Consider the following 144,179-nt stretch of genomic DNA (forward strand, 5'->3'; position numbering starts at 1 on the left):
CAAACTTACCCTATAAATATACATTTTCCAGAAAACTAGTTGTTACAAAGAGGGAAAAAAGGTAATTTTGAAATTCAAAACAAAAATCTTTAACCTTTTCAGGCCCCATCTAGCATCTGTACGTATTTTTGCTTACAAACATATTAGCAAAAAAAATGTTTTGTACAGAAATTCAATCAAAGAAAGTTGAGAAGGCAACCTAATATCAGAATTGGCCATAAGTTTTTTGAGATAAAAAAGTTCATAAGCGTTAGAGGCAAGAAAATCTAAATCGGCAAAAGTGAAGTCAAACTACCTTTTTTTCAAAAAGAGATTTTACTTTTTGTATAAGGGAAAAATATACTTATCAAGATATGATTTTAAAGAACAAGAAGAGAAAAACATCTATATAAATTTAACTTTGAATAAGCAACAAAAAAGATGAGAAAACAAAGAGGAACAGAGATTACTCTTGAACTTCGATCGACCAAAGGCACCACTTCGATCTACTGAAGTTGCCCAGCAACCATTTACACACTTTGATTGATGGCATGGTCGACCTAAGATCAAGGGACAAGATTCTGGCCAGCTTCAGTCAACTTAAGTTATACTTAGGTCGACCGAACTTACTCATGATTAAAATTTAACATACTGTCTAACTTCAGTCGAGTTAAACTAAACAATCGATCGACCTAAGATACAAAGCCAAGAAAAACACATTTTTTCTTCACAAAGAGTTGATTTAAAAAAAAATTATCTTAAAAAACATTTTTGTTATCATTAAAATCTTATTATTCTACTCTTGAACTTAACACATATTAACAAATATAGCATGTAAACAATAGTTTGAATGTTGTATTGTCAAGCTTACTTTTAATAACACGTCAATTCCGTTATTTAATTAATTGGATCAAATCATACTTAGGCCGACCAAACTTACTCACGATCAGAATTTAACATACTGCCTTACTTCATTCGACTTAAGTTAAACTATCAATAGACTTAAGATACAAAGTCTTGAAAAACATATTTTTTCTTCACAAAAAGTTAATCAAATAAAATTTTTATCCTAAAAAATATTTTTTTATTATCAAAATCTTATTACACTACTCTTAAGGTTAACACATATTAACAAATATGGCATGTAACAATAGTTCGAATGTTATATTGTCAAGCTTACTTTTAATAATTCATCAATTGAGTTCTTTAATTAATTGGATCAAATCATGTATAGTAGGGGCTAATTAACCTACCCATTTACAAAAGAAGTAATAAAATTCTCTTACTTTCAAATTAAAAGTTACATGTATAAATATTTTTTTATCAATTCTTGTTGTATCATGTGGGTCGATCAAATAGAATTTTATTCTCTTAATTTATTAATTAAAAATACCCAATCAAATCATAGTAGTATTTTGTATCTTTTTGTAATTCTTTATTTATTTATTTTTTTTTTTATAATTTGCAGCCAGATAGGGAAACTGAGAGGGATTTAATTTCCTTTCTAATTACAATATATATATACATACTTCTACATGTACTTTTCCCTTATTTGCTTCACAAAACCCTAGCCTGTTACCGACTTACTAGTGATCAACCTTGCTCGACGATTGACTTGCTTGCTGCGCCGCTATCCTCCACTGCCATCGATTGTGTTGTCATCTGCCATTGCCACTGCTATCGACGACCACTACCATCGTCATCGCGTGAGTCGTCATTCGCCATTGCCACCGTTGTCACATGTGTCATCGTCTACCACTGCCATCGCATACGTCGCCATCCACCACTGCCACATCTACCGTCGTTGTGTACATCACCTCCTGCCATTGCCACCGTCGTCATGCGTGTTTTCGTCCACCACTACCACCACCAGCATTGCGTGCATTGTTGTTTGACACTGCCGCTATTGTTGTGTGCATCACCGTCCACCACCGCCACTTGGTAGCAACTCTCCTAATCCCACATCAGTGATTGAGTGCGTTGGGAGGGTGCAAATTTAGTACATATAAAAGGAGCCCTCCCCCCCTTTTTGGAGAATCATCCCATAATTTGTATTTTTCTCTTTCTCTCTTTGTATTTCTCTCTTTGGATATTAGTAAAGTATTTTGGTGGTGTCTGAGGACGTAGGCCAAATTGGTCGAACCTTATTAATTTTTGGTGTTTTATTTGTTACTATATTCAATAATTTTTGTCGGGTATTTTTGCATAATTTTTGGAAAAAATAACTTGATTTTCCCAATAATTAGTATCAGAGCTAAGGTTTCTTAGTATGTTCTTTGGTTACAGTTGTGTCTGATCTTTCACATCATAAAAGATCATTTTTGCCAAGCTTTTCTTAGTATGCTCTATGGTTGCAGTTGTGTCTAATGGTTGCAGTTGTGTCTGATCTTTCATATCAGAAAAGATTTCTTGGATTGTTGATATTCCGCTTTGATAACTATTGAATATAGAAGATGGCAGGAAAATGTAGACGAAAGGAGTTCAAAACCATCCACATCAAGAGCTTTTTCCTCGTACTCTTTGGCGAGAAATTTGGTGAATACAAGAAAATGCAAGAAAATAAAGAAAAGAAAGATTTTTGAATAAATAATTGTGTTAACAACCATTGGGTTTATGTTTGTCCTTGTCCAATGCACATTATCATTGGGTTCATGTTTGTCCTCGTCCAATGCACATTATCACCTATATCCATTAAGCTGGAAACTTGAAATTCGGGTGGGATTTATGTATTTTGAGGACTGTAATACCCGAGAATGATTTGAGGTCATAAATAATATTTGATGAAGGGCATAAATGGACTTTGTGAAAAATAAGACTATAGGGTACACTAACGCAACTTTGGACGATCGAATTAGTCAGAGGGAGTACCTTGGACCCTAGATAGCCAAGGAAAATGGTATAGTATCGATAAGTAATACGAGTTATGATTTTAGGCATCAAAAGAAGTTTGATCGGGAACGGTTCCCGGTATAGCTAAAAAAAATGGCAATTGTGATTTAGGTTGAAATACCGAATTATCGTACGGGGCATCCGGGAAGTCAATGGAACCCCGAGAAAGTTCATATTTGGCATATAGAGTAACCCTTCAGTAGTTTTTGGAAGAAACAAAAGGGTTTGTAGCTAAAACGAAGATTCGGGCCTAAGTGCAGTTTTTTCAAAATTGACGGAGGGAGATCGAAACGATATTTTTTTGGAATTTTAAAGAGAATGTTTTAGGATATTTCAAAGGGTTATAAAGGTGTTTAAAGAGAAGTTCAGTTTTTGAGCCAGGGGCAAAATCGTAATTTTTAAGGTTGGGGTAAAAGTGTAATTTACCTAAAAATTAGGGGCATTAGTGCAATTAGTCCATTTTTCAGGGACTAAAATGCAATTAAAAATTATCCCGGGGACCATGTTGAAAAGGGTCTAAGTGCAATTATCCAAAAGTTCGGGCCAAAGTGTAATTCTTGAAATCTTTTTACTAGGGGCATTTGGGAGATTCAGGAAAAAGCTTCATAAATGACTTTAGAGATAAGGATGAAGTCTCGTGATGACGTTAGAGATAAGATGAAGGCTCATGATGACTTTAAGGATAAGATTTGTATAAGATTTGATTGGATAAGAAAAGATTTGATTTGGATAACAATGATTGCAGAAGATCTTACAAGATTTTGGAATGATTATATAAAAGATATTAGAAGATTTGGAATTATTATAGAAAATTTACAATGATTGCAGAGAATCTTAGAAGATTTTGGAATGATTACAAAAGATATTAGAAGATTTGGAATGATTATAGAAAATTTACAATAATTGCAGAGAATCTTAGAAGATTTTAGAATGATTACAAAAGATATTAGAAGATTTGGAATGATTATAGAAGATTTACAATGATTGCAGAGAATCTTAGAAGATTTTGGAATGATTGCAAAAGATATCAAAAGATTTGGAATGATTATAGAAAATATTAGAAGATTTGGAATGATTGGAAAAGATTTTAAAAGATTTGAAATGATTACAAAATATATATTTCTTGGTGGCTAAGTTTCCTAAATATATAAATAGGAGCTCAAGGCTAAAGATTCTCTCATTCGAAGTTGTGATACATTTGTGCTAGACGAGAGTGCTTCGGGTTTAGTGGATAGAGGGTTTTTAAAGCATACGCGAGGCATCACACGCGTAGAGCACTTGGGCAGCGCGTGAGGACCTGTAAGGAGGTGGTTTGGTTGAAAGACTTGAGGAGTTGCACGAAAATTGAGATTGGGCACAAGATTTGAGGTGTTCTGAGTTTCGTTCAAGGTGAGTGTTCTACCGAAAAACTTGGTTTTAAGTTGTGAGTGTTCTACCGAAAAACTTGGTTTTAAGTTGTGAGTGTTTGCCCCCAAAACTTGATTTATTATACTTGTTCTATCAGAACATATGGTGATTTCATGCAAAATGGTTTTGTGCATTAAAATGGTAACCGGTGACGGTTGGATTTATGAGGGAGGTTTGTCCCTAAACGTTTTGAACTATGCATTGCATTTTATAAATGTTGTTTATACGATGCATTGAATTGTGAATTGTGGCATTGTCTTGAGTTTTATGTGTACGTATGGAATGTCAGCCTCGGATGTTGTCTGGATAGTGTAGCCATAATTCTCCAAGGGCGTGACAGAATAATAGGGGTATCTGATGCTGGTGTGCATGTCAGGATAGCCGCCTTGGTTTCCGTGCCAGACCGTTTGGTCAGGGAAGTTGCACTAAGACGACTAGGTGGTCCATACTGTGTTGTTCATGTGGGATGTCAGCCTAGGATGTTGTCTGGATAGTGTAGCCGTAATTCTCCAAAGGCGTGACGGAATAATAGGGGTATCTGATGCTATGTGTGCATGTCAAGATAGCCGCCTTGATTTTCGTGCCAAGTCGTTTGGCCAGGGAAGTTGCACTAGGATGACTAGGTGGTCCATATGAAATTTTGGAGTTGGGATTGTGTGGTGGTTCCTGGATGCTTAAGGTGGGAACGTATTCTGGTGAGATGCGTTAGCAGCCCCATTTAAGCTAAAATCGCATCGCGTCGTCGTGTCGGTGTGGTGGCATAGCTTTTAAAGAGATTGCTCTTTTCCCGTGGTAGGGTTAAGCGCGTGGGAATTCTCTTGAGCTAGGGCTTACCGGGTATATTGGTTTATTTCATGTCTTGCATTATTCATGAAAAATGTGTTTTGAACTCTCACTTAGATGATTCATCATCTAATTTGGACTTTGTCCCTGGAATATTCAAACGTTCCAGGTGAAGACAGCGGTGCAAAAGAGAAAGGAATCGTCGAGGAGTGACGGCAATTAGCGGATAGTTTACATTATGTCTTTTCAGTTATGTTATTTACTTTTGAAAACGTCATGTAAACGTTGGTGCAACTTTATATATAAATAAAGTGATTTCGGTTATGACCTGTTGAGGTTTCGATCTAGCTTCCGCATTTGTGTTGGTGAACTTGTCTTGGTTTATTAATGGTTCATAGTTGATATACTGAGAAGGTGTAACGGGATCTTCGGGGAATGGTTTTTGTGATGGGTTTTTATTTGAAAAAAAAATTTATCCCCGGAATCTTACGTTACGTTAACGCTCCCAGGAATTGGGGTGTTACAAGGACTAATTTCAAATGCTTGATTTGCATCATCAACATCATCATTCTTTTGAAATGGGAAATCATATTAATCACGAGTCTGTGTTTTTTGTAGCTACATGCCATCCTTTGATGCAGTTGTCAACCATATAAAATACCTGGGATGCTTGTTTGGCTAGTATAAAGTGATCATTAGATTTCAAAAATTGGCATGGGTTAATGGATATGAATCCATATTTATCGACCTTGATGCCTTTATGTGTATCATGAACATCAAACCATTTGCATCAAAATAGTGTTACTTTATTGTTATCAAAATATTGTAACTGAATTAGTTCGGTCAAAATGACATAGTAGTCTATTTCATCCATCCCATTTCCTACATCACCACATATGACTCCATTATTTTGTGTTGTTAATTTTTTATCATAGACTTCGACGTGAAATCTATACCCATTAACAATGTAACCATTATAAAATGTCACATTTTTTAATGGCTCATGAGACAATGACAACTTGCTCTCATCTATGCTACTTCGATCTTGACTATGTAATCTTGCAACCAACAAATCAATTATTTTTAGCGAATTCACATGTACTAAAGAAAGCATAAAAAGAATTACGAAACACTTACCCTAAACTTAAATCATTTAGTAAAATTTATATTCTACTCTTGCTTGGATAGTTGTAAGGTTGTTGCAGATTGAATTTTAGAATACTCCCTATAGATGTGAAATAGTTGTTCAAATCCAATATAACAAAATTAAAAGCAAGTGTCATTAAAATTAAAGTTAGATCTTACTAAATAAATGGATGAACTTCGCTACAATTCCTTAGAATATATATATATATATATGCTTCAATCCACTTATTGTTTTCTAGATCACGAGTAATTCTAGCTCCTAAAGGTCTCTTACATTGGTTGAACACAAGTGAACCTCAACCTCCATTGTGTACATCAGTCTTGTAATTTCTATCAAATTGGTTAAACTTTGTCTCCATGCTATGCAAGTACCTTGAACAAAGCATCATGCACTCACTAGCAATGTATTCTTCAGTAATTAAGCCTTCTGGGTGCGTTTTGTCGTGGATGAACGATTTCAAATTATACAAATATCTTTTCATGGGGTATATCCATCGATACTATATGAGTCCACCGACCTTAACCTCATTTTCCAAATGTATTGGAAAGTGCTCAATGACATTAAAAAAAGATAGATGAAAGATCATTTCCAACTTCCAGAGAGTAACAAAAATTTGAGATTCAATTTGCTTTATTTTTTTCACACTTAATGCCTTACCACTCAATATCTTGAAAAATAAAAACAATTCAAAAAGTGCCCCACATACATGATTAGGAATGATGCCAAGTAATGCAATAGCAAGTATGTGATGAATAAGAACATAACAATCATGGCTCTTTAAATTAATAATTTTGTGGTCTTTGAGGTTAACACATTGAGATATGTTGGATGAAAATCCATCGAGTACTTGCACAACCGCCATTAAAGGTTTCCTTAAACACTCTTGCAAGATCCATAAGGAATCCTTTTGATCGGGTTATATTCTAGTGAACTTGTTCTCTAACAAATACTCGTGTACTAGCTTAGACATCCCAATGTCCACAATATGTAAGATCAACTGCCACCTTCCTAAGGTAACAACATAATATGCACTGATTAAAGGGAATCACTAGTACAATGGTACGGGCAAAAATAATTTTTTTTTATCGTGTATCAAATACACACAGATATAATATACACGTCATATACTTTTGGGTATTTAAGCATGCAGCACACATATTTAACAAATGAATACATAAATAACTGCATACTTGTTGTCCAATGTAAGAATAGAGTACAGAAATAATTTATGTACTGAGACTGAATCCACCTCAAGATGTTGTGGTCCTAGTCGGTCCACACAAGACTCATGTACTATCTTAGGCATCCAATGCCCATAATATGTAAGATCAACTACCACCTTCCTAAGGTGACAACATAGTACACACTAAGTGAAAAGAATCACTAGTATGGTGGTACGGGCAAAAGTAAAATTTTTACCGTGTATCAGATACACACAACGGAATATAATATACTCGCTATACACTTTTGGGTATTTAAATAATACAAATATTCAACAAATGAATACATTAATAAATACATACTTGTTGTCCGATGTAAGAATAGAGTATAGAAACGATTTATGTACTGAGACTGAATCCATCTCAAGATGTTGCGGTCCTAATCGATCCATACCTAATATGTCGAATGGTACTGTTCCGGTCACCTCTTCCCATGCTAGACATAGAGGTTCTGTGTATCATCAATGCTCATGTCTCAAAATTATATGAGTGACTTTCACACTTATAATTTATGATAGTAGTAAAAATTACAGAGGAAGAAGAAGAAAAAAATGAAGAAAACATGTGTAGAAAGCAGAGAAATTTGCTTCCCCCTTTTTATTTATTCCCCCCTTCCAATTCCAATAATGTTCCACATCCATCGCCTCTTCATTATGCAATCAATAATTGTTAATTTTACTATGTAATTAATAAATTATTAATTATATAATTCTACTATGCAATTAATAAATTATTAATTCTACAATACAATCAATAATTATTGATTCTACTGTGCAAATGGGGCCAAGGTCAACTTTTGATCAACCATTTTCAGAGACATTTCGGGCATACGATGTCGATACCAAACGCAATACTATATGGTATGTAACTTTCTAGGTTCACTACCCATTACCAAACGGATAATACTGAAACCACTTTCGATACTGGTCAACTCTTTGACCCAACACCGAAATTTTTTCAAATCCCAATGACGTTCCGAGAGTTTTTGAATAGCGCCTAGCAACTGTTCAGGACAGTATAGGTGGCAGTGAAGTCTCACTTCAAGTGAACCTATTACAGTTGATGATTACTGTGTACTATAATTTTCCATCGCCTGATGTCCTGACTGAGTGAGAGATGTGCAGTAATAAACTCACAAATTCAATAACTATATATGTGTCATACTTCATTAATGTGACTAGATGACACCTCAGGAAACATATTTCCTGACTTTTAATCTGCCCTGACCAGAGACTATCCCGTCACACTAATAGTAGATTATATAGGACATTCACCCCATCAAATACCAACAAGGGTAACGAATTCTATTCCCAACACCTGTCTCCATATACCAGTAATACAAAACCACATAGATAAACCTCTCCACCTCCCAATTGGATGGTTCAACTCATTAGCAAATCTCGCACACCAATACACAAAACATCTGTGTTGGTTTAAGTCTAAGGATCAACACACCATCACAACCTGATAACTCGATCATTATCCACCATGCCATGTGGTCTGCCATCGGCATCACATTCAATTAATTGTTCTCCAATGACTACCCACATGTCTACTAGCAATATCTTATGTAATATGACGCATGACACACCACTTTCCCATCGGTATCCCCATACCGAACAAAATAGTAACCCCTATACTAGTCCATACTCGATTAAAATCAAAGTCCCTATCCAAAAAATCTAAGAACTAAGAATAGTTTAAGAAGTGTTTTTACTAGATAATCTTGTCACACAGTCTCAACACCTTGAAAATAAGATTCTCAGACAGAAGATCTAAGGATTCAGTCATATAATTGATTGGAGAAAATATGAATGAAGAAACCTTGCCTTTTATAAATTTATACAAAGATACAATGAATGCATAAAATAAGTCCGCTAGATGTCATACAGATTTAGAATTAGGGCACACAATACTAACACTGATCTCTTTGCATTATTGATGTCCCATCTTAATGAGACTTTTGACCAGGGACGTTTTAAAGTATGCACTTATGTGTATCAAATATCTTACTATTAAAGTTAACTTTAATTCTTTTCTACATAGAGTATCCCTGTGGACTTTGTCTTCAAGCATCAAATATAATTAAATATGAAAGACAAACATGTGTCAATTGAATATCATGAACATAAAACAAATAGATATATTACTCATAATACATCAAATCTTAATGTATAGTGTACAACTTAACACTTAAACTGTAAGTCATACACTAACAAAATCAAATCTTAGTATATTAAGTACAACTTAACACTTAAACTATAGGGCATACACTAACACCCAAGTCATCCTTCACTAGCGTCCATCTCTCCAGTGGTGCTAGGTCAACCAACAACTCCATCCAACCCAAGCAATTCACTCATCATGACCCTACTAACGACATGTATGATGATGAAATGGATTATGATTGTTGAGATAATTAAAAAATTTTGTGTAATTTTATTTGTGATATTATTTTATTTAATTGATATTTTGTACTTTTGCAGTAATTTATATAATTATTGGTATGATTGGAGTTTGGTTTTGTGGATGCTTTATTTGACTTGTTAACAAGTTTTGAATCAGATGTTTTTAGATTATTTTTTATTTATTTTGATAAATCTAAGAATCAGAGACGGAAATAGAATTTATCTTTGTAGTTTCAAACTTAGAGACAGAATTAGTTTGCATGCTGCTTGTTAGCAACGAAATATAATTTTGTCACTAGCTACATTTAGCGACGAATTATGTTCTGTCACTATTAGCAACGGGTGTTATTATGTGGTTAATAATACTTCAACGATGTAAACACATCCGTTGCTAATGGATTGAATTTCGTCTCTAATATTGTTTTCTCCATCTCTAAAATAAAATAAAAAAGTGATTGATTTTGTGATTGTTTTAGCAACTGAATTTTTGGCTTCAGCGATAAAAAAAATTCGTTGCTAATTAGTGTCTAACTTAAAAATCAATTGCTAAAAATTTAGCAACGCCTGATTAAGCGATGGATTTTCATGGTTTTAGCGACAAATTTTTTTCGTCGTTAAAACCTTATTTTTTTAATGTATATTATTTTTTAGATTGTTAGTATGATGTATATCTACGTACCAACATGAAGTTGGAAGAAGATTTCAAAGAAAATTGATCTCATGACCTCTATTTTTTCACTAGGTTAAAGTTTTATTAACTCAATATCTGTTTTTGATATTGGAATTCTAGGAGGTATAGTCTTCCCAAAAGGAAAAGTTGAATATCCTATAGTTTATAAATAATGCATGTACATATATATGTATTGCATTAACCATCATAGCAGTTTGATTAATTTGAGTTTTATGAGTATTAGTATCAAGAAAAAATCTTAATTAGGTGAAATGCTCAATTCAACAAATAGAAGAGACTAACTAAATAGACAACACCAAGACCAATAGGCACTGAAAAAAAAAAAAAAAAACCTTCTCACAAAATCATGGCACCTAAAGATACAATCACACACCCCTCTCCCCACCCCCCCCCCCCCCCCCCCCCCATAAAAAAAAAAAAAAAAAGCTACAAGCAAATAAGACGATTTATTTGAATTTAGGAAGAGGGCTTGACGTAGCAAAAACCTTCTAATAACCCGTTGATTCACTCACAAATACCGAATTATAGGACTCAATCAATAACTCGTTGATTCTAAAGATATCGAATAAATTGAAGAGAATTAAAAGAAAATTTCAACAAAAAATTTATTGAAAATTTATCAATCCATAAAAAAACATCCTAGAAACATAGAATTTATAGGCTATAACTTAGAAAACATTCCAAAACCTTAAATCTTGAATCTTACAAAAAAAGGCAAGATTGAGATTTCGTTACAGAATTAAAATCAACATGAAATAAGGAAAATTCCTCAAAACGATATATTAAAATTCACTTCTTAGTGGAAGTTATTAGCAAATCAATTATTTCCTAAAATATAAAAAATACTAATTTCGAGACCTAAACAAAAAAATTTGCCCGAAAAAGCATGGACCACACTAGCGAAGCTGGTGATTTTGAATCATCACCCCGATTCCCTTGAAATTAGTCTTTAAAATCTCCCAAATCGCACATTTCATAAAATGTTAAAGTCATCTCATCCATATCAAGCGTATAACCCATGACATATTACCCGTGACATATTTTAAGCCATTCTCACCCAAAAACATGTGCATTGAGACCTAATTCAGGCCAAAGTTTCATGGAGATCAACACATGAATACTGAGATCAACAACTCCCAACTCCAACCCAACCCAACATAACAAACAACCACAAACAAACATACCAAAGTTGCTAACTACTAATACAACCAAAACAATTGAAATACTACAAACAAAGTGAATTAATGACAAAGCATCTCGACCACAGTCAACTACTTTAGCGGAGAAGCCATCCTTGTCAAGCACCACCATCCAAAGTCCTAGCTCGCAAGCTGAACCATCCCAAAGCAACTTCAAAATGAAACTGAACACATCATCTTAGTGATGTTTGAGACGCATGGTCCATCTATACACTCGACCTACTTAAGTATTTAATTTCTTAAAAAATCATGAAAAACAACTGATGGCTTCGGATACAAGAATCACATCATTTTAATGAGATATAAGGTGATGACTAATATTTGAACTTTGGGAATTAATCCGCATATATATACATATATATATATATATATATGGTCAATGTGGTGAGACGAGAGGTTGTGCATCAAAGAGAACTGTTGAGGCGGATTAGAAGAAACTTTCCAAGATACTTAATTAGCAAAGGTCAAAAGCGATGGAGATATGATCATATCATGCTAATGGAAATTAATTAATTAGTTAAGAATTGACAAATTGGAAATTCCTCTTTCAGTAATAAAGCATGCTCGATGAAGCTTATTGCTAACTCCCTTGTCTGCCTCCCAATTCCATCATCATGATGACTGGTCCAAAAGCTTCCTCCTGGTGGAACCGCATCCACACTATAAATATTCCATTAATCCATAAACAAGAAAGAAAGCGAAAATTAATTAATTAAATGAATATATATATATATAATGGATATCAGAGCACAAATTAAAAGAGATTGGAAAAGTGTTTTGGCTCATCTGATCATCCGCATTGTTTGTAATGTAACAGCAAAAGCCTTAGAGCCAAAAATGTCCACCGCATCTGCTTATATCAGCATACACACAAGAAACAAACAAACAAACAAAGAAAAAGAAAGAAAGATGGAACCTTTATATATACACATATATATATAATTAGAACTAGCTAGCTAGTATGATGTATCTATATATACAGATAAGCTTAGTTCATTTTATGACAAGAAAAGAAAGATCTTGGTCGGATAATGCTCCACAAGTAGACTAGTTATGTAAAAATCTTATGCCAATGTTGTTCTGTTATATATGTTCATTTTTTAAAAAAAATAATGAATTCACCACGCCCGATCAACACATTATTTTAAGAACGCTGATTTCTAATCTAAAATTTTAAGTCGAAATGACAAGATGAGAGATTGAAATGCCCACTCTATCTAAATTTGTTGAGTGAAATAAGAGTCCCCATTCCATGCGCCCGCCCTTTAGGAGAAAAATTCGCGTCCATTTTAATTAATTAAGATTTGTTTTGTTTTGCTTTTTTATTTGGTTTTTGTATATATATATACGAGGTGCACAACTACTGGGGCCTGATTAAAGTCTTAAATTATGAAGTGGATTAGGACTAGAGCCGAAAGAAATGTGCATGAATTGGCATTATTAGTGATCCTATGTGGAAGGAGTGGATTGGTGGGTGGGATGATTCCGGAATGGGCTTTTTGCTGAGAAGGAGCTAAGTTTGGGGCACCAATGGAGGAATCTAACGCTTCCAATAATAGAAAATGTGAGTTGTAACCCTTAAGACCAATTGGATTGGTGGATGACACATCGAAAGGGGCTAGCTGTGGGGCACCCGCAGCCACAAGGCTCTACTCCTTAATGGCACTAATTGGGCTCTTCAAACCTTCTTACTACTTTATACAAACCCCCAAGATTGGCAACAAATTCAATGGGGCATTGTGGAACCAAAAGGCATTTTTGTATTGGGATCAACCCAAAGTTACAAACTTTTTTAATTTCAACATACCACTCGCGGTAGATTCTGAAAAAAGTATGGGAGGGCTTTTAAATTCAATTAGGGCTAAATAATATTTTAGTGTTTTTAGTAAATTTGAATATTTAATAGTAATTTTAACATTTAACATTTATTTATTCCAATCACAAGTTACCACATCACCAGCCACCTCATTGGATTTGTGAAGCCAGTGAGTTTCCCAAGCAAGATTTGTAGCATTTTTAGGTAATTTATTAGTAGTGAGTTGTCCGATCAATCGACTAGCGGTAGAAAATTGGGAGTGGTCGTGTTCGAAACATTTGGGTTCCGACGTGATCCCCTTTTATGCTTTCTCAATGAGTTTAAGAAATAAAAAGAGTTAATGATATTTTTCATGTTTAAACTCATGAACAAACTTAGGTGTTGTCTGAATAATTACTAATCTTATCATACCTAATCTCATGAATGAGGCAACAAGTTAGACAATATGGAATAGTGCAAATGTAGTATCCCTAGACTATAGAACATTATCCTATTTCCAAACAAAAGGAAAAAAACATTTCGAGATGAGTAGAGAGAACAATAAAAGTGGTCTTTACTGTATATCCACTGTTGCATTGACCTTTCTTCAGCCTCAAGACACCAAACCCATCTCGCGAATTCTCAGTATAAATAGCCCTCATTCCAGCTCTTGGCTATGTGCTTAATTGTGTAATTGATAGAAGTTAGCAGCCACTACTCTCCATTTGAGTTGCTAGCTAGATATACTGTTAATTAAGATGGCTGCTTTGTTCTCTGTCCACAATTTGGCTTTTGCATTTGGCCTTCTAGGTATATATTAACCAATTGCATCACTTTGTTCTTCTTCTTCCTCTTCTTCCACTTCCACTTCCTCAGCCTTCGGGATAAATTCAAATTTCGTAACAAAAGTTTGAGCCATCATGGCATATAGTTAGTACTATATATGTTATTTCTTAGCATATCTAAATAGCTTTAAGCTGTACATATATATGGTGCCCATGCCCTAATTAATATTCCTTATTAATTTCTTACATGATTATGATCTACCATATATATATACACACATAATATAATGTTGTTTTGCGTTCTTCATTTAATTTGTTTGCTGATGATGCTGCAGGCAACATTATCTCATTCTTCGTGTTTCTCTCGCCGCTGTAAGCTCTCCATTCTACTTGAATTTGCTTCAGGATCCATATACACATCGACCATTTAATTTGTTTTGTTTAAATCATCAAATCCATCAGCTGCCTGTGACAAATTTAACTTAAACTTGTGATCTTGTCATTAATCCAGGCCAACATTCTACCAAATATACAAGAAAAAATCAACTGAAGGGTTCCAGTCATTGCCATATATAGTTGCCTTGTTCAGTGCCATGTTGCTGATGTATTATGCATTTCTCAAGTCCAATGCCACCCTCATCATCACTATCAACTCATTTGGCTGCCTCATTGAGACCATTTACATTGCTCTTTACCTCTTCTATGCACCCAAAAAGATCAAGGTACGTATATATATAATTCTCTTTAATTAACTTCTCATCGTGAAATTAATGGTCTTCTAATTAACCACTTAATTATGCTTGGCTGCTTAAATATATATGTATGTGTGTGTGTGTGTGCAGGTCCAGACTGCGAAACTTATCACTATTATCATTGGAGGCTTTGGCCTAATCCTCGCCCTATCCCATTTTGTGGTGAAAAATTCATCAACCCGGCTTCGCGTTGTGGGTTGGATTTGCCTAATTTTCTCTGTGAGCGTGTTCGCTGCCCCTCTCTGCATTCTGGTAAATATATGCCTCATGATCCTTTAAGTTTGTCTCTATAAATGCATTCAAGAAACGATGATAAAATAAAATTGTTTCGAGTCTCGTGCTTCTTCTAACATTCGCAATATCAAGATATAAAGTTACGTGTGCTCATGGTTGAGGATTACTTATCAGTAGTTCTATCATAAGGATATAATCAATGATCTCTCTCTTATCGTGAGCAGAAACAAGTGATTCGCACAAAGAGCGTCGAGTTCATGCCATTTTCCTTGTCACTCTCACTCACACTCAATGCGGTTATGTGGTTCTTCTATGGCTTTCTCATCAAAGACTTCAACATAGCTGTAAGTGTGTGTGTGTGTGTGTGTGTGTCTATGAGCATATAATTAACTGAACTGTACTGAGAAATTAATCCTCTCTTATTCTGTTTTTGGATGAATATATACATACAGATTCCAAACGTGTTGGGCTTCATATTCGGCATTCTCCAGATGGTGCTCTACATAATATACAAGAACACAAAGGCAGCTAATTTTGAAAAGGTTCAGGCTGAACAAGTTGAGACTAAGCTGCCTGAAACAGCCCAACAGGCAATAGATGCTGCGAAGCTAAACTCCATGGCCGCCGTTCCAGTGATCAATACTCGCCTGAATGCACAAGAAATGGCTCTGGAGCTTGATCATGCTAAACGACCCATCGAGATCCCTGTGTCTGTCTAATTATGATTTCTATATGTATCCAGTCAAATGTCTGTAATTTGATTTTACGTTCTTATTAATGCATCTGTCAACTGTCAAGTAAGCTTGAACAAGCAATTATGTAATCTTATTATAATTAGTACAAATTAACTCTCTATCTATGTTATCTCATTCTCTCTTTTGTCATAGCTTCTACTGATCTGGATGATCAAGTTTCCCCTTTATGAGTTCTATGTGATAATTAATGAGCTAGCCTCAGACTTCAAGCATTATCCACAGTTTGCTTCGTTTCTGTGGGTTGATGAATACCAACATTTTCTAACCTAATCCTTTGTTTTTTCTTTTTCTTTCTCTCTTTCGTTTTTGGGTTGCAATACTGTACATATAAGTGTGTGTGTGCGCCCATGTTTGCATGTGGGCACAGAAGCACACATGCAAAAACAAACTAATTATTGAGAAATAAATAACCAAATAATAAAGCAATCATCTTCCCATGGAAGTGAAAAACGCGATTAGCTGTGGGACTTCAAAAGTAATTAATGATCCAAATTAATATATATGAAGGAAACCTCTACAAGTTATTCTGTTGATGAAATTAGTAGAGAAGAAAATTCAGGAAAAGAAAATGATAAACTAGCTAGTAAACATGAATAAATATAACTGTGCATTTAGGTAGTATATATATATATATATCCATGTATAGTGGGGGAATATTGACCATATAGATATCTATATCTATATATATCCATGGTTGTTTGAAAAACTTAATAAAGCATAGGAAGCAAGAAGAAAGTTGCCAATGAATTCTTCTGTAATTTAATCAGATGCATTGTGTTTAGGGCTCTGTATTAATATATCAAGGCCACTGCCCAACAAAAAGAATCATAAATTTTGCAGTAACTAGGTCACCACGTAGAAATATAGATTCATGAATAAAATCATGAGTTAACCCTGATTAGTATAATGACTACTAGGATTAACTCTTCTTGACTCTTCATCTCTTTCTAAAAAATGTCACATATCCTCATTTTATTCATAAATCGTCACATGTCTAATTTTATTCATGAGTCCATAGTTTTATGTGGTGGAGTAAGTTCAAACAAAAATTTCTCCTTCGCAGGCCTGGAAATAGGAGAAAATTGACAGAGGATCCTCAGACAAACTTGATATATTCAATCTGAGATTTAAATAATTAAATCGTGTGTAACCTTAGACCATGTGATCTTTGACAAATCTTGCCAAAATGTTCATCATAATTTGACTGGCAATTGAACCTCACCTTTTATTTTTTTTTTTTTGGTACCTTGTTTTGATCAAATATTGATGTGATTATTCTGAATATGGAATTAGAATGGTATGGTACCATATAAGTACATATACATATTAGATAATACTAAAAATTGTTTAAAACATATTGCTATATGTAAATTTAAAATATATATTAAAAACTATGAATAAATACAAATAAAATTTCAATACAAAATATATAGAGTAATTTTTTATACTAATTGCCCCTTAGATAATGCCTAATTACATAGATTACCTTTCTATTTTAGAAATTATTACAAGTGCCCTTAAATTTAACAAATAAGGAAAAATATTTTACCCCTCTTTTAAAACACACACACTCTCTCTCTCATCGTACACACCCTTGTCAAAAATAATAAAAATGCAAGAACATTGGTGGTTGGCTATCACTAGTGATCAAAAACTGAACCTCATGCAACATCGTTGGGGTTTAACAATTGAAGGGGAAAATGAGAGAGGGGGAACTGTGTTTGATTGCACATATTTATCATAGAAAATGTGTAATTATTACACATATTTTTTATGAAACTAATCAAACACTCTTTACTTTTATATGAAAAATATATATATGGTACAAGCATTTAAAGTTTCTTTCCATGAAATTCATTTTTCAACATTAATTTTGCCTCGGCAATCTTGACATCTAGGCAATTCCACCGATGCTAGGTAAGGCATCAATTCCAAATGTTGTGTAAGAATTTTTCAACCCCAACAATGCATTTGTGTCTTTGAGAGTATGTGTGTGTGTGTGTGTTCAAATTAAAAAGAGCTTGGTATGTGTTTTATTCGACATAAGATTATTTGAGGATGAACGTGAAATAAGAAGGGAAAAGGCTTTGTTTGCAAGGTCAACCTAACCATCGCCAGGTTATAGGAAATGACAATTAGCCATTGTGTTTTTTTTTTTTTTTGTAAATGAAAATTGTATTAACAAGAAAAAACACCATTTGTTGGAGGCCTATCGTGGGCCAGACTTCACTTTCCATAGTTGTTGTCATCCTTGTTTGGTTCGTTAGATATCCTCCCAAGTTATCTCATATGCAATCGGCATCCCATATGTGCATTTGTTTTTGTGTGTTTTTTATGGGATTTATCCCAATGATCTTTTGTAATCATTTTGACAACTAGCCATTGTTAGGTTCTTGCAACCCAGTAATGGTTGGTTGACAATAAATTAACCTACCATCACTAGATGAGAGAGGGGAAGGAAGGGTATTTTGGGTATTTCACATAAATTAACAGATGCTTACTAATTATAATAGTTGTGTATTACTACTTTTTAAATCTTTGAGATACCTAGCGTAATATTTGAAAATTAAAAGGAGGTGCCTTAAATTAGGCCTAACCGTAAGGGTGTCATACTCAAATATATATTTGATGTTTGTAGACAACCTTATGCTTATTGGTAAACTAGATCAGTCCAACGTTGCAACTGTTACAATTGCTTGAATCAATATGAGAATCTTGCAGGTTATCATCATTGGCAAGTTTACAATAAGGAAACACTAAGACCAACATGTTCTACTCCATCTCTTTATCATCATCATCTTCTTCGCAAGTGGATATAAAGAGAGAGAGAGAGAGAGAGAGAGAGAGAGAGATCCATTGACTAATTTCTGGATCTTGTGGGCCAGTTGGAGTGCCAAACATGTAGGTACTTTGGCTCGGGATCTCTGGCCGAAACCAACAAGTTGGAAGGATTGAGATCGGGTCTCTAGCTGCTTGCAGCTAGTAAGTTGCAGCAAGTAGCCTAGTAGTGTTGAATGACTGGAAAGTAAATGGAAGTGCATGTGAAAATGGGCCCTCACCATATGTATAGTGGTGGTTTGCCTGTTGACAATTGGCCATATAACTAGGGTTGAAGGATATATATATATATATACATGGGATGGGATCCATCCATCGTGCATGAATGTAGGTTAGTTCCTGGAACTGCAAAAGAAAAGTGAAAAGGGTTTGCTGTCATCTTATGACCTGCCCTTAATTTGAGAGATTCTGTAACTGTTGCAGGCCGTTCTCAACTCACCCTCAATGTCTCACTGGATGAGGATTTGGGATCCATCATCATCATTGTAACCTTGCAAGGATGGGATCTTTTGTCAACGTGTGTGACAAAGAACATGTTGTCGCTTTTCAGTTTTTATATATGTTTTTCTTCTTTGTTTACATACATATAATTAAAAATAAAAATAAAAAATCTAGAGGCAAACTAAAAAAATTAAATGAATACTAATTACATTCACCAATTGATATTTGGCATTTGTGGTTTAATTTTTATTTTAGACAAATTTTAAATGCAAATACAAGTTTAGTGTAATGCGAAAAGTTAAGTTTCACGGAAATAAAAATGAAAAATGCATATAATACGAAATAAAAATATGAAAATGACATTTTTTACAAAAGTAGAAAACGAAATATTACAAAAAATGGGTAAATAAAAAAATATAGAGGATTTTTTATAAATATAATTTTTAATATAGAAAAATTATGGGTTCAAGTTAGAAAAAATAATCTTATATTTAATGTTTTTAATAAAAATAAGTAAATAATATTTTTAAAAATTAACAAGACTTGGAGCACCAAATCCAAATATGTGTATACTTAATAATAGAGCACTTGCATTTGGCAATAATTTATTTTATTACATTTGGAAACAAACTTTTTGAAAATAGTTTTTGAATATTAGTTAAGAAAGCTCTTTCATGTTTATTCAATTTTGAAATCAAAAGTAGTTCTCAAAACAAAATAGACCATTTTTTTCTACATAAAGTTACCAAAAACATTTTGTGTGCAAATTAATCCTCATCTTATTACCCATGAGATTAGGTTTTAATGGGCCTTTAGTACATATGAAAAGCATTATTTGATTCACTTACCAAACAAAGTTTATTATACTGATAAATCTCTCATTAAGATCTAATAATCTCGTCATTAACCTCTTCACTCCTTAAATAGACCCAATATTTACTTTCTTGTATTGATCGACCATTTTGATTTAAAATTAAATTGAGAGGCTAGTAATATGCATCTAAGAATTTTTTAAGTGGACTTAGGAGTCCATCAAGAATTTTTTTTTGGCTTGGGTTAAATTTTTTTCATTTTTTTTTCTTTTTTAGCATATTAGTACTTAGAAATATGTGTGTATATTATATATTTGCTATAAATAAGATTATGTAACCCTTGAAGAGGCATATAATCATATAGGTTTATACTTAATACATTATAATTTTTTGTCTTCAATGGTAGCTTATGTGGCGATTCATCTCTAAGTTATAAGTTCAAATCTTCAACGGTCGATCTATTTTGATCATTATTTGTTATTACCAAACAACCACACAACTTTTCATTTCTTGTAAGATTTTTCTAGAGCTTCTAAAAAGCAACTTTTTCCTTTTTTTTCAACAAAACCTGCCAAGGAATAACCTAAATGTCTTTATCCTAATTAATGTCAATTTTGATGATTATACCATTTGAGATATTTTAAGTACCATAACTAAAAGTTAACTTTAGTCCAATGTCTGATCCCTAACCGATCCTCATTCATTGAATGTTTACACTAAAAGGTTAAGTTTGGTGACCACTTTGGTCTTCTCTCTTCAATACTAATATTTTTTAGCATAAATTAATGGCTATCCTCTAAAGGGGTGCTACCCTATAGTTTCTTCACCTAAAGCTTTTTCTTCAATCATCTTACAAACTCAAAGTTTCGTAAACTTTTAGTTGATTTATCTACTAGTATGATTTGTGAACATAATGACTACAAATTTCTCGTCATTATAAAAGAAAAAAAAAAACACATACACACATTTTATGCCTCAAAAACATTTTCTATTGAATTTGTACTTAGCCCTTAAAATTTCAATTGTAAAAGTTAAATCTTAAATTTTTCATTTTAAGTCAAATTGGTGAAGCTATCGTATACATCATTAGGGTCTAAAGCCCTACACCCCGATTTTGTGTGCTCCGTTCGAAGTCTAGAAGTTTACTTTGAAAATGTTTGAACAAATATGAAGAAATGAAGAAGTAAAAGTTTTAGATTTTAAATCTGAAAACAAAAAAGAAGAACAAAAAGGAGAAGGAAAAAGAAAGAAAATGAAGAACTTTTCTATGTGAAATCCATTACCAACTTTTGAAATAAATGAAATATAAAAAAAAAACAAGTTGCAACTTATATATAGTGCAATCCAGCTTGACTAAACACAAGTTGAATACAAAGATTGTCCTTCGAGCATAGAAATTGAAACTGAGCCAAAAGAAGACCTTTAATGAGAAGATTTGCATCTTAATTTAAAACTAAACCTTCACCTATTTAGCAACAATCTTAAAAAGAGGTGAATTGGATGTTTAAAAACTTTCTTTTGTTTAATGAAAATTTTACAAAAAAAACTGTTTTGAACTTTTTTTATGCCTTTGAAAAATATTGTTATGAATTTTGTAAAGAAAAAATACTTGAAATGTAAAAATCAAATGAAAGTGATGAGTTACAAAATTGATAATGTCTTGTTTGTTTTCTTCATAAGATCACTCCATGTTACTCTAAGAAACTTGAATAACATTGACAAATATTGACCATCTTAAATACTCAATTTGGACATATTAGAGTTTTGAACAAAGTTTGAATTTGAAATGTGCTCAATTAGTCCATTTATTGTTTCCTTCTTTTTCTTGATTCTTGGCTTTGTCATTGGACCTCAATGGATGCTCAACATGCCTTGTGAGGTTTTACCAACCTGACTCGCATCATTTTCCTTACTCAATCAACCTTAAACCCCTCAAAAAAATTTACTCAATTAATAACATTGAATGCTTGAAAGTTAGTTATAAATGACTTTCCCAAACATATTTACTCGATTAATAATAAGTTTTACTCGAGTAAAGGATATACGTTAATCAATTAATGTATAAGATTACTTGATTAACATCCTACTTTCAATTTTAAGCATATGTTTAATCAAACTCAACAAATCTTTTCATGAATAAAACAAGTATTAATCTCAATATGCTTAATGCAGGCATGATAAACAGAATTTTCAACAAATTGCCTAACAGACAGATTATCACACCATAGCATAAGAATGTTTAATTTTTTAAACATATCTTGAAACAATAATATTTATGTGAGACTAGATACTAACGCCCTATACTCTACTTCTGCATTGAATCTCAAAACAACTAGTTGCTTCTTGGAACTCTAATTAATTAGATTACCACCAAAAACACACAAATATCACTAATTGATCTTCTGTCGATCAAACCTACATAGTTTACATAAGTAAAGACTTCCAGCTGTTAAGTGTATAGTTAGCTTAAAGACAAGACCTCTAGTAATAGTGCCTTTGAGGTATCTAAGAAGTCCCTTGCAAGCAGTCCAATGTGTCTCAGTAGGAGCTTTAAGAAACTACCTGAGTGTGTTCACAATGAAAGAAATAACAAGTCTAGTATACCACAAGTACTATAGAGAATCAATAGCTTGTTTGTATATCGAAGGATTTGATAAGGGAACACCACTTTTTAAAGTGAGAAGCTAAGAGCTTTTACTAACACGAGGTGAACAAGGTTTGTAGTCTTTCATACCAATTTTAGTGCGCAAATCAAAAATATACTTCAAACCCAAGAAAGTAGATGACAGAACCAAGAATTTTGAAAGCAAAATGTGAATTAAGATCAGAAATAATATCTTGTATAATTAAGATCTGGTTCTAAATCAGTAATAAGGATATCATCCACATAAACAAAGGGGTAGAGAACATATTGAAAAGTCCTTTTTAATAACAAATTAAGAGGCATTTGATATGCAAGAATGAGAACCCGAGAGAATTAAAGTAAACTTAAATTTATGAAACCAAGCTCTAGGAGCCGACTTTAGACCAATATAGAGCCTTGTTAAGCTAACACGCATGACAAGAATATTGAGAATTAACAAAGCCTATTGCTACATTTAGACCACTTCTTGCAAGTCACCATTGAAAAAAATATTCTTAATATCTACCTGTTGGATATACCAGCCATAAGTCACAGCCAAGGTAAAAATAATTTAGATAGTTGGTGCTTTAACAACAGGACTAAAGACGTCTTGATAATCAACCTTGCAGTTTGATGAAAACCCTTTATAACTAAGTGTGCCTTGTACTTAAGAATGAAACCTTCGGAGTTAAATTTGAGTCTAAAAACTCATTTACAACCCACAACATTAATAGCAGGAGAAGAGGACAACAAAGTCAAAAGTATTCCTTTGAAGAGTTTAAAATTCTTCACGCATAGCTTTGTACAATTTATTGTAGATGAGGCCATGACTATGGAACTAGGTTCTTGGGTGGAAAGAAATACAGATGGCACAAGAATAGCAGAGAAAAAACATGCTTTCCGATGAGCAAAAAATGATACAATCAATAAAGAACATTGTAGAAAAGGTCTTTTTAAGTTACAAATGCAAGTAGCAGTGCAACATGCTTTCTAGGTAATAGATGATACAATGAAGATGGAAAATGGTACAAAAGGTTTGACAGAGCAAACAGCTTCTCAAACAAAGGAAAGCTAGAAAAAGAATGCCCGTTATTGGCTATGAAGATTCAAAACTCATGGCAACATATAAGAAGCCAGAGACAAGGGGTTTAAAGTCGCCGGAAAACCTTTTGAGCCGCTTCTATGGTTCGCTGGATATCCTCTTTGGTGTGTGCCAAGCTAGTAAACCCAGCCTCAAACTGTGAAGGTGCAAAGTAGACCCCTTCCTCAAGCATGCCTCTGTAGAACCTTGCAAACTTGGCTGTGTCACTCTTCTTTGCATCTGCAAATTCATAGACAGGCCCTTCTGTGAAGAAAAACCCAAACATGCCGCTTATATACCCGCCACAAATTGCATGCCCGGCCTTCTTTCCAGCGTCAATGATACCCTGAATAAGCATGCTTGTTATCTCGTTTAGATACTCATAACTGCCGGGCTCTTTCAACCGTTCAAGAGTGTGGATTCCTGCTGTCATTGCCAAAGGGTTTCCACTGAGAGTGCCGGCTTGATACATCGGTCCTGCTGGTGCAACCATCTCCATGATATCCCTTCTTCCTCCATATGCACCGACGGGCAGGCCGCCACCAATTATCTTTCCGAGAGTGGTTAAATCGGGAGTTATTCCGAAATATTCCTGAGCTCCACCATAAGACAAACGAAACCCGGTCATAACTTCATCAAATACCAGAAGAGCATCGTTTTCTTTGGTTATCTTCCGGAGGTCCTCAAGGAAACCTGGTTTAGGAGCAATGAAGCCTGAGTTCCCAACAACGGGTTCGAGTATGACTGCAGCAATCTCTCCTTTGTTTGCGTCAAACAGTCTTTTAACAGTTGAGATATTGTTGAATGGGGATATCAATGTTTCGAAGGTGGCTGCTCTGGGAACACCAGGGGAATCAGGGAGACCTAGGGTAGCAACCCCACTGCCTGCCTTGACCAAAAATGGATCTGCATGACCATGGTAGCAACCCTCAAACTTGATTAGTTTCTCCCGGTCAGTGAAAGCACGAGCTAGGCGGAGAACACCCATGCAAGCTTCTGTGCCTGAATTGACAAAGCGGACCATTTCTATGCTTGGAACAGCTGAGATGACCATCTCTGCCAGAACATTTTCTAGAAGACATGGAGCACCAAAGCTTGTTCCCTTCTTCATTGTTTCAGCCAAGGCTGCAAGTACCTGCAAGGTGTTAGCCAGAGAAGATTTGCAGTCAAGTTCACTCAAAAGTAAAAACCTCAGTCATATTTTGTGAAAACTACATGAAGGTTGCACATTGATAAAAGCTGAATCAACTAATAGATTCATTTGACTGGCAAGGAAAAATCTGAAAGTTAGAATCCAATATTTCATTTTCCCTTCCCTGTCCCAATCAATTGGCTAGGAACAACCTGGCAATTAGAATTCAACCAGTTAATTTTCCCCTCTCACTCCAATCTACTGGGAAGGCAAAATCTGACGGTTAGGATCCTCTTCCCTCCCCGGCCTTCAATTGACTTTCTATGCAAAATTACAATCCACCAGTTCATTTTCTCTCCTCCTCTTCTTCTCACAAATCAGAAAGGACCATAAATTTAACACTCCTATGTCTGACGGCCATTGGCCAATATTATTAGATCATGAAATGCTAAATCAGTAAGGGAATAGGATTTGGAATAAAACCTTATCATCTGCATGTCCAATGATGGCTGGCCCCCATGAACCAACATAATCTATGTACTCATTGCCATCTATGTCCCACATGTGAGAGCCCTTGACAGAATCCATTACAATAGGCTGTCCACCAACTGATTTGAAAGCACGTACAGGAGAATTTACACCTCCCGGCATCAATTCCTGCAACAGTATAAAATTAAAATTACAAAAATTTTGAAATAAACAACACCCTTTAACCTAAGTGAAGATAAAGAGTGGATGTAAGATGCACACATAATAAGAGGTTGAACCTAGATTAAGTTCTACAAGCAAACCAAAATCAGGATGCTTGTTACAATCAGTATTGACTAGTCAGAGATAAGGTGCATGATTATGTATCTATTTCCACCTACAAGATAAAATGCTCTCAAATATGATTGTTTGGTCTATTTTCAACTCAATAAGTTGTTTCAGTCTGTTTGATGTCCTTCCAATTCACCTTAAGCCATTCCTTGTTAACCTCAGATGTGACTGAAACCCCTTTCTTTTTTCACATTGATAGCTCCTTTTGTTAAAAACTCTGTTTGCTCCAAAGCCAAGGTCGAACACAATAGAGGAAAAGGCTAAACAATAAGGCTTTGCTACAAGTATATATGCACTTCAGAAATATTATCATAATCACGTTAATCTGGTACTTCGATCTAAAGAAACACATTCCCAAATGAGGCATCTTTTCTTTTCTGGCCAAGTCAAATGGGATATGTAGTTCAACAATATTTTCAAGTGTTACTTTTAGGCCCTTCAACGAAGTCCTGCCATTAGATCAACTCCTTCAGTTCTCAAGTCAAATTTGATACCCTGGTTTTTACTTCATAAATCATAGTGGAAAGAAAATTCCTTCACTCTTCAGTAACTGATATAAGATGATAATTTCTTCAACGCACAAAGAAACCCATTAGCCATTCTCACCTCATATCACTCCCCTATTAGTACCTGCCTGTTATATGCAATTCAAACGCACAAGATAGCTCCTAAACATGGCTAACTGAGTTCCAGTAGAGTGATCAACTAATGCTCTTAATGCCAACTTCTTGTTCCTAACAGTGACAGGCAGATCGCCTCCACAGATTAATTCCAAAAATCAGCCCAACAAACTAACACAAATCTTTTTAGGTTCTTAAGAGGGGCTTATGCAACAGGTGAGATAGATCTTCTTTTTACTTCTTTTCCTGGTCCAACCGAACAGATGTGAAAAACTAATGCATATTTTTTTTTTTTTAAGTAAAAACTAATGCATATTGGTTTTTTGGAAGCTTTGCATGACATATCATCCTATGCAATTACATAGACCCTAAGAGATACACTATCATCTTCAAAATATGTTAATGGTGCATTTATACACATTTTACCAAATCAGCTCTCTCTACGAAGTAAAATCAAGTCACAGTGAAGTACTTGGCATTTGCAATCCAATCGAAAAGACCAATAGAAACATGCACCCATTAGGTTTCTCAATAAATATCAAAGAGGCTAGAGCAAAGCACAGTTTCCCCACACAGAGCACAGAGTGTTTAGCCGCTTGGGGCTCACCATTTGTCAAATTCAATTGGCCGAATGAGTCCTTTATGCCATGACAATGAAACGCGGACGGAATTCCGTTATCCAAGCAAATTCACGTCAAAAGTAGAAGAATTATCAAACTGCCATCCTCTAAATTTACACTAAATACAAAATTCCAGACAAACAAACGCGTCAAATCAACTCTCAAACAGAGTAAAAAGGGCTTCAGAAGTCGTACTAATTGCAGAAAGCTTCAAAATTACACAAACGAACAAAACGCCTAAACGAATTAACCAACAAAAGGGGGGAAGGGGGGGAACGAACAAACGATTAAACAAATTGAGCGCATCTTAAGAAGAGGCAGAAAGAAAAAGACCTTGGCGACGTTGAAAGCTTCCTCGGACTTCTTGAGAGACAAATTCTTCGTTTTCTCGTCAACAGAGAGGGTCATTCTGACGGCGCAACGGGCAGAAGACCGTGACGGCGAAGACGGAGGGACTGAATTGGGCCTCCGATGGAGCTTCGACGGCCACGATAGCCCCACCCCCGTACCCGTAGCCATTTCGAGCCTCTCCCTCTCTCTCTCTCTCTCTCTCTCTCTCTCTCCCCCTCTAAAACCTCGGCAGAGTTGAAGATAAAAGAAGGAATCCTCTACCCAAACCAAATCCTTAAAGCCTCTCTGGTCGGATCGGAAGGTCAGAAACTCGCAACGTTTGAATCTGACGGTGATCGGCCTTATCCAATCATCATCACCGTCGTCGCCATCGTCATCACCTTCTCCTCCAACTGGGACGAATAGAAATGAATTCTATAAAGTTGAAGATAAGAAGCGGACTGGACCAGATCAGATCTAAAATGCCCAAAGAATGCGGCCCAACTTTCCACCTAATTGGGCTTTTGTTGGCCCAATTTGGAGTCCAAGTAATTATAACAAGTATTAGGGTATTAATATTTATAGATTTAATCTTAACATCTCATTGGATTCGAAATAATTTTTTTTTTTTTTTTTTATATGGTGTCCCCAACTTGAGGTGTTCAAATTTCAATATGTACTCATCAAAATTCAATCCAATCCTCAGTTCACGATTTTATTTTAATTGATTTTTAGTTCGGTTCAGTTTAAGATTGAAAATTAGTTTAAAATAAATAATAATAATAAAGTGTAAACTAGTTGATTCTTGATTAGACTTTTTAATCAATGTTTTTTTTTAAATAGTTTTGATTCAGATCCTATCGACGTTCAATTTTAACCAACCGTGATTCATTTGAGCTGCAATAAGTGAGTCCAAGATACAAGGAGGAAGAACAAGATGGGAAGAACACAAAGAGTTTTCACTTAGTTTGGCCAGAACGATATTTACTCCACGACTGTACCCTAATTATTCTCTCAAAGTGGCAGTATCTAATTACTTTTCTTGTTGTCCCCCTTTCACGATATTCCTGATCCCTATTTATAATGAGGGGTGTTTACAGTTTGCATAAAATATAAAAATATAAAGATTATATAATGGGGGACAAACAATCCTTATCGTCTTCATAAAATCGGGAGTGAAATTCTTATTACGAGGGATATGTCGCGTCTCAGATAAAGTAAGTGAGTCCCTTCCTCTGGTTGTTCAGCAGTTTTGTTGTCTATGCTAGCTGGAGAATTTAGACCAGTGAGTTGAATGGTTGAGCAAACCAACTAAGAGCTTTATTGGGAGCTCGTTGAATCAATCGCTAGGAGCTCGCTAAGAGGTTGCTTGGTTCCACGATATAAACTCGGATTTAAGCGATTTGTGGGTTTGTCTTAGCGAGCTCGCTAGGGTCTCCTGAGTCTTAAGTGATTGAGTCGGCTTGTTAAATTGGATCTAACCCATAAGTAGTGGTACAAGAAATATATATAATAGATCCTAACTAATTCAAATTTTAATTATGGATTCTTAAGAAATTTGTCGTAATCTAAAATGAGCATCGCTATCCCTAAAGCACAAGATAATTTCTCCTTTGAGGGTAAAAAATTAATTCAATGTTTTTTTATTTTTTAAGTAATCAAAACTAATAAAGTTTCATATAACGATATTAATATTTATAAATTTAAACATTATTATTAACACGCAATATATTAAGTTTGAGATAATTAAGTTTTGATTAATTAAAGTTAATCAAAAATTAATTAACCTTAATTTGATTTGTTTGCTAACTCCATAAATGGATTTCAGTATTTGATTTCTGATTTAATGCTAATGTTTTGATTTTTGATGGGATTAACTAAAATAGATTATTATTATTATTATTATTATTATTATTATTATTATTATTATAACAAAATTACCACTAAATATTAAATTATTTACAAAACTACCACTACAATAAACTTAAGTGGGCAGGTATCAAAATAATTGTACTTATTAAGTGCCTTTTTTGTTGTTACTTCTTTTTGGTATTTTAATGCTAATTTCTTTGCTTTTATTTATGTGTGTTTGTGTGTGCAAATTTGAATGAATGTAAGTGAGAAATATCTTCAAAAATCTTAAGCTTTTATATCTCACATTTTTGGATTTTAGAGCTTTTAAATGGTCTCCAATTAAACATCTACAAATTTTATAACTATGGATCACTTACTTCTCTATTGTTAATAAACATCCCATAGATATTTTTAAATTTCAAAAATACCCTTTTCATTAAATAAAAAAAATCAACAAAATTACATAGAATCCAAATATAACATCAAGTTTAGATAGAGAAAGTTTAGGGATCGGACGAATTTGATTAAACCTAGATTAAATGAAGAAATAAGAGAAAGAAGAAGATAAAAAAGTCGATGGAGAAAGTTTAGGGATCAAACAGATTTGAGTTTTGAATTTTGTCTTTTGAATATTTGTTTTGAGATTGCTGAAAATGTATTTTTTGTATTTTGAAAATTTTGAACGTGTTTGTGATAAAAATAGTTAAAACGACTTTTTATTGTTTTAAATTTTCTTTATAATTTTTTATTTTTAAAAAAATAAAAAATATATTATTTAAAAAACTAAAAATAATAAAAAAATGATCTTATTATTACAATTGCAAGAGGGTTCTTCTACAGAGCCAGACAGATTGATAAAGAGAGTTATTGAATAAGGGCAAAAAATCAAAAATGCCCTTGTCCACTTTACAAATTTTTAAAGTGAGTCACTATACTGCTCTCTTCTTTCCCTTTTCATGGATGCAATGTGATCATCGAGCACTATTGCCTTCTTCTCGTCGTCTTGTTGTCGTTGCTTCACCGATCATCGCTGTATCGTCCGACAGTCGATGAGGTGAGACAGTGAGGCAAAGGTAGCAACGCTCAACGGTTGACTATGAGAAAGGAGATAGGAGAGAGATGAAAACAATGACATCCTTTACAAATTTATATTTTGGACTATAATATTTTAATTTTTTTTTATCTCATTCTATTAGTGACTAAGTAAGTCTTCTAAAAAAAAAGAAGTAATATTAGTCATTGTAAGATAAGATTGGGAATATATGGAGGAGGAGAGAGTGAGAGGGTTACATAGGATGTTGAAAGAAGTGGTTGAGATCCACTTTGACTCACAAATAACCCAATTGTTAGTTAAATAAGAATCATAGTAAAGAGTGTGCAGAGAGATTGAAGACTCTTAATTGATGTGATTTGGTGAAGACTACAACCCAATAAACTACAATATTTGACATGATATGACATATGACTAAGGGTCACAGTCCAAATCCGTGCCCACGTGATCAGCCTTTTGGCAATATGATTGACAGACAGTAGTAGCAAATGATTATATCACCAAATGGTATATATATATTTATTTATTCAAATTAATTATATATTGTCACTTCACTAAACTTCACCAATTATCCCTAACAAATAAATGTGTTATTTTTCAAATCTAAAATAAAATCGAGGATCACCATCTCATCAATGTAGCCATGTCAAGGGAAGCATCGTATCACCACCCTCCAATCTCCCAATCCCTTTCATGCTTTTATGCATCTCTTTATTTTCAAAATGTCATTAAATTTCATTATTATTTTTATTTTTAAATATTATTTGTGGCATAATTAATTAGCATGGACGGTATATTCTTATGAAATTTAAGTTGCAAAGGGATCTGGTGTGATAGATACAATTATTACTGATCTGCTTCAATAATGCTAGACTTTTTTATACGTGATATTACCATCTTTACACGATCTCTTATCGTTAATGTTCTTAATTTCAATAGATGAGGTAAATTATAAATGGAGATTTTGTCTCACTACATAAGACAAGAAATTGAACTCACAATCTAATGGTGAGAATCTCAGCTTATCGTGACTCAATCACTTGATAATGATGATTTTTGGGACTAACCACCATGTGCCACCTCTGTGAATCGATCTCGGGAATCAGACCTCGGACTTGGTAATGTCGGACCTCGGTGATAGGACCTGCAAGACAACGAAGTGGCGGGGCTAGGGTCCCCCGGGGTGGACTCCAACGCTCAAATCAGTAGAATAAATGCCAGTCGTAATAGCTGTAAGAGCTGTAGAGCTTTTTATACCTGATGACGATCGGGCCGGATCTTTCGGATTCTGCACAAGATTGTTGACTTGTCACGTGTCAGCCTCTCGGGTAATCCACGTGGCAAGCAAGACTATTAGCGCGTAAGGGTATTCTGGTAATTTTAGGTAATGCCACATCACTTGCCCCCACTCCTTGAGCTGAGCTGAGAATCACGCTGGGTCGAGGAATAACTTAATTTCTGAGGCTATTTAACTGTAAATTTTTCTCGAGATGTGCAGGAGTATTTTTAAGTATGAGACAACTAAACTCCAAACTCTTGAGGTTAGTTTTTTCCTCTCTTTTTATTTTTATTTTTATGTCTTTTTTTATTTTTATAATTTTTATTTTATTTTATTATTTTTACTTTTATCTTTCTTTCTCTATTTTTTTTTTTTTTAAAATTGCATCTTCTTCCTCGGCCAGGCAAAGGTCTGCCTGGCCGAGCTCGGCCAAGGTCGAGGCCAGATCTTGGCATGGCCGAGCTCGGCCATGGTTGAGGCGCGGCCAGGACTGACCTGGCCGCCCTTAGCCAGGGCTGGCCTGGTCGAGATCGGCCATGGCCAGCCTCCCTTGGGGTGCTTGCCACCTTGCTCGCTTTACTTTTTTTAAAAAAAAAAACATAAATATATATATATGGGCTCACATTGGGTCGACCATGGTCGACCCTTGGGGCTTTTGCCTTTTTTTTTTAATATATATAAATATATATATGTATTTTTTTTTGTTAATAATAACAAAATAAGCCTTGACTTGACTAAACCGTTTCTTTGGCTTTTCTTTGTCGCAGGTGTGGCTCGAGATTTTCCAAGGTAGGTCGCGCCTATTGAGCTCCATTTGGTTTGTGTCCAACTGTGGTTTTTTTCCTCTAACCTTCTGCATTCCTTTAATTCGAGAACGAGTCAGGGCTCTTGAACCTTGGATTTTAGCTACTTCCGTGAGAGTGTTGATTTCCTTCCGGCCACTAGTTCGTCTTCGTCTTGGGGACAACCTAAGGTTCTTGACCCTTGGATTGTCGCCACTCCCATGCGAAGGAGGGTGTTAAGTTTCTTCCGGCCAGTAGTTCGCCTTCGTCTTGGGGACAGTCTAGGGCTCTTGAACCTTGGATTGTCGCCACTCCCACGCGAATGAGGGTGTTGAGTTTCTTCCAGCCATTAGTCCATCTTTGGCTTGTGGACGGCCTAGGGTACTTGACCCTTGGATTGTCGCCACTTCCATACGAAGGAGGGTGTTGAGTTTCTTCCGGCCATTAGTCCATCTTTGGCTTGTGGACGACCTAGGGCACTTGACCCTTGAATTTTCGTCACTCCCTCACCGATGAGGGTGTTGAGTTTCTTCCAGCCATTAGTCCCTCTTTATCTTGGGGACAGCCTAGGGCTATTGACCATTGGATTGTCGCCACTCCCATGCGAAAGAGGGTGTTCGGCTCTGAATTTTTTTCTTAGCTATTAGTCCACATTTGGGGATGGCCTAGGGTTCGTAACCCTTAGATTTTAGCCACTCCCTCGCGGAGGAGGGTGTTGGGTTAGAGTTTTTCCTTGGCTATTAGTCCATCTTCGGCTTGTGGGCGGCCTAGGGCTCGTGACCCTTAAATTTTAGCCACTCCCTCACGGAGGAGGGTGTTGGGCTAGAGTTTTTCCTTGGCCATTAGTCCATCTTCGGCTCGTGGACGGCCTAGGGGTCGTGACCCTTGGATTTTAGCCACTCCCTCACGGAGGAGGGTGTTGGGCTAGAATTTTTCCTTGGCCATTAGTCCATCTTCGGCTTGTGGATTGCCTAGGGCTAGTGACCCTTGGATTTTAGCCACTCCCTTACGGAGGAGAGTGCTAGGCTAGAGTTTTTCCTTGGCCATTAGTCCACATTTGGGGACAACCTAGGGCTCGTGACCCTTGGATGAGTTTTTCTGTGGCCATTAGTCCACCTTTGGGGACGGCCTAGGGCTCGTAACCCTTGGATTTTTCTTTGGCGAAGTTTTGGCCTTCGTGAGATTGCTATTAGATGGAGAGAATCCGAAGTCTTGCCATTAATCGTAAAAAAAAAGAGTACAAGAGGTTCGAGGAATTCCCCTCCTCATTGAAAAAACTTCCTTAAGTTTTGGACATTCCAGGTATGCTTCAAGGACTTACTTTCCATGTCTTCTAGTCGATATGCCCCCCGGACTTAAGGATTCTATCACCCGGTACGGTCCTTCCCAATTCGGAGTTAGTTTATTCGCGTCTCGAGGATGGCTCACGTCGAACCGTCGCAATACAAGGTCTCATGGCATGAAACTCCTAGCGTGGACTCATCGGTTATAGTACATAGTAATGTGGCTCTTCGGATTTACGACAGGTCTCGGAGCTCATCCATCCCCAGTGGGCTGTTTTCCTTCTCTCCGGGATGGTGTCCAACTTCGCTCTCGGAAGCGATCCTGAGTAGGAGACCTTCTCCTATTATCTGACTTGGACTCAACTCTACCCGAACTCACGCCTTCTTGGCCAACGAAATCTCGGAGGTAACCCCGGTTGATAAGCTCCTGAATCTCTTCTTTTAACTGGATGCAGTCCTCTGTAACATGACCATGGTCGCGGTGGAAACGACAATACTTTCTTTTGCTTCGAGTGTTGGGTGGAGACCTCAGCGGTGGAGGACGCCGCAGATAATCCTTATCCTCTAATGTTAGTAAAATTTCTACTCGACTAGCGTTGAGGGGAGTATAACTCACCGGGTTGCCATGGGCACCCCCAAAGCCCAGGCGATCAGGAGCTCAGGAGAGGCGATAGTCCGTATTCTGTTTCACCATCGGCTTTTTCATCTCATTTTCTCTTTCTTTCTTGTCCGGTTGTTCAGCTCGCTTCACCTTCATCATTTCTTCCGCATTGATGTACTTATTAGGCCGTGTAAGGGCTTCTGTGAAAGTACGAGGTGGAGTCTTGGCCAAGGACTGAGTGAATGGTCCCGCCCTCAAGCCATTCTGGAGAGCCACCATTGCGATCCGCTGATCGAACTCGTCAATGCTCAATGCCTCTTCATTAAATCTAGCCACGAAATCCCTTAGGGATTCACCCTAGTTTTGCTTGATGTTCACCAGAGCCATGGAAGACTTCCGGTGGCGCTTCAAGGGAGCGTAATGGGCTAGGAAGCAGGTCTTTAGCTCTTCCCAGCTGTTAATGGAACGATAAGGAAGACATGAGTACCAAGTCTAGGCATGACCTCCCAAAGTAGCTGAAAATGCGCGGCACCACATAGCGTCGGACCCTGATTGCACCAGCATGTGAGAGGAGAAAAGTTCTACGTGATCATAGGGGTCCGTGCTTCCTTCATAGAGCTTGATGGATGAGATACGAAACCTTTCTGGTGGGACCTCCGACATGATACCCTTGCTCAAGAAGTAGATCCTGCCGCCTCAGAGAGGTGGATTTCCTAGCCCAACTAGCGGGATTGACGAGGCTCCCGAGTAGGAGGAGGCGACTGGTGCTCCGCCCTCTAAGAGGGAACGTGCGAACGATGTTGTTCATTCTGGTGTAAATAACCAGTCAACAACTCTGTTAACTATTGGACCTGATTCTCCAGCCTGGTGAGTCGATCCTTCGGCATTGGATTGGCCGGAGATGGTGGATTCTCCCCTTGCGGTGGGGCCTCTAGATTAGCCCTAGCCTGGCTTCGAGTCACATCCCTTCACGGAGCCATGTAGATAGTTATGGCCAGGAGCGAAAGTCGTGTGATACTTGTGGAAAGACCGAGGTCCGAGGTGAGGAGTTGAAGTCTGAAGCGCGAGGTAGGGAAAGAAGAGGCTGGCGAGTCTGGATGTCGGCCCCACGGTGGGTGCCAAATGATGATGGTTTTTGAGACCAACCACCACGTGCCACCTCTGCGAATAGACCTCGGGAATCGGACCTCGGACTTGGCAATGTCGGACCTCAGTGATAGGACCTGCAAGACAATGGAGTGGCGGGGATAGGGTCCCCCGGGGTGGACTCCCACGCTCAAATCAGTAGAATAAATGCCAATCGTAATAGCTGTAAGAGCTGTAGAGCTTTTTATACCTGATGACGACCGGCCCGAATCTTTCGGATTCCGCACAAGATTGTTGACTTGTCACGTGTCAGCCTCTCGGGTAATTCACATGACGAGCAAGACTATTAGCACGTAGGGATATTCTGATAATTTTAGGTAATGCCACATCACTTGATGTGTGCATGAGAGTAATTTTTTCATACTTTCTTGAATATGATGTTGGGATGGCTTTGTGTTAGTTTTGTTTCTTTTGTGTTTTTTTTTTAGTTTTATTTTTGGTTTTGTGTGTTTATATGGGGAATGTTGTATCATAAGTTGTAAGTTCGTTGGGCTCGGCCTAATTTTGATTTTTAAAATTAGAAAAAAATTACAATAATATAGCAATTTTGATTTTGAGTTTTTGATATTTAATTTTGATATTAACAATTTTATTATTTTAAAAATATAGTTTTAAAAGTAAAACTACTTGTATTTTAAAAAATATTTTTATGAATCAATTAATAATTAGATAAATATGTTTTTTTAAATTCATTTTAAAATATACTGAATTGTCAAGCTCCTGTTCGGCTCAACTGGTTAAAGCTTCTCAACCTGAGCCCAACTTAATTTATTTTAAGTAAGTTTATAAGTCGAGCCATATTTTAAGTTTTAATGACGATTCTAAGTCTTTATTAACAAGTCTAAGACAACTTAAAGATAAATTTAGATCAAATTATTTGACATTATTACTTTAAAATATACCAATAGAAGTCACGAGAATTATATGCTATCTACGTTGAGCATTCTTATGTTGCTCGATACGAGCCTCTCTCCACCACGACCCAATTTCACCCCCCCCCCCCCCAAATAACTTCCACATGCATGCATGCATATAATTTTATATTTTTTAAATATTATTATAAATTGTTATTAAATAAATAATTAATTTTGATTTGTTTAATTAAAGTTATAGTCATTTTAATAATTACAATTATAATCATATTTAAAATTTCTTTTTTTTTTAATTGTAATAGAATTCATACATATTTTATGTCTTTTTTAATTGTGTTTGTCAAAAAAAGGTATAACTGAATCAATTAAATTATTCAAAAGAGCTGACGTGATTTAGTTTGGGGGAGAGGAAGGGGGAGAAATAAGGGGTTTAATTTAAAGGGGGGGTTTTAAGTCTATTATTGATTGGGTTACGTCAGTGTCGGGTAACATAAACAGTTTGATATTTTCAATTTTTTTGATATTTTAATTTGTTCGATTTGAGCATCTATTCGATCGAGTCGGTTCAATTTTATAAAAAAATTGATATGTTCAATTTGAATAATTCGATAGATTCGGTTACATGATCTGTATCTAATTGGGGATTATTTTCAATTAAATATTGATGTAATCAAATTGATCAAATTACTCAAATTGAATAGGCAAATACATATAATTTTATATTTTTTAAAATATTGTTATAAATTGTTATTAAATAAATGATTGAGTTAAAATTGTAGTTACTTTAATAATTATCATTATAATCATAATTAAAAATTTATTTATTTTTTTAATCATAATAGAATTTATACTTATTTTATGTCTATCAAATAGGGGTATAACCAAATCAATTAAATTACTCAAAGGGGCTGACGTGATTTAGTTTTGGGGAAAGGGGGCAAAATGGGGGCTTTTAATTTTATGAAGTTTTAAGTCTGTTATTAATTGGGTTACGTCAATGTCGAGCAACATAAATAGGTCGATATTTTCAATTTTTTTTTTATATTTCAATTTGTTTAATTTAAGCATCTATTCGATCGAGCTGATTCGATTTTATAAAAAAGTTTGGTATGCTCAATTTAATTAATACGATCGATTCGGTTACATGCATATCTAAATGGAGATTATTTTCAATTAAATATAGATGTAATCAAATCGATCGAATTATTCAAATTGAACATACCAATTTTTTTCTAAAACCGAACCAACTCGATAGAATAGATGATCAAATAAAATAAATTAAAAAATTAAAAATATCAAACCATTTATGTTGCCCGATACTAACGTAACCCAACCAGTAATAGACTTAAAACCCTTCTCAAATTAAAAGCCCCCATTTTTCCCCTCCCCCAAAATTAAATCACATCAGATTTCTTTGAGTAATTTGATCGATTTGGTTACACTCCTATTTAACATACACAGTTAAAAAGACAAAATATATATATAAATTTTGTTATGATTAAAAAGTAAATAAATTATTAATTATAATTATAATTATCAAATTAATTATAATTTTAACTAAACATATCAAAATTAACAATTTATTTAGATAATAATTTATAGTAATATTTAAAAAATATATAAAATTATATGTACTTAGGAGGGGCTATAGAGGGTGGAAGGTGAAATTGGGTGATGGTGAGAAAGAGGTCATGCCAGGCAATATAAGAATGCTCGATACGAATAATATATCAATCATTTAATAGCCATATCTCTAGAAAGAGACACTTAGGGTGCGTTTGATTGCAAGGGTGAAATTTGAGTGGAAAGAAAATGAATTCTTGAAAATTGAAAGTTTAAACTGTTTGATTGGTATAATATTTTACTCAGAAAATGATGCTATTTTCCATCTTTTGGTGTTTGATTGGTAATATTTTTTATAGAATTTAATCATTTTTCTATCATTTCGTGTTTGATAGGCATTATTTTTCATGAAAAATGACACATTTTTCATGGAATTCAATGGTGAAAATGTATTAAAAATATTAAATCTTGTACAAAAAAATTAAAATAATAACGTATTTTAAATTAATTAAACTATTTTCTCAAAGAAATAAAACTACAAAATTATTTTTTTTTGTTTTTCAAAAAAAAAAAATTATATGTAATTTTTGACATATTTCTTTTTTATATATTTATATTCATTAATTATTAAAATATAAAATAATTTACAAACCCTCTCCACCACTGCCCTTCTCCCTCATCCCCACTGCCGCCCATCCACTGCCTTTCTCAATTGCCAATTGTCAAGAAAATTCCATCTCCTCCCCCTTAAGAATTTGATTTCTATGGTTTTAAGGAAAATAGCCTCAAGTGACCCTTAACGGGAAAATGAATTCCCTGAAAAAAAAATGCTATCAAACAAAGTAAAAGTTGAAAAATGAGTGAAAAAATTACCTTTTTCTTGAAAAATTTAGACTATCAAACGCGCCCTTAGAGATAATATTTTAGAAGCAATAAGTAAGAAGTATTATGTTGGAATCGGATGGTGAAAGTATTAATGGGAGCAATTTGAAAGGAAGAGAAGTTTGTTAGTGTATGTAAATTATTCCTCTAAAAATAGAAGGAATTTGAATATATTTCTTTCTTTTGATGTAGTCCTCCACCTAACTCAACCAATGGCTTCACTTCACATTATTTACTTGTCCTGTGCCCACTTTTAAACTTTTCCTTCACGTACCCAAAGTACGAACCAAAACTAGATAGCAATGTAATAAATACCTAAGGGACATAATTATTTAGAAGAAAAAAAAAAAAAAACACTAGGCTATACTTATGGGGCAAAGGACATAAAAGGCTGCCTCATGACATAGATTAACTGATAAAGAATTAATTGTTGGGAAATTATTTTTTGAGCTCTTAAATTTCGTGTTCGAGTTTTGGCCAGAAAATAGTTCAGCAAACAAGGGACAACCATAAAAATAAAAAATACTTGTCACCCTCACTTTGCGGTTGTACTAGGGATCGAAACCTGCCTACTGAGTTTCTTAATTTATCTCTCTAACTAAAATTGTGAGACAGAACAACGGAGACGTTCGTAAAGATAAGTTTTTTTTAAAAAAAAAAAAGACATAAAAGCTAAGGGAACAAAAATGTCAAAAACTTCCTTCACGTTGTTAAAATTAACTGGCTTAACATGTGCAAGCCACCCCAAAATAAATAAATAAAGGATAAATCAACAACTATAGACATTACTAAAATAGGCTCATGCTATGGTTAGTAACATTTTAATATTTAAAACTCTCTTTAAAGAAATTTATTATCAACCAAAATATTTACCAACCAGTCTAAAACTGTATGATTTAACTGTTTTCTCACCCCTCACTCTCACTCAGTCTCATGCATAACTGAAAATTGCTATATGAATTTTAAAAATAAAAAATAAAGAAGAAATCAAGTTTAGTTTTTTCTTGCTTTCCTTCTTCTTCTTTTTTTTCAGCTCACTCTTTTATCATAAAAATTATTCAAAATTTTTTACATATAATAATGTGGCTCATTAGTGACCAAATAATAAAAATAAGTTATAATTATAAAAATTAACTGTGTGACATGATGATTCTGGAAGAAATGTCCCATTAACGTTATATATATATAATATAATACAGACCATTTTACGTCATTAAACTTACCAGCATCCTGGCAGCAAAATGGTCTCCCAACAGGGTTTACGCAAGGGTTGCTATTAGGGGGTCTGCAGAAGTTCGGATGAATCGGAGTAACATAATTAAATCGACAAGTTCAGTCGATTCAATTTAATTTTTTATAAAAAATAATTTGATTTGATTATATTTTTTTTAAAAAAAATTAGTTATTTGGTTCGGTTCAATTATTTATACCAAAATAATTAAAAGTTACCCGTGATACCCCCCCTAAGGCAGTCACTCACCTGGAGTCTAGAGATCAAGACCAATAGAGAGAAAAAGTGACCCTCCAGCAGACTAGCACAAATTGATCACACAAATCAATTGATTTTGTGTCTGTCGGCGCGTCGCCTTCAATGAATCGGTGATGGTCACCTCCACCTTCGACGCCTTTGCCGTCGACAATCGGTTGCTCTCGCCTTTCCATTCTCCATCCAATCGTCCCTTTCGTCAGACCCATACCGACGACTATCCTGACCATTCCATCACTTCCTTGTTTTTTCCTTTCCTTTCTTGTGCTTAGACGATCGACCCACACCAATGACGACTGACCATTGACAGAAGTTACTCAGATTAGTATTGACAGTTAGGTTAAGGTTTTGTAAGATTTTTCAATTTTTTTGGCTTTCAGTTTGATTAGTTTCTTGATATATTTCTTCGTTTGCTACGGGTTGTTCATTTTGTATTTTCTTCATTTGCACAAATGGATTTGTATTCTCTTGTTCTTCTGCATTGTAAATGAGTTTGCATTTTTCTATTCTTCTTCATTGTAAATGGATTTGTATTGTCTCGTGTGTATTCCTTCATTTGTACAAACGTTGTTCCCCTATTTCTGTATCAATTTTTGTAAATTAATTTATTTCTATATCAATTTTTGGTTTTGAACAATCAATTTTCAATTATAAGTTCGAATAACTCAATTTAAATTTTGGTTAATTTGATTAGTTGGGATTAGTCGATAAGTTTGATTCTGTCATTACATACGATTCAGTTCGATTAATATTTTTAATCAATTCAATTCGATTATAACTAAATGTACACTCATTGTTAGGTATCCAACAAAAGCACCAAAACCAAAATTTGGACTAGTTTAATTTGCACAAGCTACCACAATGATTATACCATATACGACACCCACGGGGTATGGTAGCTGGATCTGAATCATATTTTTTACAGAGCATTCACACATTCACCATATAAATTCGTATCCAAGACCCAAAGAAAGGTACTCCTTTACCATAGTTTCAACCTCACATATGCTAACAGAAATATAACCCCCCTTTCATTCTCTTATCTACAATCACCGACTCACGCTGTACCTAGTGCTCTCTCTCTCTCTCCACATCCATGTGTTGGAACATGAATCAGAGACAAAAAATTTACTGGGCTTACAGGCTCTATCAACTACAGTAAATGGAAACAAACATATAAAGCAACAAAGCAGAACAATCAAAAAAAGAAGAAAAAACAAAAACAGAAACCTGCTTCAGAGCTTTATATGATTGTCGGAATTCTCGGCCTTGTTCATATATATGTTTCAGCAGACGACGGACGAGACAGAGAGCGGATAGCGGAAGGTGTTGGCGTATTGGAAGGAAAGGGTGCGGCCGGAGATTAAGGGTTTGCCGTCGTTGACGAGGCAGTCGTCAAAGCGGAGGCGCTTGAAGATAAGGGGGTTGACGAGGCGGGCGGAGCTGAACCAGCCGCAGCTGAGGTGGATGGCGGAGATGTCACAGCCGGTGACGCACACGTTCATGATCTCCACAGTGTAGGTGGGGATGCCACTGGGGAGTGGTTCAGTGGCGCCCTGGTTTATCACTATATCCGATTTCGAACATTTGCCTCCCCATATCCGATTCGGTTCCACTTCCGCTGCTGTGTAAAAAGCAGATGGAAACAAAATAAGTGTTCCGCTTTATCCATCATAAAGAGGTGTCAGAGAAGGTGCCTTTAAGGACATGCAAACACAACACTAAATGCCAGAGTTCGCTTTTGGAGAAGATAATTCTGAACTACCAAGCCAGCCACCACACCACCAATGTGGGTGGGGGCCCTGAGCGGTGGCAGTCTACGAACAAATTCAACTTTTATTACAAGTAGTTTGGAAGGAAAGGGACAAATCAACAAAAAAGCGTCTGTGCTAAACATATAACAAAAAGCCTCTCCTTGTAAAACATTGTTTTGCCACAAAAAAGCCTCTGTGCTAAACATATAACAAAAAGCCTCTCCTCGTAAAACATTGTTATGGCTTTCGGCTCGGCATCTGTAACAGTGACATTGTAGCGCTTCCAACACGGGGAAAGGCTAACCTGAGCTAGTGATCGATACAACTTTACCAAAACAAACCCAGAGCTTGCTGGCTAGACAAATAGGAAATTTCTACAATCTCTAGGCCTTCGTTTTGCATATGTTACTTATCCTATAAACTGCAAACAAGAATTAAGTATAAAAAATATAGTGATCATTTTCATAAAATTATATGTCCTTGTTTTTTGGTAATGTTTTATTAGATAACTTTGAAAGCAACAAATCTTTTTACCAATATATCTAGTCAAAATTAATTCATTTAAATGCCTTTTTTTTCTAAATTCATCCAGTTTTCAAATCATGATGCAATTTCATTGAACCATAACCAAAACTAAATTTTACAATAGAAACGTCATAAGGAATGCTTTTTCGAATTAAGAATTGAATCACTGAGTTTTTTGGGCAATGTTTGCAAGAACGGAATAAATCATTTTATGTGCATGTAAAATAATCTGTACACCAAGCAAAAGTTGAAAAACCTATTACCAAACAATGGACCAAAAAAAAAAAAACTATTAACAGCCACAACCTTAACGGGGTCATCAAAAAAGAAAAAAAAAAAAAAAACACTCCCTTGATCCAAAATTTTGTCTAAAAGAGATCAATAGTGTACTTATGAAATTTAAAGCACACCAAAACATTATGAAATTAATGGTATTCTTTAATAAATTTTTAGTAAAAGAAATCAACTACAGAAAAATCATTTTATGCTTTTTTTTCAATAAGAATAATTTCGTGTAAAATTAAATCTTATAAAAGATTCTATTACAAATTTACAATTATGGTATTATTCATGTACTTAATTAGGTTTTGAGAAGCAGAATTATTGCGTGTGCAATTTGAATACAAATCCAAGTGTATACACGTGACGGCAAGCAATTAATTATTTCGAAGCAAGGTGCGGCGTGTTTAACCAACGGCACACGTTAGAATAAATCCATGGCCGAAAGAATTTGACATCCGGACAAAATAGAGAAACCGTACGCAGTTACGCATCGCCAGAGGAAAGTGGCTGCGTGTCGGACCGTGGACGTGCGACGTGCACTGTGCGTTTGCAAATAGTTGGAGCAGTGTACAAAACTACGAAAGTAGAGAGAGAGAGAGAGAGAGAGGGGGGGGGGGGGGGGGGGGGGGAATAGCAGAGCAACAGGCACTTTCGGTTATGTTCTGTAAATAAGCTAAAGTTACATTCAAGAGGTTTTCCGAGCTTTACCGCGATGGAGGAGTTTTCGGTGCAGTGCAGAGAGAGAGGCCTTGCCACCCTCCTGATTCAGAGAACGATGATCAAAACGCTGACCTGCAAAGGAGAGAAGGTAAAAACCGTGAATATTTGTTGAACCAATAATGAACAAGACCAAAAGTGCAAGTAAAATAAGAAATCAAGTTTAGCGACCCTCTCTGTCGAAGAAAATGAAGCCATTGATAAACAAAAAGCTAACCGACCGGGCCAATAATGTACGGCTAGAAATATATACATTCTCTCTACCTATCGGAATTAGTAATCTATCGTAATGGAGAATAAGCGAAAGGGAGCGAATGTGTAATTAACTTGGGTGTTATGAACACGGACCTGCATAAAACTCAATCATCAGTATCCCGACCGCAAATGTCGCTGCAACCAAAGCGATACGCCGCCTCAATGATGGATTTCTCAGCATTGAACCACAAAAATCACAAATAATGCTCATCGGAACTCGTAGTAGCAGAATTTTGCGAAAGGCGGAACGACTCCCTGTAACAAAAATCGCTTCAAAAGCGATTCCCAGAAGCAATTATCTCGCGTCAAACTGGTCACTAGACTCACTCCCACAAACCGAGTTGACTCGGATAGATCGACTCAGAAACTTGAGCTTCCGAAACCCTACGCCGCCAGAAGCAGAAGCCTCGATCAACAGATGAAATGACTATGAAGTTGAAGTGTTGACCTCATTCGTACCAAAATCTCTGCATTAGTAGTAGGAACACGAATAAGCTATGCGCGCATATATACGGAACATTCTGGAGATACATTAACATCAATATACCAATCAAATCAGTCAAGAAGAACTACCGCCAAAATTTATAAAGAACAACTGGTAAGGATTTGACTTCGGGCTCATCGAGACTCGCGCCTCACGAGGTCACTAGCCCCATAATAGCCATATAGACGGTGATCCACTCGGAATAGAACAAGCAGAAGGAAAGCATAAAAGCAGAAACGCTGACAGCTAAGTAGAAAGAAAAAACTCAAGTCTCAAAGCCTCGATTTCTCACACGAATAACAAAAAGAGGAAAATAATCCATGAATGTTTCGGAAAGCAACTTCTCGCTATCGAAAGTAGAATGTATCGAGAACCGGTTTGGAAAAGAAAACAATCGAAATGGAATGCGGCAGGCAGAGCGTACAGAGGAAGGAGGAGCAGGCAGCAGAAGCATCAGCGCGATTTACTGCGAAGAACAGTCGACAAAGGAGCGGAGCTCTCAGAGAAAGATGAAAACGGCAAAGCAGCGGAGGATCAGAGAAAAGCTCGTCTGAAGCAATGCATGTTCGAGAAATAATAATAAATCAAACCTTTTGAATCGTCTCTTTGCTGGCCGCACGATCGAAGGAAGAGGCTAGGGACAGAGAGAGAGAGAGAGAGAGAATCAATTCCGAGACGCGTGCATGCTGCTTATACACATTGAGAGAGAGAGAGAGAGAGAGAGAGAGAGAGAGAGACTTAGGGTTTTGAGGGAGAAGAAATTGAAAGAGAGAATATCTCTCTCCGAGCGTGTGTTTATTGGTATGGAACGGAAGGGCTTGCGGCAATTTATAGGCGAAGGGTTTGCGAGTGCAGGTGAGGTAAGGGAAATGATTGCATTACCCGTGGGAGTATCGAGCGACCGTGTGAAGGTCACTGTCCAAACATTCTTTCCGTGAGCGGGGCCCACTAGCCACGTGCGTGGCAAGCCCTATCAGAAGAAGCACGTCAATTTCTCTCTCTCTTATTTCTTTTTCTTTTTTTTTTCCGCTGATTTCTTCAATAATAAAATATTATTTTATTTAAACAACTATATTAATATTAATATAATAAATAATTTAATACACTAATAATAACTACTTACTTTCCACCGTTTGAAAATTTACTTCCATTGGTGTCATTATTATTAAACGGGTTCTTCTATATAAGATCAGATAGATTTATAAAATAAAAATTAAAATATTAAAATATTTTTATTCATATTACATTGAAAAAGTACCATTATATATGGACGAAGGCATTTTAACCTTTTTGCCCTTGTTCTGTAAATCTGTCTGACTTTAAAAATTTTTTCTTGTTAAACTCGTACCAAGAAAAGTATTAAATTTATTATTATTGCAATGTAATATTATTAAAATAATATTTAGTGCCGTATGATACCAAAGTACCTGATCAAACAGTAACTCTTGTTAGTCTTAAATATATATATATATCCTTTATGATTTAGACAATTTTTATGATAAGATAAAGAATAAAAAAATAGTTAAACATCACATGAAACGTGAATCTTCATAATAAGATATATAAAAAAAGTTAAAATGATGTTGAATATCACATGAAGGTTGGGTTGGCTTTAAGATCTTTACGAGAAAGAAAATTGAAAATTTAAGAGCCTTTTCAGTTGTAGGATATATTATTATATTATTATGAATTAAAAAAGTATTATTTTTTTATATTTTTAAAAAATAAATGCTATAGCTTTTTAAAATATAAAATGTTAGGATATTTTTAATTATAAAATTGAAATAAAAAAAATTAACCTGGGAGACTTGGGGTTAATTTATCTCAATTATGTGCACTAAAATGGATCTTATCTCATTTCTTTTAAGATTCCAAACACTGCCACAGACCATTAAGATGGCATCCACATAACAGGCATGCTGTAAAAAGAACTACAAGGATTCTATGTCAAGGTGAAATGCTATGTAACCCTTATCACGTAACATAACATTTGTCTTACTCTGATATATTTAGAGAGGGCAGTGGGCTCTGGCATGGCCCCCTCCCCCCAACACAAAGAACAAATCACATGAATCACATCAACAAAAACATAAAATTTAACCTTTTCACATGAACAAAGTGTCAGACTTGACATTTAGAAACTGGAGATCTCGTTCATACTGAGTTGAGATAGTGAGCCATTTGTAAGGCTATCTCTAATAGTGTTATTTTCACCTCGCTAAAGCTATTTGTGGCAAGATTATTCTAGAAAATGAGCTCCAGCAAAGCTCGCTTTTGCTATTTCTACTTACTAAATTTTTGATAACCTTGAAATGTCTCGTTAATGTTGGCGATTGAATTTTTCTCACTGTCTCTCCCTCAACCCCCAATTGCTCAAGGTGAGAAGAGATAACCAGACGTGAGAAGGGTGAAGATGAGTTGTAGGGTAGCGACGGCAATAGTAGATCCAACAACACACACCAGATCTGGCGGCCATGAACAATAGCATCAACGAGCATTGGTGGTAGCAACAGATCTGGCGGAACAGCAACAGCAACGGGCAACGTCTTCCTTGCAACAAATCCGACAGAACAACAACAGTAACCAGCAGTGTCTTCCCTACAACAGATCTAGCGAAACAACAACAGCAACCAGCAGCGTCTTCTTGTGTTTTGTGATAATTTTGTATATTTTATATATTATATGATTGATATTATATATTATTTATTTGATTATTAAGTTGTGTATTCGATTATGTGTATACATGTATTTGATTAATTTGTATATTTGATTATTTATTTTATATATATATATATATTTAATTATTTTGTACATTTAAGTGTTCAAAAATAATAATCAATAAGGCTTGCAAAATAAATAATAAAATTTTATAGTAGTCAAACATATATGTAAGGTAAAATAAATAAAATTAAAATTTATTGATAAATAAATAAAATAGAGAGTCAGACAGAGAAAAGAATAAGGAGTGTTGCTAGAGCAGACACAATTTTTGAGATAAAATCAGAATAGAGAATAAATTATTTATAATATAATAAGAAGTAAAATAAAGAAACTCGCTGGAGATAGCCTAAGGCACCAAACATAAAAGGTGGGCAGCACTCTACTAGCAATTATTTGTTTGATTTGGATAAGCTGCACCCAGTAACACATTGCTTCAGAGAACCAATAAAAACAAATGTAGAAGCGAAACACAGAGACCTAACCCCAAGAACAGACACAGAACAAAAATCACATAGCACTGGAAGCTAGCCATCCTGCTCCAAGCACTCTCTTCAAAGATGACTGAAAAGAACCAGACAGGATTAGGAACCGGCAAATGGCAAAAGACTACAATCTATACAAATGCTCATTACAAGTCGGAGGCAAAATTGTTGGGTGAATGGGCAGATACTTTGATGGCTAGCATCCTGGCCAGATACAGCACCTCATACAACCCCAGTGATCCTACTCTCGTTGTAGAACATTCAGAGGAACATTTTTAATCATCCTAACACAGAATCAGTTAAAAGATATGGCAACTTCATGAGTACAAAGAGTGCAGTGCATCATGGTGGTAAAAATCTGGAATCCACACAGGCCTTAGCGGATGAAAGATGGCTCAACTCACAAGTTTACTTCCCATGGGCTACAGTCTCTCTATGCATTAGCTATCAACATGCGGAAGAAAGGGTTTGGGAAAGAAGTCTAGCTAGGCAGATGTCCTGAGATCATTACATTTATGTACTGTGCCCTGTTGCGGTATAAAATTAGCTAGAAACCACAGATCTTTGGAGAAAGGTCTAATTAAGGCATGTGCCAGCATCCAAAGATTGATGCTTCTCATGTCCACGAATTTTTTGGCTTCCATTCATACTAGTCATCAAATTCAGGTTAAAACATTTTTTCCAAAAGATTCTACATGGTCATGTCATATCCTCTATTGACATAGGATTACCACTCCTATTTGGGCAGACGGGACTTCATCTTCTCCAACCGCTTCACCTCGTCAAGCAACTCTTGGATGGTATTCGATGCATCCTACAGTAAAAGGAAAATTCACTTCATGTCTTTATCCATTACTGAGAAAAGGAATCAATATTAAGAACATAAAGCAAAATAGGAAGCATGATCTTGAAAGAAAAACCTTTAACTTCTTTCTCAGATTTTCCTCCTCAATGTCTCGCCTTTCCCTCTCCTCAGAGAATATTTCAATTAAACCTTCCTGCTCTTTGTTCAGTTCCTCAATCTTTTGTGTCGCCTCCTTGAGCTGACAAGAATTTAGAATACACAAGAGAATGATTAGGGGCAATAATGTCCAAGATTAATGATTACTTCTAAAGATATCCAGTGAAACAACTAGATTTCCTTTTTTGACTTTGTATCCATTCCTTCCCCAGGTTAAAATACTTCTAAATGGAAGTTTAGGGGACAAGATATCAAGACACCGATCCGCATAAAAATAAGGATATGACTGAAGTGATAATATAGCAAAATATAGACAAATATTGTATTTATACCAGGTTTCCCAAGTTATTACCATCTTTTTATTATTTTCCCGTAAATAATGCCCACAATCTACTCAAAATTCCCAAAAGCAAAAAATAACAGTAATCCAACATGAAAGATACAATCTAGTCCATAAATTTAATGATCGACATATAAAAAAAGTGAACATTACATCACATACATATACTACCATCATACACAAACGTAAAAGGCAATTGAGGATAGAAGTTTAAAAAGAAATTGGTGAAGTCAAGTCACAAAAAATTAATAATCCAACACATTATTACAATTCTAAAAATATTGATCAACACCCAATATTCACGACACTCAAGAAAAAACATAAAGATTGCATATTTCAAATTTGGAAGCAGAAACAAATTCAAAATGTCACCATTATTGGATTAAGCCATGTGGTGTGTTTGACATGTAAATGTGTTTGATAAGCATAACCCGCAGAAATGGAGCATGGTGTATCTGAGATGCAATTAGACATGTTCTTAGAAAGTATGCATGTTTGATGCATATTGGGCAATGATAAGAGCCCTTCTTGAAAGGATGACTGATAGAACTACTCAACAACTCTTCTTAATTCCCATGGAAGGGTTCTCATTTTCAATAACCACCAAACTCATTTACAATTGTCTTTTACTGTATGGTATTTACTATTTACCACAACATCTTCAACTCAGTTACTCCTATATTTTGCCTGGGTTAGTACCTACATGCCTAAAATTCCATACCATATAATGGAGCCGGTCGTTTGATCATTCAATGAAACATTTTGTTTTAGGTTTAAAGTGATTAAAATAGAATAAAATGGTAGAAGCACTTCTCTATGTAAACCATTGTGCATTGATTTTGAGAATAATAATCGTCACTTTTTCTAGGACAATTAATTCAAGAAATTAGACTAATCTTTTCCTTTTTAGAGTAACTTTATCTTCAAGTCTCATTCACCCTTCTATTTTTACTAAATGTACAATTCATATATTTGATTTTTTACCAAGTCAATTGAAAACTTTTGGATTCTAAGATGTTCCACTCTATGTTAAGCTTTTAGATGAGATTGTGATTAACAATTTAACATGATATTAGAGCACACAAAGGTCCTAAGTTCAACCCTCACTATTGACTAATATTTAAATTGTTGCATGAGTTTGGACTAGTTATACAATAAAGTCTGACTACACTTGAAGAGATGTGCTGAGAGGCAAAATAATAATATAAAAGATAAAAGTTAACATTTTATCAAATAGCTTAAGCTTTTAGATGAGATGTCATTTAATAATGTATCATGCTAGATGTACATCATTTTTGTACATCTTGGGCTACATAAAGGGGTATTATGACCAAAATACCCCTCGCCTCCATGCACCTCATGAGAGACATTTTTGTCATTGGTACACCTTTGTGTAGCCCAAGGTGTACACAAACGTGTACCAATAGCATTATTCTTTAACAATACAAAAATTCATGTCTTTGTTTTTTTAGTTTCACCCACTAAGATAGACTAGTGATAGAATTAAGAAGAAATAATAATCTTATCTATATTTTGTAGACCTATATCTTCAATTGTATCCCTACACTAATTGAAATTAGTTCAATAAAATAATTCAATTATCTTCATCATGTGATAATAAGCCTTAGTACAAAACCACTTATATATTCTATCTTTTACTATTTCTCAGTTCATTTTATTTATGTTTTATGATTTATCATATTATAAAAGCATTTTGATTCTTTGTAGCTGTTTGCAATTGTCATAATATTATCTTTCCATGTTTTTACACGTTTCGTAGTTCTATTGCAGCTTTCGTAGTTCTATTGCTGCTTGCCATCGATGACATCCTCACCTCACTAAGACAAGATACAGCAAAATTGAGCACAAATTGAAACTCAAACACAGAGGTACATGTAGTTACTTTCTGTAGGGGTGGACATTAGCCTAGTGGCCCATCAAATTTTCCCAAGCATGCTCATGTTTTTAGGACATGAAAAATGTTTAAAATTATACGGTCCGCTCAGACAATTATTTGGCCCAATTAAAACTAATATGATGGCCTTAGATGGGACCTAAAAGTCTCGCCCAGCCCTAGCCACCCATTAATTATTTAATGTTTCATAAACATCTTTATATATTATACTTAAATATTAATTGATATTGTCTACCTATATATTATTCTTAAAAATTAATTGTTGAAGATTGTTGGAGATTTCTTAGGATTTATTCCTAAATATCTCCTTCCCTACATATCACCTTTCCTAAATATGTCCTTTCCTAAACATGTCCTTTCCTAAACATGTTGAAGATTGATTTCCTTTCCTGTTTTAGGAAATAGGAGATATCCTGAAGATTTCCTGTTTTTCTTTCTTTCCTTTTAGTCTTTCTTTCCCCTTTGTATATTTTCTTTCTTTCCCTTTTTTATATATCTCGTCTAATATATATTGTAAAACATATACTCAGCTCAATATAGAAGAATCATTTATTTCTTCGTTAATTGACATTGTCAACCTAGATGAAGGAAAGCCCATTACTTGCTAGTTCTCTCTCCAAAGGCGCTTTGGGTCTCAGAGAGAGAGAGAGAGAGACAGAGAAGTGTTGTGAGTCTTAGGTATGATATAAGTTACAAGGGCCTTCTATAGATACAAATATAGATAAAAATGATAGGTGAGTTAGAATTTATATAGCCAACCCCACCTAGTGAGATTAAAGCTTGATACCTTGTTTATTCATGCAAATGGACACTACAGTGCTCTTTTTGCACTTGTTAGGCATCCCCAACAATAAGAATCACGTTAAATAATTCCATTAACCATAAAATAGCATTTCCCATGCATTTATAGCTTTTATTACAATATTATCTAGTCCAACTGTTTTATCATTTGTTTATCTTTTTCATATTTTGCTTCACTTCGTTCAAACAAATCTGCTTCAAAATTAACAAGATATCTCAATATAACGTTTGTTTCACTACATTCAATGAATAATTTCAAGAAATACTTATATGGTAGAAAACAGTAAAGAATGAAATATGACAACTACCAAAAAGGCTCTATCACAGCTTTTATATCTTGTTTGCTCAAACCTAAGGCGGCATCTCCTCTTAGAGGGCATTGGATGGAGACACCAATTGTTAAATATAACCATTTATAAATAACAAGATGAATTCAATCATATTCTGTAGACGTTCAAGAAGTGCAACATAACATTTCATGATATCATTGTCATTTTAGTAAAATAAAACTAAGAATGCCAAAAAAAAGAAAAGAGAGAACTTTGCACAGAGACATGTATGAACGGTTGTAGCAGAAGTGGGAAAGTCTCAAGAAAAACAGTACCTTATTTTCAAGTAACTTGGACTTCTCTCTTTCTTGCTGTAAATCACCCAGCAAATCACCTAAAATCTCTTCCTCCTTCCTATTTAATCTACAGAAACCAAAAAGAAGGCCATCTATAAGAGCAGGAGCAACCATGATATGCATATTTGAAATAGAAGAAACTCACTTTTCCTTTAATTGGCGATTCTCTTCTTTCAACTGAACTAAATCATGTGCACTGGAGTTTGAACGCAACTCATTGCCATTGGCATCATCTCCCTGCTAGTTGAACAAACAGCATTAACATTTAACAATAGTGCCAGGGTAATAACTCAAAATTGCTCTGCCCTTCATATATCAGGCTACTTCAAGTCTAGGCACTACACAGACCAGCAAAGAAAACAAGAATTCCATAAAGCTAGAGGAAGTAGAGAGGAATGCACTCTTTTTTGATGGGTAGGTTGGCCATATAATCTACCACATCAACAACCAGCACAAGCAGAGAGTGAGGTCCTTGCATAAACAAAACTACGCAGACTGAAGTAGTAGACCAGAAAAGTGAGAACAGCATATGCCATTTGTGGAACGTAAATCAACCATTCACAAGATCCAGCAAGAGGATTATGTCTACAGATAAAATAGGCGCAGAAAGAAATAAAAATAGAACTATGCATTCTGATGTATTTCCAATACAATAAGAGAAATCTAATCAAATGGATAACTCTATTTATCAGCACTCTAGAAGTAGAGAGTAACACAGGCAAAATTAAAACAGTAGATTTCCAAATAAACAGCAAAAAGTAAGAAGAGTCAATCTCTAGTGTCTTCAATGCGTGCATCATATGAAAACAAAATCTTTGTCAATTGACCATGCTTCAAAACAAGTTGAACAGAAAACAGGGTGAGGTAGTCACAAATCCTGAATCCTGATTGAGATCTCCAACCTTAATTGATGCCTTCAGATGGAGTAGAAAGGCAAGTTATACAGAAGTTCTGATTCACCTTGAGGCTTTTAATGCCTAAAGGTTGCCCCTTCCCTTGAACAAAAAGCCTTGTGTCATCGTGGTGCTGATAGTTGTTTGTCTTTTCTAATCATTTACTAGTCAAAACTAGTGACCTAGTGATAGTGAGCAGGAGGGTATCATGTATGAACAGGATGATTTCTGTTATTATTTTTGCAAATTTATTTCTTTATGCACAAAGAACAATTCAAGAAGGCAAGAAACTACCTTTGACCCTGAGCGGGTCGTAATTCGAACAGGTGTTCCATCCAATGCACATTCTTGTACAGCTTGCAAATTTCCCAAGCTCGGGGATGACCTAAACAAACGAGAGCCATCTTTTTCAGAAGACTTACAGGGAGGCAATACCTTCTCAGAATTGCCATTTGCCTCTCTCTCAGGCAGAGCAGCTTGCATCTCGTTATCACCGGCAAATTCTTCAGTAGGTGATGATGGGTCTGAAGTGCTTGCTTCTTTTGCAGATCTTGTAGGGGTCTTAGTTACATTCCTTCCTTTACCATGCACGCGCCCAATCTGGTGTCTCTTTTCCACCGTTTCAAGATATCTTTCTGATTCTCTTCTTCCCTGATTTTGATTCGAGTAGAATTGTAATTTGTCTGAAACCAAAATAGGCATCTTGCTGCTTGAGCCAGTATTCTTCTTTTTAGACTTGGATGCTGTTGGCTGACCATAATCAGGAGAAGTATCTAGAAAATTATGCGTATAGTTGTAAGCGATGGCTAGGTTAGGTTGATTGAGCATTTTCATCAGAAGACAAGAAATTGCTAAACCTTGCTTCTACTTGGAAACACAAAATATAAAATGAATAATGTTGTTTCCTGTTACATACCTATGTCATCAATTAACTTCTTATTCCGGCGGGGAGCATAGCCAATTTTATGACAGTTTGTTGACCTGAACAAAGCAGTACATAGCAAATTAGCAAACATTTAAACTCAGAAAATCCAAGGCATGATGAAAAGATGAACGAACCAATATAATTTCTGCATTTGAACTAGTCTTGCTTCAAGTCTTGAAAGAACTGTAGTACGCTCAAATCCTTGCTTATCATGAGCTGGTTCAACAAAATTAGCTTCCAGTACACCTGCAGAGAAAAAGGAGAGACTCAAGAATAGCTATCAGGAAGAAGCTCAGCTCACACCATCCAGATCAGAAACAACAAATACCTATAACTCCACGACCATCACTTCCAGAAGGGTTCCAAACTTTCCAAAATGGCTGATAAAACAACAGATTCATGTCATCCACTATCACAACATCGTCAATGAAAGAAAAGTTCTCACTAGCATGCAAGACCGCATGCAAGAACACACACAACAATTTGCCAAGGTTCTCTTAGTTGAGTATATTCACTTCACCTAGAAAACATATGATAATTTGAAAGACATTTTGACCAACATGCTAATCATAAATACAAACATGGATAAAAAGAATAGATAATGTTGAAAGTCAATGAGGCACAGTACAAGGTTAACCACAAATGAACCTGAATGAGTCGATTCTTGTGATAAACATTGAATCCGTGAACATTAATATGAGCTTTAGCATCCTTCACAAACCCAAGAGTTACAACAGCAACCATCTGACAAAGAATATGGCAGTCAGTGGCAGTACATGCAAATTAGTTATGATAATGTAACTCAAATTAACTTCCATCTGGCAATCATTACGTTAGAATCCTTTTGAGTCCCAGCACTACCAGGCTGTGGGCGGTAAGTAATAGACTGTGTCATCATCATATCATTCACAACATTGTGGTGCTCTACATCTTTTCCACGGAGAATAATGCGAAAGCCAGTAGGAATTCTGAGATAAAGAATTGATGCATAACTCTGAAGACATAAGCAAACAACTGGAAGTTAGAATCATGTAGGGAAAGAAAAAAACTGGGATAACAAAATGACAGCAAACACTATGAACACGAGAGAAGAGAATCACAATGACATAATATCTTACAAATATTTTGAGATATGACACATTGGAACATTATGACAATTTTTTTTCCCAATAACTATGACCGGACACACACAGCAGTAAAAAGAAATAAAATTGTTCTTTAAGTGAAATTATAACTTCTTAAAAGGGAGCAAAATGGGAAAAGAGTATTTCCATACCCAAGCCCAAGTAGTTGGCAAGCTTAGAGTCTTGGACTCATTAAGTCTATATATAAATCAAATTACCAACAATTTCTTCATTTTTTGTAATACAAATACATTCATATTTAACAAAGATAGTAATTTTTTTATTTGTTTTCTTCTTATGCGTAGCCAGCTCCCATCATGAAAAACTTGAAATCCTTGTCCATAATTTTTAAAATTAAAAAGTCAAGATTTAAAAATTTGTAAAGTCAAAAAATATTAAAAAAAAAACTAAAAGAGAATAGGAATTAGTAACGACCACTTCATGATTTCTTATTCTACCCCTACAATTAAACTAGCTTCTACTGCCAGGTTCTAAACTTACTTTTGGTAAACTTAGAACATGTATACTAATGTATGTACCACAATGTACACATTTCCTTCAAGTGTTTCTTATACATAATATGACATCTCTGTAAATGGTACAATCCGCCCTAATTAATCCTTAGGCAACATCATAGTCAGGGTATGAAAAAGGTTATTTGGATGTCTGGACAGTAATTCTTGTTCGTTAGTTTCATTTTAATATTGTAAAGATCCCAGTATTTCTTCATTACTATTCCTACTATATCCGTGTTTCCTTGCTACCATGGTTTCTCACATTGTAAATCTTTCTGTTGTTTATTACACAGATTTATTCTGAGATATCGCAACAATAAAAAAATAACGACAACTAATTTTATTGATAGTCAACAATGCCTAACATTTAAAAATATGAAAATCATTTTAAATGAAAATCACAAGAAGGGACTATTTAACAAATAGTGGACAAGCAAAAACAGAACCATGTAAAAAGTGTTCTAAAAATTACTCAAGAAGTCCAAACAATTTTTTAAAAAACATTACTTGATGTCAATCATCTAAATGATGCAAAATAGAAGTGTGCAATGGTTACCCTTAATGAAAGCTTATATGTCAAGAAGTGCTTGGAGTTGGGAAATTCTTTTGCCATCTGCACATTCTCATCTCGCTTGTCACCTCTAACTTGAATGTCCTTCAGAGTCACATTATCATGTAATGTTAAACTTCTAGACAAATCCAGCCATAATAGTATGGCACAGTGAAGAAAAAATGAAATAAAGAAAAAAACACCGGTCAAAATTTCAATTTAGCAACACTAGGCTTACATATGGATCATCATCAAAATCAAGTTCCAATTGTCCTTGGTCATCCTCCCAAAGGTTGTATATGAATATTCGTGTACCATGAGCTTTCATCTGGTCGAACTGTTGAATTGAGAAAAGCCAATGATTATAGCCTCAATCACTAAATCAGCCAACAAGATAAATAAGGCCAGACATCAACCATATCTTGCTAATAAGGAAAAATGCAACCGATATCAAGCAACTAACTTATCAGAGCCCTTAAGAGTAAGGGGAAAAAATAATGCAAATTGTAAATCTTGAAAGATATGGACAAAGCAGGAAAAAAAAAAAAAAGAAGTGAAACATAGACTGTAAATTATATGAAGGCATTTACAGTTACTTTGAAGTAAACCTTTCACAAGCCTCTTAAGAGTAATTTTAGACATGTATACATGTAAAAGAATTTTGAACTCTTTGACATCAGCCCAAAGAATCACAACTTAAAACAGTCTACCACATACTCAAGACAAAAATAGCTAGTTTATGCCCCTTACTCCGTATAGAAAAATCTCATACAATTGCTAAATGTAAATTCAAATATGTCTGCCATATTCACAAAAATTCAACTGTAGATACTAATAAACCATGAAAACAACCATTAGAGGTGGGGGGGTGGGGGGAATTTTAGAAAAGGTATTTTGTAATAAATATAATGCTTTGCTTCCACCAAAAATCATTGAAAATTTTGAACTAATCAAATTATCAATTCCATAAGTTCAATTAAACTGATTCAAGAGTTAAAATACATGACTTAAAATTTCATAGCTCAGCTAAATATTCCCCCAAATGAAATATTTAGAGAGAAAGAAGGATGGAGATCCACACAAACAGAGACAAACTACATGGAATATCATACCATATCACATTGAGTAGTGCTAAACCAAACTCTGCCAAACACACAATGGCTTCAATTTGACAAGGAAATATATAAATGGGGCAAAAAATTGGCAGATAATTAAAAAGAGACCCTGTCGATAGACAATGCCAATGAAGGTCTTAACGGCATGACGTGCTTGGGTCTTCCTTGCTTTAATTGTGACAATAATTTTCCAATACAAAAAATACAAACAGATGACAATAACAAAGAGCAATAAAAGAAGAATCACCTGATGTAGAAGATCTGCCTCACTTAGAAATGGAGACCATTGGACTATTGTCTTTACATTTCTATCCCAATCAGCGTCAGAGGATCGTAACATCCTATTCCACTCCCGTGTCCCTCTTTCATAGTCAAGCTTCATATGATTAATAGAATAACCATGATTAAGAGAGCATACTAAAACAAAAATCAAAATTAATCCTGTACGGAAAAAATGAACCACGTTCTACAATTGGATGAGGACTCAAAAGAAAGATTGCTGACAAGTGCATTTATAGCAGAATCTGGACAGCAACCATAAAAGTGATTATGTTCACAACAAAATAGTTTTGAGTTAGGAAAAGGGCAAAAAACTGATGTTCCTATAAATTAACAACACCAATTCAAGCAAAACAAAAAAGGAGAGGGAGAGGAAGAGTCTGTCTACAAAATGACTACTTCTAAGCCCATAATATGGGACCTTGGCAAGAATAGCCAGTACAGAATGTGAGATAAAGGGAATTCTGGTAAAAGGAATTTTGTAATTAGGCAATTAGGTAGTATGACACACAATGAGATGACTAAAGAACAATAAAACACAAATCGGCAAATCCCTTTAAGCTCATCAGATGTTGGAAGCACAAAGGAACCATATATCACCAAAGAATGCAGAGAAGACAAGAATACATAGGAAAGAAGCTTCATCTACATGATGCTTATGTTTGTTTTAGCAATTACATAGTTAGCTTCACAGATAATTTTTAAAATGAAGTTACAAGGGAAAAAAGTTAGAAATATCAGTTTGCCATTACAAGTAGACAGTGAGAGCAAAGCACTCTATACAAATGAAAATCAGATAAGGAAAGTTTTTACCTGGACCAAGTTTCTAAAGAATAATATTTTTGTATCAATAACAGAGTTATATTAGGATTGCCAAGGTACAAGAAAAAACATAACCCAAGAAAAACCAAATCTAAACATCAAGCATATGATCAAATTTAGCAAATGAAAATAATACAAGCTTTAAAATGGTTAGATATTCTCTCATAACCACATAGGGATAAGGCAAAGTCAAAATTATATAAGGAGATGAAGTAGTTTAATCAAAAAACATGGCAACCATGATGATATAACAAAGTTCCATCATGTTCATTGATACAGATAAGAGAATAAGATTATTACCATGGGAACTACAATGTCTTCCTTCCCTGTGCTCCTCAAAAATGTGTATGACAACAACCCAATGCACTGAGTAGGCCTAAACAAAAACATTTGAACAATCATTTGACAAAAGATGAGAACAGAAGCCTAAAATAATATCAAGCATCCCAACAAATATCACAACTAAGAATTGAAGAGTTTAAGTAATGTAGTCAGCAATCCTTTTCTCAAAGCCTTAAACACAAAGATAACATCAACCATCTTATTTTTTCAGTACGACTAATGAGATGGCACTGTGATAAGCTTTAAGTACAAAGGTAAATCCAGAATCAGGTTCTTGATATGCATAGCTTGGAAAAGTTACAAATGTACAAATCTTGTAGTAGCAGGTTCTTTTCAAATGTATGAATGGTTTGAAAAGGAGGTTCTGAATAATGTGTCCCATATGTTCGTCATGGACCATTTAACAGACCTATACCCATACAAGTAGTAGTGGACTATAGCAAAAGCAGGGAGGGGGGCTAGTAGGCTTTTGAATAGTGTTATCTTCCCACCTACGATGGGATAAGACGTTACGTATTGTGGACCAATCAAGAAAAACATTGAGCTCAAGTCACATCTAAGTTTGGTTCAAAATCATTGTCTGACACATATCATCGTCATTGGACACTCTTGGATGTGTGCCAGACACACCAAGTACCATGAAATTTTTTATCATTATGTTCATTTTTGGATGCATCTAGGATCTTGATGGGCATGCAAATCCATGGGTTGGACACATGATAAACATACCTAAAGAATGGCAAGTTATTTACTAGAGTTTTTGCATATTGAGCAATGTTTATATTATTATAGCTATTAAGGATGAAATATCTGTCATGTTGGATTAGTAGCAACTTTCAATAATTTCTATATTATAAAATGAATGGTATGACTAGGATTACTGGTACTTAATATTTTCAGTACTTTATGGTTATTATGTTCATGAACAATACAAATAAAAAATACAAAAAATAATCCTTAGCATATGCGTATCCCTTTTTTTTTTCCTTCCAAATTGTAGCATCCCTTATCTGTTTTCCTGTTTGTTTCTGTACCCATATCCATAATGGTGCTTCTTAGCCCAGTCAGATCAATTCTATCAACATGTTTTTACTTTAGACCAAGAAGTTGATAAACCAACTTCATGCAGCCAAGCAATTTCACCAAGAGGACCCACAGTTGGCCAGTTTGCTGTCACAAGGTAAGTCCCATCAGGAACACCAAAACATGCCAGATTGCAAAAGCAACATAAGGATTAGAACATATGTTAGGCTGTCTATGCAAGAGGGCAAGAGGTACTTAAAATGGTCAATCACATCCAACAAAGTACAGTAACCACAGCATAGAGAAGGTTAACGTTGTAGTCCTAGTGCCACCACGACAATGAAGTATAAAAAAATGAGAAGAAGCAAATTCCTGAGGAAATAGATCATGACCATTTACCCAACCGTGACGATTTGTCAATGGTAGGGCCACTTCTACAAGTTTCTTTAAAATTTAAAACTATTAATAAAAAAAAAAAAAATTACCTCCAACCAAACTTATTCCAAGAATAAAACTCTCTATAACAACACACCTATCCCCTCTTCCAACACAACAGAACAATTTCAAATTTTAGTCAAAAGAGGAAAACTGCAAAGGTAGTTTTTATACATAAACCTCCAAGCAGTTTATGCATATGATCAGTTCAGGCACTTCTAGCAGAAGTTTAAAACCTGTAGGGCAGTTTATATATTAAATGCATAAACCGCACAATGCCTAGTGCATAAGCCCCATTGTAGGATTTATGCTTTTATTGCATAAATTGCATAAAGCGTCACATATGCATTGTGCATAAACCACAAAATGCATAGTGCATAAACTGCATAGTGTGTAAACAAGCTGCTTATGCATTAAATACAAAAACCGTCTTTGCAGTTTATTCAAAAATGTTAAAACCATATTAGTGGTTTCTTTTGAACAAAATCTCAGATTTTCCACTCCTTTGAACTAGGGAATGAGTTTGATGTGACAGACAGTTTTATTCTGGAAGTAAGTTTCCTTTGAGTTTAAATTCATAAAAATCTTTTATAAAGAGTTTCAAAGTTTGAAAAAACTCCCATTTCTATAGATATAAACAGCACAAGAATAAATGTTCTGTACATTCTGAAGTAGTGATGATGATGCCATGGTAGACATGATGAAAGATTTTTTTTCCCTGCATTCTGTTCTTTTGCTAGTGAAACTGAGGCAGAGATCTTCAATTTTCCAAGCAACAAACAACTATGTCCAACCCGAGATCCAGAGCAAGATGATGCCAATATATACATATATATATATATATATATATGAAAGAAACCTCATAAAATGAAATCCAACAAAATACTGACCTCTTTCCATTTTTTCCACAGCAGCGGGAGAACACAATAACATCAGCCCCAAGCCTCATGGTACTCGTCTTAAAACCATTTCCATCTAACAGATGAGCATAGGTAAAACAAAATTTATATAAAGCATAAAAAAAAGAAAGTTAACCGTATGTATCAAACATGTCTTTTTCAAGAGATTGGATGCTTACATTTTCCAATAGTATCTGCCATTTTGCTTTTCACAGAATAACCGAGGGACATGCAATGGCGTATCTTATCTGGATCCATACCACCACCATCATCTGCAAAATACAGCCAATAAGCATGATGCAACAAAGGATTATATAGCATCCAATCACAATACCCCCAAACACACACATACAACCAGAGATATTCACATAAATATAGCATCTTAAAAGATACATACCATGAAGCCACAGCCGTAGATAAAGTCACAGAATATGTTGCAAAATGTGAATAATTAATATAGAAGAGAAAAGTACAAAGCACCATATAGGAAGTTCTCAAATTATCCATACAATTCCCACAAGCTCCAAATATTTGAATTAGGACGGTAACATCGTGATGAATTGCATAAACATTTTATGACTCAAAAGGAGTATCCTTGAAATGCAGACCAAGATATACTGGATTGCATTTTAAAATTGAAAGTAAAAAAATTCCAGTGAAGAGAACCAAGAGCACTATAGTGAAGGAAAACAGTACCTATCTATAAAAACAAATGACTTATTCAAAAATGTGAAAATTATATAGGGATCAAGCTAATGAGCCACATTGTGAAACTTTGGGAGATGGTGATTTAAGTACAGTCAAGGGGAGAAACAAAGTGTCTTAAAATCATTTTGGTTTCATGCTTGATAGATCCACCATGGAAGCTATATATAAATGCTGAGATTCCTAATGAAAAGATATAGAGGAAAAAAAAAAACAAGGATTTACACATAGTGTATACAGACTTAAAAAAAGCTTACGACAGTCCCTAGAAAAGTCTTATGGAAGGCTTTCAAAAAGAAGGACATTCAAATTACTTACATATAGGTTACTAAAAGCATGTATCATGGAGTAGAAACAGATGTTAAAACATGTAGAAGATATACTGAATATTTTCCAATTACGATTGGATAACATCAAGAATCTGCATTGGGCTCTTCTCTCTCTCCTGTAAATATAGATGAATGCTCTAAACACATCCAAGCAGAGGTGCGTTAGTGTATGCTATTTCTAGATGATATTGTCTTAATGGACAAGACAAAAGTAGGCATGGATATTAAGCCCGATATACGAAACGAAACTTTAGAACATAAAGGTTTAAAGTTGATCAGCTTGAAAAACTAATTTAATCTTAATAAAAATATAAAAGTGGATGATATTATTGTAAGACTTGAAGATCAAGTTATTCCCAGAAAAGGTTGATTTAAATATCTTGGATCAATTGTCCAAAAAGATTTGAGAGATTATTGAGAATGTTACCCATAGAATTAAGATAGGATGATAAATGGTAAATGATCAAGTACGTTCTACATGTTATATAATAGTAAAATAACATTACAGCTAAAAAATTATCAAATGATGATTAAATCAACTCTGTCGTATGGTACAAAATGCCAAATAGTAGAACAACAACACATCAAAAATACGAGTATAATGGAGTTAAAAAGGTTATCATGGATGTGCAACCATGCAAAAAAAAAAAAAAATGGAACTAAAATTAAAGTTAAATGTCATAAGGTCAAAGTGGCTTCTAAGGAAGGTAAGATGCGTCAACATGATTAAAATGATTTGATCATGTGAGAAGATGGCCAATAAATGCTCCTATGTGAAGAGTGAAAGAAATTTGAAAGAAGGATTTATCAAATGAGGTAGAGAAAGACCAAGAAGAACTTGATAGAAAACCCTTAGGCATGACATGCATTATAATGGACACAAATAGAGATGATTGACAAGTTAGAATCCATCTATCCTTCCCCACCTAATGGGATTATGGCTTGATATCTTCTTCTTCTTGTTGTAAGTTACAATGATTAATGTCTCAAACCTTCCTCTCGTCCTTCTTCATTTCCTTCAATTTCTCGCTTTCTTTTACTTTTATGTAACCCATTTGAATAATCCATGTCTTCCCTCAAAAATTCTACAATTACTGTACATTGAAGGGTTAAAATCCAGTGAATCAACTGTCATGGTTTGCCAAGCAGCAAGAGAAATCCACTTTATTATTGCGGATCTGAACCCACTACAAGACCTTAAAGCCCCCACTGTTTTAGAAACCTTCCTACCACATTGTCCTTGTGTAGGTTTGACCCAAACTCATCTTGTAATATGTTTACCAATCAAGGGAAGGGCCTTGGGGAAGAGGGGGAAGGGGGCAACGTAACAAAGAGATGACAAATTCAGCATACCTTCTATCAGCAACATTCTGCTATCATCTTTCTTATTTATGAGCATGTCTATGTTCACAAGTGTAGCCCCACTGCAAACCTGATATTAGAGCAAAGACTAGGCATATATCTCCAGAGAGAGGGGAAAAAAAATAGAGTTTCTTAGTTAAGAGAGAATAAATTAGGGATACCTCATCCAATGCGTTGTCCAAAAGCTCTGCAAAAGCTGTAGAAGAATAATATTAGAGCATTAGGATCTGAATAGACATTAAGCAACAAGGATGCACATATAAACTCGAAGGTATTGTAAACAGGAATAGCAGGTTTACCGCCAAGAACCCATTTGTGAACTGTTGCATTGGAATGCAGGAATTTAGGATGAACCCTGACATGATCCATGCCACCTGCAGAGAGAAAAGAACAGTGAAAATATTTCATGTAGCCCATTAAGTATCATTAATGATTGTTAGAGAGAACAAATGATTGTTTCCCAAATGCTGAAAGATTACAAGTCAATTTTTAGTAGAAAGCATGCAATTGTGATGACCAATAATCTTATATGGGTCAAGTGGCATCAAAACATGGACGCCAGTAATTATCATCATCTCAACTTGTTTCTTCGTGTCTCTGTTTCCTTTTTATTTTGTTTTCACTAAGTAAAGGTAACTGAAGAAAGAGGTACCACATGGTTACCTCATATGCGCATCAAAAAGTTTAGAACGACACCACATGCCATCCGTGGATCATTTGCAAAAAATATCAGGGAAATTTAAATTGATTCACAGGTGAATCAATACTGCCTGACTGCTAATAGATCAACTATCCAACAGGATATGACCCTGCTTTTCAACTTAAAACCATGTTTTCCAAACAATGAAAAGTCACCAGTCATACTTTTATCAAATGGACGCCATCAAAGCATGCAGAATCAAAAGCAAAAACATCCTTTTTCTCCTGCCAAGTAAGGAGCTCTTCCCGCTGTAACACACACAACACTCCAAACTAACCGCAACAAGGCATCAAAAGATGAATGACCAAAAGCTATCCTGCTTGGCAGTGTCGTATCACACAATACCGATCAAAGCTATCCTGCAGGTGCTGAAAGGCTCCTTCTTCAAGAGCAATCAAATATAAGATAACCATAATGTTTACCTCTAATTATCAGTCACCTAGCTTTTACTACATTTTCATTCCCATTCCAGATTTTGCTTATATGATCCCCAGGTCCATCTGGCAAAAAGAGCTAAGCCCGTAACAGATTCTGGTAAGAAGCAAAACCATTCCCCAAAATATAATCCACTACTTTATTACCTACCAATTTGGAGACTCGACCTTTACCATTTCCGAAACTTAGAATAATCACCAAAGGTTTTACCAATCCAAATAAGGCAATAGAACCTAATCAAGGCACATCACTAATTAATTACGCACTAAATTCCCTAAAACCACAGCCTATCTAAAAGCAACTCCAAAGACATCACGTTCACCGTCATACATTACAAGAAGCCCTCGCAATAAGGAAAACAAGCATCAAATATTGATTCTCACGACAATACTGCTCCTAAGAATCACCAACAAAAATTAATCCAAAGATGCACAAATACCTGAAGTTGTATTGTGATCAGCAACAGTCACGATAGCATAGTCACCGGCCATCCAAAACTGCTTACAACACTTGCCTCCCACACTCACAATTGGACTCTGGTTTGCACTAGCAACAATTGGACTCGGTGCAGATGCCATTGGCAACAGCAACGCCAACGACCCAGACTTCCACGGTAGAGGATCCAAGAACCCTACCGGCAAAGCTGCACCTAAACCCTCTAACCTCTTCTTCTTCAATGAACCTCCCCGGACACCTCCAGATCTCTTTCCCTTGGTTTCAAGAACACCATCTCCCTTATGATCGTCATCGGATGACGACATCGACAAAGAGTTTTCAGAATCGGAGTCGCTACTAGTGAGGTCGATCACAAAGACCGGGTTGGGACGAGGCCTTGACTGCCTGGAACTCTCGACAACCACTTTCCCTTTAACTCTATCCATGGTATTCAATTACAAGCTCAGACTAGCTTTCTACTTCTAAATGCAAGAAATTTGAAAGAAGTTTCCTCGAATGAAAAGATGCATGAACCAAGGGTACACACCGCTTCACGCTTATCGAGTTGGTGTAAAGAAGACTACCAATGGTCACGTGGCGTGCACAGCTAAAGCAACTTGATGACTCAACACGCATATATATATATATATATGTAATGTAGTTTCAATATTGCCATGAAATTTCTATTTTCGTGAAAATTACTTTGGTGTGAAGATAATAAAGTTACCAACAATCACGTGGTGTTTCCAAAGCAACACGACTAATCGACAAATGCATATGTATAGTGTCAATTTGGCATTATTGTGAAATTTCTATTATTTTTGTAAAATAAAAAAAATGTTAAAAGTATATTTCAAAAATGAGGTGTACAAGGACATGTATACAGACATCCTATTCTAATGTAAGGAAACAATGTATTCTAAAGTTATACATAAAATACATACCAATCATCTAAGAATATATAGTTACTTAATATAAAGATCATAATTAAATATCATGATCCTATTAACACTCTCCCTCAAGCTAAAGTATAAATGTTGATCATGCCAAACTTGGTGGATAAGTAGCTCACACAAGGACGCCTAAGCGACACAATGAACAAGAACAAGCCAGCTAACTGATCGTTAGAACCCAAAAATGATGTGACAAAATATAAAAGAGATCAACTTCTCCCTAACAAAATAACAATCAATCTCGATATGTTTCGTTCTCTCATGGAATACGAGATTAGAAGCAATTGTACATTGCAACTTGATTGTCACAAACCAACTTCATAGAGTTAGTCTAAATGACTCCTAACTCCTCAACCATTTAAAAATCTAAATGACTCGTAACTCCTCGGCCATTTAAACTCACATGTTGTTAAGGTCATTGCCTTGTATTCAACCTCTACTCTAGACTGGCCTTTTGTAGAAATGGAAAGGAGCTAACTTCCATTTTTGACTAATGGAAATTATTTCTAATCTATATAATTGATACCCCAAATCACCTCCTTTGACTCCTTGATTTATAGAGTATATGTTAGGAATATTATGTATATTCTTCTTTCCTTTTTTTTGTTATTTCCTATTATGTTGTACTCTCCCTCTATAAGAACAAAGAGAAATCAGTGTATTAAAGATATGCAGAAAATAGATAAATTTATTTCTCTATCTCCTTTAGTTTATAGGGTATCAAAGCAGGGATTAAATCCCAATCGTTCACTGTGAAACCCTAAGCAGCCATACCTTCATCTCTCTGCCATTGCCCAAACACCGGCCACTGCCTCACCATCAGTCGCCATCAATACCTCAGATATGGCCATCGTCCATCCTTAGACCGCGTTGCCCAACATTAGCCACCACTGACATCATCCAAACCCGCCCCAGCCATCGTCCATCCTTAGGCCACATCACCCAACACCGTCCGCCGCCAACATCATCCAAATCCGCCCAACATTGATTGTTGTTGATCCTCAACCGCAGATTCAAAGTCACCCTTAGGTCGCTGCCGCCAATCCTCAATTGCTGACGTTGCTCTGGCCCGGCGTCGTTGGCTGCCAGATCCTTGCTTGTTGACACACATAGATTTGGTCTTTGTTCAATCTTTAGTCAATACCCAAATCTGGTTGCCATCAATCATAGTCGTCTTTTCCAGATTCGGTTGTCATCTACCATCTAACGTCGGCCGACCACTGTAACAAAGCCGTTTGACGCCAGCCATCGGTACGGCGTCAGACTTGTGACCTACGTCGGTGTTGTCCTTACTACCACTTCAACCACCGTGTCTGACGTTCTACTGCCACTCCAGGCCATTAGCCACAAGCAAATCCTATTTAGTTCCGAGTCCCTAAAGTCTCCTTCAACTCACACCTAGTACAAATTACTACTGTTTGTCTTAATGGTACTAATTTTCTGCGTTGGTCCCAATTTGCCCGTATGTACATTTGAGGACGAGGAGAGATTGGTTACTTGACTGGTGCTACACCGGCTCTTGACAGTATGAAATTTGGGATGCCGAGAATTCGATGGTGATGACGTGGCTTGTGAACTCCATGGAGGAAGAGATTAGCTCGAACTACATGTGTTTCTCTATAACAAAGGAACTGTGGGATGAGGTTACTGCTATGTACTCTAATTTGGGCAATCAATCCCAAATCTACGAGCTCAACTTGAAGTTCGATGAGATTCGACAAGGCAGCAACACCATCACCACATACTTCAATTCCTTGAAGTGTCTATGGCAGGACCTAGATCTCTTCAACACTTATGAGTGGAAAAGTCCTGATGATTGCAAACATTATCAAAAAATGGTCGATGCTAACCGAGTGTTTAAATTTCGACTCAACATTGAGTTTGATGAGGTCCGAGGAAGGATCATCGAAAGAAATCCCCTTCTGTCACTTAATGAAGCTTTTTCAGAAGTTCAGCGCGAAGAAAGACAAAGACTTATTATGCTTGGCAAGAAGAACAATGGCGCAAGTTGGCTAACCGAGAATATGGCACTTGTTACTGCTGACGCTAATCCCAGTGGACGACATATTTCTGGTGAGCGAAAGGCTGAAGAGAAGCCTAGTGTTTGGTGTGACCGCTGAAACAAACCATGCCATACTCAGAAATCTTGTTGGGTGATTCATGAAAAACCAGCCAACTGAAAGCCGAGATAGAAGCGATCCCAACCCACTGCCAATGAAGCTGAAGTTGGACCATTCACCAAATAGCAAATCAGTCAACTTCTAAGACTGCTAAAACCTAATCTGTTACATGGTACACCCAAGTGTTCATTGGCCTATTCAGGTAGTGACTCGTATATTTCTTGTTCTGGTAGTGAAAAAATAAGAATACCCAATGGTAGTCTTTCACCTATTGTAAGTAAAGATCTCATTACACTCTGATAGTATTGATCTTAAATCAGTACTTTATGTTCCTAAACTTGCCTACAATCTTTTGTCTGTCAGTAAACTCTCAAAGGATTCTAACTGTCGTGTTATTTTCTTTGATTCCTACTGTACCTTTCAGGACCAGAACTCAGGGAAGACGATTGGCAGTGCTAGAGAGAGAAAGGACTCTACTATTTGGATGGAGATGTCGTCAGTCATAAAAAAGCTCACAAATTGAGTGGAACTCATTCGACTTCTGTTTCTATTCAAATAATGCAATGGCATCTTAAGCTAGGCCATCATAGTTTTCCTTACTTAAAACATTTATTTCCTAAGTTGTTTAAAGGAGTGGATCCTTATTTGTTTCAATGTGAGAGTTGTCATTTATCCAAACATCATCGTGTTAAATTTATTTCAAAACCCTACTGCCCTTCAAAACCATTCTATTTGATCCATAGTGATGTTTGGGGACCCTCAATGGTTTCCACTTTATCTGGCAAAAGGTGGTTTATAATTTTAATGATGATCATACTAGACTTTGTTAGATTTACTTACTTGCCAAGAAATTAGACGTATCTAGAATTTTTAAGGATTTCTTTCATATAATTGAAGCCCATTTTAACACAAAAATTTGTATTCTTCGATCAGATAATGGAATCGAATATTTTAATGAATATTTGGGGTTTTTTTTTGTTTTGAAAGAAAAAAGAATTTTACATCAATCCACTTGTCGTGAAACCCCCCAACAAAATGGCATTGTTGAATGCAAAAATAGACATGTATTTGAAATAGCTAGGACTATTATATTTTCCATGTACGTCCCCAAATACCTTTGGGGCGATGCGAATTTAACTGCTTCCTATCTCATAAATCAAATGTCCACTCGTGTTCTTAACTTTGAAACTCCTTTACATTCTTTAAGAAAAGTTTTTCCCATGTGTCGGCTATATTCTGAGTTACCCTTAAAGGTCTTTGAATGCACTTGTTTTGTTTACGTTCCACAAATATTTCATTCCAAATTGGATCCCACAATTGAAAAGTGTGTTTTTCTGAGCTATGCTCTAAATAAAAAATGATACAAGTGCTTTAATCCTATGACCAAAAAAATTCATATAAATATGGATGTGTTTTTTCTAGAGACTAAACCTTATTTTTCCAAAAATCATCTTCAGGGGGAGAATATTGTGGAAGAAGATAATTTTTTGAAACTTCATGTTGAAGGCGATACTTTTTTAAAAATCTATGATCCTTTTCCAACTATGATTGACACTCTACTCCACTCCACTCTAATAAACAATTTGAGGAAACAAATGTTCAAAAAGGTAAGGAACAAGATGTGTTTAGTTCATAGGTACCTAGCGTGATGGGATTGAAACTAGGTGGAAAATTACCACAAATAGATCAAAACAATACAAAATCGGAGCTACAATTTTATACGAGGAGAAGGCAACTCAGATGAATACTATCAATCCAAATATTCCTCTAACAATTGAACAGTCAGTAACTCCGAATGAGGGTATTTCTTCTTCTCAGGGTAACTCTAAACTTACTCCTTCAAATTCTTTCTTATTTGACTTGTACTATTCAAGATACTCTAGATGACCTAGATTGAATGCTCTTGAAAAGAATGGGACTTGGAAAATTGTGAAGCTACTGAGAGGCAAAACAACTGTAGGTTGTAAGTGGGTCTTCACTGTAAAAAGTAAGGCAAATGGGATCATAGAAAGGTACAAGGCAAGACTTGTTGCCAAGAAGTTCACCCAAGCATATGGCATCGACTATCAAGAGACCTTTATTCTGGTGGCAAAGATAAACTCTATTTGAGTCATCCTCTCTCTGTGGCGAATTTTGATTGGCCGCTACACCAACTCAATGTAAAGAATGTCTTCCTAAATAACGATTTGGAGGAAGAAATGTTTATGGACCTCCTACTTGGATTTGAGAAAAACCTTGGTACCAACAAGGTATGCAGTATAAAAAAATCCCTGTATGGTCTGAAACAGTCTCCAAAAGCGTGGTTTCAAAGGTTTGGAAAGGCGATGAAAAGCTACGATTATACTCAGAGCCAAGCCGACCACACAATGTTCCTCAAACACTCTAGAGACAATGAGAGAGCTATTTTAATTGTATATGTAGATGATATAATAATAAAACTGATGATGACAGGAGAGAGATTGAAGAGCTTAAGAGGAAACTAACACATGAGTTTGAGATCAAGGATTTGGGACCCCTAAAGTACTTCCTTGGGATGGAATTTGCAAGATCTAAGGAGGGAAAATTTGTCAACCAACGTAAGTATGTCCTGAATTTACTCAATGAAACAGGAATGCTCGGGTGTAGGATAGCTAAAACTCCCATCAAACCTAACTTGAAGCTACAACCTGTCAAGGCCAAAGATGTGGTAGAAAGGAAGAAATACCAAAGACTTGTGGGCAAACTCATCTATCAATCTCACACTCGACCTGATATAGCATTTGCAATAAGTGTAGTAAGCCAATTTATGCACTCACCAGATTCACGGTATTTTGAAGCTATCTACAGAATTCTAAGGTACCTAAAGGGAACACCTGAAAAAGGTTTACTCTTCAAAAAACAAGGACATCTTCACATAGAGGCTTATACAGACGCAAACTAGGCAGTCAGTGTTCCTAATAGAAGTTCTACATCTGGCTATGTGGGAGGTAATCTAGTCACTTAAAGGAGCAAGAAACAAAACGTGGTAGCCAGAAGTAGTTCCGAAGATGAATTTTGTTCAATAGCCCACGGGATTTGTGAGGTTATGTGGGTAAAGAGATTACTAGAAGACTTAAGGGTCTTTGCTTCCTTACCGACTAAGGTTTACTATGATAATAAAACTGTGATTTCCATTGCCCACAATTCGGTACTCCATGACATGACTAAGCATGTAGAGGTGGAAGAGCACTATATTAAGGAGAAAATTGATAATAAGGTAATCTATATGCCCTCTATTCCAAGACTTATCAAGTTGTTAATGTTCTTACAAAGGGATTACACAAAAATAAGTTTAAAAAATTAGTGAGCAACCTTGTTATGGAAGATATCTTCAAACCAACTTGAGGGAGAGTGTAGAAATGGGAAGGAGCTAACTTACCTTTTTGACTAATGGGAATTATCTCTAATCTATATAATTGATACCCCAAATCACCTCCTTGATTTATAGAATATATGTTAGTTATATTATGTATATTCTTCTTTCCTTTTTTTGTTCTTTCCTATTATGTTATACTCTTCCTCTATAAGAACAAAGATGAATCAATGTATTAAAGATATACAGAAAATAGAAAATAGAAAAATTTATTTCTCCATCTCCTTTAATTTATACCTTTCTTACTTTTCTGTCATGACCCCAAGGAACCCCAAGGATATATTAGTAATACATGTCATGTATTTTCCTTATTAGTTGCATTTTATGTTATTGTTGTTAGCATCTTCAATTATAAGCACATAAATAGGCTTGAGTAGTTAGAGAAAGGGGCTTAATGAATGATTTGAATCTCAATTCCCTCTCTCAATACTCTCCCACGGCTTCTCTCTCTCCCCCTCAATTCTGTTCTGTTCTTCCTTGCCTTCTTCTTTGCTCTATCTTCTTCCAACTCTTATCCAAATTCCTTCCTAGACCCTAGCTAAACCCTAGGGTCATGACAATTGGTATCAGAGCTCCCGTTCCTCGGCGATGACTTTCTTTGTTGCTTCTCGGAATTAGAAGGCGACTTTAATAGCTGAATTCAGCAACATAAGGCCACGGAATTGATTGAGCGGTGACTTGTGTGATTCCATGCAGCAAATTTTGAAGGTTGATTTTTGGAATTTGAAGGCTGTCGTGATCGGAAGCAAAGTTTGGGAATAAGCAGCGATTTCCGACGATCCAAGCTTGAAGTGGACGGTGATTGGGTGGCGAATCCACTGCGGATCTTGATTGGCATTGGTTGTGAGTAGATAGCGACCAGTTGCAAGCCGGAGTTGAACTCAGATTTGGAAGGCGAAGCCGAGCAAAGCAAAGCAAAGCAATTTCCGCTCGGAATTGAAGATGACGCGGGTCAGGAGAGTTCCGACAGTGATCAACAAATTCTGATTGGTTTTTGGCAGCCACAGAAACCAATCAATTCCTTAGAAAGACTACCGCAAAGCAGGATCGTGACAATTTAGCTGCAACAGATCCGATAGTCCTCGGCAAGTCAGTGAGGGTCGGAATTGCAGGTAACACAAGGCGAACGACTCTCGGAACCAGTCTAGGTCACTGCATGTGACCAAGGTGGGAGTAAGGAAGGCTGTCGATTGCGGATCAGTTGCTAGGAGCGAAACAAGGCTAGGCAATTCAGGCAATCCAAAAGCTGAAGATGAAGCAGGTGGTAGCCTCATGGATGGGAACTCGGCTGTATGGATAGCTGCGATTCGATTGTAATTCCGGCAGCTCTTCGCGATGAGACTCGGAATTGTTGAAGGTGCAATCAATCAGCTGCATCTTGGTGGCTACTTGGGAGTAAGCGAATCAGGATAGGGCTGATCGAGGTAGATTTGTGAGGTTCCAATGACGGAATTCTGGTGAAGTTGAAGGCCAAACATAAATTCGATCCTTGATTGTTGAAGTAAGATTGAGGCGAGAAGGAAGCTTAGGTTAGAAGTGGATATTGAGTAATCGCTGCACCTCGGAGTGTGATTCAATTCAGAGAAATTATTAGCTGACTTGATCGAATTAATCGAGCAACTCCTTGGCCGCTGATTCTTGTTTGAGTTAATCAAGCAGATCCAGATCCATATCTCAGTGCATTTCATTGAGGTGGAATTAGGTTGGCCAAACTTGAAGATGCTAAGGTTGCAGATTTGTAAGCGATCGATTATCAATAGGTCTTAGCAATTTATCGAAGCAATTTCAGTGACTGAATTTTTAGTGAATGAATTCCGATGAATTTGGAGGCTGAACATATTCAATCAAGCTTCGAAAGTAATTGCGCAGCAGAAGTTGTGGTTGTAGAGTTGCACAGCGGAAGTGTTGGTTTCAGAAGTTGCGAACAGATTCCCGAAGCTGATTAGAAGAGGTTGTCTCCTGAAATTATCCAAAGCCAGTAAGTTGTTGAAGGGTAATTGATTTGGAGGCCATCAGCAGTAACTAAGGGCTGATTCAAATCTAGCCTTTTGGAATCCAAGGTTGCTGAATTTGAATGGAGGAGGTGGCTGATGGACTATGTGCTGCAACAAGGAAAGGGGAGGTCAGGTGGACTAACTTTGCTAAAGATCTATGTGACCAATTTGGGGAGAAGAACATGATTGATATGATTGAGGAGTTCAACAAGCTTAAGCAGGAAGGATCAATGACTGAATATCAAGAAAGGTTTGAAGTATTAAGGGCATTGATGTGGAGCTTTCAGCTAGCCTTGTCAGAACATTACTTTGTATCAAGATTCATTAATGGTCTTGACAATGCTTTAAGACTCAGTGTGAAAATGTTTTGCCCTACTACGGTGGAACAAGCTGCGAAGAAAGTGAGGCTACAAGAATTGGCACTAAAAGCCATTTGTAGAAAGCATGGACTGCCACCGAAAAGTTATTGTAAGAGCAGCTCGCAAGTTTGTAAAGGACCATATGTAGCTAAAGGAGCTTTAACGGAAAAATCCAAGCTGGAACTACTTAACGACAGTTCTAAGGAAGCTGATACTGAAGTTGTTGAAGGAAAAAATGCAATCGATGAAGACTTAGACCAAAGGAAAGAGCAGGAGGCCGAGGAGTTGCACAATACTGCAGTTGCTGAGAACAACCATGTGGTTCAAAAGATGAGGGAAAAGGAGGCTGCTGCCACACGATTTAGAAGTTCGGATATTAGAGAAGGGATAGTTGACATGGAGGACCAGGAAGTCTCTATTGAAGAAAAGGAAGGAGAAGAGGTTATGAAGAAGGGAGAGGATATGACTACACCAACCTCGGAGTTTGAAGATTACAATGAAAATTTTGTTGAGGGGAACAAAACTCTTTTTGTTTTGTTTATTCCTCTTTCAGTTGGAGAGCTGCAACGTCGAAACAGATTTTAGCCTGCAACAAAGTTGGAATTCCTTTCTATGATTGGAAATGATATGGTTGCAGCTATAACGAATCAATTGGAACCATTCTCAATGGAAATCAGAATGAGGGGGATGGCTGGACTTGCTGTTGCAGCAAATCATAGTACTGATGTTTTGGAAGAAAAAGACACAAAAAGGAAAAAGAAAAGGAAGATACAAGATAAGCATAAGAAAAGGCGAAGAAGAAACCAGATTGCTAAGGTTGGAATCGACTAAGGAATGGGGTCAACAACTATCAATTCTTGGGGACAAGAATTGTTTGAAGGAGTGGGGATTGTCACGACCCCAAGGAACCCCAATGATATATTAGTAATACATGTCATGTAATTTCCTTATTAGTTGCATTTTATGTTGTTGTTGTTAGCATCTTCAATTGTAAGCGTATAAATAGGCTTGAGTAGTTAGAGAAAGGGGCTTAATGAATGATTTGAATCTCAATTCCCTCTCTCAATACTCTCCCACGGCTTCTCTCTCTCCCCCTCAATTCTGTTCTGTTCTTCCTTGCCCTCTTCTTTGCTCTATCTTCTTCCAACTCTTATCCAAATTCCTTCCTAGACCCTAGCTAAACCCTAGGGTCATGACATTTTCCAAGAGACTAAGTTGTCGCCAATAAACATCTAGATACACAAAATCCAAATGTGGATCACCAATGTCACAGTTATGGAATGTGACAATAACAATCCTTCTAATTCAGTGTGTATTGGAAGAGATGGTTGAAGAACTGTGGGAGGAAAGGGAGAGATTGGAAGAGAAGGAGAGAGTGAGAGAAGTTGAGAGAGTAAGGATTGAATTCTTGCTTGATAATCGATAATCTCTTATAGGAAAAGTCTGAGCTTATATAGCTTGTTCTAGAGTGTTACTGTTGTTTTACTTTTGTATACTTAGTTTTGATGATGAAAAATAATATTTTATTTAATCCCTAAGTCATGAATCAAGGTTGTGGTTTTCAACATAAATCAATTTCAATATCAAGTATTACTTTGTGAGAATAAAAACCAAATGAATTTCAAGTATCGAGATTTCAAAGTCATTTTTTCTAAGTTTGGAAGGTTAACACCTTATAAGGAGACGTATATGAAAATGTTTTCTTTTTAGAAAACTAACTCTCAGTATTTCAATAACTAACATTCATCAGTGATAAAATGATTTTTAACGAATTTTTCAAAAAATAGAAAGTGTATATCTTGGAGGTGGTAAAATTGTAAAAACCTAAGTTTGTACTAAAAGCTAAATTCTACTTTCTTATTCTTATGGATTTTGATGTTCTAAATATTTTTATTAAATCCAAATGGATGGTACTTTCTTATTTACATTTATGTATTAAAGTAAATGGAAGGTAAAATATAAATTAAACAAAATGAGGACATTTACTTAAACTAAAGAAATGTAAATATGTTGTGATGTTTTGTATCAATCAAGTGTTCTTCTACATGTTATCAGCTAAGTGTTCTGTTTTTCTAAGTGAATAGTCGACTGTGTGTATATGCTTTGTCAACTATGCCTATGAATAATCGACAATGTGCCTAAAGATAGTCGACTATACCTGAGAATAGTCGACTATGCTTGATGTTCTATCAACTATGTATGGCTTTTATCAACTATATTCTATTTTGTCGACTATGTCTTTTGTTTTGTCGACTATGTATGTGCATGTTATTGCAAAATTTCTTTGTATTTTTTAATCTGTCGATTATGTGGATGTATTTGTCGACTATCAGTAGATTTGGTCGAGCAATAATCGACTATACCTTCTTGTCTGTTGATTATATCTTAGTTTATTTGAAAATATAGTCGACTATCCATTTTCTTCTGTCGACTATCTCTTTTAGTAGAAAGCTTCCAACGGCTAGTTTTTCAAATCCCAACAATCACAAACGGCTAGTTTCGGGCAAAGCTTTTGGGATGCCTTTTTATACAAGTCATGAATGAACTTGAGGAGACTAATGAACAAAAACGAGTTGATATAGAGATTATAAATCAGTTTATTCGAATTTTACAAGAGTCTGTGCTTTCATTATTATATTTTTCTATGCAAGGCTTCGTTCTATCATTGTAAATCTATTCTTAAACCTAGTTTTCATTGTGAGAGAACTTGTAACTAAGAGTGTTAGCTCTTAACTTCTCTCTTTCATTTGTATCGTTGTTATTTTCCTAGTTTGTGTAACTAGAGGGCCCATTTGAGTGGGAGGTTGTAATTCTTAGTCTCAGACTAAAGGACCTACTTAGTTTAAGTAGGGAGTTTTAGTGAATGGTTTGAAAAATCCTTAATGAGGAGCTAAGGTAGTGGATTAGGCTTTGGTTAAGCCGAACCACTATAAATCCTTTGTGTTCTTCTCTTGTACTTGTGTTATTTAGTTCGTTTATCATTGCTAGCATTTCCATCAAAAGAATTTCAAAGTTCTATCAAGTTTTTAAAATAACCAATTCACCCCCCTCTTAGTGTGTGCCGTAGCACTTCTTGATCCAACAGCTGCCATAACAGATCATAACCCTCATAACAAACTATTTTGTCCTATCCTAGCCACCTTTACACCTAGATATTCCTTTTAACTAACTAACAACTGAGAAATAGAATTACAATTAAACAATAAAGAGAAACAGTGAAAATAAATAAATCCATAGCAAAATTGGCCTGGGTCGGCCTCAGTTTCGTGACAATCTATTACTAAGGGATCTTGTCAAATCAACATCTATATATCCCACAATCAGAGTATGGTCATGATCTTAATATAACACATCTAGGCCAAATCACCCTTAAATGTACCAAAGGATAAGGTGTGCAAGGACATGTATAAAGACATCCTATTCAAACGTAAGGAAACAATATATTCTAAAGTTATACATTAAATACATACCAAACATCTAAGAATATATAGTTACTTAATATAAAGATCATAATTAAATATCATGATCCTATTAACGCATTCCCTCAAGCTGAAGTATAAATGTTGATCATGCCAAACTTGGTGGATAAGTAGCTTACACAAGGACCCCTAAGCGGCACAATGAACAAGAATAAGTCAACTAATGATCGTTAGAACCCACAAAAAATGTGACAAAATATAAAAGAGAGCAACTTCTCCCTAACAAAATAACAATCAATCTCAATATGTTTCGTTCTCTCATGGAATAGGAGCAGTGAACTAAAACTCGGCCTAGGCGATGCCGAGGCACTAGGCGGACACTGGCCGCAGCGATTGTGGCCTAATCGGCCCCCTTAGGCGCCAGCCTGGCTAATTGGTACCGGGCGACCGCCTAGCTGCGTCAACCACCTGGGCCGCATGAATCGCCTAATCCATTTTGTATAAATTGATTATTAGGGTTTTTGTTACCCTTACCTCTCTCGTCGATTTCCCCTTCTCTCTTGTGCGCACTGCCACTGACTGTCTATTGCGGAGTTGCCGTCGCCGCTTATCCTTTCTGTCTCAGCCAGTCAGCCTCTCTCGTCGCACGCCGCCACCGTCTATTGCAGTGGCAGAGTCACCGTCACCGCTTTCCATTTCTGTTAGCCTTCCTGTCGCACGCCGTCGCCGTCGCCGCCGCCCGTCGTGAACGGTGGACTCACCGCCAACCTTCACATTTTTGTTAAAATCCCGATTTTACGCTTCGGAGATCCCCAAACGATTCAAATCCCATGTAAAATCTTATTTGGGGTAAAATCCTATAAAATCCCGATTTTAGCTGTACTATTTTACTATTTTACGTTTCAGAGATCCCCAAATGATTTTACGCTCTAAGTATAAATTACAACTTAAATCTAATGGAGAATATTGGAATCATCTTCTAAAGAATTTTAAGCTATATTTTGCCTCTAAATTGCCTATACCAACATGTTAGTTTTGAGTTATATTTTGAAAGCATCATCTTTTGAGTTATAATAAAGAATAATTAGGTTATTAAATAATATTAATTTATTTTTTATAAAATTATGTTATTATAAACATATATTTATAAAAATTAAAGAGTATTTTTAATTGTTTCTAAAATCTTACGATTTTACGATCCGATTTTATAAACCCTTTTTCGATCCCATTTAAAATCCTGATTTTAACTACCTTGGACCTTCATTTCACTCTATTTTCCGATTGTCTCCTTCATCTTTCTCACTCCTCACCCTCTGCCTTTGGTAAGTAGTAATCAAGCAATAGCAACGCAATGCTGTTGCTTGCTATTGCCTCTTTTCTTTTTGTTTTTGTTATTTAATTTATTATTTATGTTAATATTTGATTATTTGTTTTTTGAATATTTATTAATGTTTTAAACATTTTAATATTTGTAACTTGCAAGCAAACAACAAACAAAGCCAACAAGTAACAAGCAGCAAGCTGCCTTTGTTGCTGCTTGCTATTGCAGTGTTGCTGCTTCTTGCTGTTGTTGGCTCATTGGATTTGTTTATTAGCTAGTTGTCTATTTTAATTCAATGTCAATTTACTCAAGAAAAAAAAAAGAAGAAAAAATGAAGTCATGTTAGATGGAATTGGGAGTACGGAAGCATCGTCCGATGCTGCCTTAATTCTTAAAAGGAAATCAAATTATGTCAGATGGGAATATGGAATGTTAATCAGTGAACTAAAACGCAGCCTAGGCGGTGTCGAGGCGCTAGGCGACCGTTGGCCGCCGCGATTATGGCCAAATCGGCCACCTTAGGCGCCGGCCTGGCTAATCGGTACTAGGCGGACGCCTAGCCGCGTGAACCGCCTGGCCGATAATGGCCTAATCGGCCGCCTTGGCCGCGTGAATCGATTTAGTATAAATTTATTAGGATTTTTGTTTCCCCTTACCCGTTACCCCTTCTCTCTCACGCGCATAGCCACCGTCTCTTGCAGTTGCAGAATCACCTCCGGTTCTTGCAGTTGCAAAGTCACCTTTCTCGTGCTCGCACACTGTCATCGATTTCCCCTTCTCTCTCGTGCTCGCACACCAGTTGCAAAGTCTCCTCCAGTAAGCAGTAAGCAAGCAGCAGCACCGATTTCCCCTTCTCTCTCGTGCTCGCACACCAGTTGCAGAGTCGCCTCCGATTTCCCCTTCTCTCTCGTGCTGCTTGCTGTTGCGTGTTGCCTCTTTTGTTTTCTTTTTGTTTTTTTTTTTTTGTTATTTAATTTAGGATTTATGTTAATATTTGATTATTTGTTATTCACTTATTTAAATATTTATTAATTATTATTATTAATGTTTTAAAAAATTTAATGTCATTCCATTATTGTTGTATTATTGGTTTATGTTGTATTATTGATGCTTTTCAACTTTGATTTAATTGAAAATAACATCGAATTACATCACAAAATTAAAAAATAAAAAAAAATAACAGTTTTTCTAAGCCCCGACTAGCGCCTAGTGCCTTTTAGAACACTGATGTTAATTAATCCGAAGAATATGGATAAAGTTAAATGCAAGTTGTGTGGTAAAGTTATGTCTGTGTCAATTCCTAAGATTTGACAATGGTAATTCTGATATAATCAGAGAGAAAAATGGAAGAATTAGACTGAAAGGGAAGAGAAGCCAGGATTAGAAGAAGATAGAAGAGGTTCAGAGAGCGAGAATTCAAAGAGAGGGAAAGGATTTCATTCATAGCATCAAAATTATCCCTATCCTCTTACAATCAGCCTTTTATAGGCAGTTCCATGGCTGTAACAGCCGTGTCAGCCATATGCACGTCTAACCAATTCATAACATAATGCACTATTACAATATTACCCTCTAGTACTAATTACAATTATGCCCTCCTAGTATCCTAGGGTTGTGACAATTTCCCCCTGCTTTAAAAATTTCTTGTCCCCAAGAAATTACAGCAGTTGAGCCACCCGTGGGAACTATTTAAGGAGATCAGGGAGATACTCCCAAGTAGTGTGGTCGGGATGCAAGTAAGACCACTGCATAAGAACTTGAATCAAAGGTATCGATCCCTAGTGGATGGCTCGTTTTTCCAGCACTACAAGCAGTTCAACCTTTTCTGCCAAGTCTTCAGTTGGTAAGGGTAGATGAGGGCTTGTGGTCTTCGTTGCACCAACAGATTTCTTTAGGAGGGAGACATGAAAAACCGGATGGACTAGCACATTAGGAGATAGCTTCAGGCGATAGGCTATTGTCCCTATTTTAGCCTCCACTTCGAAAGGCTCGTAATACTTGGGACTCAACTTGGATATAGGGGAAGGTGAGAAGGCATGTTGCTAAAATCGTTTCACTCTTAAATACACCATATCTCCTGCCTCAAACTCTCTTTCGCTTCTTCTACGGTCTGCAATTTGTTTCATCCGATTTTGAGCCACTACCAGCTCCTCCTTCATCAATTGCAAGACCTCTTGTTGTTGCTGTAAATAATAATCCACCGCTTTTTCAGTGCTAAGAGAGGGTATTACCACAAGTAGTAGTGGGGGTTTGTATCCAAATAGGGCTTCAAAGGGAGCTCTCTTGAGTGAACTGTGAAAACTTGAGTTATACCACCATTGGGCAAGAGACAACCACTTGTTCCAGCTCTTAGGCTTGGAGAAACAAATACATCAGAGGTAATTTTCCAAGCATTGATTTACCCTTTCGGTCTACCCATCAGTTTCGGGATGATAGGCAGTCGATGACATTCTTCCCTTTAGATTTGGGTAACCCCTCCATGAAATCCATCGAAATTTGCTCCCAAGCTTGTTCAGGAATAGCCAACGGTTGCAGCAACCTAGGGTAGGCAACCTGTTTGTGCTTGCAGCGTTGGCATATCTCACAAGCCAAGACAAATGCAGTTACATCCTTCTTGAGTCCTTTCCAATAAAACAACTGCTTAACCTTGTGATAGGTAACCCTTAGCCCCGAGTGTCCCCCTAAGGGAGAACTATGCAAGGACTGCAAGATCCGTTCCTTCAACTGGTCATCATCCCCTACCAGCAAGCTGCCTTTAAACCTCAATAATCCTGTTGATAGATTATACCCCGGTTTACTATCAGGTTGGACGGCCAACTGGGCTACGAGAGTCTTGGACCATTCTGATTTTTCATAGCTATCTGAAATCTCCTTCACCCAATCAAGAACTACAGCAGAAATGGCATAGCAGTCGCCTTCCTCTTCTCTTCGCGATAAAGCATATGCCACTATATTCTCCTTACCTTTTCTGTATTGAATCACATAATCTAGTCCTAGCAACTTGGTGACCCCTTTCTTCTGCAGTTGGGTATGTAAGCGTTGTTGTAGCAAGAACTTAAGTCTCTCTTGATCCGTTCTTATCACAAATGGGTGTCCTTCGAAGTAATACCTCCACTTCTCTACTGCAATTAGCACTGCAAGTAGCTCCTTATCGTATATACTTAGTCCCAAATGCTTAGGAGCCAAGGCCTGACTAAGGTAAGCCAATGGCCTTCCTTCTTGCACCAGCACCGCCCTACCCCCATGTCACATGCATTAGTTTCTAGGATAAATGGCTTTGAAAAATCAGGTAAAGCCAATATAGGTGCCTCCGTCATGACTCTCTTCAATGCTTGGAAAGCCTCCTCTGCCTTTGGATTCCATTGAAAACTGTCTTTTTTAAGCAACTCCGTTAGAGGCTTGGTCATGATTTCGTAATTTCAAACAAATCTCCTATAATAACCCATAAGGCCCAAAAAACCCCTCAACTCCTTCACTGTTTTTGGCCTTGGCCATTCCACCATTGCAGATATCTTTTTAGGATCTATTTGGATTCCTTCCCCCGTGATTATGTGGCCAAGATACTCTACCTGCCTTGTAGCAAAGGTACACTTTGACAAATTTACATACAATTGATTGAATCTAAGAATTTTAAATGTTGTCCTCAAATGGTCTAAGTGTTGTTCAATTGTAGGACTGTAGATTAGGATATCATAAAAAAAAAAAACAAGGATGAATTTCCTCAAATAGGGTTCAAATATATGGTTCATTAAGGATTGAAAAGTGGCAGGTGCATTAGTCAATCCGAAGAGCACAATGGTGAACTTATAAAGCCCTTGATGGGTTCTAAAAACGGTTTTGGAAATATCAATGGGATTCATCCTAATTTGGTGATATCCTGCCCTCAAATCTAACTTTGAAAAAATAGTGGCTAAGGTTAGTTCATCAAGTAAGTCTTCAATGATGGGAATAGGGAATTTATTCTTTATGGTCAAGGCATTAAGCTAGCGGTAATCTACACAAAAATGCCATGTTCCATCTTTTTTCTTAACAAGTAGGGTTGGGGAAGCAAAAGGGCTTTGGCTGGGTTGGATAATTGATTTGGCTAGCATTTCTTTGACTAATTTCTCTATTTCAGCTTTTTGGTTGGGTGAATACCTGTAAGACCTAATGTTCACAAGTTTGGAGTTGGGCTTTAAGTGGATGGAATGGTCAAGAAATCGGTTAGGTGGTATAGTAGAGGGTTCAACAAATATATCCTTAAATTCAATCAAAAGTGATTGTAAAGAGTCATTGAATGGTACCTCTGAAACAGTGAGCAATGCAGATCCACCTGCAAGTTCAAGGTGTTCATCAGCCCTTTCCCCTCGACTGCCCTTCTCCAGCTCAACTGCATATACCGAGTATAGTTGAGCTTCCATACTTTTCTCTTGCTGGAGCATCTTCCTCATCCTCTTTCCTGTAATTTGTTTGCATTCTCCGGACTCCAAACTCTATGTTAGCGTCACTTTCTTTCCCCCCATTTCAAATGTCACCTCTAGGTTATTGAAATCAAACATGAGAGGACTCACCGTTTTCATCCAATCCACTCCAAGAACTATATCACACCCTTCCAATTTCAACAACCTGAGATCAGCTGTAAACTCTTGCCCTTGCATCACCCATTTAAAACCTTGGCACCTTGACTTGCTAAACATTTTGCTGCCATTGGCCACTGTAACTGATAAGGGAAATGTGGCTGATGTTGGACATTGTAGTTCTATGGCAATGGCTTCATCCAAGAAGCTGTGAGTACTGCCACTATTTATCAAAATCATCAATCTCCTCTTCCCATGACTCCCTTTTACCTTGATTATCTTACCCATCGGGCAGCCTTGCAAAGCACGCAAAGAAATTTCTCCACCTTCCTCCCTTGCTATTTCTTTTTTTTCCTTCTCATCTTCTCCTACCGCCACTTCCTCTACTTCTTCCACTTCTTCTTCTAAGCCTTCCATTTGTAGTAGTTGTCTCCGGCATTGGTGACCGGGAACATACTTCTCCCCACACAGAAAGCATAGCCCAAGCTGTCTTTTCTGTTCCATAGAGAGAGGTTTCACTGATGCCGAGTTAAATGGGGCCTTAGGAATGGAGTTTCCCTTCTGAACTGAACAACCTGGTTAACAGCCTTATAACTTCCTCTGCCACCAATCTGCAGACTGTTCACCCCATAGGTCTTAGGTGACACCTTATGCTTCTTAAAAATTGCTTCTAAAGCTAACTCCTGAAGCCGAGCCTTCTCTGCAGCCTGTTTGACAGTGGCTGGCTGCATCACCTTAACTAACGGTCTGAGTTCATCAGTCAAGCCGCTTATGAAACTAGAGACAAAATAAGGTTCATCTAAGATTAGATGAGAGAGAACCAAATATGATCTCAACTCTTCAAACCTGGTTAGATATTCATCCACATCACCCTCCTGTTTTAATTTATTAAATTCTTCTACCACATCTTCCATCGATCTTTCCCCAAATCGAGTATAGAATTCTTCTGCAAATTCATGCCAATTCAGTTCGATTCTTCCGCTACTCCACCCCTGGTACTAGGCGTCCGCCACATCATTAAAATATGCAGCTGCCAGGTTTACTTTTTGTCCTTCAACCACTTGATAATAATGGAAGAACCGCTCGCACTGCTGTATCCACCAACGCGGCTTGTCTCCTTCAAATGCTGGAATTTCCAGCTTGGGCATCGGGGTGTTGTTTTGATTGGCCTGAACTCCCTTGGTTGCTGTTCCTGGACTGAATTTCGACCGCTCCTCTGTTTCCTGAGGATCGAAAGCACGATGTCGAACTCCTCTTCCAGCTAAATTCGGCTCCAAAGTTGACCTCGGGGGAAAATTAGGAGGCAAACTTGCATTAGGCATCCTCGAGAACATGCTCAGGACAGTACTCAGTTGCTTGCCGAACCCAGTAAATTCCTCTCGAAAGCCAGAGACGTCTTCCCGCACGCCAATCATCTCGGCCCTAATGTTTCGCTCCATCGTCAACATCATAACAGGGGTGGAGCTCTTACAATCAGCCATGGTGCATCATAACGACTTAGGAGGGGGTCCGCTCTTACAATCAGCCTTTTATAGGCAGTTCCATGGCTGTAACAGCCGTGTCAGTCATATGCACGTCAACCAATTCATAACATAATGCACTATTACAATATTACCCTCTAGTACTAATTACAATTATGCCCTCCTAGTATCCTAGGGTCGTGACAGTCTAGAGAAGTTTACAGAGTAAAAGAACACATCGGCCACATTTCCAGAAATGTTTTTGCATGTCCAAAATCTTCTCCGGATGATCAAGTTAAATGCAAGAATGCTATTGCCGAGGCAAAGAGTAAGAAGAAGAATAAGAAGCAGGAGGAAGATTTGATGAGATCCTCTATTAATATTTCTAAAAAGGGGGAAGGGGGGGATGATGAAAATGAATTAGAAGAGTTAGGGAGCAAAAAAATACCTCGTACTCTTGGCCCTATGAATAAGTTTGCAAGCTCCATTAGTCCTAAAATTTGTTTGAGTGCAAGAATGACGCAAAGGCAACAAAATATTAGTGAAGCACTGTTTAAAGAGAGAACACAAACTGTACAGGGATGTTATGCTAGATGGGTGTACGAAGCTGGTATACCTTTCAATGCTATTAATCATGATAGTTTCAAATTGTTTGTTGAGGCGATTGGTCAATTTGGGCAGAGCTTTAAACCTCCTAGTCAATACCAGTTGAGGGAACTGTTATTAAAGAAAGAGGTTGACAGAATGAAAGAGTTACTGAAGAAGCATGAAGAAGAGTGGGCACAAAATGGGTGCTCCATTATGACAAATGCTTGGACAGACAGAAAAAAAAGAAGCATCATGAACCTATGTGTTAATTCTAGCATGGGTATTGCTTTTGAATCCCTACTACCTTTTCAAGAATAAAAATATACATCTTGATAATGAAGTGATGGAGGGGCTTTTTAATTGTGTGGAGATGTTTTATCATGGTGATGATCATTGAGAATTGCAAGGTCATGTCATAAATGTTGAGTTGCCAAAGTATACTCGTAAAGAGAGCTTTTGGAAAAGTATGGGCAACTCAAGGGTGTGCAAAAAATGATGACAATTATAATCCAAGTATAAAATTCCTTTAATCATTTCCTTAGTTCCTATTATGTATTAGTGTATAAATTTGTTTACTTTATACTTGTTAACTTATGTAGTTACATGGTGGATGACTTATGGAAATCAAACTCCAAACTTGCAACGAATGGCAACAAGGATCCTCTCGTTAACCAATAGTTCATCCGGTTGTGAAAGAAATTGGAACACTTTTGAAGGGGTTAGTGCATATTTTAAAACGTTTTTAATATTTTAATTTCATTATCCCTATGAAAGTATAAACTATATTTCTTTAATATCAATTACTTATCTATCATTTAAATTGATATTACTCTTATTTTATTTATGTAGATACATACGAAGAAAAGAAATAGATTGGATGTGCATCGATTAAACAATCTTGTCTATGTCCAATTTAATGTGAAACTGATGAACAAGCAAAAGAAGGAGAAGGAAAGGAATGTTGATGTGCTACTTGCTAGTGATGCCAGCAATGCACAAGGATGGATTGTTGATGGAGGAGATGATGAAGAAAATGAGCCTAGTACGGGGCTTACTTGGGAAGTGGTTGGTGAAGCATCCGGAGCAGATGAGACGCTTCAACCTTGAAGAAGTTCTAGGATGAGAGAGCTTCATGAAGATGATTTCCAATTAAAAGAAGAAGATGAGCAAGAAATCAATGAATTTGATTTTGAGTCCAATGAAGATCGTGTGCTAGAAGAATATGGAGAGGAAGAAGTTCAATTAGATAGTTATTAGTTAGATTCTTCAGATATGGTTTATATTGCATTATTGTCGTTTTTGCCTTCTTGAACCTAGAACTGACCTACAACAATTTGTTTTCTCAAACATAATTCCATTATTTCACTTGTTGTTCCAACTTTGATTTACTTGAAAATAACATCAAAATGTTTATAAAAAAAATAACAGTTTTCCTAGGTCCTGCCTAGGTGCCCTAGGCGCTAGGACCCAGTCGAGCGCCCGACTAGCGCCTAACGCATTTTAGAACACTAAATAGGAGATTAGAAGCTGTTGAGGTTTGCCTAGAGTTTTTCAATTGGAAGATCTGGGAGTGTTGATGGCTTTCAGCTGGAAGCTATTAGACAGTTAGGGTTTTTTAAGCCAAAGTGTAATTAATGTAAACTTTGGGGTCTAACTATAATTTCCCTATAGTTGTTAGTTTTAAAGGAGTTCTGCCTCCTCTATAAATAAGAGGGCAAGGCGGCAATCAAGGATCATCTTCTTTCTTTCCAAGTTCTCAGTTACTATTGTGAGTACTTTTGTTCTAGAGAAAGTGAGGCTTGTGTATTGAGTTTTTGGGCTTTCTTGGAGTGAACAAGGGATGGTACTTGAGCGATAGGATTGAGAAAGGGCTTGGGTTTTGTAATGATCAGTTTCTTCTCAATAAAAGCTGCTAGATTGGGGTGTTGGATTGCTGGATGTAGAGCCAATTAAATTGGCTTGAACCAGGATAAATCTACTGTCTCCTTTATGGTTTGATCTTTTCAATTCTGTTAATTTCTTTTCTGTTGTTCATTTTCTATTCTTATATTTTCACTGCATCCGAGAGTATTGGAGAGGGTTTATGAGAGGGTTTTCTCACCTTAAGGGTATAATTCAAGAGTCCTAAAGTTAACAGAAGCAATATGCATTGCAACTTGATTGTCAAAAACCAACTTCATAGAGTTAATCTAAATGACTCCTAACTCCTCAACATCTAGATATACAATATCTAGATGTGGATCACCTATCACTAGGGGATCTTGCCCAATCAATGTCTATATATCCCACAATTAGAGAATGGTCATGATCTCGATATAACACATCTAGGCCAAATCGCCCTTAATGTACCAAAGGATCCAAATCATTGTCTCCCAATGATTGTCATGAGATAAATCGAAAAATTGTCTTACCACGCTCACAACGAATGAAATATCTAAACAAGTGACTGTAAGGTAGTTAAGTTTACCAACAAATGATGGCGCCCAGGGGGTGATAAAACCAAGAGGTCGCTCCTTATAAACCTCTTGTAAGTCACCATGAACAAAGGATATCTTTACAACAGGAGAAAATGTGTTCCCATAATCAAGGTCAAAACTTTGAGTTACCCTTTAGCAACAAAGAAAGCCTTAAGTCAATCAACTTGGCCATCTAGACCAACCATAATTGTAGATACCCAGTAACATCACATCCAAGCATAGCAACCTACCAATAGAATATTGGGCAAACATTTCTTCAATCATGGGAGCTCACCACCATGAATAAGAAAAGGCTTCTATAATATATAAGATAAAGAAGAGATAAATGCAATATATATCTAGAAGATAAAGACTAATATCTGACAAAGTTTGGAATGGATGCTTGGGAGTACATTAACGAGTACCTTTACAAAGAGCTAAAGGCAAATCAAGATAAGAAGGTGAAGGAGGCAAACTAAGGGGAGGAAGCTCAACCGGCACAAAGGCTAAATCAGCTAATTGCTCCATTAGTTTGTGTACTAGTAGCTCAGCCAATGGGTCGACATGCTGAGGACAACACTAATAAGTCTGAAGATCAAGGTGATTGAGCGTAAGGAAGATGAAGGTGGAGTAGAAGATGGAAGATAAAGAAAAGGGGCGAGCAAAGGTAAACTAGTCGACACTAACTCGAACAACTCAAATGATAGGGAAAATACAAAAATGACTCAAAAAAAGTAACATCAACAGCAATAACCAAGAGCAAGCTAATAGACAAGGTGTGTACATCCAAATATACAAGGAAAGAAGTATTCGCCAGCTTGAGGACAAAGAATAAAATAAGAGACCTAGTTGTTAAGGAAAGATGAAGGCATCTGATTAATCAAATAACACATTAAAACAATATCATCCCAATATTAGAGAAAGACATGCATCTAAAGAAATAAAGCATGCAATTTCTATTAAATGACAATTCTTTCTTTTAGCAACCCCATTTTGTTGTGTGGTGGCGAACAAAAAGTTCAAGGAAGAATCCCTTTGGATGGAATGTAAGATTTAAAAAGTGCAAACATGTATTCAAGTGCATTATTATCACTATAAAGAACACAAATTAGCACATTGAATTGAGTGTGAATTGTAACACAATAATTCTGAACAATTTTTCATTAGATATACCCTATTAGTACGTAAAAAATCATCAATAAAGGTGACAAAATATCAAAATCCTTGGTTTGAAAGAACACGACTAGAATCCCACACATCAAAATGAACAATTGAAAAGGGAGAAAACTAGCACGCTTGTTAACTTTACTTGGGAATAAACTAAGTTGACTCACACTCTATGGTAGAAAATTGGACAACTAGGAGTTATCTTGTTTAGACTAGATAAAGATGGGTATCCTAATTGACAATGTACCTGTGGGTGTGAAGTAATAGTAGTGCAAGCCACAAATGGAGTAAATGAAGACAGAGAGCATAATCCCCAAGACTCATGCCCTGTGCAAATCATCTGTTCAGTCCTCCAATCCTGAATAAAGACAAAATTAGACAAAAAAAAAAGTCATGCCACAATTAAAATCACGAATGAGTTGACTAATAGAAAATAAATTAAAAGGGCATTGCGATAAATGTAGAACAAATGACAAGGGCGAAGTAGAAAGAGACTTACACTCCCAATACCCTTGACTTATGCTTGAGAACCATCAGCCAACGCAACAGTAGGTAAAGACCCTAAACTTTGGATACAAAGAATAGAGAACTATTGTCAAGCATGTGGTTAGTAGCACCTGAGTTAACAATCCATGGACTGAGAGAATAGGATTGTGCAAAACAAGTATTGGGGCTACCGGTATGAGCAAAAGATGCTATAGATACAATGTTGTGTTGTGTGCTCAAAACTGAAGGAATTACACATGCTCTTCCTCTAAGATAGTCACTAAATAAGATCAACAAAGGGTTGTATTAGTTGCTAGAGGATGGCCACGTCCACTGTCACAACAACCACCACCACTTCTAGACTTTTGAGACATCTCAATTCTTCGGCCAGCCATTCCTACCATCTAGTTCACGAACTACATCGTGTGCATCTTTCTTGTAAAATATCCATTATTGTGAGAAACATTTTTGTCTAAAGAGAGCTATTTATGATTTTTCATAGCTTAAAGCACGGTAAAGTTTGCATATATAGTGCACATTTGGCTTTGTTGTATGATCTTTATTATTATGAAAATTACTTTTGCATCAAAAAAGAATGTTTATGGCATGAAGATCCTCTTTTTTCTACCTTCTGAAACCATCATCCTCATGTATACCATCTTTAAAAAAAAAAAAAAAATCATATTTGTAGTCAAAGTTATCATCCTCCTAGCCACCTCAAGAAAACTATCCATATCAAACCTCACCCATGGAGAATTAACTTCTTGCAAGACTCAATCCCTCAAGAATCACAAATAAAACTTCGTCCTCATAAAATACATCAAATCACTCCAATTCCCCTGAAATATTTCACCATTGGTCAAGAAGAGTCAAAAAATGAAGGTCTCCTCCTCGATCATCAATTGGTGAGTTTGAGCCATTATTCTTTTTGGGTTCCAATCACATTCTTTGGTTATTTCATTTATAAAGAATGTCCTTGGATATATAGGAGTGAGATTGGACAAGCAATCCTCAAGAATTCAATGGAGAATTCTAGAGAATTATGGAACCAATCGAAGAAAAGAGAGGGAAATGAGAGAATTGAGAGAGAGAGAGAGAAATGAAGGAGAATTCAATGAAGTTCAAATTCAAATTCTCGATGCTTCATAACAAGGGAAACGGGTCCTTACATACTGAATCTCGCAAACCAGTTCCCTCTAACCATACAGCCTTACTTACATTATTATCCCTTCTAGAATTAGCTAACATCTTCTAACTTCCCACACGTGTATCTCTCCACCTCTACATCTGCCTCCAGATCATGACAAATTCCCCCTTGCTTGGGATATTTCGTCCTCAAGAAATGCTAAGGAGGCTGGCTACTTGAGAGAACTACCTAAGCAAATCAGGCAAGTATTACCAAGTGCTGCCATCCTAGTGATGATTGGACCACTTCACCAGTACTTGTATGAGGGGTGCTCCATGCTTGTACAAGACCCTCCGATCTAAAATGGAGTTGGGCTTTGATGTCACATCTACATCTTTAGACAGTTGAGGCAGGTTAGAGGCCATCTGCTGTGTTCCCACAGATCTCTTAAGTAAAGAAACGTGGAAAATCGAGTGGATCCTTGATTCTTCGAGTAGTTGTAACTTGTATGCCACCTTGCCAACCTTGTTTACAATAGGGTAGGGTATAAAATACCTAGGGCTTAAGTTAGTCACCTACCCTTTAGCAATGGCCTTAAGACGAGCTGGCCAAAGCTTCAGGTACACCCTTTCCCCCACCTCGAACTCCCTATCACTCCTCTTGTGATCCGCATATTGCTTCATGCGATTCTGAGCCAAAGCTAGCTCTTTCCTTCAACTGCTGTAACACCCGTTGCCTTTTCTCCATGTAAGCTTCTATTGTGGCCACTGTGGTCTGCTCTCCTACAGCTGGGAGTAGTGGAGGTTTGTAATCGAATAAAGTTTCAAAAGGTGATCTCTTAATTGATGTATGATGGCTGGAATTATACCACTATTGTGCAAGTGAGATCCATCTATGTCAACCCTTAGGATGTAGGAAGCATAGGCACCACAAATAACTCTCCACACACTGATTTACTCATTTGGTATGACCAACTGTTTGCGAATGGTAGGTTGTGGACATCTTGAACTTTACTCCCAAGGACTTCATCAACTCTTGCCAAAACAAGCTAGTGAGTGCCTTGTCTCTGCCTCAGATTATTGCATTTGGAACCCCATGTAGATTCACCACCTGATCCAAGAAGACCCTAGCCACTTCTTGGGTAATGTAAGGATGAGTGAGACTCAAGAAGCATGCAAATTTGCTGAACTGATCGACCACTACCAAAATACAATCCCTCTCCTCTAATTTAGGGGGGCCCACTAAAAAGTCCATAGTCACACTTTCCCAGGTTTGTGCAGGGATGGGCAAAGGTTGTAATAGGCCCAGCTGAGCTATAGTCTCATACTTACATCGCCTATAAGTATCACACGCCAGCACAAATTCAGTGACATACCTTTTGAGTTGAGGCCAATGAAAAATTTCCTTTACCTTATGGTACGTATTCTGAATTCCCGAATGACTCCCCAAAGAGGATTCATGAAGGGAACTTAATATCTTCCTCCTTAATTCTTCACAGTTGCCAATCACTAGCCTCACCTTGGTTCAACGTATATCCAAGTCTCCCACTGGGGTTCAAGATTAGCTGTTCCAGCAACTCCTTCATTTTCTTTCTCATCTCCTTCATAATTGGCCTCCACTTCCCTAAACCAGTCCAGTGCAATAGTAGTGATGGCAATCACTTGTCCCTCCTCTATACATCTGGACAAAGCATCCGTAGCCACATTTTCTCTTCCCTTTCTATACTGAATGGTGTAGTCCAAGCCCATAAGTTTAGCCATACCCTTTCTTTGGAGGTGTGTGTGGAGCTTTTGCTACAGTAAAAACTTCAGGCTTTCATAGTCAGTTCTAATTATGAACTGACCCCTTCCAAGTGGTGCCCCCACCTTTCCAAAGCCATCACCACTACCAATAATTCCTTCTCATATATACTAAGCCCCAAGTGTCTAGGGGACAAACAAGGCTTGGCTAAGATAGGCCAGGGGTCTCCCTTCTTGCATCAATATTGCCCCAACTCCCACACCACAAGCATTAGTTTCTAGTATAAAGGGCTTACTAAAATCCGTTAAACCCAACACTGAGGCCTTACTCATGGCATCCTTTAGCTGTTCAAATGCTTTCTCTGCCTCTGCACTCCACTTGAAGCTATCTTTCTTTAGTAACTCTGTTAAGGGCCAACTGATGATCCCATAATTCTTCACAAATTGTCGATAATATCTTGTCAACCCCAGAAAGCCCCTCAAAGCCTTAATGTTAACAGGCCTTGGCCAAGCTACCATTGCTGCCACTTTCTTAGGATCTGTACTTACTCCAGCACCTGAGATTACATGCCCAAGATACTCAACCTGCTTCTGGCCAAAGGCACATTTAGACTTCTTAATATACAATTCGTTGGATTTGAGTACCTCAAATGTAGTCCTTGGGCGTTGTAAATGTTGGCTCAACATTTGGCTGTAAATCAAGATATCATCAAAAAAGACTAGAATGAATTTGCGTAAGAAGGGTTCAAAGACTTGGTTCATGAGCGATTGAAAGGTGGTCAGGGCATTGGTGAGCCCAAATGACATCACCAAGAGTTCATAGTGGTCGTGATGGGTTCTAAAGCCTGTCTTGTGGATATCATCAGAATTCATACGAATTTGATTATACCCCGAACGCAAGTCTAGTTTAGAAAAAACAGTAGCATCCTTTAGCTCATCAAGGAGGTCTTCAATTATGGGAAACTTGTCTTTGATTGAGCATTGAGTTGACGATAGTCAACACAAAAGCGCCATCTACCATCCTTTTTCTTGACAAGTAGGACAGGGGAAGCAAAGGAACTTTGGTTGGGCTTGATTAAGGATTTGTTTAGCATTTACTTAACCATCTTTTTTATTTCAGTTTTCCGGTGGGGAGGGTATCGATAGGATCTTATGTTGACAGGTTTTGAGTTGGGTTTGAGATTAATTGAATGGTCAAAGGATTGCTTGGGAGGCAAGGTATTAGGTTCTACAAATAAGTCCTTGTAATCAGCCAAAAGCATATTAAGTCTATGTAAGTCATGTACCTCCCAATTACTCTGATCCGGTGTAGAAAATGCCAACTATAACTCCCCTTCTTGCTCCCCTTCAATTTCTGACTCTTCCACCGCATGAATAAAGAATAGATGGGCAACTTGTGCCTCATTTACTCTTGAACAGCCTCTGAAGCGTCCTTCCCGTAATCATTTTGCAGGTCCCTACCTCCTTACTTCCTGTGAGAGTTAGTCTTCTTCCTTCCTTCTCGAAGGTTACTTCCATCTTGTTAAAATCAAAATTGATAAGGCTCACATTTTTCATCCAATCTACTCCTAGCACCACATCACAGCCCCCTAATTTAAGTAGCCTTAGATCAGCTTCAAATAACTCTCCTTGCATTTCCCAACAAAATCCCGTGCAGGCTAATTTGCTTAGCACCTTGTTGCCATTGGCAATAGTAACTGTCAATGGTTGTGTCCCCGTAAGCTTACAATGGAGCTTCTTAACAGTACCCTCATCCAGAAAACTGTTGGCACTCTCACTATCAATTAAAATCATTAAACTCCCTTCATGCACCTTACCCTCTACCTTAATGATCTTGTTGTTGGTCAATCCCTTTAGGGCATGCAAAGAGATTTCTCCATTGTCCTCCCTTTTTAACTCCATTGCCTTTGATGTTTCCTCCCCTTCTTCCCATTCACCATCCTCTCCTTCCAGCAAGAGCAGTTGTCTCTTGCATTGGTGCCCTGGGTAATACCAGTTACCACACTTAAAACATAGCCTCCTTTGCTCTACTAACTTCCCGTTCTGACCTGTTGAAGAGTGAGCAAGGGCAGGCACAATCATTCCCTTCTGCTCGAGGTTCACCCTCATTATCTCCTTTCCATAGCCTTTACTCACCGGAGGGGCAGATCCCATACCAATTCCCTTGTTTTGTTGCCTTTGTTTCTTGATTATGGCTTCCATCACAATCTCTTGCAACCTGGCACTCTTCGTTGCTTACTCCACCGTGTCCGAGTGCAACATCTTAACCATAGGCCTGAGTTCTTCACTAAGTCCACTCAAAAAACTATAAACGAAATAGGCTTCGGAGAGGTAAGGATTTAAATTGACCATAACAAATCTCAGCTCTTCAAATTGGGGCTAGTAAGCCTGTACTCCTCCTTCTTGCTTGAGTTTATTAAACTCTTCTACAACATCCATCATGTTCCTATCCCCGAACCTCTCACATAACTTGTATGCAAATTCATCCCACGTGAAATCTCCTCTCACCTTAAACCAGCCTTGATACCAGGCATCCCGGCATCATTGAGGTAAGCAGCTGCCAAAGCTACTCAATGCCCTTCGGGTACATTGTACCAACCAAACATGCGTTCACACCTTCTTACCCACCATCTAGGATTACTCCCATCAAACAGGGGTATCTCCAGTTTGGGCATAGGAAATCCCAACTAATTAGGGCCAACCGGACCCTCTCGCCTTTGATCCACTTCCGCATCCCCTCCTCCTCCCAATATCACCTCAATTTCAGAGGGCCCTACATTCACATTTCTCACCCCAGGGACAGTAAGGACCGGCTTTGTTCTTTCTCTAGCAGAGAAATCAGGTGACAGACTTACCTAATTTTGGCGGGTAAACATAACCATGAAGTTCTGCAGTTGATCCCTGATCTAAGCCCCTACTTCGTCTCTGATTCCATCCAACCTTCTCTCCAAACCACCTAATGAGGAATCCAACTTCCGATCCATCGTCACAATTGCTTCATGGTTGCAATTGGATCCAATCTCCAGCAATTCCACTCAGGCTTGTAGATCAGTCACCGTCAAGTGAAATTGTTGCACCTGTGATTCCAACTTCTTCATTCGAGTTCCTTCCACCATCGCTGCACCTACTAAATCTCCTCGGCCCGTGCCTTGCTCTGATACCAAATTGTTAGATCTTCGAGATCTGACAAGCAATCCTCAAGAATTCAATGGGGAATTCTAGAGAATTATAGAACCAATCAAAGAAAAAGGGAGGAAATGAGAGAAAGAGAGAGAACAGAATCTCGCGAACCAATTCCCGCCAGCCATACAACCTTATTTACATTATTGTCTCTTCTAGAATTAGCTAACATCTTCTAACTACTCGAACGTGTATCTCTCTACCTCTACCTCTACCTCCAGATCATGACAAGGAGGAACACAATCTAGTGAGAGGCGGAAACATTTTTTTGGCTATTACATAACCTTTTAGTTCAGTCACTAGTTGTAACGACATAAATCACCATCATCGAACATGAGGCCTTCAACCAAAATCACCAATTGCGACTCATCCTTCTCGTGACTTGTCCTTCCAGTGAATCCTCCAAATCCGACTACAACTCCAGCGATCAACAACACAACCCAGATCATGTTCGCATTCAAATTTCTGCACCTATTCTTTAATACTCATCTCTGGAGCTAATAAGCAAAACAACTCCAACAACCCCAAATCTGCCCTGATTTGTGTTCTTCTCAACAAAACCAAGCCCTTCCTGAGTAGACCTATGTTCTCAGTTTCTCAGTTGTATTACAAAATAATTATTCTAGTTACATGGTACTGTTATTCTAGTCTAGGGTTTCAAAAACACTAGAAAATGTCTTATATGATTATATCTACATTGGAAACCTAGCCCTATGCGTCACTAAGCAAGATCTTGAAGATGAATTTTGTGTGTTTGGAGTTATACATAGCGTTTAGGTCATAAGGCCACTAGGTCATGTTTTCATTGATTTTGATGTCCACAAGGGTTTAGGTCACTAGGTCATGTTTTCATTGATTTTGATGTCCACAAGGATTCACACAATGCAGTTCGTAAACCAAATGGTAAGAAAAACTAGAGAGTTGAGATGTCTCATAACCCTAAAGGCAATGGTGATCATCGTGGCGATGGACATGGCCATCCTCATGCAACTAGTACAACCCCTAATATATCTCCTTCAATGACTATCTCAAAGGAAGAGTGTGCTTAGTTCCTTTAGTACCAAGCAACAAAATATGAGCCAGCCTCTATAGCATTTTTTGCTCACACCAGTAACCCCATTACTTGTTTTACATAGTCCTCTTTTCTTAGTCCATGGATTTTTAACTCTAGAGCTACTAACCACATGTCTAGTAACAAATTCTACATTCTGTCATGTACAAAGTTTGAGATTTTTACTTAGTGTTACACTAGCTTATAGTTCTCAAACATCATTCGAGGGTATCGGGAGTGTTAAACCCATGTCTACCCTGCCCCAGTCATTTGTTCTACATTTAACATAGTGTCCCTTTAATTTATTTTCTATCAATCAACTCACTCATAATCTTAATTGCTCTATAACCTTTTTGTCTAATTTTATCTTTATCTAGGATGGAGGACCAAACAAATGATTGTCGGTTCATTTTGATGCGCCGAGTCCTAGTTGTGTTCCTTCAAAATAAGAATTTCATTATTTTGTCACCTTTCTTGATAATTTTTCCAATGTTATTAAACGCACGCCTAGGCGCAAGGCGCACCTTAGGTGCCTGGAATGCTTCCAGGTGGGCACAAACTATCAAGGCGCGCCTAGGCCCAAGGCACCTTGGACTTAAGCACTCCTAGGATTTTTTAATTGTTTTTTAGGATTTTTATTTTACTATTATTACTTTATTTAATTTTTTACTATTTAGGGTTTAAATTTATCGCTTCAAATACGAATTTGATAATGAGTAAAAGGGCTAGTATTTTAAATGCTTCAATTGAATTTGAACTAGATGAAGATGGAGAGGGAGATGATGTGGAAGAAGATACCAGAGAGGATGCTTTTAATGATGAAAATATGAAAATGTTTTATCTTGATGATGAGGATGATTTTTAGATTATTTAAAATGCATAATTAGTTAATCTTGATTAAGATTTAAGACCTATAAATTGTTTTAAAATTTAATTTAAGTTGACTTAAAGACTTTTAGATTGCATCTTTTGACATTTTTTATTGTTCTTTTCATTAGCATATGTTAAATTTTTTAATTTCCTTAATAACATGCTTGTGACTTTTAGGTTGCATCTTTTGACATTTTTTAATGTTCTTTTCATTAGTATATGTTAAATTTGTTAATTTCTTTAATAACATGCTTGTGAATATGTTACTAGGAGTTAGAAGCTATTTTATATTTTATTCTTCAACTAGGATATATATATATATATATATATTTTAGTTAGCATGTGTCTAGTTCCATCAGGCATGTGTCTCGCCTTGCACCTTGCGCCTTAGGCTCTAACACCTTTTTGCATCTTAATGCGCCTTGGGCCTTTAATAACTTTGGATTTTTCACAAACTACTAGGGTATATTAAATAAAAAATTTGTTTAGAATTATTTTCCATCTTCAACACCTTTTGTGCTAAAATTCACTCTCATTTTGATGTGCGAATTTGTGTTCTTTGTAGTGATAATGCACTCAAATACTTGTTTACACCCTTTAAATTTTACATGACATCCAAAGGGATATATGCCAAACTTCTTGTGCTAGCACCCCATAATAAAATGGGGTCACTGAAGGAAAAATAGCCATTTAATAGAAACTACCCACACATTCTACTTCTTCAGATGCATGCCTCTCTCTAGTATTAAGAGGATGATGTTTTAACATCATGTTATTTGATTTAGAAGATGCCTTCATCTGTCCTTAAAGACCAAGTCCCTTATTCTATTATGCTTTCTTCCTTTGTGTATACTTGGATGTGCACGGTTTGTCCATCAACTTGCTCTTGGTCACAATAAGTTATCTACTCAATCTCTCAAATGTGTTATTCTTGGTTACTCCCATCTTCGGAAGAGGCATCAATGCTATTCTCCCACTTTAGCTTGATATCTCATCTCTACTAACATCACTTTTTGCCATCCTCTTATTTTCCCTTACTGTTTGAGTTATCTGAGTCAACATCAACTAATTTTACCTTTGCATGTCCCTTTTCTTTTTCTTTCATCTTCTACTACTTGTCACGACTTGGCTAGTTTTTTTTATTTTTTTATTTTTTGGCAGATTGTATTATTTTGCAAAAGAGTTATGTTAGGACCCCCGTTATTCATACCTATCAGAGGCGTAAAAGGAGGGGAGAAATCAAGTGTAGCCAAGGAAATTGACCAAGGGATAGAAGAGTCCAAAGTTGGTTAAGGGTAGAATATTCCTTCACGTGGCTGTAATAGATTGATGAGAAGGTATATAAGGTGAGGAAAAAGGAGAGAGAAGGGGTGGAAAAATCTGGGCAATTGTCGTGGGGAGAGAGAAGGCCCTCTCGAATAGGCCTATTGGTTGTTTTAGCTTTTTCTCATCCTAGCAATTGCTGGGATCCTTGTAAACACTGATTCATTCTACTGTTTTAGTGTGGAATTTAATCCAAAATAGTGGATTCTATCATTCTGGTATTAGAGCCTTGATCCATGGGTATCTCTGTTTCTGAGAGAGTGGGGGAGTTGGAGGGAAGATTGGAAACTTATCAACAACAAATGGAAGGGTGAATAGAGGGATTGCAAGTCAGGTTGGATTCTATGCAGAATGAATTCCAAAAGGTGCATAACATAGAGAAGGACATGACGATGATGTTGGACCAATTCAACTTACTGATAGAGAGGTTATGGAGTGATCATGGGTCAGGCATGGCTGTTCAAGGGGCTAGAGTGTGTAAGGGGGTTACTTTGCGGTTGCAAAATGTTGAGGTAGTTGAGGATTTCCTACCATTAGAGCTAGGAAGCTCCGATATAATTCTTGGAATGAAGTGGCTAACCATGTTTGGGGAGACCCAAGTTGATTAGGGTTCATTGGTTATGAAGTTCAAATCGGGGGTATGGCAATAACACTGCTTGGGGACCCCAGCCTCAGCAAAACATTGGTAACTTTGAAGTCGATGATGAAGGCCTTTCGAGAAAAAGAAGGAGTGCTGTTGGAGTTGGGAAGTTTGACAGCTGAAGAAAAGAAGGGAGAAGAGGTGGTTCCTGGGGAATTGCAGGACCTAATGGCAGATTTTAAGGAGGTGTTTAAGGAGCATTGTGGGCTACCCTTGCACCGAGGTAGGGATCACATGATTACGTTACAATCCGGAGTCTCTCCGGTAAGTGTACGACCTTACCATTACCCCCATCTCCAGAAAAATGAGATTGAGAAGCTGGTTCGAGAGATGTTGTGTAACAGGTTTTATCAAGCCGAGTATCAGTCCATTTTCCAGCCCTATGTTGCTGGTCAAGAAGAAGGATGGTGGCTGGAGATTTTGTGGATTATAAGGCTTTAAACAAGGTAACAATTCCCAATAAATTTCCCATTCCTGTCATTGAAGAGTTATTGGACGAACTACATGGGGCTATAGTTTTTTCTAAGCTAGACTAGAAATCGGGGTATCATCAGATACGTATCGCACCAGATGACATTCCGAAGACTGTTTTTCGCACTCATGAGGGTCATTATGAATTCTTAGTCATGTCGTTTGACTTAACAAACACACCCGCTACTTTTCAATCCTGATGAATGAGATTTTTAAAGAGCACTTGAGACGATTCATTTTGGTGTTCTTTGATGACATTCTAGTCTATAGTAAGAGTATGAGTGAACACAAGGAACATCTAAAGTGTGTGTTAAGGGTCCTAACTGCTCACCAGCTATATGCTAATGCTAAGAAGTGTATGTTCGGACAGCGAGAGATTGGATATTTAGGGCACATCATCTCCCAAGAAGGAGTGGTTGTCGAAATGCTAAAGTGCAAGTGATGCTGGACTGGCCCAACCCCAAGTCGCTGCAAGAACTCCGAGGATTTTTAGGCCTTACGGGGTATTATCGAAGGTTTGTAAGGAATTACAGCAAGCTGGCTTGGCCGTTGACAGATCGCCTACGGAAGGATAATTTCTCTTGGGATGAGGAGACAGAGCAAGCTTTCCAATCTCTTAAGAGGGCAATGATAGAACTGACCGTGCTGGCTTTGCCAAACTTTTCAAAGGAATTCCTAGTGGAGACAAACACGTCAGGGCATGGTTTGGGGGCAGTCCTGATGCAGGGGCAACAACCTATCGCTTTCTTCAGTCATGCCCTAAATCCCAATGATCAAAACAAGTCGATGTATGAGAGGGAGCTGATGGCGATAGTTTTCGCTGTGAGGAAATGGAGACATTATTTATTAGGACAAAGGTTCGTTATAAGAACTTATCAACGAAGCCTTAAATTTTTGATGGAACAGCGGGTAGTCAGCCCGGAGTGCCAAAAGTGGATTGTGAAACCGATAGGTTACGACTTTAAGATCCAATATCGTCTGGGGATGGAGAATCGGGTTGCGGATGCCCTCTCTCGTATCCATTCACCTGCCACGCTTATGACCCTCATCATTCCTCAAGTATTACAGTTGGACCAACTCAAAAAAGAGGTTGATGAAGATGGGACATTTCAGGAAATTATTAGAGAGGTGCTGGAAAATCTACGAACAAACCCGATTTTGCATGGGTGGATGGGCAGTTGCTGTACAAGGGGAAATTGTTTCTCCCTAAGGGCTCCACTCTCATTCCTTTGATGTTAAAAGGACATGACGGACAGATTAGGGGCCACTCCGGGTTCCTCAAGACTTATAAGAGAATATCAGCCAATGTGTATTGGACGAGAATGAAGCGGGACATTCAGCGATATGTTAAACATTACCCTGTATGCCAGCAAAATAAATGTGGCACTGTCTCCGAGAGGGTTGCTGTAGCCCCTTCCAGTTCCTCTTCAAATCTGGGAAGATGTATCTATAGATTTCATCGAAAGGTTGCCCAAATCAGTGGGGAGGGATTCTATCTTAGTGGTGGTGGACCGACTTAATAAATATGGACATTTTATTGCTCTAAGGCACACATTTACAGCAGCCAGCATAGCAGGGATCTTCGTGAAGGAGATTGTTCGGTTGCATGGAGTTCCAAACTCAATCGTTTCCGATAGAGATAAAATATTTGTCAGCCATTTTTGGGAAGAAATATTCAGGTTGCAAGGCACTCAGTTGAACAGAAGCACCGCCCTTAGTCCGATGGTCAAACTGAGGTCCTAAACCGCACTTTAGAGACTTATCTCCGATGTTTTTTCTCCTCCAAACCCAAGGCGTGGTGTAGTTGGCTTCTATGGGCAGAATATTGGTATAATACCTCTTATCATGTCTCCTCAAAACTAACTCCGTTTCAGATAGTCTATGGGCGTGAACCTCCCCCATTGCTGCGTTATGAGAAAGCGACCACAGCGGTTTCAACAATCAAGCAACAGTTGTTGGAGCGGAATGCTGTTTTGGAGGAGTTATAGACCCAATTGCAGTAAGCGCAGGCAAGAATAAAAAATTTAGCAGATAAAAGGTGACAAAACATGCAGTTTGAGGTCGGCGAACTGGTTTATGTGAAAATCCGCCCCTACTGACAAAAGACGTTGGCTGCTAGGGTGAATGAGAAGTTGTCACCGAAATTTTATGGGGCTTTTGCTGTGGAGAAGAAGATTGGAAAGGTGGCGTACAAGCTGTCCCTATCACCTTCCTGCATGATCCACCCCGTCTTCTATGTCTCCCAGCTTCGCAAGGCGGAAGGAGCAGTGTAAGAGACGACAGAAATTCCAGACCAGCTCACTGTTGAGCTGGAGATGAAGGTGGAACCAGAATTTTTGTTGGGAGTCAGGCCGGGCACAGGAAAGAATTTGAGAAACCTTGATGTTCTAATCCAATGGAAGGGGCTGCCACCCCTAGAGGCAATTGGGGAGACCTACCATCAAATACAACAACAGTTTCTTGAATTTTACCTTGAGGACAAGGTGTGTCTCTTGGGCGGGGGTAATGTTAGGACCCCCGTTATTCATACCTATCAGAGGCATAAAAGGAGGGGAGGAATCAAGGGTAGCCAAGGAAATTAACCAAGGGATAAAAGATTCCAAAGTTGGTTAGGGGTAGAATATTCTTTCACGTAGCTGTAATAGATTGATGAGAAGGTATATAAGGTGAGGGGAAAGGAGAGAGAAGGGGTGGAAAAATCTGGGCAATTGTCATGGGGAGAGAGAAGGCCCTCTCGAATAGGCCGATTGGTTGTTTTAGCTTTTTCTCATCCTAGCAATTGCTGGGATCCTTGTAAACACTGATTCGTTCTACTGTTTTAGTGTGGAATTTAATCCAAAATAGTGGGTTCTATCAAGTTAGTTATTGCCTTTATTTTTAGATTATTGTCAATTATGGAGGAGTGGTAGCTACTTTGTACAAACTATGGGCTATACACCCCTTTATCAAGATTATGGTTGTTGTGAATTAAAAAGTATTCCTCTCTACAATTCTCCCTTACTTTCTCTCAAATTCTCTCTGTTTCTCCCTACTTTCTGTCTAATTCTCCTTCATCTCTCTCAATTTACCCCTTTTATTTAGTTTGACTCATCCTTGTTTCTCTCTATATTTCTACTACTATTTCAATTATATCCTCAAGAAAATCAAAAGTTAGAACCAGGGTCCTAACAAATTGGTATTAGAGCCACTAGTTCTCGACTAGATCTAGGCGATTGCGATCAGACTTTGAAGGTGAGCAGAACAACAAGGTAATTTCTAAAAGTAGTTTTAGAGGCAATTACTGATTATTGGAAGCAGTTACATTTGTTGTTCAAAGTAAAGTTAGAAGAATTTGACTAAGGAAATGGCATAAGGGATCCACATGATGCAGTTGGAGACAAGAATGGCAATGTGGAATTAGGTTTTAGGCAAACTCAAGAGGAGATGAGACACTATCGAGAGGAGAGTTCTACCACAAGAGAAAATGTGTGGACGTTAGAAAAAGGAATCAAATAAGATTTTACTTACTGTGGCCAAAAGCTAGACGACTCTTTGAATAAGATTTCAAAGATATATTAGGTCAGTCTACAAGTGGAACTTCCTCCAAGTTCCATTGCAAAACCAATTCTGGCAAGAGCTGAAATCCTACCTAATACCTCCGATTTGCAAGAAGCTGAAGAATTACCTAACTTGGATCAAGCAAAGCAGGATGTCAAGAAAGGAATGGCAGTTGTCGGAAAAGTCATTGTGACACCATTGGAGGAGAAATCTGTTGAAGATAAGCCTTTGGTGTGCGCTAGCAAGCTAGAAGCAAAAGATGTGTTTTAAGGAAAAAGCTCAGGAGGAGCAAAGAAGGATACAGAAGGAACAATTGAAACGAAATGAACAGAAAAACCATAACACGTTTCGAAAGATGATGGAAGAGCAAGCTGCTGCCAAAATACTTATTGCTAAAATTCATTGGTGTCATTACTGCATAAAGGTCAAGGAAATCATTGGACCTTTTATTTCAGAATACAGATCAATTGGAGAAGAGAGTTTTGACATGGAGATCTTAGAGGATCACATTTTATATTCGCAAGAAAAGCAAAAGAAAAGGAACGTAAGAGAGAAGAGGAAAAGGCCAAGAAAGAGAAAGAAAGAGAAGAGGAAGGATGAATCAGATAGTGAAAACAAGGATTGGATGAAGAAAGTGAGGCCAGATGCTAAGATTTCTTGAGGACAAGAAATCTTTTAAGGGGAAGGGAGAGTCACGACTTAGCTAGTTATTTTAATTTTTTTTTTTTTTTTGCAGATTGTATTATTTTGCAAAAGAGTTAGTTATTGCCTTTATTTTCATATTATTGTCGATCATGGACTAATTTTGGAGCAGTTACCTGTGGTGGAGGAGTGGTAACTACTCTGTAGAAACTGTGGATAGCTTATATATAAAGCTATACACCTCTTTGCCGAGATTATGGTTGTTGTGAAATAGAAGTTATTCCTTTTCTTTGCAGTTCTCCCTTACTTTCTCCCCGATTCTCTATGTTTCTCCCTACTTTTTGTCTAATTCTCCTTCATCTCTCTCAGTTCTCCCCTCTTATTCAATCTAATTCCCCCTCGTTTCTCTCTATTTCTACTACTCTTTCAATTCTATCCTCAAGAAAATCAGAAGTTAAGACCAGGGCCCTAACACTACTCCACCTCCATCTCTATCTTCTCGCCTTGATCTTCAAACCTATCAGCATTGTCGCCAACATGTGAACCCACTGACTAAGCCAATAGAAGACAATCTAATGGAGCAACCCGATGATTCATCCTTCGTGTTAGTTGAGCTTTCTCCCTCTAGTTTAGTCTCCCTCATCTTCCGTGTCAGTTGATTTTTATTTGCTTATAGCTCTTCAATAAAGGTACTTGTTGATGTACTACTCAACATCCCATTTCAAATTTTTGTCACATATCATTCCTTGTCTCCAAGGAATATTGCTTTTGTCTCTTCTTTATCTTTTGTATATATTCCTAAGACTATTATAGAAGCCCTTTCACATTCAAGTGGTAAGATGCTATAACTGGAGAAATATCTGTTTTACAATCCAATGAGACTTGGGACTGTCCTGTCCCTAGGAGGATTAGAAGGATAACATTGGAAAGGCATATAATAAAGGGGTAATATTGTAATAGGCTTATATTAGTTTGTTAGGAGATATTTGGTTGTTTGTTAGGAGCACATGGGTGCTGTTAGAAATTAGTTAAGGAACTACCTATGCCTATAAAAAGGCCATTGTAGGAGGAGATGAATAGGCTTGAATTGATTAAATGAAAATCTGATTCTCTCTCTCTACAATTCTCTCAAATCTCCCTCTCATTTCTCTCTTCTGCTCTCCCTCAATTCTCTCTAGTTTCTTCCCCATTCTTCTTCAATTTTCCCTCTATACATTCTGTTCTTGACCTTAATTCAATCGGATTCTTCCGATTACCAATTTCAGTAGTTATGAACCCTAAGTTCATGACAAATGGTATCAGAGCAATCAATCATTGGCTGTGATTTCAATCAATTCTAGGTTGACTTTGGCAATTCTTATCTGAAACTCAAAAGGCAAGGCGGGCTAGCAAATTTTCGACCGTCGATTCCGCTGATAGTACAGTCAGGCAGTTCAAGAAGGCGACCTCAGAGCAGTTGACGATCCAGGGGGACGACTTCAAGAGTAGGTCCAGTGAATTCAATCCCTGTGTTCCAAGTGAGTATACGCTGGTTGTTAGGCGAAGTAGATCCAGGCGAGCTAGGCTAATTTCCGGCAATCCACATTCAAATTTGCAATCAAAACAAGAAGCGTTGTTGCAATTGAACAAGGAAGGAGAAGCAGAGCCCTGATTGCCACTTCAATTCAAGTGAATTCCAGAGTTCCAACAATTCCAATTAATTCCAGTAAGTGGTTCCGGTGATTTTCGGCTAAGGATCTGAAAGTTTTGTTATCAGTGCGTAAGATCCAGATTGTTAAGAGGTGCGATTAAGGCTAGTCCAGATTCTTAAACGATTGATGATCAACAGCAATTGCGATCATAAGCGGACAATTGGCCAACTTGGAGTGTTAGACGGTGATTGGGTGTTGGAATCAGGACTCAGCGGAATTGAAGATGACACAAGCCAGGAGAGGCCGACGGTGATATCGAGTTGAATTTGAAGTAAAAATCCGAGTGGCGCAATAGGTATAGGATCGGAATTGGAGCAACTATGTAGGTGGAAGGGTGAATCGCTTCAGATTAGGTTGTCAACTTGAAGGTGGAACAACAGGGTGATTTGTTGCTGTTTTCCGAGTTGTTATAGTTGATCAAGAAGGCGAGGCGAGTGTAGGAGACTTTGCAACAAACGAGCCAGAAGGCGGAATCAGACCCATTGCTTAGCTGTTTAGTTTGTTGGAGAATTGAAAATCGCTAATTGTGCTAAGGTGATTGCTTGTCCTGAGCGACTGTTGTGAAACAGAAGAGCAGGTGGATTGCGGCTATTTCCGAGATTGGGCAGTGTGGGTCAGCAAGCCGAAGCAAAATTGGCGGAATTGGAAGCCAATTCATAAGCTACTACAACCATCAAATTCTCAATTCTGGAGAATTCTGTTAGTTGCAGCACAATCGAGCAAGGGAGGCGAGAAACCTAGACAATTCCAGCAGTGAATTCCAGCGATCTGGGGAATTCCAGCGAGTGGAAGGAATACACTTGACTCCCAGCAATTTCTTAATGGTTGAGCTTGGATTTTGGAAATGCAATTGAGTGGTTGGATAAGGCGAGTCCGACGGCAATTCCAGCAGGTATAGGGAATCATTGCAACATGCGAGTCAAGAGAATTGGTAGGGCTAGGGGACTTTAAAAGGTTGATCAAGTCGCTATAATTGTGCAACTTCTTCCGTTGCAATAGAATAGTGGCTGCAATTTGCCACTTTACAATAGACTTAACCTTGAAGTAGAATAGTGGCTGCAATTTGCCACTTAGTGGATCACATCTAGAGGTGACTGGGTGCGGCAATTACAAAAGGGAAGTGTGGGAATTATGATGGAAAGAGCTGCGGTTTCTTGGCCTATTGCTTTTCCAGCCAGTGAGATTTCAACCAAGAGGAGTAGTGTACACACGAGGACATTAGAGTCTCAGTCGCAACAGAAGGGTGCTGCATTTTCAGGGGAACGACCTGCTCGTGAGGCCATTGGGAGCAGTGCATACATGGAGCAAATGAGCCATCAATTGCAGCAGAAGAATACTTCATTTTCAGCTGAAATGGAGCCTCAATGGCAGTCAAAGAAGGCTGCATTTTCAGTTGGCAGCAATAAGGACAAAGGAACAAGCAATGGGATACATAATACGAGCAAGGAATTTGGCTTTATGATACGTGAGAAGCTATAAGAATTTGCGATGATACTTATTAAGAAGTATCATTACAACTTTCCGATGGAATACTTTGATGATTATCAGGGAAGTTTTGACAAGGAGGAATTCCTTGGAGTGGAGCAGCCGAAGGAGGAGACAAGATTACGAATGATCAATTCACTGCCTACTTTAGACTTTGGGCAAAAAAAGAAGCATTCTGATGGAGGCAACAGTGACCAGAAGGATGGCTGCAATATTGGGAGTAATTTTGGTGGCGAAAAGCATTATCTAAAAGAAAGTTGTAACAATCTGGTGGCTAGGACAGCAGGTATGAAGGAACAATCAGATTCATTGGGAAAAGTAGTTCTCGATGAGGAAAAAGGGGAAGCATTTGATGAAGTGACCGAGGAAGCCAAGGCCAATTCGTTACCTCTATTGACTAGTGCAGAGACTGAAGGATTGGAGGGTGTCCAAGATCAGAATTCTATAAGAAAGGGAATGGGTGGTGGAGTTCCTAATGATAAGGTTCCATTGCCTATGGTTTTGGATAATGCTGAGGATTCCTTAGTTAATGATAAGGCAAAGACAACACTAGCAGGAGGAAGTCTCGTTGATCCTAAATGGTGTCACCATATTGCTGTTGAGAGTTTGGCTAGAAAGAACAAGTCTGATTCCATTATGTTCGTTGTTGCTACAACTGGCCGATTATAATTTTTGTCAACCTTGTTGAAGGGAGGATTGAAGACCAGAATTGATGTTGCAACCCAGCAGGTTGTAAGTGGGGCCATGCAAGGAATTAATGGTACAATGTTTGCTTATGGTGTTACTAGCAGTGGGAAGACTCATAACATGCATGGAGAGCAAAAGTCACCTGAGATCATTCCATTGGCAAAGAAGGATATCTTCAAAATTTCTCCATCTAAGCTGTGGAAGAAAAGGAAAAAGGGAGCATAATGGAAGCTATGAAGGTTTGGCATGTCTTGGGGACAAGACATGTTTCAAGGCGGGGAAATTGTCATGTCCCTAAGAGGATTAGAAGGATAACATTGGATAGGGATATAATAAAGGGGTAATATTGTAATAGGTTTATATTAGTTTGTTAGGAGATATTTAATTGTTTGTTAAGAGCACATGAGTGCTGTTAGAAATTAGTTAAGGAGCTACTTATGCCCATAAAAAGGCCCATTGTAGGAGGAGATGAATAGGCTTGAATTGATTAAATGAAAATCTGATTCTCTCTCTCTACAATTCTCTCAAATCTCCCTCTCATTTCTCTCTAATTTCTTCCACATTCTTCTTCAATTTTTCCTCTCTTCTGCTCTCCCTCAATTCTCTCTAATTTCTTCCACATTCTTCTTCAATTTTTCCTCAATACATTCTGTTCTTGACCTTAATTCAATCGAATCCTTTCGATTGCCAATTTTAGTCGTTATGAACCCTAGGTTCATGACAGGGACTTGGTACCTCTCCCTATGGGTAAGTCTATTATTGGATTTCATTGGGTTTATACTATCAAGGCCAGTCTAGATGGCTAGGTTGATTGGCTCAAAGCCTGCCTTGTTGTTAAACGATACACTAAGATTTTTCTCCTTAATTACGAGGATACTTCCTCTCCTATCCAAGATCTCCTCTAACAGATTGTTCTTCTCTCTAGTTCCTATGTACCACTAGCCTCTCCATCAACCAAATCTCAAGAACTTTCTTCATGGTAACTTACAAGCAAAGGTTCATATGGAACAACCACCCGATTTCATTGCCCAAAGGGAATCTGGTTTGGTTTGTTGCCCTCAAAAATCCCTTTATGACTTTAAACAAACTCCTTGTTTGAAAGATTCAATTAAGTGGTCATGGAGTTTGGGTTAACTCAAAACGAAGTTGATCATTCAATTTTTTTATCGTTTTTAATCCAGTCATCACATTTTTTTGGTGGTCTATGCTGATGTTATTGTTATCATCAGGGATGATGATGTTAACATCAAGAAGTTGAAAATGCATTTCTAACAATAATCTCAAACCAAGGTGACACAATCTCTTAAGAGAAAATATGCATAGAAATGCTTGAAGAAATAGGGATGCTCAAGTGCAAGCTAGAAGATACCCCTATTGATCCAAATATCAAGTTGTTGCCAAGATAAGAGGAGTTTATTTATGCCCTCAAGCACTATCGTTGTCAGTTAGCAAACTTAACTACCTAACAGTCATTTGTCTTGCTATTTCATTTATTATTAGTGTAGTAAGTCAATTTCTGGATTCATCTTTTGACAATCATTGAAACACAGTGATGCGTCCCCTTCACTATATTAAAAGCGCTCCTAGCCCCCCAAGGGCATAGCCTGGTGGTTCTGGCGATCCCGTTTGGAGTCTGCTCCGTCATAGTCAAGAGTGTTGCTCTGGGATCGAAACCAAGGGCCACCAGATTCCCTGATTTAACTCATTCACCGTACTCTAGGGCCAATAGGTGATGGTACTCGTGATGGGGCGTTACCCAAAAAAAAAGTGCTATGGTTTGTTGTATCGGGATCATAGACATGATCAGATCATGGAATATATAGATGTTGATTAAGCAAGTTCTCCTACTATCATATGGTCCACATCTGGATATTGTGTATATATTGGTGGCAACTTAGTCTCTTGGAAAAGTAAGAATCGGAATGTTGTGGCCAGATCTAATGCAGAGGTAGAATATAAGGTTATGGCCCTAACAAAAAAGTATGTTGATATGATTGAAACCATTGGTTGGGGAGTTAAAAGTACTTCAAGTCAAGTCTATGCAATTAATTTGTGATAATTAGGCTACAAAGCATATTGCCTCCAATCCCAAGTTCCATGAGAAAACCAAGCACATTGAGATTGATTGACATTAGAGAAAATTTGCTTTCTAAAAATATTGTTATCCCACTTGTGGGTTCTCATGACCAACTAGTCGATTTGTTCACTAAGTCACTCAGGGTCCTCATGTGAGCTACATATGCACCAAGTTGGGCGTGTTCAACATTTATGCTCCAACTTGTGGGGTAAAGATATTATGATTTATATATATTAGGCAAATGTAAATTAGTACATCTCTATGTTATAGTAACCATATAGCTTATATGATATGTAGAATATATTCTTTCCTTTGTGATAGCATGGATTCGTATATATAAATGGTGTACGTCTTAATCAATATACAACTTTTACATTCTCTAATTTTAAACAAGGTTGAGGCAACACACCCTCCTTGTAATTTAATGCTCAATATATCATCTTAAGGTTGAGGCAAGGAAAATAAGACTCTTCAAAGCTCAATATATCCTTGTAATTTAATTTCACCTTGACCCTCCTTGTTCTTCCTCTTCTCTCCAATGTTGAGTCTCTAGTGAAAGGTAACTAACAACCTCAAAAAGTTCCTACCTCTAAAGGAACAAGGTTAGTCCAGTCACTATTGTTAATTCTAACTATACCTTAGGATTACTAATTGTATAAACAAGATGGGAATTAGTCAACCCTATTTTCATTAAATAGTCAGTGGCAAGCAGTGGATAGGGCATTCATTTAAAACAGCATCAAAGTATCGAATGATTGGTGGGGAGTGTAACAGAGTAAGTTGGGCAACCAGTCTTGCAGCCATTTGTGTTACTTCTTTTGTGCAAGCAAAACCATTTATCTATCGAATCGAAGGTCAAATGACAATGATTAAAAGCAAAAGTTGGATTCTATATACTTTGAATAGCTTGATTTGCGCAATTTTTCCTATCTTCAAATCAATCTCAAATCTACTAAGAAAAAACTATTGGTGAAGGGAAGGCAAGCTTGGCACATATTCCATCTTGCTCTAACCTAACTTGCAATTGCTGAAGCACTCTTTCTTGAAGAATAATCAACACAAGGTATCAATAATGTTTACCTCTAATTATCACTGACTCCTAGCTTCTACTATCTTTTCATTCTTATTCCTGATTTTGCTCATATTCTGTATATCATGTGTTTCCTAATTCATATAAAACTTTAAGATTCCAAAGTGTCACTCTATAACTTCAGTTTGGTGTTACTCTTATCCTTTTTCCTCCAAAAAAAAAACCTATGCGATCTGCAAACAACAAAATAAAGGAATAAAAAAATGAAAAATATAAGGGAAAAAGACCCATACATAACGCCTACAATATTGTATAGTGCACAACATATTTGGCTTTGTGACTCCTTAAATGCGGAGCATTTACTTGCAATAGATATTCTCATTCAGTAAAGATGATATTAAAGATGTGCCATCAACAAAGCTAAAACAAATTGTCGTGGAAAAAATTAGCAGAGTGACAAACAAAATATAATGAAAACCTCCGAATCACCATAGCCAAGAAAAACTTAAAATAGTAATCTGCTCGCAATGGCACTCAGCCCAACGCCACAAGCCATAAACACAAACGCCAAAGCAGAGGTTCATCCAGCAGAAAGAGCTAAATTCTGGTAAGAAATGAAACCGTCCCCCAAAATATAATCCCCTTCTTTATTGCCTACAAATTCGGAAACCCGATCTTTATCATTTCGGAAACTCAGAAAATCAGGCAAAAGAACCTAACCAAGCACATCACTAAAATTAATTACGCGCTAAATTCCCTACAACCGCAGAAAATCTAAATGCTACAAGATAATTGGATATAAAACTCCAAAGGACACCACGTTTACCCTTGTACATTAAAAGAAGCCCTTCCAATAAGGAAACCAAGCACCAAAAATTAATTCTCCAGACAATACCGCTACGATAATCACCAGCAAAAAATTAACCCAAACATGCACAAATACCTGAAGTTATATCCCAATCAGCAACAGTCCCGGCCGCATAGTCACCGGCCTTCCAGAAATGCTTACAGCTCTCGCCTTCCGTCGTCGCAATCCGGCGCCGGTCCGAAGTCGGAACACTCGGACTCGGCGCGGACGCTATTGGCAATGTCAAGGCCAGCGGTCCGGACTTCGGTGGCAGAGGATCCAGGAACCCTACCGGCAAAGCGGCGCTTAAATCCTCCAACTTCTTCTTCCTCTTCTTTTTCGACGAACCTCCCTGGACACCTCCAGGCCTCTTTCCGTTGGTTCCTGGAACAGCACCATCGCCATTATCATCATCACCGGACGATGACGTCAACAAGGAGTCGTCGGAATCGGAGTCGCTGCTGGTGAGATCGATCACGGAGATCGAACTGGGAGGAGGCCCCAGCTGCCTGGTGTTCTCGGCGGCGACCACTTCCTTCTTCACTTGAACTCCGTCCATGGCGTTTAATTACGAGATCGGAGCTGCTTTCGACTTCTGCATGCAAGAGATTTCAGAGAGAACCAAGGAATGCAGAGGCCAATGGCGGTCGAACCGCTTCACATTTGCCGAGTTGGTGCGAAGAAGATTACTGTCACGTGGAGCCGAAACCGAGGCGACTCAGAATGGTCGACACGCATATCTATATAATTAATGCCGTTTCGGCATTCTCGTAAAATTTCTATTATTAGGAGACTTGGGATTTTATATTAACAAATAAATTTAATAAATAATTTTTATAAATTAATATATATTTATAATAATTTTATTTAAAATTATGAGTAAAATTAATAATAAATCTTCTATAAATAATTTTGAGTAAAATTAATAAAACTAATTTTGGGTAAAATTAATAATAAATCTTCTATAAATTATTAATTTTAAATAAAATTATTATAAATTTATATGTGTCACGTCAATTAATAACGATTAAGACAGTGTTTATTAATTAAGATATAAACTGAAAAAAGTAAGATATGAAAAATATTTTAGAGTTTTGTCATTTTTAATGTATTTGTTAAATTTATCGAGTTATTCTTGAAAAAAAAAAGTTATATGACTTTTTATTTTACATTTTCTAGATATCCTTATCTTTTCCCTTCAAGATAAGCATATTTTAAATTTTACATATAAAAAAAATAACGTATATATTTTTCAATACATTTTAAAAAATTTAACAAACAATTTGATAAAAAAAATTTGAATATTTATCAACCTTATCTTGACTGTTTCATATCTTAATCTGAAAAATATTTCAAACATATCTTGAGATTATCGCCTTTGCACGATCTTCAGTCGCTTGTGCTTTCAATTTTATCAAATGAGATAAATCACAGATAAAGGTTTTGTCTCACTACGCAAGACAAGGAATCGAACCTACAATTTATTGATGTGAATCCCAGTTTATCATGACCCAACAACTTGACTTGTGTCCTAGGGGCTTTCAAGTATATTTTGATATAATTTTATTGGCAAACTCAAGGCTAAGTAAATATAATTTTGATGATAACAAAAATATTTTTATGATATAAAAGTATTTTTTTATTCATGCAAAATATAATTTATTTTGAATTAAAAGTGAATACAAAGAGTAAATTTATTTTGAATTAAAAATAGATTGTCTTTAAACATGTTTCCTTATTTTGATCATTTATGTCTTAAAAATTTATATTTAAATTTTCATATTTTGATAATGCATTTCTTACTCATACATAAAGTAAATTTATTTTGAATTAAATGAGAATTGTTTTGAAACATGTTTTCTTTTACTCATACAAAAAGTAAATTTATTTTGAATTAAATGAGAATTACTTTTAGACATGTTTTATTGTTTTAACCATTTATGTCTCAAAAGCTTATATTTGAATTTTTAAATCTTGAATTAAAGAATAATTATTTTTAAACATGTTTTCTTTTACTCATACAAAAAGTAAATTTATTTTGAATTAAAAGAAAATTACTTTTAAACATGTTTTCTTATTTTAATCATTTATGTTTCAAAAGTTTATATTTAAATTTTCAAATCTTGATTTCTCATGCAAAAAGTAAATTTATTTTGAATTAAATGTGAGACATATTTTCTTATTATTTGAGAAAGTCTAAACATTTTTTGAATTTCAAACTTCATATTAACATTTTTTTTAATGGATAGTATGTTTGGAAGATGTATATATATAGAAAAAGTATGGAGGCTCAAAGTGGAGAACAAACTTGATAGAGTATTTAAATAAGAGTGAGAATGTTCGAAGTACTGGTAATGTGCTAGCTAGTGGAATTCTCAACCGTTTGTGACTTATTTGTAATTGTCTCTGATTGTAAATTTGTTATTTTTACTCATTTGTTGTGTGAGGGGATTGTATTTTATAGTAATGTGTTAGTGGTTCTTATTTAGGCAAGGAATTGTATGTTGGTTCTAACTCTAATTAAAAGTTAGGGTTTATTCTTCTTAGTGGAACCTCGAGTTAAGTCTTGAGAAAGAGCATTAGGCTTCTTAGAGCCAAATCTCTATAAAAAAAATTTGTTCTGTATGGTGTGATTTTATTGTTATCAATTCTACTACAATCACCACGTATTAAAATCACAAATTTAAGAATTTTTAAAAGAGCTAAAATTATTAATTTTTGAAAAACTCAATTTACCTATCTTGAGTATTTTTATGTGCAACACTTATCTTACCTATTTTAACAAACAGTAGGTAAATATAATATTTTTTTTTATAAAATTAAGTATCTAGATGAGATGTGCATAGAGATAGTTTTAGCTTTGGTATTATCATGAAATTTTTATTATTGTAAAAATTACTTTTAGGTAAAAAAAAATTACCAACAATCACATCTGTTCGTAATCTAAGCGACTTGATAGAATATAATGTTTAATTAGTATTATTATAAAGTTTTTATTATTGAGAGAATTATTTTTGCGTAAAGCTATCAAGTAACGTGACGTTTGTAAATTGATGAAAGGGATCAATAATATCTATTTATGCTATTGTAACAATGCTTGTTGTGGGTAAGTCAACATATGTAATACACCTTTTTCATTATTATGAAATTTTTATTATTAAGAAAATTACTTCTGCATGAAATAAAAAAAAAATAGTGTGATCAAATTGTTGGTGTTAGTGTCCTAATATTAAATTTAGATGACATCTAATATGAATGTTGAATCTAGTGATATAATCTTAGTTGATATTTAAATGATCATATCTTCATTCATACATCTTCGTTTATATATAAATAAATTTTTAAATTTTTTATAATCTTTATTCTTAAGTTGTTATGAATATGTGACAAATATTTATAATACAAGATTTTTTAAAGATATTGTAACGATCTATTAATGAGTCTAGATTATTTGATCATTATTTGTATATGTATGGTATTTCGATATATATCGATCAATGTGATTAAAATAATATAAATCGAAAAGTCAAATAGTAAATTTATTGTTTGTTGAAGGCGTTATACGTGTGGAATAATCTAAGCTAAGGAGTTGAAAAGTAAGAGCAGGAGAAGAATATGAATTGGGTGTAGAAAAGTCAAAATAGATATGTGGTAGGAATTGGAATTGGACTACAAGCTAGGTGTGGGTATATATGTTTTATATTTTTTTAATAAAAGAAAAAAAAAAGGTTAGTGGGAACAGATAAGCTTGGCATGCAAGTTACTCTCCTTCCCTCTCCACTCTTATTCTTTCTCTTATTATTATTTTTCCAGCCTTCTCTTATTTTCTCTCCTTCTTACTTATTCTTTATTTCTTTCCTCTTACTATTCTTCTTGATTTTGGACCTTCATGAAGGCTAAAGTTGTAGATTGCAGAGGGTTTAGGTTGTGTTATTTTTATTGTTTTCAAGTTATTTTTAATTTTTAATTTTTTAAAATAATAAAAATACGTTCTCTTTACTATTTTTAAAAATATATTTTTGAAAATAAAAAAAAAATTATAAAGAAAACTCAAACAACAAAATGTTGTTTTGAGTATTTTCATCCAAAACAAATCCAAAACTCAAAACATATTTATTTATTTATTTATTTATATTTTATTATTGTAATGAGAAAAAATATTACAAAATTCATTAACTTTAAAAAATATATATATATTTTAATAATATATTAACATTAAATATTTATAATTTACTTAGTAATCAAATTTATTGAATAAAATATCATTAAAAAAATATTTTCAAAAGTTCAAAAAGAACGCGTTTTCTAATTTTCTGTTTTAAAAAATAATTTATCAAAATGATAAAGAGAACGCGTTTTTAATTTTCTAAAAACAGACTACCAAAACAAAAAACTGAAAATGAACTCAAAACTCAAAACTGAAAATTGAAAAGTAAAAAAAACGCAACCTTACTTTTTCTTTTTGGTCCAGCTATTTGAGCTAAAGTAATTTATTTTCGTTTCCCTCTTCTTTCCATATACCAGTCCATTTTCTTCTTCTTTTCATAAGCAAGCCCTATTCTCTTATTCCGTTGAAACTATTGATTCTTCAATTTCCTTGTGGTTTTGGTTCTTGAAAACCCCATTTCTTGATAAATGGGTATTGCATATAGTAAACATGTAAAAGCCACAAAATGGTCTTGTGCACTGGTGTCAGAGATTTACTATTGAATGGAACCATTTGATGTGATATGTGGGGATTGTAATACCCCATATTGCGTAGTGTTAAGTGAGTTCAAGGAACTAAAAATCAGTTTGAGAATTTAGTTAAGTAATTGTCGAATCGATAGAAGGGAGTACTCCGAAACGTAAATATCTAAGGAAAAAAATGTCATTGGCGAGTATCTTGAGACGGGATTTATGACACTTAAAGCAATCGAAAAATAGAGTTTTGGTACAACTAATTTCAGCCTAGAAAATCAAATGATCATAAAAGATGTAATACCCGAGATTTCTAGATTCAGATACTTAAGGAAATAAGACATTTCAAGAGATTGTGGAAGTCTTGAAACAAATGTTCAATTTTTTAGCCAGGGGCAAAATTGTAATTATTGAGATTCGGGTAAAAGTGTAATTTACTAAAATTCTTGGGGTATTAGCGTAATAAATCATTTCTCTATGGACATAAGTGTAATTAAAAAAATAGCCCAGGACAAAGTTGAAAGGGGTCTAAGTGCAATTACCCAAAAAATTTGGATCAATGTGTAATTCTTGAAACCTTTTTCCTATAGGCATTTGGGAGATTCAGGATAAAGCCTCATAATGACTTTAGAGATAAAGATAAAGTCTCATGATGACTTTAAAGATAAAGATAAGATCTCATGATGACTTTAAATATAAGAACAGGTCTCATGATGACTTTAGAGATGAGGATGAAATTTCATGATGACTTTAAAGATGAGGATGAAGCCTAATGATGATTTGGAGATAAGGATAAAGTCTCATGATACTTTAGAGATAAGAATGAAGCCTCATAATGACTTTAAGGATAAGATTTGATAAGATTTAATTGGATAAAATTTGATTTAAGAATAAGATTTAATTGGATTTAATCATGGTATGTGGCATTGGTATGTTTTTGTATTGTTTATGTGGGATGTCAATCTGGGATGTTGCCCCGATAGTGTAGTTGTAATTCCCCAAGGGTAATTACAGAAGCAACGTATAGGGGTATCCTGTGTCGTGTGTGTGTGTTGGGATGACTGCCTAGGGTTTCATCTCGGGATAGGTGGCCAGGAAAGTTATAGTAGGGTGACTGATTATACATGTGTGATAGGATGTCAACTTATGAGATGACACTTGAGTGATAGCACTAGAGAAGCGTGTCAAGGGTTAATGCCCACTTGTGGTGGAGGCTAAGAGTGTACACCACCCTAGTGGGTCCACATGTGGCAGGGTTGTAAGTAGACACCACCCCAGACCGACTTAAGTGGCGGGACTGCAAGTGGACACCACCACAGGTTCCTTTGAGCGGTAGCATTGTTTTAGAGGTGGACGTGGATTTTCAGGTATAGTGTTAATCATCTTGTGGGTAGAGGTTTGTGTTGACATGATCCGATATGCTTTTAAGTGGAAACGTAATCCCCAACATGATTGTAGGGTGATTCCCCGGGTTCCTGAATTGATGATGACCATTCCGTGTCGGAAGTGGTAACGATAGTTTCCGTTGTATCAGGGAGAGACGTTGATGTTGCCCTCTTTAGCTAGGATTGTGTTACACAAATATGTTAATGAGGTCGTGTTGCCTTTAGAGATATTGCATTTTCTCCAGTTATAGTTAAGTGTTGTGTGAGGTTCTCTTGAGTTGGGACATATTGGGGATATGTCAATTTTGTTTTATGATGTTGCATACATTCATGAAATTATTTTGAACTCTCACTTAGATAATTCAACATCTAATTTGGACTATGTCCCTAAAATATTTAAATGTTCCAGGTGAAAACAACAACGCTAAAGGAAAAGAGGTTATCGAGATGTAGCCGCTATTTACATTGGTGATCTTTAACATATATTTTGACTATGTTTGAGGTGTTTAGTTATTGTTGCTTAGAAATGAGTCTCTATATATTTTGTTTTAAAGATGTCATGTCAAACGATGGTACAACTTCTATATTATAAATAAAGAATTTATCGTTTTGTATCATTTGAGGTTTCAATCTTGTTTCTGCATATGTGATGATATTACATGTCTTAGCTTATTAATTATTAAGTTTAATATGCTAAGAAGGTAGAACGAGATTGTTGGGGAATGATTTATATTAAGTGTATGTTGGAAAAATGTATTCCCAAAATTTCGAGTTAACGTCGCGCTTGGCAAAAGTGGGGTGTTATAGGGATGCTCTCTATGTGGTCTCTATATAGTGGTGTATGGAGCCAGATGTTCTATGGCGAGATCTATTGTCCTTCATTAGATGAGAGTGAACATCATATATCATCTCAGTCAGTTGATAATTATAGAAATAATTGGCAAAGGTACATATGATCAAAAATGAGTTTCTGATGACGAAAAAGTTCCAATGTGTCATCTTGATCACCCCAGACTAGATCTTGCATAATTATCGAGTTGTATGAGTTTAGTTAGTCCATGACTTTCACTCGATTGAAATGTTTGTCAGTGGAAGGACTATAATGCATGGTAATCGAGAGCCCAAATCAATTTACAAGAAGTTTTGACTTCATTGTTATTAGGATCATTTTGACTCTTGATTAGAGAATACTCAAGATCTTTCAAGATGGTTTGAGAAGATGGTGAGATCCTCTTAGTGGATCGAAGTATTTGATTAGTGTCAAAGAGTTAACGTATCCTAATTGTTATATGGTTGTGAATTTAGAAGGTCATACCCTAAATAAGTAATGTGTTGAATTAGTGAATCTGACCTAATAAATTAGCTTTCCACTATTAAAAATTAATAAGAATTAAATTACTATTAAGAGTTATTGGTCGATAAAAACATCATTAATAGATAATGAGCTTTTTAGCAGAATATTATTTATGAGAATTATTGTGTAATTAATTCTTATATAATATTTATTTATATAATTATTATACTTATGTTATGAGAATAAATTAATTAAAATAAAAAGAAGAGAATTGAAAAAGGAAGGCACATTGAGAAGATGGTGGCAGAGGCCCCCCCCCCCCCCCCCCCCCTTTTTCAATTATATATAATATATATTATTATATGGTTATTAATAAAAAGGCAAAAGGCAGCAGAAGCCTCCACATCGCTCGTCTCTCATCCTCATCCGGCGCCTTCCGTCTTCTTCTTGCTTGTTCTCGTTCTGTCCGATTAATTCGCCATAAATATATATATATATATATATATTGCAGTAGCAGGCGCAACAGGCATCCCTCTTGTCTCTCGGCACTAATATGTACATATTAATATGGAGGAGGAAGCAGTTCGTGCGTCAGCAGTTTGGAGCGGTTTCCGGTCTTATCCTCTGTTGGTTCATTCTTTTGGTGGTCCGTTATAACTAAAACCGTCAAGTAAAAAAATCATGCTAGATATAAATCATTTTTGTACATCTTGAGTTATATAAAGGGATATTATGATCAAAATATCTCTAATTTTCATACGCCCCACGCGCCTCTATACGCCTCATGAGAGACATTTTTGTCATTAGTACATCTTTGTATAGTTCAAGATATACACAAAAGTATACCAATAACATTATTCTTAGTAAAAGTTTAAAAATTTAAAATAATTTTTTAAATTAAAAAATATAATTTTTTTTCATAATCAAGATAATCTCGCACAAATTAGGTATGTCTGACATTTAAAAATATCTTTAAATATTATAAAAAGTAAACAATTATTCTAATTTTAAAATATTAAGATAAATATCATTCACAAGAATTTTAATTCTAACATATTCAAAAATATAAAAGGCTATTTTTTTTGTATTTTAGTTTTTAGTTCTGAATTTATTTTTACTTTTATATTTTGAATGTCTGTTTTGATATTGCTGATAGATTGGTTAACAAAATCTAATCAAAAAGATCAAAATATCCTTCATCCATTTAGAAAAGAAAAATTTTACTTACAGTTATGTGTTTTAATCTCCATAATCATATTTTATTAAAATTTAATATCACTAAAATAAAATAGAGAAAAAACTTATTTTTGTCTTTCATTTATAGCCATGGATTTATTCTTCTCTATTCATTATTGTTGGTAGCTAAAGTCGTCGGCTTGCTTCCTTAACATCGGCCACAAAGGCTATCAGTCATCAAGGAAGAAGGAGGGGAGGAGATCGACGGCCATAGCGACAACGAACGACATACGACGATGACCCACGACGATAAGTAGAAGACTGAGAGGCGTCAGCCAAAACAGAACACGAACTGTCGACCATGGCAATAGTCGTGACATACATGGAGAAGACGATGACGACAACAACAACCACCATAGTGGCAACAGACAGTAGTTGTGTTGAACGCGTCCCAAAAATAACGCCACTAACGCGTTCGAATCCCAGGGTTCGGACGTGTAATTCCCTAACTTACACACACACACACACACACACACATATATATATATATATGTAAGTTAGGAATTATGCATCTTGAACCTTGGGGTTTGGGGGAACGCGTTCGAACTCCAGGGTTCCTGGTGTTAGGATTGAGATGTGTTCAACGCAACAATCGTTAGCAGTCATTATGGTGGTTGTTGTCATCATTTTTGTCTTCTCCATGTTTATCGTAGCCACTACCATGATCGACGGTTCGTGTTTCGTTTTGGCTAATGCCTCTTAGTCTTTTGCTCGTTGTCTTAAGTCATCGTCGTGCGTCGTTTGTTGTCGTGATGGTCGTTGATCTCTTCCTCTCATTCATCCTTGATGACAGGTAGCCTTTTGTGGCCATTATTAAGGAAACAAGCTGACGACTAGAGTCGTCGATGATGATGAACGGAGAAGAACAAGTCCGTAACTGCAAATGAAGGGCAAAAATGAATTTTTCCTCTACTTTATTTTAGTGATATTAAATTTTAGTAAAATGTGATTGCCAAAAGTAAAACACATGACTGCAAATAGAATTTTCCCCTGCAAAATTGCTTCTCCTTTCCTTCTCATAGTCGTCTTCTCTCTCTCTCTTTTCTATGGTCGCCTCCAGTAACCCTCTTCACCTTGCCACCTCGTCTCGTGTCGATCGTCGCTACATTTTACCTCTCCACAATTAGCACAAGATGAGGTGACAATGAGATAGTGAGGTGAAGGAGGTTGCTGGAAGCTACCATAAGAAGAGGAGAGAGGGGGAAGAGGAGACGCCTTGGGAAGAGAAGGATAAACAATTTTACACATGAATGAGGAGTATTTTTGTCATGTTCATTAGATTTTATCAATTAATCGTTAAGGCTCTAAAAAAAAGTAGCAATTTCCGTTACATATTATACATATACATATAATATATTAAAGCTTCTCGTGCAAGCTTGGTAAAAAAATTTTATTTATATATATATATATACACACATACTAAAACTTCCTGTAGAAGCTGGCGGAGACAGATGTTAAAGCATATGTTATATATATTGTATTATATAAGAAGCATATGGTAGAGAAAGATGTTAAACATGTGTGAATTGCCGTGTATTGTTATTATATATACATATTATTAAAAATGAAAAGAAAAGCATGACAGCTGGAGACAGTGCGTTGGACTCACAGTCCAAATCGGCAGCCCCCTTCATTAAGTGCGTGGGACGCACATGGACAGCTGTTCTTCTCCTTTCCTACTCCCCCTCTCTCTCTCGATTTTTAAGAGGTGTTTTGTGCGCGGGACGCACATGGACAGCTGTTCGTTCTCCATTCCATCTCTCTCTCTCGATTTTTATGAGGTAATTTTTGTTAATTAAAATATAAAATAAAAAATATTAAATACGATAAGTATTTTGAAAATTATTCTTTTCAATGTTTTTATTAGATTTATTTAATTTTTTTTAAAAAAATTATATGAATTCGTATATAACTTTTTATAGATAAATTTATCTTACTGTTTTCAAATAATTTTATTTTATATTTTATTGATACACCTAAATAATTCATATGTCATTTATAGGATAATTAATATCGTTTAATATATTTTTAAATTTTAAATTATTAAATCTTATTTTTACAATAAGATTAATTTTAAAAGAACTTATTTATTTAAATCTTATAATTTATGCTATTTAATACATTTTTAAACTAACATATGTGTTGATAATTTTTAAAATTTAAATGACATTATTTCTTTCACTAATTTTTAAAATTTAAAATTTTCCCTCTATATATATTATTATATAATACAAATTCTTTTGATCAATTTTTTAAATTATTTTATTTAATTTTATATTTTATTATCTATTATGAAAATATGTTTTGATAATTTTTAATTATTTAAGTTCAATTATTGTAATTTTACCAATAATTATTTCTACTTTTTAGTCTTTTTAAAATATATTTTTTAACATAAATTTAGAAAATAAAACACTATTTTTATTTTCATTTTTTGACAATTCACATTAATCATAAAACACTATTTTTATTATAAATTTGTTGTTAATGTGAACATACAGATTTGAATGAATTTGTTAATAGGGATATTTTGATAAAAAAAATTCTTGTTTCGGTATTTATCATATGCATTTAACAAACATATGAAAAAAATACAATTCTCAATGAATTCAAAAAATTTAACAAACAGTTTGATAAAAATATTTGAATGCTTTCCAACCTTATATTGATTATTCCATATTTTGGTCTAAAAAATATTTCAATTTTATTTTGAAATTACCTTATTTTACTCATTTTAATAAATGCTATCCAAAAAAGCACGTTAGGCATGTGTTTTTCTTTTCCTTAGAAAAATAGCCAACACCCACTTCGTCCATCTTCTTTCTTTTTTCTTCTCCTTGGAAACATTCAAATCTTATGTATTTACAGCAGTAGCAGGTGCATCGCTTGTTTTCTCTCTTGATAATAATATATATTGGATATATATATTGGAAGGAGGAAGCAATCTGTCGACTGCAGGGAGCAAATTCGGTCTTCTCTTTTGTTGATTGGATATTCGAGAGTTGAGAGGAAAACTAATTGTAAAGAGTTACAGTCGTCAGATGCTCTAGGGACGAATAGAAACTAATGGCTAGAAGTATTAATAATTGGGAGAATGAACGTCAACGTGCGGATCCGGCGAAGGTGTTCGTCATGGCCGTTACAACAGACTAACGGGGGCAACTGAATACAACATCTCTGGCGTGACAAGATTTACCGACACTTGTGAGTGAATTGTTTCCAGCGGTTCATGGTTGTTGTGGTTCATTCTTCGACAGTCCTGACAGTTGTGATGATAAGAGTTGTTGTTGGTACAATTGTTGGGGTTTTCTGATGGGTTCTCGATAGTTATCTGGCAAGAGTTTCTAGTGGTGGATTTATAGTCGTGGCCCTTTTGTGATATCTTGCTATAGGTCCATTGAATGGACAATCTCTTTTGGAGGAAGAGTCCTAGCTCTTATTTGTCTTAGTTGAGATGGTTCTAGTACGACTCCAACAAAGGATTATTATAAGGTGGCTTACGAGTGGAATGACTTGGTCCCCTACACTTGTGAACCTATTAAAAGTCTAGTAAAAGTTCAAAAATTTAAAATAATTTTTTGAGTTAAAAGATATAAATTTTTTCATAATCAAGATAGTTCGCACAAATTAAATAGTTTTGACATTCAAAAATCTCTAAATATTATAAGAAAAGGACAGATAATTATTTTAATTTTAAAATAATTTTAGAATATTAAGATAAATATCATTTATAAGAATTCTAATCCTAATAGATTCAAAAATATAAGGGGTTGTTCTATTAGTGTTTTAATTTTTATTTTTGAGTTTTGAATTTATTTTCACTTTTGTGTTTTGGGTGTCTGTCTTGATATTGCTGAAAATGTGTTTTTTTTTTTCTGTACCATTTTTCACGTTTTGAAAATTTTAACTATATTTATGATGAAAATAATCAAAATGACTTTTTGTGAAGAGATACATCTCTAATATTGGTTTCAATACAATTATATTATTTTTAGTATTTAAGTTAAGTATTAGAGTGTTTGTGTAGGAAATTTCTCGCACCTTTTAACTTTTCATTTTTCTTTTACAAATTTAAACGACTTGATAATGACGTTTTCAATTAAATAAATTTATTATTATATTTTACAACAACAATCCACATTGTATGAGAAAAGCATCCAAAAAGCCTAAAACACAATCTCAAGCCACAAGAAATCGAATCAAATCAATTGAAAAATATTATATATATATATATATAATAATCTCATTAATATTATACTCTTTTATTTAATATTTCTACCCCCACTTATTCACTTTTCAATCCTTGCTTTATACAAAAAAAAAAAAATGTGAAAAAGAAACCAAGAGGCATATTATATATTAAAGCTTCTCATGAAAGTTTGGTGAAAAATGAATTATATATATATACACTAAAGCTTATGGTGGAAGCTGGTGGAGAAAGAAGATATTGAGCCTATATTATATATATATATATATTATATTATATAAGAAGGAAGCTTATATTGGAAAAAGGCCAACCCAGAAGCCAGAGTTACACACGAGTCGTTCTCCGGGCCTGCGTGGCTAATGGATTGGTTGACAAAATCTCAATGACAAAAATATCTCTTATTTATTTGTAGAAGATAAATTCTATTTACAGTTATGTATTTTACTCCCTATAATTATATTTTATTAAAATTTAATAATATCATTAAAATAAAATAAAGAAAAAACCTATTTTTGCCTTTCATTTAGAGCCATGAATTTGTTCTTCTCCGTTCGTCATCACTGTAGACTTGCTTTCTTAACAACGATCACAAAAATTGTCAGTCATCAAAGAAGAAGGAGGGGAGGAGATTGACGTCCATAGTGATGACAAACGATGACGAGCAGAAGACTAAGAGGTGTCGGCTAAAACGAAACACAAATTGTTGACCATGGCAATGGCCGTGACATACATGGAGAAGACGACAACGACAACAACTACCATAGTGGCCACCGCCGACCTTCGTGTTGAATGCATCCCAATCGTGATGCCATGAACGCGTCCGAATTCCAAGGTTCGGACACGTAATTCCTTTACTTACATGTGTTTATATATATATATTATATTCTATATACATTTGTGCACTTACTAACACATATAACTTACACTAATTTATAACTTACAAATATAACTTATTCTATATACATTTGTGCACTTACTAACACATATAACTCACACTAATTTATAACTTACAAATTTAACTTGGCCCTCATACGGAATATAATATATATATATATATGCAAGTTAAGAATTATGCGTCCCAAACCTTGGGGTTTGGGGATGCTTTCATGGCGTTCAAACCCTAGAGTTCATGGTGTTAGGATTGGGATGCGTTCAGTGCGGTAGGCGTTGGCAGTTGTTATGGTGGTTGTTGTCGTCGTCGTCGTCTTCTCAATGTATATAGCGTCCACTGCCATGGTCGATAGTTCATGTTCTATTTTAGCCGACAACTCTTAGTCTTCTACTTATCGTGCGTCGTCGCAATGGCCGTCGATCTCCTTTCCTCATTCTTCCTTGACAACCGATAGCCTTTGTGGCCGCTATTAAGGAAACAAGCCAACGACTAGAGTCGTCAGCGATGATGAACTAAGAAGAATAGATATGTGGCTGCAAATGAAGGGTAAAAATAAGTTTTTTCTCTATTTTATTTTCGTGATATTAAATTTTAGTAAAATGTGGTTGCGGAGAGCAAAACACATGGTTGCAAATATAATTTTTCCTTGCAAAATTGATTCTCTTTCCCTCCCCATAGTTGCCTTCTCTCTTATCTCTCTCCCTTTTTTATGGTTGTCTCCAACAACCCTCTTCACCTCACCATCTCATCTCGTGTCGATTGCCACTGCATCTTCCCTCTTTATAGTCAGCGCGAGGCGAGATTGTTATGAAACAGTGAAGCGAAAGGGGTTGTTGGAAGCAGCCATGGAAAGGGGAGATAGAAGAGAAAGAAGGCGGCCATGAAAAAGAAGAGGAATCAATTTTGTAAATGGATGAAGAACATTTTTGTCATGTTGGCTAAATTTTATCAATTAATCGGTTAAGCCTCACTATGCAATTTCAGTTACATATTATACATAATATTATATATTAAAGCGTTTTTGCAAGCTTGTAAAAAAAAAGAAAGAATTATTTATATATATATATATATACACATACTAAACTTCCTGTAGAAGCTGGTGGAGAAAGATGTTAAGCATATGTTATATATATTATATTATATAAGAGGCATATGGTAGAGAAAGATGTTAAACATCTGAATTGCCGTGTATTGTTATTATATTATTATATATATAATAAAAGAGATGATATATATTATATTATATACATATTATTAAAAATGAAAAGAAAAGCATGACAGCTGGAGACAGTGCGTTGGACTCACAGTCCAAATCGGCAGCCCCCTTCATTAAGTCCGTGGGACGCACATGGACAGCTGTTCTTCTCGTTTCCTACTCTCTCTCTCTCTCTCGATTTTTAAGAGGTAATTTTTGTTAATTAAAATAAAAAATAAAAAATATTAAATATGACAAATATTTTGAAAGATTACACTTTTTAACGTTTTCATTAAATTTATTTATTTTTTTAAAAAAATTCTTACATGAATTTTTATCTAATTTTTTGCAGATAAATTTATGACTTTTTTCAAATATATTTATTTTATATTTTATTGATAAATCTAAATTACCCATATGTTATTTGTAAGACAATTAATATCATTTAATATATTTTTAAAATTTAAATTATTAAATCTTATTTTTATAATAATAAGATTAGTTTTAAAAGAACTTATTTATTTAAATATTATAATTAATGACCTTCAATACAATTTTAAATTACCATATGTTTTGACAATTTTTAAAATTTAAATGACATTATTTTTTTTATCGATTTTTAAAATATAAATTTCTCTCTATATATGTTATTATCTAATGAAAATTCCTTTTACTGATTTTTTAAATTATTTTATTCAATTTTATATTTTATTATTTATTATAAAAATATATTTTTGCAATTTTTTATTATTTAAGTAGAATTATTGTAATTCTACCAATAATTGTTTCTACTTTTTAGAATATATTTTTGAGCATGGATTTAGAAAATAAAACACTATTTTTATTTTTTGACAATTCACATTAATCATAAAACACTATTTTAATTATAAATTTATTGTTAATGTTAACATACAGTTTTAAATAAATTTGCTAATAGGGATATTTTGGTAAAAAAAACTCTTACCTCGATGATTATCATATGCATTTAACAAACATATAAAAAAAATACAATTCTCAATGAATTCCAAAAATTTAGCAAACAATTTGATAAAAATATTAGAATGCTTCACAACCTTATCTTAATTATTTCATATTTTGGTTTGAAAAGCATTCTAACCTTATTTTGATACTCTATTATCTTACTCATTTTAACAAACGCTACCCAAGAAAGCACGTTGGGCGTGCATTTTTCTTCTTCTTAGGAAAAATAGCCAACGCCATTTTCATATGTCTTCTTCCTTTGTTTTGTCCGTTTATCTACTGATCATATGCGTATATGATATATGTATTTGCAGCAGCAGCAGGTGCACCGCTTGTCTTCTCTCTCGGCAATAATATATATTGGATATATATATTGGAAGGAGGAAGCAACGTGCCGACTACAGGAAACAGATTCGATCTTCTCCTCTGTTGATTGGATCTTCGAGAATTGAGAGGAAAAGTGATTGTAAGGAGTTATAGTCGTCAGATGCTCTAGGGACGAACATAGCTAGTGGCTAGAAATGTTAATAGTTGGGAGAATGGACAACAACTTTCTGATCCAGCGAAGGTGTTCGTTATGGCTGTTGTAGAAGACTAATGCGAGCAACCAAATACAACATCTTCGGCATGACAAAATTTGTCGATAGTTGTGAGTGAATTGTTTCCAGCAACTTGTGGCTGTTGTGGTTTGTTTTCCGGCAGTCCCGATAGTTTTGACCTAGATTGCACGAAAACAAAAATGAGAAACGTTTTCAATACGAAACGAAAAGGCAAAAATGATATTTTTAAAAAAGTCAGGAAATAGAAACACATGTAAACTGTAATTTTAAAAATATAGGGGTGTTTGTGAAATTAATTTATAATGTATATGCTATAAATAGTATTAAGTTGTAGACCTTAGATTAGAATTGCATATCAGGCCTCGTCGAGAGTGACCCACGCCGCCTCTCGACGGAGTGTTCTCTACTCTTGCCGCCGACTTGTCTCGCCGCTTACTACTTGTCGTCGACCTGTCTCACCGCTCGCTGTCAAAGGTAGATCGCCGCTACTTCCTTCGTCTCTACTACCGTCGTCACCTTTTGCTGTCGACACGTCTCTGCCATTGTTGCTCGCCTCTTGCCCTCGTCGCCGACCGCTGTCGCATATTCCATCTCTCACCTCACCGACGACTACCGTCACATGTTCCATCTCTTGCCTCGCCATTGCCTGTTGTTGCCTTACCTCTCGGTGGCCCAAGTTGCAAATCTGGCAACCATTGTCTTCTTTGCTGCAAGTGACCACTGTCTTCCTCGTTGTAGGTGACCGTGGTCGCTGGAAACGCATTTCTAACAGGAAATGCATTTCTCATGATTTTTTGTAAATTGCGAAACTGCTCTGGAATGTTTCACAATTTATAGAGACAACCCAAAAATTGTTTAGGCTTCACCGTTTTCAAAATGGAAAACGATTTGGAAACTCTGAAATAACGCCTTGGAGCTGTTTTCGTGCTTCATAGGTTGTGACGATAAGAGTTGTTATTGGTACAATGGTTGGGGTTTACCGATAGGTTCTCGGCGATTATCCGGCAAGAGTTTCCGATGGTGAATTTATAGCCACGATCCTTTTGTGATATCCCGTTATAGGCTATTGAATGGACAATCTCTTTTGGAGGAATGGTCCTAGCTCTTATTCATCTTTGTTGATATGGTCCTAGCATGACTCCAGCGGAGGGTTTTAGGGTGGCTTACGGGTGGACTGATTTGGTCCCCTACGCTTGTGAGAGTGGCTTGGTTAGCCAAGGACATGTACTAAAGCAGATGAGGAGTTGGTTCAGAAAGCAGGTTAGTGAGTCAGTATGCGATGGGATTGCAGGAGCTCGATTGAGAGATCAAGGAGTACAGGTCAGATGCGTAACGAAAGCAACCGGCATGCTCTTTGATCTTGAGGTATCATTTACCGCTTTATGTAATTCCATTATGTATGGTTTTGTTTTATTATGCATATGGTTGCTATCATTGTGTCATGCAAAAAATGATTCATTTATGCTATTTATTTGTATGTTTTTGAAAAAAATTTAAAAACTAGTTTGTCTTCTTGCATTTGATGTTAAGTGTTCACGCCCTTCTCTTTAGTTGGTAGAATAAACTTTTCACTTCCATACAAGAAACTCAGATAAAAGAGTGGGAAGTAATTGTTGTGTCATAAGCAAAAGCCCATTCAAAGCCCAAAATAATTCTTTGGGCTAAAAGGTGTAAATTTTTTCATAACTAAGGGGGTCTCGCACAAACGCGCAAACTAAATAACTTCGACATTCAAAAATCTCTCCAAATATTCCAATAAAATGACAAACAATCATCTATAAAGAATTATAATTCTAAAATAATATTAAAAGTTTGAGATAAATATCATTTATAAGAACCCTAATTTTATCGGGTTCAAAAGAATAAGAATCCTAATCCTAATGGGTTCCAAAATGTTAATGTAATGACCTAAATTTTTGAAAAAGTAATATAATAACTAATATATGTATTTAAGATGATTCGTGATCTTGAGAAATTAATGAAAAAATATTAAATTTATTATCTTTGTGAATGAGGGGAATAATTGAGAGTTGATGGAATTTATTAGATTTAAATGTAAGTTGAAAAATGAACATTTATTTAATATAAAATTAAATGTGGGGCTAAGCTAGGTGGTTGAGTGTGAAAGTTAAAGGTTGTGGAATTCAAATTCTATTTCAATTTAGTTTAGTTTTGTATTTCAAATCCTATTCTAATTTAGTTTAATTTTGGATTTCAAATCTTATCCCAATTTAGTTTTGGATTTCAAATTCTATTCTTAGTTTTGGATTTCAAATTCTATTTCAATTTAGTTTTGAATTTCAAATCCTATTCTAATTTAGCTTATTTTTAGATTTCAAATCCTAGTCCAATTTAACTTTGAATTTCAAATGGTCCAATTTAACTTATTTTTGGATTTCAAATCTTATTCCAATTTAATTTTGGAATTCAAATCCTATTCCAATTTAGTTTAATTTTGGATTTCAAATCTTATCTCAATTTAGTTTTAGATTTCAAATTCTATTCCAATTTAACTTAATTTTGGATTTTAAATTCTATTCCAATTTAATTTTGGATTTCAAATCCTATTCTAATTTAGCTTATTTTTGGATTTCAAATCCTAGTCCAATATAACTTATCTTTGGATTTCAAATTTTATCCTAATTTAACTTTGAATTTCAAATCCTATTCTAATTTAGTTTAATTTTTTATTTCAAATCTTATCCCAATTTAGTTTTGGATTTCAAATCCTATTCTAATTTAGCTTATTTTTGAATTTCAAATCTTATTTCAATTTAACTTTGGATTTCAAATCCTATTCTAATTTAGCTTATCTTTGGATTTCAAATCCTAGTCCAATTTAACTTTGGATTTCAAATCCTATTCCAATTTAGTTTAATTTTGGATTTTAAATCTTATCCCAATTTAGTTTTGGATTTCAAATCCTATTCCAATTTAATTTTGGATTTCAAATCATATTCTAATTTAACTTATCTTTAGATTTCAAATCTGATTTCAATTTAACTTTGGGTTTTTAAATCATATTCCAATTTAGTTTAGTTTTGAATTTCAAATCCTATTATAATTTAGCTTATTTTTGGATTTCAAATTCTATTCCAATTTAACTTTGGATTTCAAATCATATTTCAATCTAACTTTTCTTTGGATTTCAAATCCTATTCCTGTAACGACCCGTTAGTGGGCCTAAGAGGTTATTAATATTTTATTTATGGAGATTGAAAAATTTTTCCCTAGCAAATTAAATGTTAAGAAATATTTTTATGTGGCAAAATTTATGTAAATAAGTTATGTATTAAATTGATGGATTGGGCTTTGGAAACTTGGGTTGAGCCTAAGGGGAGATTTTGTATATTTTAATTATTGTAATGTTGTGAAGCCCATTGGGCTTAATGATATGTTGAGGCCCTTTGAATGGGCTAATGGACATGGGCCATTATATTTAATTGGGTCAATGAGTTGGGTTTGGGCCCATGTATTTGTATGAGTGGACTTTTTGAATTAGGCTTAGGGCCATGTGTATAATAATAAGAGATGTAATTAAATAAATGGAATTATATATATATGTATTTTTGTATTTTGTGGATTAAAAGAAAAGAAGAAAGAAAATGTAAAATGCAAAGTGACCAAATGGTCCTTGCTTTATTGAAAAATGTGAGGGCAATTAGGAAATTTCATAATAGGGTTGAATAAAGAAAATAGAAAAGAAATGAAAAATGAAGCTAAATGTCCAAAATGGGCTTAGATATTTTGTGTTTTGTGTTTTAAGGTGGAGGGTATATTGGTAATTTCCTAGGGGGGTGGTTGGCAGCCCACTCTCCCCCTTTTCTCCCTATCATTCTTGTCCCTTCTTCATTTTTCCTTCACCGGCGGCTTCTTCTTCTTCTTCCATTTTTGTTGCTATATTTGAAGCTTCAAGAAGATGGATTGTTTGGCATCCTGGCGAGCTTATTCGGTTTTCTTTTAAGGCAAGTTCTTCTTGCACTATTATTTTTCTTTTGTGCAAGCTTCCTTATTTTCCATTGTGTTGTTGAAATGCTTCATGGGTCTTGGTCCCCTCAATTGCAAGAAAATGATTTTTGGTATCAGTTATATATTTTCTTCAAACCATTTGTTATTTCAAAGCTTGCGTTGGGTCTTTTTGTTAGTCTCGTTGGGGCTTGTTTTCCCCATTTTTATTTCATGGAATGACAACTTGAGGGTTAGGAGATTAGCCATGGTTTGTTTTGGGATTGTTTTGGGGTCATTTAGTGTGTTTGTGGGTGATGAGTCGACTATTTTTGGGGTTTAGTCGACTCATCGGAGGCCTGTTTTTGCATGTTTTCGGTGCCAACCTCGGCCCAGTCAACTAATGGGCATTTATGAGTCGACTAAGCATTTTCTTAAGTCGACTAAGCTTTAGTCAACTAATGCCTTCCAAAAGTCGACTAATGAACTTTTTTTTTAGCATTGTGTATGTTGCGCTATTTTGACTATAACTTTTGATGTAAAACTCGGAATTGCAATCCGTTTGAAGCGTAATAAACTAGAATTCAAGAGATTTAACTTGATATATAATATCATATATTTTGGTGATAATTTGAGTGGGCCAAGGCTTTCCTTAATCCAAATTAAGCATAATTGTTAACCTAAGTTGTTGTAATTGCTTTCTCTAGCATCACTCAACCCTCCAAAATGCTAGGAGGTGACTGAATATATGCATATGTGCATGCATGGGCTCATGAGTGAATATGTTATTGACATGTTTAAATGTGCATGATGTGTACATTTCTATAAAGGAACATGTATGTTATATTTATGTGAGCTTTCATGAGCATGGCATGGCATTATGATTTGCGCCCTATTGCTATTATTTTGGCGCGGCGGCTATGTTTCGCAAATGGGGAAAGAAAAGGATATCCTAAAAGAGCGCTTTATACGGGTGAGGTGGCCATAAACCCGATAAGCGATGTTCGAGCCAATGAGTGGCAAATTGATTTTGTATATATATATGTATGCATTCATGCATTTGAATTAATGGCTTGAGAGCTAATGTGTATAAAAGGCTTTGAGGGCCAATGTGAAGTATGAAAATTTATATATATTCATGAGAAATGAATCGATGCATAAAATGCATAATGACAATGGCATGAGAATAATTTTATTGATGGGATCTAAATGAGAAATGTTACTCGATCGTACTTGGAAAGTCGGATCTATTCCACTTGAATTTTTTCATGCCTTAACCCCTATTGCTGCAATTGTTGTAGCATATGGTTGTTTATAGAATGGCTTGATTAATGAGAATTGAATGATGAGTTTAAATTGTATTAGGGAGTCGGGTGTACTCTATTTTGAATCCATTCCTTTATTTGTGCTTCTAATATTATATATATATATATATGTTTACTTGTCGAGCCTTATGACTCACTTTGAAATATGGGTTTAATGATCCATAAGCAAGTGTATTCCTTGAGAATGTTGTTGTCCAGTCTAGAAGGCATGAAACCAATGGGTATCTGGATGTTGGGTAATGGTTTTTTTTCTTTGGCTCTGAATTATTCATGCATTCATTTATCGTTTTATGGATTTTTCCTTTGCTATATACTTGCTGAGCTTTGTGGCTCACGTTGTTTCTTTTGTCATTCTAGGTAATGGAAGATAGATATTTTTGGGATGAGTTTTGGATTAGATGTGTACAGAGATGTCCCGGCCTCAAAGATTCATGGGTGTATGTTAAGGGCAGAAGTAGAGGGCTTATTGTATATTTTTTTTAAAAAAGCCTTAGTGCCATTTTATTTTGAAAATGTATGGGCCGTAAGCCCAATATGATAATGTATTGAATATTATGTAATTTATTCTGATTCCTATTATTAGTGAGCAAATTCGAAAAAAAAAAAATTTAAAAAAATTTGAGTATCTGTATCTATCTTGAATGCACCTTCTCTCGGACTTCTTGTGCTAGCGGGAAAATCCGAGAGCGGGCCTTGACAATTTCAATTTAACTTTGAATTTCAAATTCTATTCCAATTTAACTTATTTTTGAATTTCAAATTCTATTCCAATTTAACATTGAATTTCAAATCTTATTTCAATTTAGCTTGAATTTCAAATCCTATTCCAATTTAGTTTTGAATTTCAATTTTTTTTCGAATTTAGTTTGGATGAAATTTCAACTCCATGGCTATATATACTCTTATTCATTTGTCTTTCTCCTGCATTTTCTTATTCGATTCTTATTGGATTGGAACTACAAGTTGGGATAGATTTTTTCAGCATTTGGGCAAGCTCTTTGATAGCTCTAAAATTTACGACAAGTATACGGGTTGAACAAGTAATATAGTAAAGAGTAAGAATACCGTTTCCATGAGAAAATATTTTAAATACCAAAATTTCAAACTTTCTATATTATTTAGACAATAAAAAATTCTAAGTTTAATAAAGAATAGAAAAAAATAAATAAATAAATTAATTAAATTAATAAAATAAGATTGATTTACAAGGCAACTGAAATAAAAAAAATTAGTAAATTTTAATAACTAAAGCACATGTATGAACCTAGTTATGCAATACAAATCATAGATTTTTATGTAAATAAATTGGTAAATTGAGTATGCGACTACAAAATCTCCTAACGCATTCATTACCTTATTTCAAAGTTGTAACGAGTTTATTCTTATTTAATAACTTTATATATTTCTATAAAAATTTAATTAAATGAAAACACATTAGAATTTGTGAAATTCGTAGCTTATCGCTAAAAGCCACACAAAGAAATCGAATTCTATTTCTAGTCGATTTTACTTTATAGTGTATGGTATTTACGATGCAATTCCCAACTTATCTCCTTTCGATTTCAATATTAGACATCAAATCATGTAAATAATGGTCAATTATTCACAAGCATTAAATCTAATACCACATAACTCAACTTAACCCAATTTATTCAATTGCATAAAATTATAAAAAAAATATGCCATCATAGTTTCGGCCAATACATGGCCTTAGTTTAATAAATTAGTTTATGATAAAATTAATTAAAATCCAAGTCAACATATGAAGAATAAGGAAATTAATTGAATCAAGAAGAAGAAAAAGAAGCTTCCTACTTTATATCCGTCTTATTTTGAACCAGATCTGCTTCAGCTTCAGTCCCTTACTGCTACCATGCTTGCATCGCTTCTTGTTTCTCTTCTCTATTCAATTCCCTTTGTCCGCCGTTGCCTTCAATTCTGCCTTCCTCAAGTCTCACAAAATCCCCCTCGAGTCGCCAAATCCTCACATTATTATATATATGCATGTGCAAGCTCCACCCTCATCCACACATTCACGTCACTTTATAATATATATTTAAATAATATAATATATAATATATAATATACTATTAATTATATTAACTTTAATTATATTATAATATTATTTATTTTTAATTTTTAATTTTATTTATATTGTAATATTAATTTATAGTATTAATTTTAAAATTAACTTTATAATATCTTTTTTATTTTTATTTTTTTAACCCAAACACTAAGTAATATTCTTGTAAAATAACAAGAAGTATTAGAAATTAAATATATGTAAAAGAAACTCAAAATATTAGACAATTCTAGATAAAACACATAAAATACTATTCAATTATGATCAATAAATATGTGAATAAATTCTCACATCACTCTTCTATTTGGTTACGGTAACATCCCTCATCGAGAGATAGGAAGGACCAGAACAACTTACCTTGATGGGCCTACACGAACTTCCTAGGGGGTCACCCATCCTTGAGTTTCCCTAACTCAAGCACGCTTAACCTCAGAGTTCTTTGCCTACATTCAGCCCAAAAGGTATTCAGTTAGTGTTGTTTCCTTCCTTACTTATTCTCGATATATATACTATCATTTTCTAGGTTCTTGGGGTATTACATTCTCCCCTCCTTGAGCACATGATGTTCTCATCATGCGACTTTACAACTGGTACCAGATTTTCTCCTCTTAGGGGCTACCATCCTAGAAGCTTGTTAGAAGCCACTCCTTGTACAGGCCCTCAAGCCCTAGCGCCACTCCCCGCCCTCATCGGATCGCTTTCTCCAAGGGTCAGCTCTGATACCACCTGTAACATCCCTCATCGAGCGATAGGAAGGATCAGAATAACTTACCCTGATGGGCCTAGATGAACTTCTCAGGAGGTCACCCAAGCTCAAGCACGCTTAACTCCAGAGTTCTTTGCCTACATTCAGCCCAAAAGGTATCTAGCTAGTGTTGTTTCTTTACTTACTTATTCTTGATATATATACTATCATTTTCTAGGCTCCTGGGGTATTACAGTTACTCTTCATAAATGCAAGTTCTTCTCCCTTATTGCAAGTTATTTTCATTTTCTAGCAAACTAGCAAATTCTTTCATGTTCCTTCTATCTTGCAAGCTCTTAAATACTCTATTGCCTTTACTTCTATGATGCCTTGATTTCTTGAGTTTGGGTTAAGTAAACTCTTGATTGTTGAAGGATTGACTTGTAAATGGCCTATGTGGTTATTCTGATAACTTTTCCATGGTTCTCACTTATATCTATTGAATCTCAAATAGGGTTTTGTTTCACTCTATCTTTTTTTAGGGAATGAAGTTTTATTTGGTAGGATTGAAGACATGCAATGGGTTGATGTTGTCTTGCATGGGTTATGCTATTTATTGAGTAAGTTGCATCGGGTAATCGTATGCCAGTTATATACATCATAATATGCATAGTTGCGATGATGCATGGAGCATGTGCATGAAAATGGTTTTAAAATGTCTAAAAGTTTCATAATACGCACGAAAAACAGGATCTGCAGGATATATTCGTAGAGAAAGTTTTGTTTCAGAGATAGACTTCGGTCCCATGGTTATAGTTTTAAAAGATTGCATATGAGAATAAATGTATGTTTTATCTGATTATCATTTAAAGTAATGTGAAGAGGTAAGGTGTGAGTGTCTTAAATGTTATTCATGATTCTTAATGCTTCTTGACATCCATGATTCTCATTCTTACTTTCTTTCAGTTATACTTGTAGGGTTTTGTGACTCATATTTGTTTGCATCATTCCAGGTTGAGGAAGGCATTATCCAAGGTCAAGTTCAATGGTGTTAGATCTTTGTCTATGTGTACGGGGCTCTCTTGACCTAAAAGATCTTTGGGGAGTGAGACATATGTGGGGGTTGTAACATCCCGCATCTAGCAATAGGAAGGACCGAATCAACTTACCCTGATGGACTTACATGAACTTCCCACGACTCACCCATCATTGAGTTACCTTAGCTTAAACACGCTTAATTCAGGAGTTCTTTATTCACATTCAGCCCAAAATGTATCCAGTTTGTGTTGTTTCATTCCTTACTATTCTCGAAATATATACTAGCTTCTCTAGAGTCCCTTCTTGGACTTGACCTTGGGCTCTCGGGATATTACATTCTCCCCCTCTTTGAGCACATGCCATTCTCGTAATGCGACCTTACAACTGGTCCCAGATCTTCTCCCATTTGGGGGTTATCATCATAGAAGCCTGTCAGAAATCGCATTTGCTAAACTTAGCATACAATTATTTTTCTCTAAGTCTCTGCAAGGCTAGTCTAAGATGGGTCTCATGATCCTTCAAACTCAGCTAGTAAATGAGTATATTATCAATGAATACTATAACAAAGCTGTCCAAGTATTCTCTAAACACTCTTTTCATGAAATCCATGAAGGCTGTTAGGGTATTAGTCAGCCCAAATGGCATGACCACGAACTCGTAATAGTTGTACCTAGTGCAAAATGCAATCTTTTGTACATCTTTTTCTCTGACCCTCACTTGATGGTACCCTGACTTTAAGTCATTTTTTTTGAAAAGACTGAGTCTCCACATAATTGGTCCAATAGGTCATCAACATGAAGGAGGGGGCACTTGTTCTTCAACGTCACTTCATTTAATTGCCGCTGGTCAATGCATAGCCTTATGGATTCATCATTCTTCCTCATAAATAAAACCGGAACACCCCAAGATGAAGTGCTCGGGCGGATGAATCCCTTCTCAATTAACTCTTCTAATTGCAACTTCAGTTCTTTTAATTCATTTGGAGCCATTCTATAGGGAGCCTTAGAAACTAGCTGTGTACCTGACACTAACTCAGCAGAGAACTCAATCTCTCTCGAAGGTGGCAATCCTGACAACTCTTTAGGAAACACATCGGGAAATTCATGAAGCACTGAGAGATCTGATAGCTTTACCTCGTTCTCCTTGCTAGTTGTCACAAAAGCCAAGTACGCCTAACAACCCTGCTGCACCAACTTTTCTGCCTTCATCACTAAGATAAAGGGTGTGGAGCTCATTGGCTTAATGCCTCTATATACCACGACTGGCTGGTGGGGCAACTCAAAGTGAATCACCCTATGTCGACAATCAACCTTGGCATAGTGTTGGGATAGCCAGTTCATGCCTAAAATAAGGTCAAATTCTTTTATGTCTAACACTACCAAATTTCCTAGAAATTCCTTATCCTGTACTAAAATTTTGCAATCCCTATACACCTCACTTCCCACTAATTTTGCATCCCCCAAAGTTAACACAATTAAATAATATGACAACAATGTACTAGGAACTTGAATATGACATACCACTCGAGAAGAAACAAAAGAATGCATGGATCTCGTATCAAATAAAACACGAACATCAATATCATATAAGGACAAAATACATTGCACTATGTCTTTTCCCTACTCTATCTCATTGGTAGTCAAGGCTGTAATACCCCGAGAGCCCAAGATCAGGTCCAAGAAGGGATTTTAGAGAAGCTAGTATATATATCGAGGATAGTAAGGAAGGAAATAACACCAGCTGGATATCTTTTGGGCTGAATGTGGATAAATAACTCCCGGGTTGAGTGTGCTTGAGCTAGGGTAACTCAAGGATGGGTGAACCTTGGGAAGTTTGCGTGGGCCCATCAGGGTAAGTTGAGGCGGTCATTCCTATCACTCGATGCGAGATGTTGCAGGTGGTATTAGAGCTGACCCTTGGAGAAGGCGATCCGATGAGGGTGGGGAGTGGCGTTAGGGCGTGAGGGCCTGAACAAAGAGCAGCTCTTGGCAGACTTTTAGGATGGAAGCCCCCAAAGGGGAGAAGGTCTGGGACTAGTTGTAAGATCACATGACGAGAACGTTATGTGCTCAAAGGGGAGAATGTAATACCCCGAGAGCCCAAGGTCAGGTCCAAGAAGGGACTCAAGAGAAGCTAGTATATATATCGAGGATTGTAAGGAGAGAAACAACACTAGCTAGATACCTTTTGGGCTGAATATGGATAAAGAACTCCCGGATTAAGTGTGTTTGAGCTAGGGTAGGTCAAGGATGGGTAAGCCCTAGGAAGTTCTCATAGGCTCATCAGGGTAAATTGATCCAGTCCTTCCTATCGCTCGATGCGGGATGTTACAAAGGCAAACACCTGCCCCTGGGTGTGGGGCCTATCAGCATCCATAGTGCCCCGTCATGGTGGTAATGCCAATGGTGGTGCCATCCCCTGAAGCCTAGGCAATGATTGCCTCTGACAATACCTATCCTCATGATTCCCAAGCCTCTGTCCCCTTCACTACGGTGGTAGTATACAAACATTGGCCTTATGACCCTTATGTCCACATCAATAGCAAGTCACCTCCTTGTTGCCAGTCCTATCTGAACCCTGGGGACAGTCTTTTTGTAGATGCCCTGCCTGACCACAAGTATAGCACGCCCCTCCTCTGTCAAAGTGACATGGATCACGGTGCCTCTTCCCACAAGTCTTGCATGAAGGAATGTCAACTACATTACTAGAAGACCCTAACACACCCTTCTTTTTTCTATCATTGGCTTGCCCCCGAGTTGAACCTGATCCCTTAACTGCTACCTGAACTGCCCTTAGCTCACTCCTCTCATTCTATATAATATGTGTCTTCTACACTAGTGAAGTATAATCTTTGATCTGTGCACCAGCCAGGTGAAATTTGATCTCCACTCGCAACTGACTGCACTCTCACCCTGCAATTAAAACATAATAAGAACAAATCATAATAAAACTTTTATATTTTTTTTTTTTTAGTGAGAGGTTTATACTCGCCAGTGTACGAGTGCAGTTGTAGTCCAAATTTAAATTTATATTTTCTGGATGAATCCAGGTCGTCCACTGAGAGATTTATTTATGGCAAAAGAAAAAGAATGTCACACACACGCACACGCATTTGGACAAATTGGCAACAAGGTTTTTTTATGAGTTTTTTTTTAGACAACAGATACTAGAAAATAAAGTAAGGCAGAAATTGAAATAAACATTAAACGTAAAAATATGAATTTGGATAGTGCTTGAGTTAAGACAATTTCAGTACCAACCCGTTGATTCCCAAATTTTAGCATAAAAAATTAGCAACATTAATTTAATTTCAGATATGAGGGTTTGTTATTAAATGCAATTAGAGATGATGATAGTTCTAGGTTAAGCAATCCCCATACATGATATGCGAGATTCTAATTTAAACAACCACCATAAATCCAATTGCAATTAATACACAAAACAACTAAATTAATCATCTGGGTTTAGGTATGATAGCGTTTCCAATTCTAGTAACTCTCATACATGGCATGAAAGCTCTAAGTTAGGCTTACGCTCCAATCCAAACCTAGTGATTTTTTAATAATTAATACACACTCATACTGAAATTTAAATTAATGTTACTTATTTAAAGCGCAGCTTTCTTTGGGAATCATTAGCGTTGGACACTGTCCTTGCCTTAACCCAAGATTAGATTTAACTACTCATTTTTATTTGAAAGTTAATTGACATAAATTTAAATGACGTAATTTAAATAACAGAATTTAAATGACAAGAAATTTAAAGGCATAAACTAACCGGCCATTTAGGCGGTGGATAATTAAATGACAAGAATTAAAATTGCAGAAATTTAAAGGCATAAACTAACCGGCCATTTAGGCGGTGAATAATTAAATGACAAAAATTAAAATTGCAGAAATTTAAAGATACAAATTAACCGGCCATTTAGGCGGTGAATAATAAAGTAATAATAAATGACATAAGAATTTAAAAGAAGAAAGAAAAAAGTAAGATTATAAGAGAAAGTACTAAAGAAAATAAGAAAGAACAAGAACAATTCTCAAAGAGAGAATTATAAGGAAACAACTAAACTTTTATTCAAGAATAATAATCACACTTACAAATGCAATCAAGTGATCTATTTATAGGCCACAAGATGCAATACAAACCACACAATTTCAATTATTCAACTAGACATAATTATATCTAATGGGTACTCACACACTTAAAGTTAAATAGATTTTAGCTATAATACACACCTAATATTAAATGGATTTTAGCTAAAATACATACCTAATAAAGCATTCATAAAGTTAAATGGATTTTAGCTATAATATCCACCTAATAGTTAAATGGATTTTAGTTAAAAAACACACCTAATAAAGCTCTCACATAAAAAATAAAAATAGATTTCTATAAATTGGTTTTTAATCTTCATTAGGATTAAAAATAATCATTGGGCCTTCTCCAAATAATATCTTCCATGGGTTGCTCAAATTGGGCCTTAATTCTTCATGGGCTTGAATTCTTCATGGACTTTAATTTTTCATGGGCTTGATTTCTCCATGGGTTTGATTTCTTCATGGGTTTGATTTCTTCATGGACTTTAAGTCTTCATGGGCTTGAATTCTTCATGCCTAAAAAAATAAAAATAATTTAATGTTATTAATAAATTATATATTATATATATGTATTACACATGGCACATATATATATATATATTATATTATATTATATATATATATTACATGCATGCATATAATGATGTATATGTATTATATATAATTTTATATATTATTATTATTATTATTAAATTTTACTTTAAAATTTCATTTCATTCATTTTTCAATTTAAACTTGCATATAACCATAAAATATATATTAATATCTAATTTAAACTATTTTTAAGATCAAAAGAAGGGTATAATTATAATAAAATTTTTATAAAATTAATCACTAATCATACCCCCCAACTTAAACATTGCTAGTCCCTTAGCAATCAGATTATACACCTGCCAAACTTTATTCACAATAACTGTATGAATGTAAAAATTTCAAATTCGAAACCGAAATGCATAAAATTAAATAAATAATTTAGCATTTTAAATCATATTTTTGGTTAAAGGTCATACAATCTCAGGAATGGAAATTAGGATAACCAACACACAGACTTACTCCCTCGAAGTTTTGACTTCAAATCTTACTATGGATTTTCTCTCCAATAAAAAGGATTCCTCAAGTGTACACACAAGGGGGTGCACCGTTATAAGAGTAAATGCAGAACAAGTTCAAAACTCGGTGCCATCCCAAATACAAGGAACGTATTTTCATGAAAGAACAGGGAAATTGACATAGCTTCATGATTGGAATAATGCTCTAGACGAGTAACTTCTGAATTTAAACATGATTCCCTACTCCAAACTCGAATTCTGAGATCACATGATTTATAGCATAAAAAAGGACCAGACTGGGTTGTAATGGGGCTATAAGGTTAATACGGGTTGTCAAAGAAAAGGTAGAGTGTGCAAAGGGTGTGTCGGGATTTTTTTTTTTTAGCATTTATTTTGAAACAGTTATGCTGAATAACTAAGAGAATTTGCCCCATTTTTTTCACTTTTTTTTTTCTTCTTTTTTTTTTCTCTTCTTTTTTTTTTCTTCTTTTTTTTTTCTTTTTAAATATGAAAATAGATAAACAGACTAATTCCCAAAGTCACACCAGGTTGGATAAAATTCATATGGTTATGGGTTAAACAAGGGTAACGAAAGAAGTTGTACTACAAATGGCTCAAATGGGCTAACAAGAGGTTGATTTAAAGAAAAAAAAAAAATAGGCTCAAAATGAAAGAAATTGATCCCCCTATCATGCTTCTCAGTCATCTAATTCATAGTTTGAAACCAGTCAAATTCATCCGCTATCATACTAGACATTCAAAGCGAATTGATATTTTGAAGCCATTGAAAAGATAAGATAAACAAGAGAGCATATTTAGAGTAAGTGTTATTTCACTCAGAATTAACGGTTATTAGGCTCAAACACTCACTTGGGTAATAGTCTCCACTTCTGTTGAGGGATCATACAGTGTACTAATCAGCTAATTACTGTTACCTTTGACTTTATGACCGATAACCAATTTCTAAATTTTGAATCCCTGATGAATGTAAATTACTTATTCTCATGCATAAACGTTTTCAAATGAGAAATCAATGCATTCATGTTTCGTATTGAAAACTTAACCGGCTATCAGTGCATAACTTTAAAGCTTTAGGAATAGCATTATTTAAAACACATAATAATTTTTTTTTTTTATAAGAGCAGATAAAGACAATCAATTCCCACAAGACTACAAACTAGTAATTACAAACTCACAGTTAAATATAAACCAGATGATTCATGACTAAACCTTACACCCCCCAACTTGAATTGCAGTAATAAATCAGGGTTGTTAGGAATACTTGTAACTCCACAAGTCCATAGATTTGCTGTGAACTGCTAAAACTTAAACAACAAATGAGCACACCATATATATATATTTATATTTTCACACCAAAATAAAAATTTCATGCAAGTCATAAGATAAGCAAAATGCGTCTCAAGAGTACAAAAAGTACTCCTTACTCAGCCATCTTATCAAAGACTTTGCTAACAACATTCCACAGTTTTGTTTTTTTTTTTTAAAGAACACAATCAAGAAAAATTCTGCGAGTTGTACAATAACTAGATGCGTCTCAAGAGTACAAAAAGTACTCCTTACTCAGCCATCTTAATAAAGAGCATTTCTCACAGTGATAAATCTAAATTAATCGGACCCCTTTGGCGCTTGTTACTAATTGCCTTAGACCAGTCTATCCGAGGCTCATGAGGATCGTACTGTGGAACATAAGCATGTAATTTCTCTAGCAGCTTATCAATGGTGGATGCAGAAATGAGAATCTTTCTTGCTGAACGAGAAATGAACTGTTGGTCCACAGCCTGATCAAGAAAAGAGAGTAACCCATCGAAAAAATGGTTAACATTTAAAAGTCCAATAGGTTTGGTATGGAGATTACTCTTGGCCCAGGAGATTATACAAAAGATTTCTTCAAGTGTTCCAAAACCTCCTGGTAAAGCAATGAAGGCATC

At 35.9% G+C, this 144,179-nt stretch overlaps 4 protein-coding genes across 11 annotated transcripts; 1 reads left to right on the top strand and 3 right to left on the bottom strand.

The window, feature by feature from the left end:
• Positions 1-14,276: 14,276 nt before the first annotated feature.
• LOC127790573 (bidirectional sugar transporter NEC1-like) lies at positions 14,277-16,021 on the top strand. The gene is made up of 6 exons (XM_052320145.1): positions 14,277-14,328; positions 14,639-14,675; positions 14,815-15,025; positions 15,146-15,307; positions 15,514-15,633; positions 15,742-16,021. Exons 1-6 carry the CDS (start codon positions 14,277-14,279, stop codon positions 16,006-16,008), a joined length of 849 nt encoding a protein of 282 aa, XP_052176105.1. The 3' UTR covers positions 16,009-16,021.
• Positions 16,022-23,662: 7,641 nt separating this feature from the next.
• On the bottom strand, positions 23,663-27,741 carry LOC127790042 (glutamate-1-semialdehyde 2,1-aminomutase, chloroplastic-like). Its single transcript, XM_052319289.1, has 3 exons — positions 27,364-27,741; positions 25,455-25,628; positions 23,663-24,974 (listed from the first exon to the last, which is right to left on the bottom strand). The coding sequence occupies exons 1-3, from the start codon at positions 27,547-27,549 to the stop codon at positions 23,907-23,909; spliced, it is 1,428 nt and encodes a 475-aa protein (XP_052175249.1). The 5' UTR covers positions 27,550-27,741; the 3' UTR covers positions 23,663-23,906.
• Positions 27,742-41,059: 13,318 nt separating this feature from the next.
• Positions 41,060-44,941, bottom strand: LOC127790043 (protein TAPETUM DETERMINANT 1). 2 transcript variants are annotated; one of them, XM_052319290.1, is made up of 4 exons: positions 44,767-44,941; positions 43,786-44,159; positions 43,429-43,512; positions 41,060-41,783 (listed from the first exon to the last, which is right to left on the bottom strand). In XM_052319290.1, the coding sequence occupies exons 2-4, from the start codon at positions 43,901-43,903 to the stop codon at positions 41,446-41,448; spliced, it is 540 nt and encodes a 179-aa protein (XP_052175250.1). In that variant the 5' UTR covers positions 43,904-44,159; positions 44,767-44,941; the 3' UTR covers positions 41,060-41,445. The 2 variants fall into 2 exon arrangements, with proteins under 2 accessions (XP_052175250.1, XP_052175251.1); XM_052319291.1 differs by having other exon boundaries at positions 41,060-41,780; positions 43,786-44,940.
• A 2,448-nt stretch (positions 44,942-47,389) lies between these two features.
• Positions 47,390-112,295, bottom strand: LOC127790044 (protein MICRORCHIDIA 7-like). 7 transcript variants are annotated; one of them, XM_052319296.1, is made up of 21 exons: positions 111,672-111,820; positions 88,941-89,051; positions 63,639-63,713; positions 63,501-63,535; positions 63,331-63,409; positions 61,123-61,215; positions 60,935-61,019; positions 58,545-58,620; positions 57,391-57,519; positions 56,267-56,365; positions 56,035-56,133; positions 54,672-54,833; positions 54,488-54,583; positions 54,168-54,219; positions 53,974-54,085; positions 53,831-53,895; positions 53,209-53,687; positions 52,167-52,261; positions 52,001-52,088; positions 48,300-48,422; positions 47,390-48,193 (listed from the first exon to the last, which is right to left on the bottom strand). In XM_052319296.1, the coding sequence occupies exons 2-21, from the start codon at positions 88,999-89,001 to the stop codon at positions 48,116-48,118; spliced, it is 2,181 nt and encodes a 726-aa protein (XP_052175256.1). In that variant the 5' UTR covers positions 89,002-89,051; positions 111,672-111,820; the 3' UTR covers positions 47,390-48,115. The 7 variants fall into 7 exon arrangements, with proteins under 7 accessions (XP_052175256.1, XP_052175258.1, XP_052175257.1 ...); XM_052319298.1 differs by lacking the exon at positions 88,941-89,051 and adding an exon at positions 111,207-111,382 and having other exon boundaries at positions 111,672-111,816; XM_052319297.1 differs by lacking the exon at positions 111,672-111,820 and adding an exon at positions 89,193-96,596.
• Between the last annotated feature and the right edge of the window lie 31,884 nt (positions 112,296-144,179).

This window comes from Diospyros lotus, chromosome 14 (assembly GCF_014633365.1).
Source record: "Diospyros lotus cultivar Yz01 chromosome 14, ASM1463336v1, whole genome shotgun sequence".
Lineage (NCBI taxonomy): Eukaryota > Viridiplantae > Streptophyta > Magnoliopsida > Ericales > Ebenaceae > Diospyros > Diospyros lotus.

What these genes read in the sequence shown, in the direction of transcription:
- LOC127790044 (XM_052319292.1), bottom strand. Translation starts at nt 112,134, where the DNA reads ATGGACGGAGTTCAAGTGAAGAAGGAAGTGGTCGCCGCCGAGAACACC. An exon ending in TGATTGGGATATAACTTCAG is followed by an intron (nt 63,714 to 111,671) that starts GTATTTGTGCAT and finishes TTCTCTCTGCAG; the next exon opens with GTGGCATGGATCATGTCAGG. An exon ending in AATCGCCAATTAAAGGAAAA is followed by an intron (nt 52,089 to 52,166) that starts GTGAGTTTCTTC and finishes TGGTTTCTGTAG; the next exon opens with ATTAAATAGGAAGGAGGAAG.
- LOC127790573 (XM_052320145.1), top strand. Translation starts at nt 14,277, where the DNA reads ATGGCTGCTTTGTTCTCTGTCCACAATTTGGCTTTTGCATTTGGCCTT. An exon ending in TTTTGCATTTGGCCTTCTAG is followed by an intron (nt 14,329 to 14,638) that starts GTATATATTAAC and finishes ATGATGCTGCAG; the next exon opens with GCAACATTATCTCATTCTTC. An exon ending in ATGCACCCAAAAAGATCAAG is followed by an intron (nt 15,026 to 15,145) that starts GTACGTATATAT and finishes GTGTGTGTGCAG; the next exon opens with GTCCAGACTGCGAAACTTAT.
- LOC127790042 (XM_052319289.1), bottom strand. Translation starts at nt 27,549, where the DNA reads ATGGCTACGGGTACGGGGGTGGGGCTATCGTGGCCGTCGAAGCTCCAT. An exon ending in AAGCTTTCAACGTCGCCAAG is followed by an intron (nt 25,629 to 27,363) that starts GTCTTTTTCTTT and finishes ATACTGTTGCAG; the next exon opens with GAATTGATGCCGGGAGGTGT. An exon ending in TTGGACATGCAGATGATAAG is followed by an intron (nt 24,975 to 25,454) that starts GTTTTATTCCAA and finishes AACACCTTGCAG; the next exon opens with GTACTTGCAGCCTTGGCTGA.
- LOC127790043 (XM_052319290.1), bottom strand. Translation starts at nt 43,903, where the DNA reads ATGAGCATTATTTGTGATTTTTGTGGTTCAATGCTGAGAAATCCATCA. An exon ending in GATGATTGAGTTTTATGCAG is followed by an intron (nt 43,513 to 43,785) that starts GTCCGTGTTCAT and finishes TCTCCTTTGCAG; the next exon opens with GTCAGCGTTTTGATCATCGT. An exon ending in CCGAAAACTCCTCCATCGCG is followed by an intron (nt 41,784 to 43,428) that starts GTAAAGCTCGGA and finishes CTTTTTACACAG; the next exon opens with CAGCGGAAGTGGAACCGAAT.